The following is a 140,654-nucleotide window of genomic DNA, read 5'->3' as shown; positions in this document are numbered from 1 at the left end:
CCGGTCAGAGAAGAGCCGGGCCGACCCTGAGACACGGCTCCGCTCCGGCGGCCCCACGCCCGCTCCCACGCTCCGCCAGGACGCCGCTTCGCAGCTGCTCACCGCCTCGTGCCACTCGCCCGGAGTAAAGTCACCAAAGGCGCCAGGCCGCAGCCGCCCCGCCCGCCGCGGCAGGAGGCACGGGGACCCCAGAGGCGGCAGGAGGCACGGGGACCCCAGAGGCTGCGTGGGAGGCCCTGTGAAGGGCCCGCGCTTCTCAGCTCTGGGACCTGGCTTTCTCCTCGCCTCAAATGGCAAGCTTGGACAACGATGCACTGGACAAAAAGGGCCGTGACCAACGGTGCCAGTGCGAGCCATGCCCGGGAGGGGTGGGGGCAGGCCCCCCCCAGCAGTGCCCAGCGTGCTCTTGTCCTGTCCACCCCAATCTGCCACTGGCCCCCAAGTCCCGCACCAGGTACAAGGGGCTTCTCCCGCTCCGGGCATGGTGGGAGGGTCCCGGGCGGACCTCTCTCTCGGGCAGGACGTCTCGGGGCCGAGGTTAGAAGGTGCCCGAGGACTCGTCGTGTCAAAAGCTCACTCATAACTCAGCTTTTTTCCTGGTCGGCCTTACAGCCACCCCCAGCTTACTGTTGATGAGTGGCCTCGGGGGCAGTTCCCACGACCCCCGCCCAAGGGCCCCGAGGGCTCGTGAGGGATGACACCTGCTTGGACACCCAGCCCCTGGGCCGCGGGGTGAAAGCCGCCTCGCCTCATTCACAGCCCAGCCGAGCTCTCCACGCCATGCCGCGCACGTCCAGAGCCACACGAAGGGGGCTCGCTGCCAACGCCGCTCCTATTAATAGCCGCCAGCTCTGGGGACACTCCGCAGGCACGGATGCCACTTATTTCTCCAACTGGCTTCCTGAGCCGCTCACGCTGGCCTGCGGTCGTGGAAAGGACGCCGCAGAGCGCGGCAGCGGTGGAGTCTCGGGGAGCGAGGAGGAAGCGCAGCCCCGGCCCGGCGTGTCTAGCTCCGAGGCCACAGTTCATCATCACCCCTCTGTCCAGCTGCCGGAAGAACTCTAGCCTGACAACTTAGCAAGCCTCAGTTCAGGAGGGGGAGGCAGTTTCCATCCCCGAGGCCTCGGTCCCAGACCCCGGGCCACCATGACACTGGGGGACAGGGGGGGGAGCTTCCTAAGAGAGAACACAAGGCCCCGCCCCGCCTGCTCCCCGCAGTAGGCACCTTGGACTCTACCAGAGGAGGACATCCCTCTCTCTAACGGGCCAACGCCCCTTTGGAGGAGACCAGGGGAACGTCGAGTCAGGACAGAGCCTCGTGACAGTGCTCCGTGCTCTGTCTACAGAGGCAGCCCCGGAAGCCATGTGCAGAGCCTGCCGATCGAGGCCACCTGGAGCCACCCCCCCCCCCCCGCCAGTGGCCCACCTCCAGCTTCCACCGGCCACTCGGCTGACAGAGACCCCGAGTGGCCCCGGGCCCCACAAGCTCCCAGGGTCTCGGGGACAGATGCTGGGAGCGCGCGGTGGCTTCCCATTCCCCGGGGTGCCCTGGTAGCTCCGGTCCGGTGGCATATGGCTCGGTGAGTGCCCGTGCCGCACAGGGCTGCCCGGAGCCCCAGCGTCTGCCCGGAGCCCTGGCTGTCCTCCTGCAATGAGCGACCTGCAAAGCGAGCTCGGTGCCCACGCGGCCAGGCCGGGAAGGAGCTCAGGCCCAGGCGGCTGCCTGTGTCCTGGAAGCCAGCGGCTTTCCTCAGCCAGGATGAGACGCGGCCCCGAGAGGGGAGCCCCGCAGAGGAGGCAGGGGGAGGCCCCCCAGATCCCCGCTCTGGAGCAGCGTCCTTTCACCTGAGGAAAAGACACGTGACGTCAGACTGAGCCCCCAAGCCATCGCACCCACCCGGCGCGGTGCAGCCAGCACCCACACCCTTCTCCAGAACCCCCATCTCCCCGCGCTGAAGCCCGGCCCCACGGAGGACCAACGGCCCGCCCCCTCCCGCATCCCGCTCCGGCCGCGCTGCGTCTCTGCGAGGCTGCCTGCCGGTGCAAATGAACTAGCCCAGCACTGGGACTCGGTGGCTGCCCGTGTCCACAGGCACAGCCCGGGCAGAGCCCCTGCCGCGGGCGCAGAAACCCAGCGGGCTTCCTTCCCACAGGAGCCGGGGAGCCGCCGCGGGCCCGCGAGCTCAGGGACGGCGCGCGGGGCGTCCCGGGAGCTGCTGGAGGACTGGACCTCCGAGGGCGGTCCCAGGAAGAACCATCCGCTGTGTCACAGGCCTGCCGAAGGAGAAATCCCGTGACTGAGGGCCAGCACGTGGGAACTTGCTAGAATCTGAGTAGGGTACAGCTCAAGAGCCCAGTCCTGAGATCAGTGCCCAGCACCAGGAAGAGGGGAGAACGGAAAACCTCAAGTCATTATTCGTGGTGCTGCTTATAAAAAAAATAACAGGCTCATAATCCTACAGGCTTATAATCCTACCTACTCAGGATCGGATGATCTACTGGTGATCCGACAATCATGGTTTGAAGCCTGCTGGGGAAGCAAAGTCCCTCTTCAATGAGCCACAAAAAGCTGAAAGTGAAATGTGCTCAAGTGGTAGAACACCTGCCTTCAACGCAAAAGCTAAGAAACAGGGTCTAGGCCCCGAGTTCAAGCCTCAGAAATATCTCCAGACAACTATCACTCGCGATGTCACCACCGGGGACCACCCAGGATCAAACACTGGGCTTTCCTGGGCACAGGATGACCGTACATTTGTGGCGCTCCACGTGATGGACTCGTACACGAGCCGTGCGTGACGAAGCCTGAGAACACTCCTCTCCTTGCTCAGGAGCTCGTTTTGTGTCGGGAAGCTCTGCACCGCTCGTGGCGCTTCATGAAGCACGCCGTGAACTGCTGTGAGCCTCCAGTCCTCCCCGAGTTGCAGAACAACATGAGAGCACGCTCCTCCGGCTCTGCTCCGGTGCCTGCTCTCCCCTCCCCTCCCCTCCCCTCCCCTCCCCTCCCCACCCTCCTCCCAGCCTCTGGCCACCCTGCTCCCCTCTACTTCTATGGAACCGTCACGGCTAGTTCCACGCGAGTGGGAGCACGCCGTGTGTGCTCTGTGCCTGGCTGATTCCCTTCGCGCCGTCACTCCCGTGGGTGCGGAAACGAGCTTTGCAGCCAGGCGCCGCTCTCACGCTCCGCGCGGGGTCTGGGGTTTTCTAAGGGAAGCCTCACTGTGGGTTGGAAATAAAAGAGGGAGGGACTGAGAGCCACTTTCCGAAAGGCCCTGGCATGGAGATCTGAACGAGGCTGGGGGAGGCAGAGCCCACCCACGTCTCGGCCTTGCGGGCAGGCCGGTCCACCTGGCGGTCCACGCTCGGCTCACAGTGCCCCGGATGCTGGCTTTCCGTGGAAACCGAGGCTTCTGCGGGCGTGGCTCTCCCGGCTGTGTGAGAGGGACGCGCTGGGCAGCAGCTGGGGCTTAGGAGAGCCTAAGGCCGTCCGCCCACAGAGACACGCTCTCTGGGCTGCACATAGAGACCCCGGGCCTCTTCCTGCCGCCTCCGGGAACAGCGCTCCTCCCGCTGCAGAGGAACAGCCTGGGGCAGAATTCCTCGAGGCTAACAGCCCTGGAGGCTGCTAGAGAGAAGCCAGGAATGGACAGAGAGATGGCAGGCCCTGCCAACCCCGCGCCAGGTCAGGACGGCGGGCCCCCACCCCACCCGGCCCCACTCCCCGCCTGTCACACCGGACCTGAGCATCTCCCGAGCGTCCCCCCGCCCCCACCCCGGGACACTCGGAGAGCAGGGCATCTACACCGAGGCGGAGCGAGGCAGGAGACGGAGGAAGAACTTATTAATTTTTGGGCCCTGGTCCAAACTGTACACCTGGCCCACTTCAGCATTTTCCGAGCTGACAGACTCAGACAGAAGGAAGGCAGGAAAGGGGACATCTTGTGCCCTAGAAATCTGGTGCCCAGAGCTGCCCCCTAAGGCGGCGGTGATTGAGAATCATAGGACATTAATTAGCTTGAGAAGGGAACTGGAGGTCAGCATGATTTGGTGAGGGTGAGTCAGAGCTACCCCGGGCCTGGCTGGGGCTTAGTCCTCCTTGATCCATAGCCCTGTGGGTTGACCTTGAACCAGTCATTCCACTTCTCCGAACTCAGTTACTCCTCTGAGAAATGGAGACGGCAGGCAGGCCAGCATGGCTGTGGGCAGCTTCAGGAGACAATGGTGGGAAGGCTCTGTATTCCAGAGCTGGCACTGAGCGGGTGGGTGACAGGCTGGGAAGACTGTCATCACTGCCTCCCAGCTGGCCTGGAGCCCCTACTGCAGCCCAGCCCGGCCCAGGGGAGGGGGAAATGAGGCCTTACCCCAGAGGAACAACAGGAGCGCCATTTCTACCTGGGGCATCATTCCTGGAACTGTTGGTCTTTGGGTTTTGCTTTTGGCAGTCCTGGGATTTGAACTCGGGGCTCTACCAGTTGAACCATGTCCCCAGCCCTTTTACTTTACTTATTTTTCAGGTCAGGTCTTGCCTTTTTTGACCAGGTCTAGCCTCAGACTTCTGTCCCCCTATATAGCTAGGACTACCATCCTCCAGGGCTGGGGATTACAGTTGAACCACCAATCAACTGAACCAAGGATCTGCGGGTGCTAAGCTTCAAGCTCAGCTCAGGAGAGGACTGCTCCCTCCCTGGTGCGACTGGGGGGGGGGTGTCACACACCCACAGACCACAGAAGACGAAGTCTAGGCACTGGAAGAGTCACCCCGTGACTGCTCACGAGGTCATCGGGAGAGCTTGCCACTGTCCACACAGGTGCAAGGGGGCTAGTCACAGACCCCCGGCATGCGTGCGGGAACTGCCTGGTCCCTCCTTTACCACCTTCCGTCAGCCAAACGTCCAGGTACCCCACAAGGGGTGTGTCCCCAAGAGTATTCTCAGCCCCTCCCTGCACAGAGCGAGTGATCAGTCAGGTGCAGGCCGCCTTAACACAGCAGCCGCAGGGGCACAGCCTTTCCAGGGCTCCAAGTTCCTAAGCAGGGCGTGGTTACACGCCCACACCTGGGCCTGGCAGGTGCGGACTCTGGTGACCTGGGCACTGGGCCCTCCTCCCCAGCCACGGGAGAAGATCTTCCTTCCGGTGGCTCTGGCCTCTCTGTGAAGGACAAAATGTCATGGTGAGGGCGACTGTGTTCAATCTGGATCTGTGTCTGGCCCATTGCTCTGCCTTTGGAATGCACAGGCAGTGTTTAAACGCAACGCCATCCCGTCAAGAAGATCGCACGCGCGTATTCAGTGGGCAGCTGACAAATGCCAGGACCACCCGTAGTCACCCACTCAGCAAACATTTACCAGGCCTCCAACGTGTTAAGGCAGAGGCTGGGAGACAAGAAAGACAAATAGGCCCCTGCCACCCAGGGACTCAAGACTAGATGAGGATTCAAAAGGGTAGAGAAAATAGATTTCGAGAAGTCTGACCAAGCTCTATCCACAGGATAATGGGAATGAGGAAGAAAGAGAAATTAACTCTGCCCAATATAAGAACCATTTAGGCTGGGCTTTGAAGAATGAATAAAAACTGTCTATGTGAGAGGGCAGTCCAATCAGTGAACAGCCTACGAGAAGAAAGGAGGGAGAGAAGAAAGGAAGAAAAGGTTTAAACCAGTAGAGGCTCAAGCCTGTAATTGCAAAGAGGCTCAACTATCCATAGCTACTTGGGAGACTGGGATTAGAAGATCGTGGTTTGAGGCCAGCCTAGGCGTGTACACACACACACACACACACACACACACACACACACACACACGAGTTCAGTAGTCCATCTTAACCAATGCCAGGCACAGTGGCCTGTGTGTGTCGTCCAGTGATGCAAGGAAGCACAGCAAGAGGATCACAGTCCATACTGACCCAGATAGAAGGACATCGCCTAGTCCAAAAAATAACCCATACCGAAAGGGCTGGAGGCATGGTTCAGGTGGGAGAGCACCTGCCTAGGAAGTATGAGGCCCTGAGTTCAAACCCCAGTACCACACACGCAAACCAAAAGTTTTAAGATCTGAGATGGAGGACGTCAGGAAGACTACTTGAGCCTTAATTCATCATCGCTCAAGAGAGGCAACCAGAACACAGACTCTGACTCCAGTCTGCCTGGGTCTCAGGCCCAGTGTGGCACACAGGACTGAGCGGCCCGTTATTCCCCTCGCTGAGCTCATGTTCACACTGCCAGCCACGGAGCCCCGCTGGGGTCACTGTTCACGCAGCCCACAAGTAGGGCAAGCGTGCCGGACACCCACAAGGTGCCAGTGATAGCTCAGGCTCTGGGGACACACGGGGGACCACACAAGACTGCTGTACCCTACTACGCAGCAAGGGAGACTGGAGGGCGCGCGAGAGAGAACAACACAGCGATGCCGGCGGGGGCTGGGGTCGGGCCGCACGGAGGACCGGGAGCCACGTGAACAAACGCCATCTTATCAGGGCCAGCGAGGGACACTGGCAACACCGCCCGCGGGGGAAGGGCAGTGTTGACTGAAGGCCTGCTCTGTGGCCCGTGCTCAGCCACGTGGTGGACTAAGGGGGCGGGAGGGAGCAGACGCTGAGGGGTAGGAAGTAGACCAGAAGGGCAGGCCGGGGCCACGGGGACCGCAGGGCAGCAAGACACGGATGGACATCCACAGGTCTGGGCAGGAGCCGCCGTGGGGCCCCAAGGCCGTGGGAGGCAGAGACCAGGCTGGCCTGCGCCCGCCCCGCAGCCGAGGCTGCCCCAAGCAGCCGGGCCCCAGTTCCCACACGGAGGCCCCAGCCGGGCACGCTGCCCACGCCCTCCACAGCCTCTCCGCCCGCCCGCCCGCCCACGCCGCCGCCTCCGTCCCTCACCCTGGAGCTACCAGAGACTAAAGGAACAGGAAAGCCTGTCTAACCCGGGGCGGAGGGGAGCGGCCCAGGCAGGGGCCGGGAGTGGCTGGCGAGCGAAGGAACTCAGAGCTGCTCCTCCTCGACAGGGCTCACAGGAAGCCATCTCAGTGCACAGCGCCGGACGCGTCCGGCCACTGAAGAGCACCCTAGACGCTGCCAGGACCGGAGGAAGCCCGCCGGGGGCATGGCATCAGAAATGGAGCTTGTAAGGGTTCTTGAACCACCGTCCTTCTATTCTCAGCCAGTAGCAAGGGAGACCTAGCTCACAGCCACCTCTTTGGCTTGTTTGGTTTTATGAACTAAAATCTCCTCGTTCTGTATAAATCTCTAAGGCAGCATAGCTTCATGACCCACATCCCGGTCTTGATAAAGACACTGCAGCACACAGATGGGGCAGGATATTAATTACACAGCCTTAAAAATAACAAGGCCCCGCCCTTCGCTAGGGTGGGCGTGAGCCTGAAGGACCCTATGTCGAGTGGAAGACGCCAGCCATCTCTCTCACACGTAAAACCAAAAGGAAATCTATGAGCTCGTCAGTGGTCAGGCCTTGGGAGAGCAGGAGGACCGACGTCCCGAGTCAGCCCAGATGAATTGAGGAGACCCCTTCCCAACCCGTAACCACGCACACCCCTCGTCCTGGCTTTGTAGGAAGTGAAATACAGGTGGGTCATGGTCTGGGTCCGAGCCCAGGGCAACACAGAGACCTGATTTCAAAAATAACCAGTGTGAACAGGCCCGGGTAAGTAGCTTCCAGCAAGTGTAAGATTCTAAGTGCACTCCCACCGGACACGATGCCAGGGAAGTCGGCCAGGCCTGCAGCCCGGCGGAGCCCGCTTCGCTGCGGTGCGGGGGTGGCCAGGCTGGTGCGGTGCGGACGGGGCTGGTGTGCAATGGGGACGGTTCAGTGCGGGAAGATGAAAATACTCCGAGGTGGAGGCGGGCTCCGCTACACAACAGGAATGCGACACTCGAAAGCGGTTCCCTGTGAGCCACAGCCGGGCTGCTGGACAGTAACACACAGTAGGGCCACCCGAGGCCCCGTGCGGGCCTGGCAGGGGCAGCTCCGCTGCTGCTGGGCCTCTGCCGCCGGAGCCACCGTGGCACCCGAGTGGACAGGGCCCCGAGCCCACGCAGGGGTGGGGGGGGGTGGGGGACGTGAACCAGCCAGTGCAGGCCCAGAGCCCAAAGCCGGCCCGGCGTGCTCTCCTCCCTCCTTCCCTCCCGCACTGGCTCGTAGCTTCCTGTGGCGGCCTACTCCAAGGCCAGCTCTCCACCCCAGACCCCGGGGCTGCAGCCCATCTGCACAGGGGTCTCGGCAAGGCCCGGCCTGGGGACTGCCACCTCTAGCCCGGCCGTCAGGGCCGGAGGGCACCCGCAGAAACTCCCAAGTGGACGGGCCCGGCAAGGCCCCGGGGATGGCTCACCCCCAACCCCGAGCGCAGCTTCTGCAGCTCTGACACGGCCGGCAAGGCGGTGGCGGGAAAAGCCGGCCCGCCTTATCAGCGCCTCCCTTCGCTGTGGCCCCTTTCCTTCCCCCAGCCCCCCCCCTCATACCACCTCCCCATTTCCTCTCGGTGCGTGCGGCCTGTCCGCTCTGGTGTCTATACTCCTTGCTCAACCGTGGAGATAGCGTGCACAAGCTGTGTAAGCCCCAGGGCTGCTCTTAGGGGCCGTGTAGCCTTGGGAGGTGGGGGTGCCGTTTCTCTGTGCGCTCCTGCGAGATGAGGTCACTGTCGCAGCTAATGACCCACGCAGGTGGACGGGGAGGGTTTGGGGGGTGGGGGCGGGGCGCTGCCGCTCAAGCGGCTGACGTGGCGTGACGCGATGAGAAACAGGCATGGGGCCCACAGCTTCTGGAATCTCAATGACGTCTTTGGAAATTGCTGGCTTCCTCCAGCTCTTGACTCCTGGGTTTTGATTTTCTCGTTGCAAACGGTGGCAGATGGTGTCTGGTGTGATCATGTGCCCACGCTCATCTGGGATCCTTCTACACGAGGGCCGGCGTGTCTCCTCCCAGCAGTGACCACTGGGGGACGTGGTCCCGGTGACCGGGACAGAGACAAGCCATGGGGATGGGTCCAGCTCCGCCCGCCTCGGGCAGGGTGCGGCTCCATCGCGTGGCACAGAGTCCCCTCAGGCCCAGCCCAGCCCTGCGGCCTCCCGGCCTCCTACCGAGCTGGATATGCCCCGCTCCGCCCAGTGTCCCCGCTCCGCCCAGTGTCCCCCGCGGTGGGCCACCGCCGCCCAGCCAGCCATCCTTCCCCGCGGCGGGCTCCGGCGCACGTTCACAGGGCTGCCCCGGCGGGGAGACGGGCTACGGCCAGGACAGAGCCCCGGATCAAGCGGTGCCGCCCCGCGGCGCCCGGCCCCGGTCCCCCCGGGGGGTCGGCGTGCGGGCCTCGCTCTGCCTCGCGCCACCCCCAGCCCCGGCTGTGCTAGGTTCAGGACAGGAAACATTAGCGTTCCTTTAATTCTTTTCCAGCGTTTACACCTAATGAGAAATGTATCCTATTACCCTGCTCCCTGCACTCACTCGCCCCGTGAAGGCTAATAAATCTCTGGGGCGCTTTCCCCCGCCGCGCGGCGTTTACTTGGCGGTGTGATTTGACTTCCCCCGCGGCCGGCTGTGAGAGGCGGATTACTGCTGAGGTTGTGGGGGTGAGGGGCACAGAGGGCCACGGCGAGCGGCACATTCTCGGGGCCGTGCGTCCAGGCCAGGTTCCCAGCCCACCAGGGCACACAGAGAGCACGGGGGGCTCGTTCTGGGGCCCAGTACCCGCAGCGATAAACGGGAGGGTCTTCAACAGCACCCGGAGTGCCTGGCCCTCATACAGGGAGGGGCCGGTCCATGGGAGCGCGGCCCCCCCGCCTCGTTCCGGGTCCTTCCTCCATCCCCCCCAGCACTGAGGGGTGAGCGGCACGACCACAGGTCCCGACCGCCGGCAGATCGCGCACTGTCTGATCTGCCGGGCACTGGGGCGACATGGACCTGCGGGCCTCTCCATCCGGGGCTCAGAAGTGGGGACGGCCTGGATCCATCTGAAAATATCCCTGCTCCCAGGTGGGGTCTGTGAACCCCAAATCATACCAGCACAATCGCCGGTCCCTGATCTTTGAGGCCTCTAACTGCGGGAGGAGGGGATTTTCTTCCAAAGAGTCCCCAGAAAGACGGGATCAGGAGGGCGTGTCTGTCTATACAGGGGGCACCCTGAGGTCAGGCACAGTCCAGGACAGGCACGGGCTGACCAGAATCCCCCCGCGCGAAAGAGCCCAGTAACATGGGGCTCCTCAACGTCCCAGGACACAGGAATCAGGTACAGAACCTTCTCCTAGTCTTCACTTTCCCTGGAGGGACATGTTTTTGTTTGTGCCTTTGGTCTCCGCTCCCCAGTACCCAGATGACGGGAAAGCCAGTGACAGAGACGAGGCCCGGCCCCGGAGCAGGTGGCTTGCAGCACTGTGTACACAGTTGGCCTTGCCACCAGAAAAACTGCTCTGGGCTGCGGGACACACCTGGGATCGGCCACCGCCTGCCGTGGGCCTCGGGCACCCGCAAGGGCCCTGCTCCGCGCAGCGCGAGCCCGGAGCGGGTAGCGGCCGAGACACGGAGCCCCGGCCGTGGCCACTTCCCGCCAGTCCTGCGTGGCCTGCCGGGGGGCCCTGCAGCACCCCTGGGGCTCAGACTGCACGGCCGGGGAGGGCACCCAGGCCCAGGTCTACCCCCCGCCGTGCCCCCAGGGCGTCCTCCAGGCGTGTAAGACCCTCACAGGTCAGCTCAAGCTGCCACGGCCCGTGACCCACCCCCATCAAGACACGTACAGGGTCCGGTCCCTCCACAGCCCCCAAGTCCACCTGCGCACCCCAGACCCTCCGAGCTGACCTCAGTCCCTTCCGCCTACGGGAGCTCCGCCCCCGCGGCTGCGGCCCTAGGGCCTTCGCGCGTACGCCTGGTCACCCAGCGCCCTGGGCCGCTCCCTGCCTCGCCTCACCCCGACGCACCCGCCCCCAGGAAGTGAGCTCCCGCCAGCGCCCGAGCCCGCGCCCGCCAGGCCTCAGCCCTCCGCATCCGGGAGGACTCGGGCTCTCTGCGGTCTCTTCCCGCGGACGGGGTGGGGCAACGCCGCCCCAAGCACATCCTGGGCAGCCTCCCCTCCCCTCCCCTCCCCTCTCCTGGGTTCTGCCCCGCCCTGGGCCTGGGCCCCGAGGACGCCCACGAGCCCCCTGAGGCCTTCCCTGCTGGGCAGACAGGCAACACAATTAGTAGCTCCGAGGAGCGACTGGGGAGGGAGCTATGAACTTCTATTAAATTAAAGCTGCACAAGTCCCAGGGAGCCCTGCCCCCGTGGAGAGCGCTGGCCCGCTGCAGGCGGCAGCTCCGCAGAGGCGCAGAGGCCGAGAGGCAGAGCAGGGCCACGGCCGACGCGTGGCGGCGGGCGGGCGGGCGGGGCGCAGGCCCTTCCTCCGCCGCGCAGCCCCCCCCCCTCCACCAGCCCGGCTGGGCTTGCTGCCCTCACGCCTTCACCGATCTCGGCCCTGCGCCATCACAGCTGCGAGACTCAGGAGACAAGCAATCCCACCATGCCGGGCCGTCCCAGGCCTGGGGTCCCAGCAAGAGGGAGCCCCCCGCCTTCTCGCTCGGCTCTTGGACATGTACCAAGACCGCCCGCCCCTCGGGAGGCCGTGGGACAGGAGAGGAGTCAGGCGGGCCGTGGGCCAGGCTCCCCCTCTTCGGGGGCCACGCCACGGGCTGACAGGCCCGCAGGGCTCACCCAAGGCCACGGCTTTAGGGAGCCGCCGGATACGGCTGCCCCGCGTGGCGCCAAGAACCCGCGCTGGGGGCCGTCCGCCCGTCCCACGAGGCCCAGGAACATGTCACGGGGCCACTGCGTGCTGACCCTCGCCAGTCAACCCAGAGGCGGCAGGCAGGATGGGGTGCCAGGCTGGGGTGGGGGGCTGACGGGTAACAAGGACACACAAGTTCGGGACGACGGGAAAGTCCAGGAGACAAACAGGATTGGGGTTGGACTGGCACGAGACACGGGGTATCTGCTTAACAAGCTTAAGGCCTGAGTTCAAATCCCAGTAACACCCAAAAAGGATTTTTTTAGAAAAGATACCTTAAAAAAAATAATAAAGCTGGGCTGGGAGTGTGGCCTAGTGGTAGACCGCTTGCCTAGAATGCACGAAGCCCTGGGTTCAATTCTTCAGCACCACATACATAGAAACCTAGTGGTAGAGCGCTTGCCTAGCATGCACGGAGCCCTGGGTTCGATTCTTCAGCACCACATACATAGAAAAGGGCAGCAGTGGCGCTAGAAGTGGTGCTGTGGCTCAAGAGGTAGAGTGCCAGCCCGAGCAAAAACCCAAAAAGAAACCAGGGACAGTGACCAGGCCCCGAGCCCAAGCTCCAGGCCTGGCAAAAGGAAAAGAAAGAAAATTTGGGTTTAAGCTTTATGTTACATGTTTTACAATAATTAAAGGAAAAATTTAATGTCAAAAATAAACCTATGAGGTACGAGTGGCGGCTCCTCGGGCCTGGGGGAGGGCGGAGGGGGGCGTTCACCACGGGAGGGAGGCTAGAGTGAGCGCGCACAGGGCCGAGAGGCCTGAGGAGTCCCGCGAGCCAGCGAGCCACACAGACACCAGCACCCGGGGCACCGAGGGCAGGAGCCTGGCCAGCCGCCGGGGGGCTCGTAGCCCCAGAGAGCCCAGAACGGAGCGGGCCGCTCCCCTCCCCCGCCCCCCCCGCGGGCCTGAGCTTGAGGGGGGCAGCAAGGGCCGTCGGTGTATCCGCTTTTCCCTGCCCTTCGTCAGGAACCCCGCGGTCACCCACACGGAAGAAACTCACAACCGAAAGGAGCAAAGCAAGCGCTCCACGAATGGCCCAGGAACGCGCAAGATCAAAACCGAGAGCGAGGAAGAGAAGTTACTGGTTTTCCTTTTCCTTTCTTTACCTTAGATTTGAACTCAGAGCTATTTGCTTGGTAGGCAAGAGCTCTACTGCTCAGCCACCAGAAAAAAAAAATATTTTCAACATACAATCCTGCATACTTTGTGGGTGACCTTTATGCACAGCAGGGCTGGGCCTCAGAACACCTGCCATGCGTGGAGACAGCACCGAACGCACCAATGTCACAGCTCAGCCCCGCCTAGCTGGATGTGCTCAGCAGCTGGCACAAAGCCCATTTCCTCCTCACGCCATGTGGGAAATGCTGCATTGAAAGGGAAAAGCGGGACGGCAACACAGTTACACTTTTGCACCCAGAAAGTCAGGCCATCGTGAGCCGGAGGCTGTCTGCGCGGGGAGGGACTCGACGTTCGTGGAATCGGGGGTGCACCCACCGCACGCGCACCCGAGTCATTCGCTGAGGCAGCTCCGGGAGGACAGAGAGGCGCCTTCCTCCTCCCTGAGCAATCGAGTCGGCGGGTTTCCCACATCCCGCACAGCTGTGTGGCCGCATCTTCAAACCAACTGCCTGGCGGGCAGAAGTCGCCGGACCCTGATGCACGCTGTCCAACTGCTCCACGCGGCCCTCCTGGCTGGGAAGCGTCTCTGCAGAGAAGTCGGGCGAGCTCAGCAGTCCCCCGGCTTCGCCGATCGTGAGAGATTTCACACCGCTGTCTTACAGACATCCGAGTTTACAAAATGTTGAATTCCTGTGGCAATGTGGCTCAAGTGACAGTAGAGCGCTAGCCTTGAGCTGAAGAGCTCAGGGACGGTGCCCAGGCTCAGAGTTCAAGCCCCACTACCGGAAAAAAAAAAAAAAATCCCAAATGTTGACTTCCTGACCTCTGGTGTGCAAAGAGGCCAGACACGAGTGCGCAAAAGAAAACAGAGTTTTCTAAAGGCAGCCTGCTATGCCGGCTAGGCACTGTGGCCAGACTACACACAGCGTGACCTTCCAGCAACTTCCCTTCCCTCCCCTGTCAGTGCCTGGGAGCCAAGTGTCAGCTCGGACGTCCTTGAACAGACGTCCTTGAGGGCTGCAGCCACCTGGCCTGGCCCCGGAAGTCACAGCTTCTCCCCAGGGGCTGCTTTCCAGGCTAGCAAGGGATCCGGAACCTACCTTCCTCTCCTGAAACAGAAAAGGGTCGACAGGTGTCGCGAATGTCCCCATTGTTGGTGACAAACGCCTGTGCGCCTGCTGGATTTGGGACAGGATGACCCGACGCGTTCTAACCCAGTTCCTCCGGATCCACGTTCCAGGCTGCGAGTGGCGGTGTCCTTACAGGCGGGGCTCACGGGAGGGACGAAGCCACGCCGGGCCAGGACGCACGCGCGTGGCCCCTCACTGCTGAGAATCCGAGTGCCCAACGCGAGCTGCAGCTATGGGAGGACGCCCTTAAAATGAGAAAGGGAGCTGGGGGTTCGGCTCAGCAGGGCAGCACGAGGCCCCGGGCTCTCTCCCCAGCACCCCGAGAAACAGTAAATGAGTGAGTGACTGAAGCGGAGCCGGGGCCCCAGGGAGCGTGAAGAAGTCCCCGAGGCCGTGGCGGCCATGACGCCCCGGCGCTGCGATCGTGCTCAGCGCTCCGCAGCGCGGCACTCCGCAACGGCTGCGCGGCGGGGCGGCTCCGCGTCAGGAACGCCGGCCACGAGACGCGAACCACCCCGGCGCGCGCGCAGCCGGACCCCGCGGCGCACCGGTCCCAGAGCGGACGCCAGGAGCCACCCGTGGTGACAAGCGGCACGAGGCACCGAGGTCAGGCGACCCTCGCGTGGTGGCGGGGGCCCCGGGGGAGCCGCCGAGGCTCTCCCCCGCCCCCGCCACGGAACGTGCGCACAGCCTGGCTCTCCCCGGGGCGGCCCACGGGAGACGCGGTGGTTCTTCTGGTGGAGAAGTTTCTAGAGGGCTTCCTGGCCGCCGTAGGGCCTAGGACCACGCCCCGCCCCCGATGGGCAAAGCGGAGGAGCGGTGGGGACGCGGCCTCGGGTTGCGGGTGCGGATGCCGTGGCCGCCCTCCCGCCGCCCTGGGGGGCCGTGCGGATGCCGTGGCCGCCCTCCCGCCGCCCTGGGGGGCCGTGCGTCCCCGTGTGTCCCCTGTGCTGGGCGCGTCGCAGGCTGCCATCCCAGGCGGCAGATGCTCTGCTTCCACTTGCTCTGCAGGGCTCTTCTTTGTCTGGTGGAGCGGCTTCTTGGGCTCAAGCGCGCCAGGGCTTGCTTGCCACAGATGCTGGGTTTCCCACACGGCTCCATATGCTCGCGCACAGGGAAAGGGGGACAGGAGAGCGAGGGAGGGAGGGAGGGAGGGGGAGGCTTGTCTTGTGACAGGCGTGCCCACGTGAAAAACCCTTAAAACTGGAAGCTGACTGGAGCACGTGAGTATTGCACTCACCTCTGACTTGCGATACCAACTCCCGCTGTGAAAGTTGGCTCGCAACGTTGTCCTCCACGTGTTCCGAGCCCGTCGGACTGTAAAGAACACGCGTGAGCACTGCGTCGAGTCCCGAGGACATGCCCGGGATCACACAGGCCCGGGCCCAGCGCCACCCCCCCCCCCCCGCTGCCTTCCCCATGGCTGTCTGTCTGTACCCCTCAGGTCAGGGACACACGGGCCTGCAGGCCCCCGCGCTGCTCCTCGTATGAAGCCCGGCACCCTAAAGGAGCAGAGCCAACCGCACACGTGTAAACGAGCGTCTAGACGACTGCTCAGACCCTCCAAGCACGGAGAGCCCCCCAAGAGCCATCTGCGAACTGGAGAGCCGGGGACATCAGGAGCTGCTCCACCCCAGGACTCGTGGAGCGGTCCGTGGGCGACTGGGGCGGGGGGGCCGCCTGGCGAGCCGCGGACCCTGCTCAAGGGGCGCACAGTCTGGAGTCTAGCGTCCGGGGGGGGGGGGGGGGGAAGATGTGCACGCACCCGAGACCGACTGAGCTTGCGCACCCCGAGGCCGCCTTCTGGAGTGTTCTCTCCGGGCTCCCAGCGCTCCGGGCAGGCCCTCACAGTCAGGGTTGGTGGTCGCCCTGCTCAGCTCACTGCCCCTCGTCCAGTGGAGCTGACCCGAAGCCTAGACACCTCCCAGCCAGTCAAGGTAACCACCACCGCCCACCGCCCGCCCGCGAGCAAGCCGCAGGGGGTCCCCCCACACGGCCGCCCGGCCCTCGGGGACACAGGGGGCCCTGGGCCACAGGCACCGCAGGCCGGTGAAGGGAGCCATGCTTCACCTGGAGGCTTTCCGGAATGGCGGCCTCCTCCTGGGGGTGGTTCTGGGATCCAGATGGCTGGATGGAGGTGCCGCTGGCCCGGAGCCCACTTCGCCTCTGTCTCCCAGAGACAGACACGCCGGGCCCAGAAAGCCTCGGGTGCCGAGGGCGACCCCTGGACACGGAGGTGCTACAGCAGCTCTGAGCAGACCTGCCTCCTGGGTGCTGCCGTCTGGGATGGATACCTGCAGACTCTCCCGCAGAAACATCTAGATCTGCACCGACACAGGGAGGCCATGCAGCAGAGTGGGCGGCTGCCCCCCTCGGCGACCAGAGCAAGGTCACCCTCCTGCCGGTCTGACTCCACCCCACAAGGTCGCTTCCCAAAAACACTAGCTCGTCAGTCAAGAAAAGAAGAGCAACTGATAATTAAAAACATCCACGTCTACTATTTTTCACACTTAGAAATGACTCCTTTACAAAAGTGCAGAAACAACCAAAGTTCTTTTTCCACTAATATCCTAGTAAATGTAATTCACCTGCCATCCTGGGCTGTGCAAACAGTGATGCTAAATAAATGCTGCTGAGCAGATGGACGAGGAAGTTCACTGTGCTTCAAAGTTTACTGATTTTGCAAATGTCTGATTCAGGCTCCTCACCACAGCTGTGAGTAACATACGTGCGCGCATGCGCGCGCACACACACACACACACACTCCTGTGCTGACCTGTTTCCCCATTCTGGGACATGCAGTAAGCTAGAGGCGGTGAACCCCCATTCAGGAAAGATAAGGACTCTCCAGGAGGGGCAGCAGGCGTGGAGGCACCTGCTCCGAATGTCCCAGCCATGGCAAACATCAGCCAACCCCTCGGTATCTCCCACAGCTCAAATGATACCCAGGCTGCATTCTGGAATGTGCGTGCGTGCGTGCGTGCGTGCGTGTCTGTCTGTCTGTCTTAGGACATGCCTGCAGGGTGTATTATGAGCCATGTGGGGCTAGCTTCTTGGGAGGCTCAGGTTGGGAGGATTGCGGTGCCCAGCAGGCAAGAAAGACCACAAGACTCACACAGGAACAGGACATGAGGCTACAAGCCTGTGATCCCAGCAATGGTGGGCAGCCTACAAGGAGGCCAATCCCAGCCCAGGAAAGCTCTGAGGAGGGAAGTAAGAAAGACCTGATCTTCAAAACAGCCATGGGAAAACTAGGATTGTGGCTTAGTGGTAGAGTGCTTGGCTGGCGTGCATGAAGCCCTGGGTTTGATTCGTCAGCACCACATACACAGAAAAAGCCAGACGTGGCGCTGTGACTCAAGTGGTAGAGTGCCGGCCTTGAGCAAAAGAGGCCTGTGGTCGGAAGCCACCACGCCTGCGGCCCAGCTCCCCGCTCCCGCTCTTTGCTAGTTAGCATAATGTGTGTTTACAAACAGGTTCTCATGAAGGTGATAGGCGCACTGGTGAATTAGCGTGACTGGCGTCCAAACAGGTTCTGATTGTCCCACCAGAACCTGACAGACGCCACCTGTCCCCGGCAGGCATCCGCACAGACGCGGCAGGAGCGGCGGGTGAGCCCGCGGCTGGGGTCTTTCGAGGCACAGCCAGGGCCCCACGCCCACCCGAGTTCATGGGAGAATTCTTTCACTCTTGGCCCCGCAGGCCGATGGGGTGTCCTGTCCCCAGAACCAGCTGTGTCCTGTCCTATATGCCATCCACAAGCCTTTCCTGACAGGTGTCAGACACCCAAGCCCGTGCCCCCTCCCTCCCTCCCTCCCCCAGCTCACAGGGCTCCTGTCGCCTGTGCTTGCTGGCTTGCTGTGTCGCATGAGGTGATGTCAGTCTGCCACCTGCTTTTCTTAGAATCTGCTGGTGCAGCCTGGAGGCCGGGGCTGGGAACTGCCCTTCCCGCCCTCACCGCCCTGATCCACTGCACACTTAACTGACATGTCCGCCCACGTCGGCTTTGCACGGGTCCCCGCACCTCCCTGTGAGCCCCAGGATGGAGAGGGGCTGCTCTGACGCCAGCCTGCGGCCACCTCCTCGGCCAGCCACCGTCCCTCCTCAGGCCAAGTCCCCCCCCCCCCCCCGCCACCGCCAGGAAGAGCCAAAGGCACAGGCAGCAGCACCCTGCCTGGGCCTAGGATTCCCATTGCCCTCCGAGGCTGGACCTCAGAGCCTGGGGGGGGGGGGGGAGGCTCAGGGGCTCCTGCTGAGACAGTCCCCAGTGCCTTCGCCCCTTCCCTCGCCCTCCAGGGCCATCTGTAGAGGAGGGGCTCACCGGGCGGGCAGAGTTTAGCCCTGGGTGGAGGCTGAGATCAGGGCGGGGCTGGGGGAGGGAGGGCGGGGTTCAAGGCCACAATGCCCACTCGGGCACTTTGCACTTCACTCTGCGCACTGGCCCTGGAGTCACCAAGTTGGGGGAATTCATCCCCCAACCGAAGTTTCACTGTGACCCCCCAAACATCCATGAATTCATGTTGATGGCATTTGGGAGGTAATGAGGATGAGTGTTTTCTGGGGACACAGGGGTGTGTGTGTGTGTGTGTGTGTGTGTGTGTGTACGCACGCACACGTGCTACAGTGGCAACTCTGAGAGACAGGGAATCCCAGTTCGGGAGGAAGCCGGGCACCCTGGGCTGGCTGGCATTCCAGGCTCCTTCCCAGCCGCAGGCCCCGCTTCCCCCACTGACCTCCGACCCCACCGGTGTTCAGATCCCAGGCAGACTGGCTCCTCCAGCTTCTCGTCACGCACGTGCCCAGGGTCAGAAGCCCCCCGCTCTCCTCCCCGGGTGCTGCCCGTCCTCCCTACCCGCTTCTCCGGGAAGCCGTTCCCAGAGGCCCCAGCCGCACGCAACGCCCGCGCCTTCGGAGCCCCGGCGAGGTCGTGGTGGCCGCTACCGCCGCGCACCTGTACGCAGCAGAGCCGCTCCCTCCCGGCGTGTCACCGCGGACCTTCAGATACTCTCCCCCACCGGAGGAGGGGAGCGGGGTCAGCAGGATCAGGCCGGGGGGCTGCAGGCCGTCACGCCCCCTTACAAACGAGGAAACACCGCGGGCTAAACAGCTGTCTGCAGGCCAGCTACTGCACGGGGAGAGTCCGTCGTGCGGCTGGAGCAACTCAGTCGGTCCGCGCCGCGCTGGGGTAGATCCCTGCTCTGTGCTCAGACTCCTCCTCCTCTTCATTAGCAGCTCTACCTCCGCCTTACCCTCGGCGTGGGGTTTGTCACTTATCACCCCATCCCTGGGGAATCCCCGAGCTCGTCTGCTCCCCGGAGGACGAGACTCCAGCGTCCTGGGACGACGGAAAGGAAGGAAGCGCCTTTTGGGAATTCCCCTGTGGCTTGGGGATCCTTTACCAGGGTTCATTTGATTATATTTGGATCACCTTCTATTGGCTGACCAGTTGATCCTAGGAGCCAATATGCAACAGAGAAGAAAAATGGATTCCAGTCCCAGCTCTTGTGGTGTGACTCCAGGCAAGTCCCTTCGTCCCTCTAGGTCTCCATTTCCTCTACCAAACAACAGCCTGGGTCACGGAGGGGTACAGGAGGAGGGAGATGATTGGGGGAGAGCCTGGGTCGTGGAGGGGTACAGGAGGAGGGAGAGCATGATTGGGGGAGAGCCCGGGTCACGGAGGGGTACAGGAGGAGGGAGAAGATGATTGGGGGAGAGCCTGGGTCGTGGAGGGGTACAGGAGGAGGGAGACGATGATTCCGGGGAGAGCCTGGGTCACGGAGGGGTACAGGAGGAGGGAGATGATTGGGGGAGAGCCTGAGTCGTGGAGGGGTACAGGAGGAGGGAGAAGATGATTCCGGGGAGAGCCCGGGTCACGGAGGGGTACAGGAGGAGGGAGAAGATGATTGGGGGAGAGCCTGGGTCGTGGAGGGGTACAGGAGGAGGGAGAGCATGATTGGGGGAGAGCCTGGGTCACGGAGGAGTACAGGAAGGAGAGCATGGTGTAAGGAAGCTCCAGGAACAGAATGGCCGCTGCCTGCAGCCTGACGAGCCAGCACGTGAGAACGGAGGGTGAGCCTCCCTAGGACTCAGTTTCCCCACCTGTAGAGGCTCTGCCTAGGCCTGGGTGCCCGAGGGCGCAGGGCTCGGCCTCGGATGCGGAGCGGCATTTGCTCCTGGGGAGACGACCCGCTCTGGTCATGGTTGCAGAAGAGTCAGTCCACGGTTGGCTCGCTGGAGCTCTGGGCGGGGCGGGGCGGAGCGCAGCAGCAGCTCCCTCCGGGCGGCCAGGAAGTGGAGAGCGGAGGCCGTGCTGGCAGCGTCCCCTCCCCTGTGACTCCTCCGGGCCCAGCCCAGGGAAGGGGCTGCCCTCCGTCGGGCGGAGCTCCCCTATTTCCCGTTTCATCCTCTCTGACACGCCCAGTGGGCTTCTCCATCCCGTCTGCCCCAGGGCCTGTCTGGCCGACGTGGTGGCCGCGCAGCAGCATGGCAAGTCCTTGTTGGAGCTGCCACAGCTTTCTGGAGACGCAGCCCCACGTCTGCAGCCAAGATGACAAAGCCACGTTCGGAGCACCTGTGTGGCCAGCAAGCCAGGGGGCCGCGAGTCACACCGCGAGGAGCAGACGCCTCTTCAGTCTCCCGGTGAGCGGCATTCCGAGGGCTCCTACCACGAGGGTAAAGCCAGGGTGGTCCGGAACGTGATGACAACTCCTCCTCCCCTCCACTCACCCACCCTCAGCCCAGCCAGCCGCCTTGCCCTTCTCAGTGCAGGGGACTTGCCTGCCCCAGGACCTTTGCACAGGCTGTGCCCTCTCTCCGGCGCTCTTCCCACAGCTCACCTTACTTCCTTTAGGTCTTGGTTTTCATGCTAAAATCTCTGCAGCACCCCTCACCCCAGCTGTCGGGGCTGCTGGCGCCTGTCTGCTACGCACACCTCCAGCCACACACACTGTCACGTGCGCACCGCCACTCCCCCACCGTCCTCTGCCTGGCACGGCGGCGACGCAGGCCCAGGCAGCCGGGGACCGCCTGGCCTGGACGACCGCGACCGCCCAACAGTGGCCCCGACAGGAGAAGCTCAAGAAACATCTCCTGAGCGAGGCGAGGGACGAGGCCGTGGGTGATGGAAACGTCCCACAGGCCACGTCACGGAGCTGCCACCCTGCTAGCGGGCTGTCCGTCACAATGCCGCCCCCGGGGGGGGGGGGGAGGACGCACGCGGGCTCCGCCCCAGAGAGGCCGGGGGGAGGACGCACGGGGGCTCCGCCCCGCGCCGAGACCACCACGCGGGGAAGCCCATCAGGGCCGGCGCGAACCAGGAAGCACAGCCTTTTCCTACTGCGGCCAGGCAGACATGACACTGAGCACCCGAGCCGCCTCTAACCAAAGGAGCACCGGGCTGCTGCACACACGCAGCGGCCGGGAGCCGTCACCCCGTCCACGGGGTGGGCATCGTCCCAAACGCCCCCGTCCCCAGGAGACGCCGCCGCCGCGGCCCCGCAGACACGGCCACTGCGCTTGCACCCACACTACTCAGGCCCCCGTGAGGAGAATCACACAGGCCTCGCCTCTGCGTGCGAGTGTGTGTGTGTGTGTGCGCGCGCGCGTGCATGGGCGCACCAGGACTGGAGCTAGAACTCGGGGCCTGCCTTTTTCACTCAGGACCAGCGCTCTACCACAGCTCCACCTCTAGCTTTCCGGTGGCTGATTGGAGAAGAGAGTCTCCTGGACTTCTCCTACCCAGGCTGGTTTTGAACTGTGATCCTGAGATCTCGGCCTCCCGAGCAGCTAGGATGACGGGCGCGAGCCAGCGGCACCAGGCTGTCCCCGTCTTTTCTGTCCGACTTACTTCACTCAGCATAATGCGCTGCTGGTCCACGTTGGCACGGGCGGGTGTCACAGTCCCGCTCCTTCTGAAGGCCGCACAGCATTCCGTGTCGCGGGGATCACGTTTCGCTTGGGTATCCGGTGCCGGGCGCGTGCGTTGTGTTGCCCTTTGGAGCTCTACTGCACGATACGGCCGCGAACCTGGCTATACAAACGGCTCTCAAAGCCCCTGCTTCCAGCTCTCCTGGGAGTAAAACCAGAGCGGGATTGCTGGCCTGCGTGGTAATTCGAAGTCTAATTTTTGTTTGTTTCCTAGTTTTGCAGGTCTGGCACCCAGGTCCACGCGAAGAGGGCCCGACCACCAAGCCACACCCCTGCCCCGAGGTTTAATCTCAATCAACACACTATCTGTCCAAAATGGCTACACCACTCACATGCCCGCCAGCCAGGGACACAAGATTCTGGCTTCCCGTCATGGGGAGTGGCCCTCCCTCGTAGCGGGGGAGGTGATAGCTTACTGTGGTTTCACTTGGATGTCTCTAGTCGTCAGTGATGAAGAGCAGGGCCAGACACTATTTAAAGTGCTTGGCAAACATTAACTTTCGGGCCCCCAGAGTAACCCAATAGGTAGAAACCATTGCTGACCCCGCTCACTTTCCAGGTGTGCACACCGAGGCACAGAGAGGCTCGGCAGCTTGCCGGCGGGCACAGAAGCGGATCCGTGAGCCAGGATTCGTACCCAGAGTGCCAGACTCCACAGAGAACGAGATCCCCGGAGCTCCCGGCCAGCCGCAGATGCCTCCCCAGGAGCCAGGCCCCGGGGCTGGGCCGGCGCTACGCCGAGCTCCCGGCCAGCCGCAGATGCCTCCCCAGGAGCCAGGCCCCGGGGCTGGGCCGGCGCTACGCCGAGCACTACGCGGTGCTCCCCGCAGCTCAGCCGGGGGGGGGGAGGGGGGGCGGCTCTTGGGCTGTGCTGTGGCACACAGGAAGCCAGCGGGGAGAGGGGAGGCTCCCAGCGAGGCTCGGCGAAGCTCTGGCCATACGTTATCATGCATGCTTGTCCAGGTGCCACAAGAGAAGGCGACCCAGCCCCACTGTCATGAAAACGCCACCCATCGAAGCATTAGATAGGAAACAGGCCGCGTTTGGTTTCCAACACTCAAAACCTGCGCGCGCGCAGGGCCACGGACGCGATGATGCTCTCAAGCAGCGCTCTGTCGAAATGACCAAGCAGCTAATTCTCTGGGGAGGTGACTACGGGTGGGAGAGACGCTACAGAAGCCAACTCAGCCAAGAACAAAAGGCGGGGGTTGGCTGAGTAACGGGGAAGCCAACACGGCGCTGCGGCCAGCGCAGCCCGGTCCTGACGCCCGCGGCGGTGGAACCGGAGCCCCGAGGGAGCGGCGCCGAGCGCTGGGTGTCTTCAGGTGGAAAGCCCCCGGCCCACTCGCCCGCAGCCTGCGGCCCTGAGGACGGAGCAGCTGCCTCTCGCGGACCTGCGTCCATCCGCGCGTCCTCGCGCTGCTCTCTGACGCCACTCTGGAGCGTCGCGTGGCTTCCCCGTCGGGAGCACGCCGTGGCCTTCACCTGCTCGCCAGGCAGATGTGACCTCGAGCCGAGGGGGTGGCCGGGCTCCCGGCCTCTGCCCGGAGCTGCTGGAGCGGGCGAGGGGGCTCCGTGAGCAGCCACGGGGCACGGCGGGCAGGCTCCGCCCCGGGCCTCCGAAGCCCTCCCCCTCCCGGCTCCACACCACACCGCCAGCTACAGACCCACTGCGCCAACAGAAGCCAAAGCTGCCCTGAGCCTGAGCACGGACGCGGCCACATTCCTCCTCAAGCGGAGGGCACGGGAGGCCAGCTTCAGAGAGCAAAAGCCAACGGCTGGGATTCACCACGGGCCACGCTGGCCACGATCCAAACCAGGCCCAGCCCCAGTTCAGAGACCGAGCAGCTCGAGCATTTGGGAGCGGCACAGACGAGGAGGACCCGGCCGTGAGCCGGTCTGTGCGATGACAGCCCGGTCACCCGTGGGCCACACAGTACAAACGCCCTAAGATCGCACTGGAGCGGACGAGGCCCCGTGGCACCGTGACACGGCAGGGGCTGCCATGTGACCGAGCCCCGCCGCCACGCCTGCGGCGGAGGCGACACACCGTCTGTCGGGGGCAAAGCTTTGTGATGGTTTAATGATGGGTCTGCTCCCACAGAAGGGGGGGGGTGCCTGGTTTCCAACGTGCTCCAAGCTCTTAAACCAGGGGTAGGTTCCCAATCGAAGTCCATTTCCAACCCCACCCAAAGGGATGATGGGAATAGGAGAAACATTTTCATCATCAGACCTGGGGACACTAGGAACGCTACTGGCATCTAACGGCATTGAGCCACATGCTCACCACAAAGAAGGAGCTGCTCCGAAACCAGCGGTGCTGGGCTTCAGAAGCCTCCCGTGAACAGGTGGAGCCATCACTGAAGCTGCCCGGGGACCGTTACAACACGACGGACAAGTGACGCTGGTGGAAGGGGGGACAGTCACGTGACACTGCTCTGCCCGGCACTGTTCTGAACAGGCACGTGAGCACACCGCACCCAAGCTTCGCTCCACGTGCTAGGCTTTACGGTACCCACGTTTTACCACAATAAAAAGCACAATTGTGTAGTGCATATTTACATCACATGTAATTACATATGTCATACAATTGTATAGCTTTAATTATGGCTGGCCTCCAACTTACAATGGTTTGACTTACAATGTTTCAACTTTAGGATGGCACAAAAGCAACACACAGTTGGTGGGAACAGCACTTTGGATTCCGCCTTTGGATCTCTTCCCAGGCTGGGGTTAGGCGTGCTGGTTCGGAAAGTCCTCGGGGGCCCTGGCCCTGTCGATGAGCCCCAGCTGGGGCCCGCCAAGCCAGCGAGGGGTCAGCTCGACGGGCAGTGCTCAGGGGTATTCGGTGCACTTCACGGCTTAACGATATTTCCGGTATCACTGAAATGCAATGCGTCTGCCGCTATTGTACGTGGAGAAATACCAGCGTCTCGTGAAGCCATGTTCTCTGCCTATCACTACCATTAGCCAGGGTATCAGTTCTCCTCTGTTCCCCATTTGACGGGAAGCCCAGTGTTTGGCCTCCGGCCTCCAGGGTGGGTGGTGGGCCTTGACCCAAGCAGCGGGGTTCCTCAGGCCACTCCCTCCACTGCTTGGAGACAGCTGAATGCGCATGATCTGCTCCCCCCCCCCCCCAGGCTGGCACCACCAACCCCAGGAGCAACACCGACCTGAAAGCATCAAATCTATGTTCTCAGCAAAGGTCAGGGGGCATCTGCTTCGTGCCCGACACAGGGATGCAGAAGGACACGGACAGGTGGAACACGGCCAGGAACAAGACCCAGAGGAACCAAGGGGAAGCAGTGCCAGCTGCCAACCCAGTGGGCGGGTAAGATGCGGAGTAGGGGGCAGAACTAGGAATCCGGGTGTGGCACCCACGGGAGCAGAGAGGCAGGAGAGGCGGCAGCCCCGCCCCTCCCTGCCCCCCCTCCCTGCCCCCCCCCCCCCGCACTGTGGAGAGGTCACACGGGCGGTGTGGGGACACCACGCGCTCTCGCTGGCCCCGGGAAGTCACAAGCACAGCACTAGCCGCGCAGAGGCACCACACGCCCCGCGAGCACTCAAGGCAGACATCCCAGCCGCTCCACACGGGAGGGCGGCCCGGGGGCCCAGCACCCCGCAAAGCAGGTCAGCCTTACTACTTATGACTGCTTGTTACTCAAGGCGCAAACACGGTGTAAGCCTGCAGTGCTCGGAAAAAACACAGCCCGTGAAAGCAGTTCCGTCTACAGACGCAAGGACGTCAGGACCTGGACACAACCCATAGGGAAAATGGAGCACGGCCGGCTGAGCACGCACCCGACCCCCCGGCCTCCGCCCCACCCCGCAGTCACCGGCACCACCGCCTTCCCGCTCAAGCCGGGAGCCCAGGGAGCCTCACAGCAGCCAGAACAAAACCCCAACTCCCCCCGGCTCCCGAGCCATGCCGCCCCACAGCACGGCACGAGACGAGGCCGGCACAGAGCAGGTGCTCACGGGGCACTCGGTGACCACGCGAGCAACGGAGAGCCCCCGCAACCAACGCGGCGGGGTAGAGCTCGCCATCTTCATTCCGCACGCGGGGAGAGCAAGGCAGTGCCCGAGGCCCAGCCTCCGAGTCTGGAAGCGCCCCAGCGCCCCGGGGCTGTGGGGGCAGGCCGATGATGGGGTGCCTAGAGCCACAGCTGTCTGCACTAAGCGCGTGCTGACGCCACAATGGCAGAAGATCCATCAGGGCTTCCGCCGACGTTGGACATCATCCACTCGGGGGCCGTCTCCGCAGGCCCACAGGGTCCCCACCCACTCCCTCCGCCTCCCGTGACCCACAGGGGCGGGCAGGGGCGCCCGCCACACGGACACGGTCAACCGGCCCGTCTGCCGCAGCGCTCCGTGGGGGAACTTTCCGCGTATACAGTTATTAATGACTTTATTTATATACCAATATTTAGAACTGCTTGCAATTAAGCAGATCTGCTTTCAAAATATGACTAATTAGAACAGTCGTGCTGGCAGGGAGACTTCTGCAAGACACCATGTCATTCCAGCAGAAGTGGCCCTGCCGGCGGCGGGCCAGGTGCGGGGCCCAGGCCGCAGCTCGGCCCCTCGGCCTGAGGACAGGCGTGGCGGGGCGGGGGAGGGTGGCCATCCTCGAGCCGGGGGCTTCGTGTGTAGGAAGCTAGTTAACTGTGTTCTCTGGCCTGACATTTTCGGCTACATCCTTGGAAGGCAACCAGGAAGGCGCGGAGCTGCCTAATTCCCGCACTGACATTCTAAGGGGCGTCGGAGGAGGGGCGCCGGTGCAGCCGCGTGGAACCCCAGATCAATAGCAACAAGCCGGCGTGTGACACTTGGCATTAATCACCGACGGGCTTCTGCCTCTCAGCGTCCTCGCCGGTCCCCAGCCGGGTGAGGCAGGATTCTGCTCTCACTGAGCGGCCGCGTCTGCTCAGAGCAGGTGCATCCGGTGCAGACGGTCAACCCCGCGTCAACCCCGCGACACCAGAGGCCAGGCCCAGCCTCCGCTGCCTCCTCCCCCATCCGCTCAGACCCTGACTCTGGGCCAGGGCTCGACGAGGGCCGAGGACACAGAGACCGAGGTCACCCAAGGGCTGACCTTGACCTACAGCCCTTCAGATGGGGTGACATCTGGAAAGAGAAAGCCACCCGGCCCTGTGACCTGGGGGAGGAGGGGGCTCCATGACCGAGGGCGGCCTGGGGGAGGGGGCTCCGTGACCGAGGGCGGCCTGGGGGAGGGGGCTCTATGACCGAGGGCGACCTGGGGGAGGAGGGGGCTCTGTGACCGAGGGCGGCCTGGGGGAGGAGGGGGCTCTGTGACCGAGGGCGGCCTGGGGGAGGAGGGGGCTCCGTGACCGAGGGCGGCCTGGGGGAGGAGGGGGCTCTGTGACCGAGGGCGGCCTGGGGGAGGAGGGGGCTCTGTGACCGAGGGCGGCCTGGGGGAGGAGGGGGCTCCGTGACCGAGGGCGGCCTGCAGGATAAGGGTCAGCCACGAAGGCTTCTTGGAGGAGACTCAAAGCTAAGTTTGAAGGAAGAGGAGGGGGAGGGGTCTCTGGGGCTGAGTCTGACCTGAAACAAGCTGGTCCCTCTCATGCCACGGGCACTAGGGCGGCGGGCCCCGGTCCCCAAACCCCGCTTCCTGGGAGTTGAGGGTCAGCCGCGCCGCAGACAGGGACCGCGGTAACGGTGGCAGCAGTGACGGCAGCAGCGCTCCCCGCAGATGGCACGCCAGGCCTCCGTGCACGGCATCCGCTGCCCCTAAGCATCCAGAGGAGGAGACCAAGGGGCAGAGAGTCCCGGGACGCTCTCAAGGCTACACCCTGGGCGGTGGACCCCCGCACCCACAGCTGTTTAGCTACAGAGCCCTGTACCTTCCCCACGGCTCTGGTCAGGGGAGAAGCAAAAACCCGGGGTCAGGCCAGTATGGGGGCAGTCAGGTGCAGGCCGGGGTCCCTGGCATTCCTGGAGAAGTACCCGGCGCCTCCGGGCACTTGGGGCAGGCCCGCCACAGGGCAGAGGGCATCTGTAACTCGGGCGGCAGGACTCGGGGTGCTCCCGGGAGTCGGGGAGGGACGGGGGCGCACTGAGACAAGCTCACGGAGAACCCCACTTGCGGCCAGGTCCTTGGCTCCCGGGTGAGGAGTGAGCCGCAGGGGGAGGCCCTGCGGTGCAGCCAAGCCGCAGCCTTGGGGGCAACGGTGGAAAAGGAGACCCCGGCCGCCGCGGCAAACCACAGATACAAATGCCCCCGTTCCCCGAGCGAGGGACAGAGGAGCAAGGACAGAAGGGGAGGAGCCTCGTGCTGGGGGGCGATGAGCGTGCTATCCGTCCACCCCGAGGGAAATGGGATGCCGCCGGAGTCACCGCTTGCGGGGGCCACGGGGGACGCTGACGCACAGTGGCTGGGGCCACCACCGGCGCAGAGAGGCCCCGTCAGGAGCAGCCACCGCCCCCACTAGCCGGGACAACGGGCTCGTGGCGGGGCCGTCATCGCTGTCAGTCCTGGGTGCGAGGCTCGCAGGCCTGGGGCAGTGAAGGGTGGACATGCCACTGGACTCGGGTTTCTGTGGCAGGGACGGGGTGCTAGTCACAGGCACTTGGTCACTGCTGGCCATGGGGCGGGCAGGACACTGAACGCTGCCCTCGCGCAGCCTGTGGCCTCTGGGAGGCGGCACGTGAGCACCAGGAGCGGCCGGGGATTCGAGCTGAGGAGGGAAATGCAGGGGGGAGGGAGGGGGGAGGGGGGCTGGGGGCTGGGAAGGCCTCCAGGCAGGAAAATCTGTGCAGAGACCCAGGAAAGGATGGGAGGGACGGAAGAAGCGGATGAAGCCGGAGCAAGAGCGGCACAACGATGGGAACGGATAACGCCGTGACAATTTTAGACTTCATTCCCTTTTTGCATTGACGCAGAAATACATGTTCTTCCTTTTCGGGGGGAGGGATGCAGTATTGGGGTTTGAACTGAAGTCTCACGCTCCTTAGGCAGGCGGTGGTAGAGACCACTTGAGCTAGGCCTCCGGCCCTTTGGTGCGTTAGTCACCTTTCAGGCTGGGTCTCGTACTTTCTCCTGTGGCTAACCTCAGATCAAGACCTTCCTACCGACGCTCCGCGTAGCTGCGATCAGAAGCACCTGCCAGCACGCCCAGACAACGGACTGAGATGGGGTTAGGATGCGCTTAGGATGGCCTCAAACCTCGATCCTCGTCACCTCTGTCTCCTGGCAAAGATTGCAAGGACGAGGCCTCATAACCAGCTTGAAAGGAAATGCCATGAACACCAAGTCATAACTCACTGAAATTACGCCTCTCTAGCCTACCCCACTCCGTCCTCGTCCAATCCGTGCCTCAGTTTCCTCATCTGCTGATGAGTACTGATGACACCGCCTCAGGGGGATGAGGTGAGGGTGGGGGAGGGGTCTCACAGCTCCCAGCGCGGGAAGCAGAACCCAGAGAGGGATTTGCGCCCCGCAAATTGCTCAGCCGAGGCACTCGCGGGAGGGGGGGGCGCCCAAGCGTGCAGGGCCCGGAGACAGGACGCGTGCTTCGGATCCAAGAGGAAGGGGAAGCACCGATGGCAGGCTCAACGGTTCTGGCAGCCCTTCCGTGACCCAGGCTCTGCTAGGGATGAAGCTTCGGACGGTGCTGCCCTGCTGCCGGCCCCTGGTCTCGACGGGGGCCTGCCTCACGGAGAGCAGCCGGGTCAACCGCCCTGGCGGGCCCTCGAGTCAGGACCCTCCAAGCCGAGCTCGGCCGCACAACTCACCGAGCAGGAAGAAGGTAAATAAACTGCGGGCTCCATCACAACTCTGAAAACTAAAGCCATTCTGGGGGGAGGGCAGCCCAGGAGGCGCGGGCCCAGCCGCCTCCCCTCGCGTCCGGCCCCTGCGCTGCCGGCTGGGGAGGCGGCGTGCGAGAAGCCAGCACCGCACGGCTCTGCCCAGGATCATCAAGATCAAAAGATTTGCTGGAGTGGATATAAATAGCCCCAAAGCTCTCAGCTCCTGAGCCGGTGGGGTGGGAGGAGGGGGGACCCCAGCAAGGCAGCGAGAAACACGCTGTGCTGGGAGCTTGGCGGCAGCTCCGGCACGCCACGCCCGCCACGCTCGCCCCACGGGCCACGCCCGCCACGCCCGCCACGCTCGCCCCACGGGCCACGCCCGCCATGCCCGCCACGCCCGCCCCACGGGCCACGCCGGCCCGGGTACAGGCACCGCTCTGCACCTCAGGACCGCCACACTTCCTCCTCGGAAACTCAGATTGGTTTTCTAATTCCAGCAGCGGCCGCAGGCCTCACCCTGCCCGGGGGAGGCCCTGGGCTTCATCCTGCGAAGCCCACGCCCACACAGCCCAGAGCTGCTTCACCTGGGCGGAAGGGCAGGGCAGGGCGGGGCAGGGAGGGGCGGGGCGGGGCAGGGAGGGGCGGGGCGGGGCAGGGAGGGGCGGGGCAGGGCAGGGCAGGGTGGGACAGGGCAGGGTGGGACAGGGCAGGGCAGGGCGGGGCAGGGCAAGGCAGGGCAGGGCAGGGTGGGGCGGGGCAGGGCGGGGCGGGGCAAGGTGGGTCAGGGCAGGGTGGGACAGGGCAGGGCAGGGCGGGGCAGGGCAAGGCAGGGCAGGGCAGGGTGGGGCGGGGCAAGGTGGGTCAGGGCAGGGCAGGGCGGGGCAGGGCAAGGCAGGGCAGGGCAGGGCAGGGTGGGGCGGGGCAGGGCGGGGCGGGGCAAGGTGGGTCAGGGCAGGGTAAGGCAGGGCAGGGCGGGGCAGGGCGGGGCAGGGCGGGGCGGGGCAGGGCGGGGCGGGGCAGGCAGCAACAGGGGCGGGAAACCTCGCCCATCGCATCACCACCCACTGGCCATCGCAAAAACCAACCTGCAGGAGGATCCTCTCCAAAGCCAGCCTCCCCAAGCCCTGCAGCACCCCTGTCATGAGCCAGAGCCCCTTCCCTCCCTCCCACCCAGTCCCCCAGCCCTGACAAGGCCTCTCCCTGCCCTCAGCTCCCTCACCCTGGAGGAGGCGGCAAGCGGAGGCGCTGGGGAGGACTCGTGAGGTGAATGGAGACAGGATGGCATTAATGAGGAGTTCAGCTCAGGAGCGGGAGGAAGGAGAGGAGGGGAGGAAAGAGGAGAGGGGGAAGAGGAGGGAGAGCAGGGGGGAGGGGAGGAGGGAGAGCAGGAGAGGAGGGAGAGCAGGAGAGGAGGGAGAGCAGGAGAGGAGGAGGAGGGAGAGGACAGGAGGAGAGGAGGGAGAGGAGGGAGAGCAGGGAGAGCAGGGAGAGGAGGGAGAGGAGGAGAGGAGGACAGGAGGAGAGGAGGGAGAAGAGGAGAGCAGGAGAAGGAGGCAAACAGTCACTTGCTGGCCCTCGCCGCGGCCTCTCTGGCTCCTCTGGTCCCTGCGTCTGTCTGTCTGTCTCTCCCCCGTCTCTCTTGCCCTGGCTCTCCCTAGGTCTATCTGTTTCTCCCTCCCCGTCTGTCTCTCGGGCCCTCTCTCTGTGTCCCTCCATCAGGGTGTCAGTCCATCTCCATGACACTGGGGGGGGCAGGACCTGCGGGGTGTGGCTCCAATGCCCTGGGCCCAGAGCCAGCCCTGCGCCAGCTTCCGTCCTGCCAGCCCCGTCCTCCAGGTCCTCACCCTACCCGCTTCCCCCGGCCCCTCCCTGAGGCCTGCAGCCCCCCGAAACCAGGCGATGCCCACCCTCCCCAGACTCCACCGCCCCAAAGGACAGACCCCTGCCACACATGTCACTGGGTGTGAGTCCCCCGCTGCTCCCCAACACTGGGGCTTGGGGGGACCCGGCTCCACCCCACTGAGGAAATCTCACAGGACTCGGGGTGGGGGGCTGAGCATCTATGGGTCACACTGGGCTCCGGGGGGCCCGGCTCCACCCCACTGAGGAAATCTCACAGGACTCGGGGTGGGGGGCTGAGCATCTATGGGTCACACTGGGCTCCGGGGGGCCCGGCTCCACCCCACTGAGGAAATCTCACAGGACTCGGGGTGGGGGCTGAGCATCTATGGGTCACAGCTACAGACATGCTCTCACCGTAGCTTTGGCTGAGGACAAGGGAGCCAAACCAAGTCCCCTACAGAGACCCAGACACGTGGCTCTGTTCTCTCGTGCAGGGGTCGACACAGTCCAGGTGTGCACCCAGATATAGTGAGGCACTCGGGCTCATTCCGGCGTGCTCCCCTCTGAATCCCTGATCCTCACAAGCTGAAATGGCCATCACATCCAGACAACAGGAGGGGAGAGATCGGGGCAGAAGGCGCTTCTAAGGCTGCTTCCTAGGGGCTGCAGGCCATACTTTTGCTTCCCAGTGGCCACGGCAGAGCCATAATTACCCAGGAATCTGGAAAACTATTTGTATTCTCATTGTCCATGGCCAGTCTTGCCGAGGAGAAGCGGGAAGCAGACAGACTCCAGCAGGCAGGTACCTGGCCGGGCGGCACGCCATCCCCCTTAGCCTCGGCATCGGGCCCTTGGCCCTGGGCGCGATGCTCGCCACACCCTCTGAAGTCGCCGCCAAGAAGCGCAGTGGTGGGCCATCCTTCCCTGCGCGTCCCGGAACTGGAGGCGGCGGCGGACACGCACAGGCGCAAGCAGAGCCCGCGCTGGCCGTCCAGGGGCCGGGCCCAGCCCAGCCCAGCCCAGCGGGGCCGGGGGGGGGGGGCTCCCAGAGGCCGGTGGGGACCTGCTCTGGTTAAGTCAGGGGGCCAGGCGGCCCACGCAGCCGGCACAGGCAGCAGCCTCAGTTCCTGTGGGGGAGAGGGAGCGGTGGATGTCAATCCAGTCGAAGCAAAGGGAACCACTGGGGGAGAACACGGTGAACCTGGGTGGAAGCTGTCACTTCTGACGTCGAATGCCAACCCCCTCCAAGAGGGCACGGGGAACGCCCGCACGCTGACATCCTGTCACCAAGCCTGAAGGAAGTGGTTCGGGTGCCCTGGGGCATGCCGCTATGGGGGGTGGGGGGTACTGGCCCACCAAGCCCTGCCCGCCTCAGAGACCCGCGGGGTCAGGCGATGTCAGGCAAGGTCAGGCGGGGTCAGGCCCAGGCAGCAAGGGCCGCCCGGGCCCCCTGCACCCCTAGCCCTGGCCCCGCACCACAGCCACACACAGGAGGCTCATAGGTGACAACTACGCTGTGCTTTGAGTGTCCCCCCACACACACACGTCAAGAGAGGGGGTGCTCCGGGAGCAGATCACCCCAGCAGACCCCTCGAAGATGGAATAAGCCCCGAGAGGCACAACGAGAGAGCACCAGCTGCCGTCCGTACCCCAGGGTCTCAGCCCCGGGGACTCCCGGTGCAGGGCCTCCGCAGACAAGGAGCGCAGCACACTTGACCTTGACTGCAGCCTCTAGAAGGCAATCCCCAGGCCCAGACCCAGGCGCTGCCCTCGGCACACAGATCAGACCTGGAGCAGCAAGCCGCCCTCCCCAGCCAAGGACAGCGGGGGCTCCTGCGTCTGGGGATGGATCGGGGGAAAGGGTGGTGAACCAGCCCCCGCCAGCCCGCCCCCGTGCCCTCAACGTGAGACTCACGAACCCTGCCACGTCCCCCCGCCACACCCCTTCCCCACGCCCCTCCCCCATCCTCACGGCCCCGCCCCGCGTCCCCCTAACCGTCCTCGGCCTCTCCTGTCCTGGCGCTTCGGGTCTGCAGGCGATGGGAGGGGCCGGTGGAGCCCTGCAGCGGAGCCCACTTCCAGCCGGCCGGACTTCTAGAAGCCGGGGCCCTGCTCAGCCCCGGGCAGCGAAGCAAAGCCAGGTGCTCAGCCAGGGGCCCCCAGCACGGCCCCAGACGCAGAGCGCGGACAAGGGCTGCGCACGGCAGGCCGCCTACTGCCCAGCCCAGGCAAGGGCTGCGCCACGCTGGGCCTCTGCTTCCTCATCCAGAACAGGGGGTACCTGGGTGCGGGGGGACTGGCCAGTGCTGAGGGGTGCTCGTGTGCGTGTGTGTGTGTCTCTGTGTGTGTGTGTGTGTGTGTGTGTGACTGGGGCCATGTCTCCAGCACAGCATTTTTTTTGTAATTTATTTATTAATTAAACAATTTTTTTTGACAAGGTGTTGTGCAAAAAGGGGTACAGTTACATAGTAGGGCAGTGTGTACATTTCTTGTGATATCTTACGCCCTGTTTTTCTTTCCCTTCTCTAGGTCAGGTAGACATATATACAATATGCAATGTATCAAGAACATATACAGTAGCCACGTGGCCCACGCCAAAGAAAATTCGCCTAGGGCTTTAAATGTAGTGTCGATATTAAACAATATGTCGACAGTAGTCTTATATGAACGTACACACCTAGCTTTTGAGCTATTGTATTCCACTGAGAGGTCAATTTTTGACCTTTATATGTTGAGTAATTGTTTGGTTTTAGTTACATACTGTTGGGTCGCTGCCCCAATCCTGTGGGGAATACTATTTGACAAGCAGTTTTTGGTTTCACAGACCTGGTCTCTACTGTCTCTCCGTCACCCCATCTTAACAGTCATATATCAGGGAGATCATGCCCCTTTGTTTTCTGTGTTCTAGGCTTGTCTCGCTCAACATTATTTGTTCGAGTTCTGACCATTTCCCTGCGAATAACATTTCACCATTCCTAATCGCTATGTAGTATTCCATTGTGTATAGGTACCATATTTTTTTGGATCCATTCATCTGTGGAGGGGCATCTGGGTTGTTTCCATATTTTGGCTATTGTGAATTGTGCCGCGATAAACATGGAAGGACAAATGTCTTTTTGATATCTTGGGACCTGATGTTCAGGATAGATGCCTAGGAGTGGTATGGCTGGGTCATAGGGTAGGTCTATGTTGAGCTGTTCTCCAAAGTGGTTGTACTAATTTGCACTCCCACCAACAATGGAGAAGGGTTCCTCTTTCCCCGCACCCCCTCCAGCATTTGTTGTTGCCTGAGTTCAGAGTATAGGCCATTCTAACTGGGGTGAGGTGGTATCTCAGGGTTGTTTTTATTTGCATTTCCTTTACTGCCAGGGATGTTGAACATTTCCTCATATGTTTCTTTGCCATTTTTATTTCTTCTCTTGTGAAGTCTCTCTTTAGCTCTGTTGCCCATTTCCTAATTGGTTTACTGGGCTTGGAGGGGCTTAGTTTTTTGAGTTCTCTGTAGATGACAGATATTAGGCCTTTGTCTGCCGTCACAGCATCTTGCTAGCTACATGGAGATGGAGTCTCCGAAGCTTTTCTGCCTCGCCCGGCCGTGAGCCCCATCCTCCAGGAACCAGGCATGAGCCACCAGCACCTGCCTTAACCCGAGACTTTCTTTCAGAAGAACACTCATCGATGCTCTGTGTCCTTTTACCTTAATTGTCCTGTCTTCCCACAACAGGTGGAACTGGGGATTGAACTCAGGGCCTAGAAGTGCTTGCTAGACAAGCTCTCTACCACTTGAAAGTTAGGCCCCTACCCCAACCCTGGACTTTTTGGTGAGGCTCCCATACCAGAACCAAGTTTCAGCACACGGTCCTGCAATAAATAAATATTAATAAGCCTGGCCTCATGGATGCCTGTATCACCAAAGAGCCCAGCAAAAGGAAGCTGGGCAGCAGCGCTGAGCAAACCCGGAGCAGGCGGCGCTCCGACCATCCAGTTCCTCAGAGCTACGTCCCGTGCCCGCCGCGCACCGCACGCACGGCTCTGGAGACCCAGGGCTCGCCACACAGTCACACCATCAGAAATACATCATCTTTAGATACAGACGGTCACCACGGGGGCGGGGGGGGGACGACAAAGGCCCCTGGGGAAAGCACTAAGAGGTGCATAGGAGATCTGAGAGGAGAAGACGCATCCTGACGGATCTGAGCCAGGAGAGGATCCCTGAGGGGCTCCGGAAGCAGGAACAGAGGTGCGGGAAGGGCCTCCGGGCCGAGGGAGAGGCTCAGGGCACGCAAAGGCTCACGCTGGGAGCAAGTGACCAGCCAACGCCAGGCCGGGCCGGGCCGGGCCCTGCCAGGCTGTTTGGAGGGAAAGCCCTGCGAAGGCTGATGGCCGCCTCTGGGCCGTCTTACCCCAAGGGGAGGTGACGTGTCAAGAACACGGGCTGAGAAGACCAAGAGCAGTGTCCACCCTCGTGCTACCTGACCACGTGGCTTCTCGCACGGAGGGGCGGTCACAGCGCAGAGCCACACTCGAGAGTCTCCTTCCCATAAAGCCACAAGTGCCACCAGAGGGGGCCCCTCCCAGTGACGTCACCTCACCCTAGTTACTCCCCAAAAGCCCGCCCGCCTCCAAACACGACTAAGTACTTGCACGGGGACAAAGTTCCCAACAAAAGCAGTTTTGCAGACACTGAGAGCACAGCGGCAGTCAAGCGACAGGAAGAGCAGGAGGAAGGGCCCGCGGCTGTGGCTCACCCCCTCACGTGGCATGGACGCAGGGCCCCCCGACCCCCTGCGGGGTCCCCCAGGCAGCCCAGCAGGAGTGGGGCTGCGGCAAGGTGCCGAAAGCCAAGGGAAGAGGCGGGGTGAGAAAGCAGGACTCCCGGCGGAGTGCTCGAGGCACACCCACGGCCAAGATTTCCCCAGCTCCCTTGCTCCTCCTGGGATGTTTTGGCTGCTTTGCCATATGGCAGGAGTTAAAAATATAGCTAGGAGTGAGGGAGACGCGGAGGAGAAGGAAGGAGCATTCCTAGGGTGACGGGGTGGGGATCCTGCCCCAGCCCCCCCAGGACACTGGTCGATCCTACGCCCGCCCTCTGGTCCGGCCCTTCAGGCCCCCTCCACCCACTGAGACTGGCCCCAGGTCAGACTGGGACTGTCCCCCAAAGGCCATGTGTACATCTAGGCACAGTGCTATGGGAGGGGGCTAGTGGGAGTCTTTGGGTTGCTGGGGTGTGCCCTTCCCTTGGCGGGGACTGTGGGGTCCCCCGGGCCCGGACACACCCTCGGCGGGGACTGCGGGGTCAGCGGGGAGGGGCTGGGAACTCGGGGCCTGCCCCCAGCCCTCCTTGCCTCAGCTACTTTTTGGATAGGGTCTGGAGACTTTTCCCAGGGGCCAGGGCCAAACGGCTCTCCTCCCGCCTGTGCCTCCCCTCCCCGTAGCTGGGGTTCCAGGTATGAGCCCCCACATCCTGGTTACTGGTGGAGATCACCTCTCGTGAGCCACGGTCCTCACAAGCTCTGCTTCCCAAAGGGCTGGGACGGCGGGCTTGAGCCGCCCCAGGGATCCAGACGCGCAGGGTCTTCTCCTCTCGTTTGGCTTCCCGGGCGTCATGGGCCGAGCAGCTTCCTCTACTACAGACTCCGGCCATGTCCCCCTCAGCCCACGCCCGGGGGCACAGGACCACGCGATGACGGACTGAGACCTCAGAAACATGGTGAGCCACAAACCAAAACCAAAACCAAAACCCTTCTTTCTTCTCTTGAGATGGGTTATTTCAGGTCTCCTATCACAGTCACTGAAAGCTGACCGACGCACTAGCCCTGCACAGACCGCTCCACCACTTGGGCCACGTCTCCATCCCTTTTTTTACACTGGTTATTTTCAAAGTCGAGGCTCACCTAATGCCCCGGCCTGCCTGGGTTTCGATCCTCCTACTTGTGCTTCCCGGTGTCACGGAGGATAAAAGGGGACAGCACTGTTCCCAGTCGCTGTGCTTCCCTTGTGGCAGGGTAACAGACACCCCACTGGACCAAGCCACTGGTCGAGATGGAGTCCCCCAACATCCTTTTGGTCCATGCTGGCCCCCAGCTGTGATCTCCCAATCCCCACCTCCCCAATAGCTAAGGTTACATGCTGAAGGCACCGGGGTTACAGTGGCGACTGCCTAAGACTAAATCTTAACACATAAAGCACCTAGGAAGAGTGGGTGCCAGACTGATGGATCCCTTATAACATTGACTCTTCCACTGAGTACACAGTCATTAAAACCCAACCTGAAGCAGGGCCCCTAACAGTTAACCACAGAGACAGCTCCCTTTCCTGGCCCCCGGGAGCTTTGGGCCTGGCTCCTGGGTGCCCACTCAGTGGGTCACGGGTCTCCACCCGTGTTTGGGGCTCCCCCCAGGCCCCTGGGTCTGCATGCTCCATCCAGTCCCTGTCCCTTCCCTCACCTCCTGGGGTGAGGATAGGTGGGGTGCTCTGTCTCTAGGAACAAGTTTTATTAAGCTCTAAAAAGTCACCGAAGAACAACAACAAACAAGGGAATGAAAGCATTGCATCAGAAAACGTTTAACCTACAGAAGGCAGTAGTGGAAGAAGAGAAACACATGAGACACACAGAGAGAATAGCAAAGTGGGATCTGTAAATCCCACTTTATTAATAATGACATTAAGTGCAAGTGGATTAAACACTGTGATCAAAAGGCAGAGAGACCGACAAAACAGATGGCAAAAAAACAAAACAAAACATTATCCAGTTACATGATGCCTATAAGACAATCATTTTAGATCCAAAGACTCAAATAGGTTGAAAATGAAAGGATGGAAAAAGATATACCAGGCAAATAATAACCAAAAGAGAGAGTTGGTATACTAACATCAAATAAGAGACTTAGAAGGAAAAAAACTCTTGCTATGAACAAAGAAAGAAGTTTGAGAATAATTTTATAGTAAACTTTCTATTAGTAAATCTACTAAATCCATCCAGAAGAAAGCATTATAAACATACTTGCACCAAATTACAGAATCCCAAAATACACGAAGCAAACCCAGATGGAAATAAACAATTCAAAATAATAGCGGGGCACATCAATATCTCACTTTAAATAAATAATAGAACTAGGCAGAAAATCAACAAGAAAAGAGCAGACAATACAAATTAAACCAAAGTACTGGACCCGCACAGCACTACCCAACAGCAGAACACAGGTTTTTCTCAAGTGCGCACGGAATAGTCCCCAGACTGTTAGACCTTGCTCGGTCCTCCTAAGTCCTAAGGGACTGGAAACCACGTGACGTTCATGTTGTCCAAACACAAGGGACCGAAACTACAAGATCAGCTCTGGTGGGACACGCCTGGCTGGTTCTGGCTCAGTCCACCAGGTTCCCACCCTGCGCCTCATTCCGCCTCCTTGATGGGTAACGGTGATAAGAACTGCCCTTTCCCTCCGTGGTTGCCGGGAGCAGCATCAACCGTCACCGACCCCATGCTCCTCGTCCCGACTGCCTTCCTTCCTGACCAAGAGGACACTCGTATTTACGCAGTAGCTTAAGACTACAGAAATGCCTCTGCCCGGGTCATGGGCCTTGGTCCTCATTCCAGCCCTGGGGGACCATGCTGTAAATGAGGGAAGGCGGGTGGCGGTGAAGTCCTCAGCCCAGGTACCCCCACACAGAGGTGCCGGCCCGAGCACCACCCAGGGAGGTGGCCCAGGTTACCCAAAGTAACGCCTCAGGAAGGTGAAGAGAAGACACGGGGGTGTGGAGGGCTGCGAGGGGGAAGACGTTACTCCAGACACCCCCACTTTCTCCTGGGGGGTCCTCCACTCACTGAAGAATATCGTCCCTACCGCTCCAAAACAGGCCAAGGGGCTGTAAACGAGGGCTAAAGGGATGGAGCTGGCACACCTTACACGGGTGGGATTCCCAATCACTGCACTGAACACACAAAAAGGTGAGCGAGACAGACTCACAGACGCAGGCCCGAACCCAACTGTCTGATTCTAACCTCCGTGGCCCTTCCTCAACATCACACCTCCCCCAGGAAGAACGAAGACTGATAGAAGTTATGCATTTACATACACGAAGGATTTACTTATCACCTCGTTAGACACATCAAGAAATGGAGGCCCAGAGAGGCCGAACCACTGGCCGGGAGACACACAGGGAGTGTGGGGGAAAAGATGCAGCGAGATTCTGCCCGCAGCCTGGCCTCCTTCTGTGTTTTGACCACAGGGCTGACCCAGGCCCCCCCCCAGGGGCAGTGGACAGCCCCACCCAGCTTCTCCCCGACAGTGGCAAGTGAGCATGACGCCACCAGCCCCCCTTGCCCGTCATTCCAGCAACCACTGCAGGTGGCACAGACCCACGCGGCAGCCTCCGGTCTGGGGTCCTTTCTCTGGGCCGAGCTGTTCTCTGCCTTCCTCCTCACAGGGCACGAGATTGACCAGGGGCTGTCATCTGCGCCCTGTGCAAAGTAAGTGCCCCGCACTGGCCTGTGCCCGGCCAGCTGTCCCCACTCACAGACGTGCCACCCCTCAACACCACGCGCACACGCGGGTGCCGTGCGGGCCGTCGCACCGCCCCCCTCCCCCACTCCCGCAGCCCGGGGCGGGGCGGCATCTCCTCTGAGAGGCCGAGGTCGGGGCCCACGGCGAGCCAAGCCCCTGCAGCATTCACGGGCACACCTGCCCCCATTCGCCTGTGCCCAGGTGGAGGCAGGGTGGAGCTGCCCTCAGCAAGGACAAGTGTCCTGCCTGCAGGCGGTCCACACACGCGCGCTCCCTTTCACGTGGCTCCAAAACACCCTTGAGGGTGCAGAGGCACACAATAAAGCAAGGATTGCAAAACCTTAATTGCAGGACCTGGCGGGGGGGGGGGGGGGGAAGGGGAAGGAAGGGGAGGGGGAGGCCGTGTGCTGCTTGGCACCGTGCTTTCGACTTTTCTGTGTGTTTGAAAATGTTGGGGGTAAACCAGTGCTCCAAAGCATTTTCAGTCCTCTTGCTACCCCTCCTCCCGGAGCTGCCATGGATTGACGGGCTCCCACCGGGCCCCGCACCGCAAGCAGTGCCTGCATCTGACCGCCCTGGGCCTCGTAGCTGCCCTCACTTGCACTGGAGTAAGAACACGAGTGGAGAGGGGCCGGGCTTGGCCTTGCTTGCAAGGTCGGAGCTCCGGGGACGTGGCTGAGGCAGGGGCTCGATCCCCACAAGCCCACAGCCGGGGCTGGGTTCACCGACCCTAGGGTCCAGGCACCAGAGGGCCTGAAAGTCCCCAGAGCAAGCCCAGGGCTGGACCAAAGTCAAACTCAAGGTTTCACGAGTGTCCCACACGAACGGTGGGTATCTGTCATCACTGCCGGCTCCACTGGCTAATTCCAGGCTGTCCCCCCCAGGGAGGGGCAGGACCCCAACCCCAGATCACTTGGCTCATGGTCCACGGCCTCAGCCAGCCAGGCCTGGTCTGCGCCGGGTGGGGGCAGAGCAAGCTGACAGCCCTGGGCTGGGACGGCCGTGCGCGCCATCCGTAGCTTCTGGGCCATTCCAGTTGGGTCAATCGGCTTCCTCCAAATCCAGTGCTTGCGGAACACCCAGCTGGTCTGTGTTTGTTCCGTTGGTAGCTCGGCGGCAATTACTCAGATGATACCCCGCCAGGCACAATGGTGTACTTCCCCAGTTAGCCACGCACTGCTCTAACACAGAAGGAGGTAACAAACGGAAAGCAGCACAAATGACCCGATCAGCTGTAAAAACAATGCCATCCGCAAAACAGCTGACAAACAGCCACCCAGGTGACAGAAGCCGCTGAGGTCCCCAAAGCCTTCTTCAGCGTGACCCCGCTGCGCACACGCACTCCCCTGCCCGGAAGCCCGGGCAGGGCACCACCAGCCTGGATCCAGGGTGAACATTCACGTGGGAGACAGGCAGCTCTGTCAGCCGCGCCTCACATGCCGACTTCTCAGCTCCAGCAGATAAAGAAGCATTCCCTGATTTAGTTTCCAGGTTGTAAAATAATAATTCGCTTAGCTTGTCAGGCGGCCAAGAGAGCTTCAGAGAAACGCTCGGACTCTTCCCATCTGCTGGGAAAATAAGATTGGCCCACCCGCTCCTGTACAGCTTAATACATTTTGTCCAAACAAGACGAGTGTCCCAAGGAGGGTGCAGCTTGTTCCTGACGAAGGGACAGCTCCCGGCACCAGGGGCTGGCTTTATCTCGGCTGGGAACGACAATATTAGTTCACGGAAGCATCGACACAGTGTCTCGTATCCTACCACCGGTTTCTCAGCCACACCCACAGATCGGAAAAAAAGGTCCTCTCAGCCTCTCCCCGCGGGCCCCCCGGGGGGCCCCGGTCTTTGCTCAGGAGGGGAAAGAGCCGTCTGCTTCGCAGCTCCTGATCCCAGCTTTGGTACTTGCCAGCCTGCCAGGGGAATACCGCACAGGACAGTCCTAAGCGGGTCTTCCTGTGTCCTTGCCCACGGCCGATCGGGACCTCAGCTTCCTCCCGCCACCCCCTCTCAGGGCTCTCCTTGAGCATGTCCCCACGGTGACATGCCAGCATCATGGTTAATGTCACCACACACCAGGAAGAGCGCTTGTTTGCTAAGTCAACAGAGACTGAATGCCACTGGAAGCCTCCCCCAGCGTGAGTCACCACGCGGAGCCACAGGAAAACGTCCTCCCCGGGTGATGTGCGAGGTGACAGGCCCCCTGGGCCGGAATGGAGGCGGACACGGGGGAGGAGGCCACTCCGCCGGCCACCGGAGGCTGGTGTTTACTTGTGCCAAGAAACTTCAGAGGATCAAAGGCTAGAAGGGATCATCTTCTCCTTCCCTCCCCGCCCTCCCCGACGCAGCCACCTCCTGTGATAGCACCACACTGCAAGAGGGAAAGCAGGCATGCGAGCTCTCCCGGCACCAAGAGGCGGGAGGCCTGGGGAGCGGGTGGGGGGACCTCATCATTCACTGTGTGAAAGATGGGAGGGCAAGATCAGGAGCCAAACCACAGAGGCTAACCGAGGCACACGCCTCTCCCTCCGAAGCACCTGCCTTGAGAGTGAGGCGAGTGACATGCAAAGCCTGCAGGAGCCCTCCGTGTACTCATGACACACACCCTTGCTCCCCAAGACTCAGTTCTATACACCCCGCATCACCAGCTGCACCCACCAAAGGTCAATCTGACCTTCTAGAGGGAAAAACTATAAAGCCAACCAACCTTCCCCTTCCAGGCTCCACCCTCTCAACAGATACCCACCGAGCACCTACAGGTGCCGGGTCTCAGTGGGAGGAGGGCGGATCTAGAAACAGGTCGTTAGAAGAGCACGGACAGCCACACGCTGACGCCAGGGGAAACTCAACAACAGAACCAAGCGACTGTCACAGAGGCGCTGGGAAGCGCGCTGCTCTCCGCCGAGGGGCCGATCGGGATGATCGGGATGCGCACGGAGGTTCTGGGTGGGGCGCGGGCTGGAGGGGCGGGAGAGGCTGGGCGGGATCTTAGGGAAGGCGCAGAACCGTGTTCTCAAGGCCTCCTCCCATGGACCCCGTCCACAGGCAGGGAGGTCTAGGTGTTGGTACCAACGGTGCCCAAAGATGAGGGCGGGGAGCGGAGCCAGTCCCCAGCGGGAAGTAAATGTCCCTGCCGTCACCTCCCGGAACTGGAGCTCAATCACAGTGACCAACACCAGCCTGCCTTCCGGCCAGCCTTTCTCCATCCTGCCCCAAACTCCTCACCTCCTGCCTGGCTCAGCTGGCACAGGGAAGAGAGAAACTGACAGACACGGGAACCCGGACCTGCACAGACCATCTACTGAGTCTCTTTTGCTCTTTCCCGTTATCTTCAGGAAAAGCACTGGAGACAGCTAAGACCACCCCTACTGCCTAAGGAAAGCTGGGTTCAGAAGAGGCGGTGTGGCATGGCCCAGGGCCCCCAGCTAGGACGTTCAGAACAAGGCCCGGGCCCAAGCTCGGTCAGCGACATTCCCCTTCCTCTCTCCTCTACTTTCTCATGTCTCCAAACACGTCTCGGATGAGCCTGCTCGCAGAGATGGTGCTTAGACGCGCTCTCGAGGGGGCCGGTCTGCCTATGCTAATCCATCGCCGAAGCCCACGGGGGAGCAGAGGGGACACGTCCAGCGCACATTCTGAAAAAGTGGTCACTGGTCCCAAGAACGTGAGGGGGCGACAGGACGCCAAGGGCCTGGGGTGTCACCGGGACAGGGGCCTGGGACCTCACCAGCCTGCCTTCCCCTTCCCAAAGGCTCGGAGCTGGGCTGGGTGTGCACCACGGGCCGCAGTGGGCACACTCGTGAAGGAAACCCCAGTTCCTGTTCCTCCCCCCTAGCTCCTGAGGGGCCGGCAGCCCCAGTCCCCACGGACGGACAGCGCCGTGCGTGCTGGCCAGCCCTGACCTGCAGGGCAAGGCACGGCAGGCTCTGGGCTCAGTGGAGCTCCCGGGGCTGGGTCGCGGGGCCAGGACACAGAGCTGCCACCCTGCTTCCTTAAAGGCGGCGCTATGCTTGTTTTAAAGGTGACACAGGCTTTGGCTGTGTCTCAAAGGGGAGATGAGGGGGGGACGACGACAAGACGGCTGGATGGACACGGAGCTGGGGGGCTTCTAAGATAAGCCCCCGAGGGGCGCTGCTCTGCCTTCCATGCCAGCGCGAGCGGAGGAGGCGCTGCCTCTCCGAGCGCGGTCCCCGCACCTCATGATCCCGGGTGAGCACGGAGAGCTTCGCGGGCTCCATCCCCCGGGGGATGGGCGCCCCGGGGCGGCCTGCGCCCCGCGGGTGTCTCGCCCCAGGCTGGGGGCCCTCGGGCGCAGGGGCGGCGCAGGCTCCTCTTGCCTCTCGCGGGGAAAGGGCGGCGCGGTCTCGGGGCCGGGACTGAGCCCGAGGTGCCCAGGGCTGAGAGCGGGCGGGAAGGCGGCAGCCGGGCGGGCGGCAGAGGTGACGGGGTCCCCGGGCGCCCTGCGGCCACGCGGGGGGACCGAGCTCCCGCCCTCACGCCCTCCTCCGGCGCCGCGGCCAGCCGGTCCCGGTCCCCGTCCCAGCCCGGCCCCGGCTCCCCGCTCCCCGCTCCCCGGGTCCTCCAGGTCACCCGGTCCCCCGGCCCCGGCGGGCGCGCGCCGGCCGCGGGAAGGGAGCGGGCGGGCGGCTGGGACGGGACCCCGTTCCCGAGCCGGCGCCCCCAGAGCCTCCCGAGCCGCCGCGGGCCCGCCCCCCCCCCCCAGGCCGGACGCGGGGTCCCGGAGAGCGGAGCGGGGCCAGGCGGGGCCCCCGCCCCGCCGCGCCCCTTAATCCCGGTCCGAAATAGCCGGTAATCCCCGGCCGGGACCGCGCCTGCCGGTGACCCCGGTGCGGCCGGGCGCCCCGCGCGGGGCGGCCACGGCCCCCGCCCCGCCCGCCCGCCCGGCCCGCCCCGAAGTTGGCGCGCGTCCCCGCTCACCTGTCCCCGCGGACGCCGCGCTCCGGGACGGCGGCGGGCGGTGGGCCGGGGCCCGGGGCGGGGCGGCGGGCGCACGCGGCCAGGTGGCGCCGGTGGCGCTCCAGCAGGCCGGCGTTCTCCCGGCCCAGCCGCGCCACTTGCCGCTCCAGCTCCTCGATGCGCCGCCGCCGGCGCGCCAGCAGCTCCTGCTGCGCCGCCACGATGCGGGTCAGCTCCCGCAGGTAGCCGGCCGCGGGGCCCGCGCCGGGGGGCTCGGCGCCGCTGGCCATGGCGCCCGCCCGCCCGCCCCGCCCCGCCCGGGCCCGGCCGGCTCAGGCGAGCGGGCGGCGGGGCGGCGGCGCGGCCATGGCCGCCGCGGCGGCGGGGCCGGCGGGCCGGCGGGCAGGGAGCGGGCGGGCGGGCGGGCGGGGGGCCCGGCGGGGCCCGGAGGGCGCGGCGGCGCGGGGAGGGCGGGCGGGCGCGGCCCCGCGTGGCTCCCGCCCCCGCCGGTGCCTCGGCGCCGCCCGCTCCCCGCGCCGCCGCCCGCGGTCCGCGGTCCGCTGCCCGCCTCGCGCCGGGGCCGGTAGGGCGCGGAGCTGCGCCCGCCGCCGGCAGGCGAGGAGTTTGCAAAGTGACGGAGGGGGCGGCGCCGCGCGCGCGGGGAGGGCGGGGCGGGGCCTCAGGTGGGCGGGGCGAGGGGCGGGGCCTCCGGTGGGCAGGGCGAGGGGCGGGGCCTCCGGTGGGCGGGGCGAAGGGTGGGAGTGAGGGGCGGGGCCTCTGGTGGGCGGGGAGAGGGGCGGGGCCTCCGGGGCGGGGCGAGTGGGAGGGCGGGGCCGGCGGGAGGGGCGGAGGGAGGGGGAGGGCTCCCCTCTGCTGGAGCTGCAGGCCTCTTCTCATCTCTCAGCTTCTCAGCTCCCCAGCTTCTCCTCTCCTCAGCATCTCCTCTCCTCTCCTCATCACTTCAGCTTCTCATCTCCCCCTCTCCTCAGCTCCTCCTCAGCTCCTCATCTCCCATCTCCTCCTCTCCTCAGCTTCTTGAAGTGGGGTTTGCTATAATGGAACGGGGTGCCCCCCCAAGGGAGGGGATTCCTGGTTCCCCTGAGTGCTCCACACAGTGTCCAGCTACAAGATGATAAAAAGATGGATGTATTGGGGAAGTAAAAAGTGAACAAAAAGCCTACTGACCGGCCTTGGTTGCGGCCCAGACTCGGGAGCTGGAACTGCCCACACATGTGCGGCCCAGACTCGGGAGCCGGAATCATGTGCACGTGTGCGGCCCAGACTCGGGAGCCGGGACTGTGTGCACGTGTGCGGCCCAGACTCGGGAGCCGGAACCCGTGGGCTTCCATGCCAGGCCCTCTCGTTTTTATCTGGGCCACTGCAGGGTCGTGCCAGCCGCAGAGCTCCACAGGGCCCCAGTGTCCACCCCACACCGCACGCCGCCCTGCCAGGCCGGCCCGTTCCTGTCCACACAGGTGCCAGGCCGAGGGACACCTCCCCCCACCCCCCGCCCACCGCCCACGGAGTCACCGAGGACCCCTCCCCCGCGCTCCCACCCGCTCCACACCTCCCCCTTGCTAGGGCCTGTGCGGTGTGCGCTCTACACTGTGACTCCAGGTACGGCGCCCCGTTGTGTGCACAGAAAGATGCTCAAATCCAAGAACAATCACCTGCTCTTCGAATACTACAAACACATGACTTGCAGGCCAAGCCATGTGAACCAAACCGCGGAAAGGAAGATGTAAAAACAGATGTGCACACTCCCCCCCCCAAAAAAAGGTAATGGAACTCAGAGGGGCTACAAAGGGAACAGTGCTGTTCATACTTATTAATTTTACTATCCTAATCCATATCCAGCGGCTCATTAGGAGAATCCACCTTTTTGTAAGGTGATCATTTGTTGGAGAAAGCTCCTTTTCCTTCTCTGCCTCGCGGCTGTCCTCTGGCTGGCTGCTTCCTGGGCCTGCTCCCCAGCTCTGGGGCTTCCGGGCATCCCCCTTGTGGGCTGGGTCCACCGTGTGTGGACTTGACTTCTTTTCCTATTTTTCAGGACACATCCTCAGGCAATTCTCCCTGCCACATCTTGTGAGGTCTTTGAAACCTCAGGTGCTTGAATGTGTGTTGCTTTACACTTGGTTGACACTTGGGCTGGGTATAGAATTCCAGCTTAAAAAGCAATTTCCTCAGAGCCTGGAAAGGTGGGCCCTGCCTTCCTCTGTCACGTAGCATTGCGCCTGCGGGCTGCATTCGTATTCCTTTACAAGGAGATCCCTTTGGGGTGTGTGGGTGCCATCCCCACCCAGGAAACCTGCTGGGGACATTTCCCATCATTCCAGTGATGTCCCCACTCGGTGCCCATTTGCAGGGGCTTGGACACAACACGCAGTCCCGCCTGATAAAACCTTTCCCGTCCATACTCCAAAACGCGAGTGAGGGACAACACTACCGGTCTCAACACTTATTTCAACCAAGAGTCAAAGCAAATGGTCATAGCTGGAAAGGTGGACCACGAGTGGATAGAGAGAGATAGAAGAGCCCAGACGCGAGGGAGGAGCCGGGCAATCAGCTCTTCACAGGGATGCTCGGCCAGCTGAGGGAGGGATACGCCCACCACGGGAAAGCCTAGTCTTACAACCAACATGGAAACCGGATATCCATTCGCAACACAATGACCCTCAACCCAGAAAGTTAAATGCCGAATATATACAGCCTCTAGACAGTAGTAACAAGAAATCTGAATGACCGAAAGAAAAAAAAGTCACTAACCTGACTTCATCACTGTGTGAACTTCCTGTTTTGATTTCTAGCAGTTCTGGGGTTTGAACTCAGGGCTTCATGCTTGCTAGGCAGGTGCTCTATTGCTTGAGCTATCTCCTTTTTGCTCTGGTTGTTTTATAAATAGGGTCTTGGGTTTTTACGTTTGTTTGTTTTGTCTGGGGCAAGTTTGGGCTGTGACCGCCCTGTTTATACTTGCCGCCATGGCTGGAAGCTAGGCACATACACCACCATGCACTAGCTTTTGCTGTTGAGATGGGGAAAATTCACAGAAATGATCTCAGCTTCCCACCTAGCTGAGATGACAACTATGATGAGATCTCAAGAACTTTCCTGGGTTGGAACCTCAATCTTCCCAAACCCTTCCTCCTGAGTAGCTGGGAATACAGGCATGAACCACCTGGCATAAAACTTACTCTTTAAAATATTCTACTAAGGGCTGGGTACTAGTGGCTCATGCTGGTAATCGTAACTACTCAGGAGACTGAGATCTGAAGATCACAGTTCAAAGCCAGCCCAGGCGGGAAAGTCCCCCATGAGACTCTCATCTCCATTTAACCACTCAAAATCCAGACGTGGCACTGTGGCTGAAGTGGTAGAGCACTAGCCTTGCACACAGAGAGGCCCAGGGACAGCACCCAGGCCCTAAGTTCAAGCCCCAGGACCCACAAGTTAAAAAAAAAAATCCTACTAAGAAAAGTGAAAGTAAAAGACAGCCAGGTTGGATAGCAAGCTGTGTAATGCCAGCTACTTTGGAGGCTGAAGCAGGAAGATTACAAATTCAAGCCGGGCCTGGGCAACAAAGGGAGACCCTAAACGGAAATGCAAAAAGGAAGGAAGGAAAAAAGGAAAGGGAACGAAAAGAAATGAGGAAAGGAAAAAAGAAAGAAAAGGAAGCAAATGTTTGCTTCACAGAGGACTTGTATAGAATATCTACGGAGCCCTTACAACTTAACAAACAACTCAGCCAAAATGAGTGGAAGATTTGAACAGATATTGCACCAAAGAAAATATGCAAATGACAAGAGGCACATAGAAGCCTCGTTAGTCACCAGGAAAATGCAGATTCAAACCACAGTGGTTTATAAAAGAAATCAAAGGCACAGATGACGAAATACAAAAACAAGTAAACTGGATATCATCAAAATGAAAAACGTTCGTGCCCCAAAGGACACAATTAAGAAAGTGGAAAGACGGCCCACAGGACAGGAGAAAATATTTGTCAACCATGTATTTATTTGATTACAGACTTGTATCTAGAATATAGAAAGAATGTTTACAACTCAATAATAAAAAAGACAAATAAGTAGATTCAAAAGTGGGCAGATAATTTGAATAGATATTGCCCCAAAGAAGATAGGATAAGCAACAGAGAGAAGTTCAGAATCATTAGGTCGCCAAGGAAATCCATATCACAACCATGTACAAGAGGTAGAGCACCTGCCTAGCAGGTGCAAAGCCCACAAAGCTGCCAAGAAAACAAATGTGTCAATAAAAAAAATTGTGTGTGTGTGTATGTGTGTATGTGTGTGTACACCACAGTATTACTCTGCTGTAAAAAAGAATGGAATTATGTCATTTGTAGGAAAACAAGTAGAACTTATTTCACATTAAGTGAGATTAGCCAGATGGAAAAAGACAAGTTCTCATGTCATCTCATGTAGAAATGAACCTAAAAAGTAAAAAAAGAACATGAAATTTGAGGGCTGTTTGACATAGGAATCCGTGGGAGGGAGAGAGAAGAGGAGGGTTGAAGGAGCCCAGGAATATGACCCGGGAGTTTCATACGCATGTATGAAAATAGAACAATAAAACTTATTAAGATGTCTAAAAGGGGAAAGTGGAAAGGAGGCTAAGAAAGAGTAACTCAGCAGGCAAATCTGATTACTTCAATTTTACATTTTGTATATTTATTATTTTAATTTTATATTTCATATTCGATTTTTAAGTGACACAAATGAAAAAGAACTGCAAAATAAAACACTTCAATCCCCTCTCCAGCTGCAGAGTTTCTGCTACTTTCTTCCAAGACTTTCCTTTTACTTTCAAGTAAATAAGCTCGCTCTCTCTCTCGCTCGCTCTCGCTCTCTTGCTCTCGCTCTCACCAGTCCTGGGGTTTGAACTCAGGGCCTGAGCTCTGTCCCTGAACCTCTTCATGCTCTACCACTTGAGCCACAGCCCCACTTCCAGCGTTTTCTAGGTAGTTCATTGGGGACGAGAGCCTCACAGACTTTCCTGCCCTGGCTGGCTTTGAACCACCATCCTCACGGCCTTCTGAGTAGCTAGGATGATAGGTATGAGGCACTGGTGCCCGGGAAACTCTCCTTTTATTTAAAAAAAAAAAAAAGCCTACAAAATGAACAACGATATAAATAATACAAATGAAATCATGAATAATTGAAAATACAAGGTGAACTAGCTGAATAACTCTAAAGAGACCCAAAACTACAATAAATATTAATGCTCCCAACTCACCTATCAAAAGGCAGCGAGTAATAGCTGGGCATTTTGGTACATGCTCGTAATCGCATCTATTCCGGAGGCTGAGGCAGGAGCGTCGTAAGTCCAAGGCCAGCCTGGACAAAAGATGGGAGCGAGCTTCTTTCTAGAAGAGAAGAAAAAGGAATCGGAGTTTCTTCGGAAGCGCGCTGCACGCGTTGACGAGGAAGACGTTCTCCCGAGCGCCCTTGGGTTCGGGGTTCCAGCCTGCGGGTCTCCTGCCGCCCCCCCCCCCCCCGCCCGCCCTGCTGCTCCGGGCGGCCGGGCTGTCGCAGGGCCAAGCAGCACTTGCAGGCTCTTGGCGTGAGGATGCCGGTCGTGGCCGTCGCTCGTCCGCCACCCCCTTCTCCGTGTCCGGGGGGGGGGGGGCGTGGAAGGGCCGAGGCGCTCCTGGGGCTGACGACGCTTTCAGAGACCCCCGGAGCTGCCCTGTGGACGGGGCCGTCTGCGGCTCTGCGCCCCAAGCCCGTGTGCACCCCGCGGGGCACCCGGAGTCGGCCCTGCTGTGGGGGCCACTGTTCCACGTGGAGGACTGGACTCTCCCTGAAGAAGGGAGGAGGCTCAGGAAAGGAGCCGTTCCACTCAGCGCCTCGGCTGGAGTGATCTGGGCCGACAATCCCTCCTTACCCACGGCGAAACTCACGGCCCAGAGAGGGGCTGAGCCACCTCAGGACGCAGAGCCGCTAACAGAAGACGCCCCGCTGTCATTCCAAATTCGGACACTCGGCCACCATCTCTGCCGTGCCTGAGGCTCTGAACGTACTTTCTGGGTTTTTTCTTTACATTTTTCCCGCTGGGGGGCTGGAGAACCAGACTGGGGTCGACCGCGTGCTGGCCACACAGCTCAGCCCCTTCTCTTTCCTTTTTTGGGAGGGGGGTGGAGGGCTGGTCCTGGGGCTTGAACTCAGGGCCTGGGTGCTGTCCCTAACCTCGCTTTTGTTCCAGGCTACTTCTCTGCCACTTTGAGTCACAGTGCCGATGCCAGCTTCTTTGGGAGCCAACTGGGAATAAGAGTCTCACGGACTTTCCTGCCCGGGCTGGCTCTGAACTGCCGTCCTCAGATCTCAGCGTCCTGAGCAGCTGGGGTGACCGGCGTGAGCACTGACACCCGGCTCCTCTTCTTTTCGGGGGGCAATATCTTTAGTGAGAGGCTTTCTGAAAACATTACACGATGCCTGCCTGCCTGAGAGTCCCATCGCGCACTCCATTAATATGCACAGCTTTCATGTCGCCACGCGTCCATTAAAAATCAATTTAACTAAGAATACTAATTTTTAAGGTTTTTTTTTTCTTACCCAAATGGACTTAGTCAACACTGGAAGTTCCTATCACTTGCCGTCCATGGAAGGCAATCTTCTAGGCGGGGGGGTGGGGGTGGGGGGGGACTGAGCTGAGCTGACAGCGGCTGAGGTCTCTGTCCGCTGGGCCGCTGAGGTCTCTGTCCGCTGGGCCGCTGAGGTCTCCGTCCGCTGGGCCGCTGAGGTCTCCGTCCGCTGGGCCGCTGAGGTCTCTGTCCGCTGGGAAGCCCTGCAAGGGATCGAGTGGTGGCTCGGGCCACACGTCCTCTACAACCTCAGACACTGTGTGCGGGGCCGGGGAGGGCTCCACCGGCTCGTCCTGACGGCCACGCGCCCGCCGCACCTCTGTGAATTGGGGGCAATTATGCCACCTGCCCAGGGATGTTGGAAATCGTGACGTTAAGTGAGGGGACGGGCACAGTGCCCTCCTGGTGGAGTCGAGTCCTCATCACCCCAATTCCCCCCAGGAACTCAGCATTTCAGCAAGACCCCTCCCACCTCCCACAGGACTCGGGGCCCGGCGGCCGGAGGGGCCCTGGTGCGGTGCCCGAGCACCATCCGCTGGCAGGAAGCCTGGCAGTGCTCCCCTCCCCCTCCTCTCCCCAGAGCCCGGGCTAGGCCACCCCCCTCCCCAAGATTCCTGGGTGCCCCAGTCCGTTCCCCCCTGCCCCCCCTCAGGCTGGTGCTTCCAGGCAGCTGAAACGGATCTCTCACAGTTCCAGAGGCCGAGCAACCCAAGACGAAGTCACCCACGGGTCCCGCGTGGACACGGAAGGGCCCTCTAACTTCAGGAGGGCGCCTGTGACTGGGCCCCTCGGGGGAGAAGGGACGGGAGGCCAGCAGGCGCTCTGACACCTCTTCCCTAAGAGGCCACGGTGGCCGCCACCCCCTCGTCATCGCAGCTACGCGGGAGGCCGAGACCGAGGATCGCCGGTAGAGGCCGCTGGCTTGCAGGATTCAGCCCGAGCAGGAAAGTCTGCGGGACTGCCATTTCCAGGACGCCCAGCAGAGCCCCGGGCTGGGGGAGGCGTGGCTCGGGCGGAAGGGCGGCCGGCAAGCTGGGGAAGCCAGGGCGCTGCTCCAACCCCCCCCCCCCCCGCCAGGCCCCGCGGGCCCGGCCTCGGCCGGGGAGCCCGGGGCTCATCTCACGCAGGCCCCCCCCTTCACAGATGGGGGGGCTCGGCCAGGAGCCGGTCCCGGCCTGTATGCGGAAGTGCACGTGAACCGGGGAGGGGAGACGACAACGCAAAGCCACGGTGACACGTGACGATGAATACATGTTTAATTAAACACCGCAGAACGTAACATCAGTCAGCTAGTCAATTGCATTTCAACCCAACTCTTCCATCGCCATCCATAAATTTTATTTAATGAGGCATGTGGGTGCCTTTTAACACGTCTGATGTGACAGCCTAGAAATGCCAAACGAGGGCCCGGCTGAGGTCTGAAGCTGGCTGCGGCTCCACGCCGACGGCTGTGCCCGTCCAGGAGGGCTCGCCTCCCCTCGCCTGGCCCTCCTCGGTCTGAGTCCTGTCCTAGACGTAATCTCCCTACCATCCTCACCTCAGTGCGCGGGGGAAACCGAGGCCCAGGGAGGGCAAGGCGGGCATGAGCCCCCCCCCCGAGGCTGGCCAGCGGCACCAGGGATGGAGGCACAGAGCTCCCGCGGCTGGCCCGTGTGGCCAGGGCCGACTCCTGCAGCCCTGGGTCTCCACTCGCTGGCCGGCTCTCCTTCCAGAGCCTTCCGGAGCCTTCCCGAGGCTGCAGGAAGCCCGCTCGGGAGTCACAGGCCCCTACTGCATTTCTAATGACGAGAAGTTATTCTAATTTTACCCCCCCCCCCCCCCGTCCTCCCTCGCCCCTCCCTGCCTCTCCCTTTATATAAGGGATGTTTCTGCCTCCCAGCCGGAGGCAGCTGCCGTCTTGCCTGTTGCTTGGGATGAATCATCTTCCAGAGGGCTACGTGGGCGCCTGGAGCCGCTCCCCATCCCTCCCAGCCCCCCCCCAGCCCCGGCAGGCAAGGCACCCCCACCCGGAGCCGGGGGCCAGGCTCCGTCCTGCTTCACCAACACCCCAGATGAAATCCAGGTTCTGCCCAGCCTTGCCCCCCTCCCCCCACCCGCCTCGGCTTCCCTCCCCCCTCCCCCCCCACAACGGGGGTCGTCAGGAAAAATACAGGGTGTCCAGTTAAACTGGAATTTCAGGTGAACTGATGTCCTTTTGGGGGGGGGGCGGGTGTCAGTATTGGGATTTGAACTCAGGGCCTTGAGCTGGCTATGCTGTGGCCTGGCTGGCTTCGAAGCTCCGTGCTCAGATCTCGGCGGCTTCTGGAGTGGCCAGGCGGCCAGCGCCCGCTCGCTCCCCCCCACCGGCTCCTGAGCACGAGAGCCTGACCTTCCTCATGATGGTCCCTTACTGGTCCCTTCCTGATCGGGGTCGGGGCGTTTCCCAGCCCCCCAGTCCTGCACAGCTGGTGGAGGAGGCGAGAAGAGGCCCGGAGTCAGGATGGCCTCGCCGGAATTGAGCCGGGGGGGGGGGGGGGGGGGGCGGGGCTCCACCTGTCCCCATCTAAGACGTGGGGATAGAATCCGGGCCGGGCCTGGCAGGCATTCAGAGGGGCGGCAGACGCGGCTCAGGGCACCCAGGCCGGGCTTGGCCTTCCGGCTCCCCAGTGTTCACTACGCGCTGTGGCTGCTTCCCTCCCTCCCTGCTCTTCTTCCCCCCTCCCTCCCTCCCCTTTCCTTCCTCTCTTCTTTCCTCCCTCCCGTGCCTCTCATGTTCCCGTTGGGTCTGAGAAGGGACGGCTGCTGGCCGTGTCCCCCAGGCCCCGCACGGCCGCCCCGCGTCTCAGTGCGGGCTGCTTTGAGAGGAGCCGCGGCCCCGCCGTCTGGGGCCACCAGCTCCGCTCTCTCTCCGGCAGGCTGAGAGCAGATTGGAGGCGGGCAGCTTGGTTGCTGGGGCACCACTGGGGCACACCTCTGCACCCCACACTCCAGTGGAGGAGGAGGGGCTCGCAGGCAGCCTGGCCCCTGCCCATGGGGCCCCGAAGGGAGCCAGAGAAAGACAAAGGGGGGCCCACGAGGCAGCCGCACACTTCACAGACACGGCCCGTGCACTCCCCGCGGACCGACCACCGTCAAGGGGCTCCCCGCGCCCCTGGCGTAACCTCCAGCCCCGGCGCGCCTGCCCAGACACCACCCCGGTGCCCCCCGGCCCCCCGCAGGGCCCCCACTCCATTCCTCACTCCCTACAAGTTCGAAGCCTTCGAGGATGGCATCTGCAACCTGTCATCCGATACGTAATGGCACGTTTTTATTAATAGAAAGCTACCAAGCCTTTAGCAGAATGAATCACAAGGAGGATCGACTGTGATTGGGCATTTTACGACACAATTTGATAAAAATAGGTCTTGGTTATCAAGTGAACTTGGTGAAGTTTCACCGAGTGGGCTTCATTCATTCAGTCACGGGGGAAAGTCGTGTGCCCCGGCAGACATCCTCACCAAGCTCAAAAACGAGCGAGACGGGAAGCAGAGCTCTGGCTGCGCTGGCTTTCCCTCCCTGCGGGGCTGAGTTCAAACCCCCCAGGCCTGGCGGGGCTCCCGTGCCGGGAACCGGACAAGCCTGGGGCCCGGCGGGCGGCACCGGCCCAGGCCTCTGAGCCCGGAGCTCCGGAAGCCACCGTTCCCCTGCCGGCCGGCCGCGGCGGGCGGTGTGCCTTGCTGTTCCCACCGCCCGTCCAGCCGCCGTGACTCGGCCCCACGGCGCCGCCCCCACAGTCCAGGGCCGCGGGGCCTTCGCGTGGGGACGCCCACCCGCCCCTCTGCGCGCCGATCGGTTGGCTCCCGCGGCTCTGGGGCAGCAGAGCGCCGTCCCGAGGCGAGCGAGGGGGACGGGAGGACGCTGGCGCTGGCTGGGCGCGGACCCCGCTCACCGTGGTGCTCAGTCTCCACCACAGGAGCCTCCGATCCAGCCGGCCGGCACCGGAACTATCCGGAATGAGCCAGCTAGGAGGAAGGGGTTATTTGGGCTGTCGCAGCCTCCGAGCAGCCACGGTCCTGTGACCGCATGGCTTTGGGCTGGTGGCGAGGCAGAGCACTGGAGCTGCAATCTGTGGCTGAGCGAGTGGCTTACCCCATAGAAGCCAATAAGGAGAGAGAGAGGGAGAGAGAGAGGACAGACAGGGAAGGGGCTGGGTTGCAGCATCCCCAGGAGTGACCTCCTACCATGATTTAACTTCCCCAACTAAGTACCTCATCCTGAGCGTTCCACCGGCCCCACGGCCCCAGACGGGGGCCGCTGTTAGCGCGCAGGCCTTCAAGGCCTTGCTCCTTTCTCGGTGCCGGTCCTGGGGCTTGAACTCAGGGTCTCCCGCCCTCACTTGCCTTTTCTTCCCTCTAGCGAAGGCGGCGAGCCGCTCCGAGGTTTTCGCTCTTCACTGGGGTCTCCGGGCTTTCCAGTCTGGGCAGGCTTCATTCCGGGATCCTCAGCCCTCGGCCTGTGTGGCCGGGATCACAGGGGTGAGCCACGGTGCCCGGCCCCCCTGGACGTTTGCGGTTCAGGCCGTAACTCGAAGGCGGCTGGACGCTAAGGAGCATTTTGCGGACCAGGAGGTGGAGGCGTGGAGGTGGGAGACGTGATCTGCTCGAGCCATCTGGTGGAGAGGGCACTTCTGCTCTGCTTGAGCGCCCTCTGCCAGGTTGCTGGTAAGTTCTCCTTCGTATCTACCTCTTCGGTGGGGAAGAAACCGGGCAACGAGCACCCCACCCCCACCCCCACGCCTCCAGGCTCGGGAAGCAGCGGCCTTTCTTTTGGATTCGGATTTCCTGGGTCTTATACATTGCCTTTCTTGGCTTTCAGTAAATACAGAAACGCTCGTTTCAGCAAATGGAAGTGGTCATCTGGTGAAGCTGCTAAGGAAATCCTCGGCAGAATTTTGTTAATTACATACAACATAAAACTGAAAGTAACAATCTCTAGGCGCCTCCCCCCCCAGTCGGCCTTCGGTTTTCTTTTCCCTCACTCTGAGGTTGCTTGTTTGACTGAAGGCTGAGATCTTCGCTCTAACTGGCTCCTTGAGACAGAACTGAGTCTCAGCAGAAACTCAAGGTGACTCAAGCAAGCACCCGCGTGAACAGCCTGACACAGGCCACCTGCATGGCTGACGGAACCTTCCACGTCAGGGCGGGCTGGTCGTGATGTCTCCCTTGGGGCCAGTCTCTCCCCCCACCCGTGGGCCTTAGTTTCCCCATCCATACAGGGAAGGAGTTGAGTTGGGTCACAGGTTCTAGAATTTGGCTTTGTTAGCAAACTGAGAATGTAGTTCAGTGGTAGAGAATTTGCTTAGCAGGAATGAGGGTTCAATGCCTGACACCAAAATAATATTTTGGAGAAAGACTACTAAACAGAAAATATCAATACATAAGATACAAGTGTCTTTTGTCAGTTTGTCCTATGGGCTTCGTGAGGTCTTGTTGAAGATACTTGGTATGGTAGAGAACAAACATTTGTCTCTCCATAACGGTGAGATTTCTCTCCTCCTCAGGGGCCAGGGACCGATGCCTGGGTCAGTATGAATCAAGAAGGAAAGCTGTCAGGTCCCCACAGATCACGCCTATAATCCCAGCCACTCAGGAGGCTAAGGTCTCGGGATCACAGTTTGAAGCCAGCCCAGGCAGCCAAGACCGTGAGATCTTATTTCCGATTAACCACTAAAAAAGCAGGAAGTGGAGCTGTGGCTCAAGTGGTAGAGGGCTAGCCTTGTAAAAGCCAAGCAAGAGCGCAAAACCCCAAGTTCAAGCCCCAGCACTGTCAGAAAGGAGGGAATGGAAGGTCGGAACAAAATACCCTAGTGCAATGAGAGCACGCCCACTCCCGCCACCCCTGGAGAGGTGGTCTGTGTTCCTACGTGCTTTTTCGTACCTACATTGTCATTATCAGGACCTGTCCAGCTGTGTGTGTGGTGGGGGGGGGGGAGGGGGGGAGGGGGGAGGGGGAGGGGGTGGAGCCAGCCACTCCGGCCCAAGCCCAGTCTAGATGAGCAGAGCCCTGGACTTAAAAATTCTTGTTGGCAGATTTAAGTCACTTAAATTTGGAGGTCATTTGTTACACAGCAATAGCTAGCTGATATGGCTCATATACAACAGAGCATATTTTGTAACATCTCTTTTGGAGTGACAATTAACTTTAAAAAAGTAAACATTTGGATGGAAAACAGACAATTCACAGTGGGGAATCCAAATGACCAATAAACAAGCCGAAAGCTTATTTTCTCTAGCAATAAAGGAATTTGGATTAGTCATAAAATGCTGTTTTCCACCTCCCAAGCCAGCAAAAACAAATATACACATATGGCAATACTGTGTTGGCAAGGAAGAGGGAAGCAGAACTAATCCAGCTGGTGGATGTGTCAATTGTCACAAGGTTTCACAAACTAACTTAATGGTATTCAACAAGATCGATAATGGGCTCGGTTGTCATGACTCAGTGGTCCCACTCCTCGATAATCCCCCCGGGTGGGGGGGGGACTCTGGCTTTGGTGCCCGCAGCAGTCAGCTTTGCCCTGCTGTACCAAAACACCTGAGACGACTAGCTTACGAAGAGAAAGGGTAATTTGGGCTCCCGGTTCCATGATCTGGTCACCCAGCACTCTGGGACCCTGAAAAGCGCAGCACCTCATGAGCAAGGGGAGGGCCTGGGGTGTGTTCTGAGTCTGCCTCCAGGTCCCTTCCGAGGGCCCACTTCCTGTGCTCAAGGCCCGCCCTTTCCGAGTTCCACTTCCTCTCAACAGCGCCACCCAGTGGAGCAAGCCTTCAACATCTGAGCCAGTACAGTGCTGACTATAATGAGCAACGCTTCTCACAGAGAAACCAACCGGGTCAACAACAGGCATGCGAGGCTACAGGGAACGGCCACTCTATGATGGGACTTCCGAAGAAAAAACATCATGATTCTGGATGTCATAAAGCACTGAGGCAAGAGAGGAAGGTTAGACAACAGAGGGAGAAGACCTATCTCCCGACATCCTCCAGGCAAAGGATCTTGTCATCAAAGCATCCTGTAGCCTGTCATCCGAGCTAGTCTGGAGGCTGAGATCTGAGGATCACAGGGTGAAGCCAACCCTGGGCAGGAAATCTGTGACTCTTACTTCCAAACAACTACCCGCCATTCCCTCCCCCAGAAGGCGATGACGCAAGCGGTAGAGTGCTAGCCTTGAGCAAAAGGAGCTTAGCGATGATGCCCAGGCCCCGAGTTCAAGCCCCAGGATGGTAGAAACAAACAAGAAAAGCACCCCGCAAAGGTGGCCTCCCCTCTAAGTGGCACGCGTGGAGCACGACATGACCTTTCACGCAACGCCTTAATTGAGGCATGAATTAGCATCGTTATACCAGAGCGCATGGTGGGAATGCACTTCCTCCGGGCGAGGGACTCTCCTACCCTACCCACCACCCAAACCAGCCTTACGACGTCAGAATCCACTGGCTGGGGCCCCGCGGCTCCCCGGCTAAGGCTGCCGGTACACCGCGAGCACGCCTTCACCTCACCTGCTTTATTTAGTGTGTCCACCTGCTTCGTGCAACCCACGTGTCTCCTCCAATTCTTTGCTCAAGACTGACCGCAAATACCAGTTTGGCCACGTTAGTAAAAGTTTAGAAGAATCTGCAGGACAGTGCTCTCTGTCCTGACGCTTCAGTAAGAGAAGTTGCACCGGGTGCGGTGGCCTGTAGCCCTGGCCGCTTGACAGAGTGGGGATCCGGAGATCTCAAACAGTTTGGGACCCTTACTAATAAGAATAATACTAGTAAGATGGTGCACGTCTGTCATCCTAGCTATGGCAGAAAGTGTAAATAGGAGGATTACAATCCTCAAAAATAACCAGAGCAAAATGGGCTGTGCGCACGGCTTAATTGGTAGAAGGCCTGCCTAGCAAATGCAAGGGTCTGAGTTCAAATTCAGCAGTACCAACTGCTGAAATTATAGATAGACAGACAGACAGACAGACGAATAGATAGAGATATGCATCTTCCTGGCTCAAGAGATACGCCTTGGCCTCAAAGGCTGCAGTAATGCCAGTAGACCCCCAGGTCAGCAGCTTTCACCAGCCGCCCTCCATTCCCCCAGTCGTGGTGTGCTGTCCTGGGTGGGAGGGGGACAGGCTTGAGGAGGACCTGAGACCTCCGCCCCACCCCAGGCTCCCAGAGCTTCCTGATGGGCACGGGGATGTGAACCCCCTCCCCGCCTGCAGAGGCTCAAGGCCTGACGCAGACCGGTGAGCCCCACCCCTCCAGTGGGCAGGTGGTGAGGCCAAGGGGCGGAGGCAGGCAGGGCAGAGCAAGGTGAGCGTCCTCCTGCCGGGGACCCTCCAGGTTCCAGGTGGTGGCCCTGGCCCGGCCTTTGCTGCCACCCCACGGTGCGGGTGTGGATGGGTCCTAACCCCAGGTCCTGGCTGCGGCTGCAGAGCACACCGAGGGCAGACAGGTCCTTTCTGGCCAAACACGGGAATTCCAGAGAAGAACCATCTGTACGCCGCATTGTATTTTTGGCGCTAACTGGTGCCGAAGCCTTTGCTGGCCCCGCAGGGAGAGCTGTGTGGCTGGCTTGGGAACAGGAAGCTAAGCGGGGCTGGTCGCCCGGTGTTCAGTGTGCCTCGTGGGGTGCGCTGCGGGAGCCCCTGCCTGTGCCCCCAGGCGTGAAGGTGCTAGCGGCTGGGGCAGGGAGGCTGGACAGCCATCCTGGCCGGGGGTGGGGGGAGGGGAGGGGCATAGAAGAATTTCCTGACGCCAGGCCCCGAGGGAGCGCACAGAGAGGCCTGACCTTCCCACGGCCCTCGCCCCAACAGCCCCGGCCCTGGGACACCTGCACCCCGCGGTGGCAGCAGGGTCATGGTCGCTACCGTGGGTGAGGTTCCAGCCTCAGGAAGCTGGGCGAGGAGGCAGAGCTCCAGCGCAGGGCTTGTCTCCTGGGGCCCGCCGTGGGGGACTCCAGGATGACAGGGAGGTGGCCCGCAGCCAGCAGGGAACCATCCGGAGGGCTGGAAGGCGGGAGTGGGGAGCACGAGCTCAGGGGAGCCCGGCGGGAGGAGCAGGTGCCCGAGAGGAAGGAGGGGGCGCTGAGCGCGTTTTCGGGGCTGCACCTCCTGACGGGGCAGGCGCTGGTGGCAGGGAGTGGGCACAGGCCGGGAGGCGGGTCAGGATAGCAACGACCACAGCCCTTTAGGAAACCACACACAACTTTAGTAACAAAGCAAAGAAAACGGCCCCGGCCCCCCAGGCCCCCCGGTTCAGGCAGCGGGCGAGGCGGGGCCTCCATCACAGCTTCACGAGCGCCCACCGCGGGCGGCTCCCCGGCTCGGGACGCCTGGTGTCCTGCGGCTGCCCCGCGGGCGGCTCCCCGGCTCGGGGTGGGGAGGCCTCCCGGCCTGGGCCCCTGGCTCAGATCTGCTGAGGTACTGGAGAGGTGGACAGAACAAGCGCGGGGGGCGGCACTGGTCTCAGCCCCTCGGGCGCGAGGACGTCGAGGGCGGGGTCTCTCCCGGGGCGGGGCCGAGTCCAGCATCTTTCTGGGCTGTGTTCCTGAGGTGTCCAGGAGGGGCGGGGCCTGCCCCTCGTCCCAGCAGTCACTGAGGGAAGGACGTCCACTTCTGCGGGGGAGGGGGAGGGGCTGCCCCCCCATGGCCGCGTCTGCACAGAGCTGCAGGCGCTGGAGCCACACAGAGGGAACGCGAACGAGCCGCAGACGCCGCGCAGGGAGCCAGGCGGCCGCCGAGGGGACGCCGCCCGCCTCAGGGCTCGCGACTGCAGCAAGCAGCCGGCTCCGGGGCCACCCCAGCGGGACGGGCCCAGCCAGGGCGGGTCTCATCGGGCACGCCCACAGCGGGCACCCACGCGCGGCTAATGGGAGGCGTAGGCCGGGCTCCAGAGCCCCGAGGGAGGACGGGCTTTGCGACCAGGAGAGAGGGAGCTGAAGGAGGTGGGCGACGAGGATGCCGAGGACAAGGAAGACAATGGCGAGGAGGCTGTGGAGTCTGGGGAGAGGACGGGAAGTGAGAGACAGCACACGCCACACGCCACACACCACAGCACACGCCACACGCCACGCCACAGCACACGCCACACGCCACACGCCACACACCACACGCCACACACCACACGCCACGCCACACACCACAGCATACGCCACAACACACGCCACAGCACACGCCACAGCACACGCTACACGCCACACACCATGCCACACGCCACACGCCACACGCCACGCCACACACCACAGCATACGCCACAACACACGCCACACGCCACAGCACACGCCACACGCCACAGCACACGCCACACGCCACAGCACACGCCACAGCACACGCCACACGCCACAGCACACGCCACAGCACACGTCACACGCCACAGCACACGCCACAGCACACGCCACATGCCACAGCACATGCCACGCTCTGGGCAGTGGCAGCCAGTGTTCGCGGCGTGCCTGTCCCCACTCTGGCCTGCTTCCACGGGACAGCTTTGTCCCCCACATGAGGACCCCTTGCTACCCTCGGCTGTCCAACGCAGGCTCGGGGCCTCCCCGATCCTGGGCCAGGGCCAGGGAGCCCGGGCCGACCCAGGACCACCGGGGTGCACCCCCCCCCAGGCCTGCACTCCGTGTCCCAGGCCCTAGCGTTTCTTCTGACTGGTGACGGGCCACTGAGGGCTGGGATCGGGACCCCAAGGCCACCCCGCCCCAGGCCTCCTCCTCCCCCACAGGGGCCCGGCCGGGCTGGGCCGTGCTGAGGTACTCACAGGGGGCGCTGTGCCGAGAGCCAGGCCGGGGAGGCAGGGTTGGGGATGCAGCCAGGTCCCGGGGTGCGCAGACCGTGTGGTAGGCTGCAAGAACCCAGGGCGGGTGGTTAGAGGGGGTGGGGCGGGCTGGGCGCAAACACCTGGACGGGCCCCGGGCCTCACCTATGATGGTGACCGCTGTCCCGGCCAGCAGCGCAAAGAGCGTGAAGAACATGACTTGGTAGGAGTCCAGGAAGGGCAGGAAGAGGCTGGCGCCATCTGCGTCAGCGAGGAGCCGTCAGTCAGCGCAGGACGGGGCCCCGGCGGCACTGTGTGCTCTCATGCCACAGTCCCTACAGCCCCCCCACCTCCCACCCCCCCACCCCCGCCACACAGCAGCAGTGCTGCCTGAGACGCCACGACAGGGGCTGGCGAGGGGGCCGCTGACGTCCTGGGCTGACACTCAAGGGCTTCCTCCTCTCTCCTCGGGCCGCCCAGCCCCACGCTCCTCCTGGGCGATGGCTCCCCCGAGGCGGCGGCCAGGGCTCCACACCGCCTCTGCGGGAAGCAGCCCGGAGCCCGGGGAGGAGAGCAGGGGAGACCGCCCGGCAGGGCGAGCACACAGGGGGTAAGGGGCGCGCCAGCCTGGAGCCCGCCGCTGGAGGGGCAGGTGGGCTCTCCGACCCCCTGCAAGGCCCACCCCTGCCCACCCCCGCCGGCTCCCCACCCCTGCCCACCCCCACCGGCTCTCCACCCCTGCCCACCACCCACAGGAGCCGGCAGCATCCTCCCGCCCCGCCGGGTCCCCTGCAGTCCTCCTCCACGCTGACCCGCCATGTCCCTGCCCTATTCCGCGTGCATGATGTGCATCCCCGGGTCCCTCTGATGACCGTGGGGCGCTCCCCCGGGTACTGGCCCCAGCCCAGGCCACCAGCGCCCTTGGGCTGTGCTGCCCTTCAGTGCTGCCACGCCTCGTTTGCCTGTTCCCTCTGTGCGGGGGACCTGCGGCCGCCTGGCGTGGAGGCTGGGCTTTGGCGGGGGCATGGCAGTGACACAGAGCCAACCTGGCTCCCTGCGCACCTTCTCCGTGTGAGGGGCCCTGCTCTCTCCCGTGCTGCGTGTAACCTGGGGGGAGGGGCCCTGTGCTGGCCTCCTCATCTCACAAGCGGGCCACAGCACGCAGGCTGAGGTCTGGCAGCGCAGGGCACTGCTCAGGGGGCATGTGGGGAACGCAGTCCCGGGTGGGGGGGCAGTGGATGCCAAGGGCTTGCATTGGGGCCACACGCGGTCCCAGAGCAGGAAGGCAGGGGGCTGGGTGCAGGGGAGGGTGCGTGAGCCACCGTGGAAGGCTGGCCAGGCCCTGGGGTCCCTGGAGAAGGGGCTCGCTGACAGCTGACTGAGTGCCTGCCAGTGCGGACCTGCTGCCCCGGGGGACGCCCTCCATCCTCCCGCCCCACCCCGCCCCAGGGGACGCCCTCCGTCCTCTTGCCTGTGTGGACCCACCGCCCCGGGGGACGCCCTCCGTCCTCCCACCCCGCCGCCCCTCCCGGGACTCACAGGGGCCGGGCCCGCGGCGCTCCATCACGAAGGCCACCGTGACGGGGATGGTGAGGGCCTGGCCGGTGGCGGGGCTGGCGAAGGTGAGCGCCGTGGACAGTGGCCCCTGGCTGCCGGCCGTGGGGTCCGAGATGGCCACCGTGTAGGTGACGAAGCTGGGCGGCCCGAGGGACCTCTCCTTCACGAAGGCCAGCACGGCCGGCGACGCGGACCGCACCTGCAGGGGCAGCGCATCGCAGGCCTGGATGGCGCCCAACATGTCCCCCGCCCCCAGGCCCGGGTCTGGATGGGGACCCCACTGGGTCCTCCTCGGGACAGGGTGCAGCCTGCAGCCAGGAACAGCGCGCGCACTCAGGGTTTAAGCAAGGGTCAAACCAGTGCCTTTCTATTCTAACCGAGGGCTGCGCCAAGCAGTGCCTACCCAGCACAAAGTCCCGGGCATCTCGCGTCTCCAGCGACAGTGTGGGACAGCAGCCCCCGTTCCCCCCACACCCCGACACAGCTCATTCCCCACCCCAGTCCCCCTCGGGAGGAGAGGAGCAGGGAGAAGGCCGCATCTCTCCCTGAAGGCTCCCCAGACTCCAGAGCCTTCCAGAGTGTTGGCCGGCCACCCAGCTGGCGGGAGTGTGGCGCGGATGGGGACTAGGCCCCTTTCCTCCGGCGGGTGTCAGTGTTCTCGGGGGATTCATTGGAGCGGAGCGGGGCGCGTCCTGTGAGTCCCAGTGCCGCTCCACACGCGAAGCCAGCCGCGAAGCCGGCGAGGGCAGCAGCGCGGGCGGAAAGCGAACCCACAGCTTAGCTTTTACAGTAAGGTTCTGATGTGCGAGGGACGGCCGGGGTGCTGTGCTCCCCGCGCTCGGAGCCCTGCCCAGAGCCGGCTCTCGCCTCACCGCACGCATGGCTGCCACCCACCTCCAGGCTCTCCAGAATCTCCCCGGCGCCGAACACCTTCACCTCCGAGCTGGTGAGGTAGTTGCTCAAGATGATCTCTGCCTGGTTGGCGTAGAGCCCCGGGCTGAAGGGCACCTCGGCCGCAGCCCTGCCTGCAGAGGGGAGGCTGCCGGGCAGGGAGGCAGTGACCACCAGCGCCGTCCTCTTCATGCTCAGGTGCTTCAGCTGCTTGTCTGTCAGGCTGTGCATCGTGAGCGAGCAGAGGTACTGGCCTGGGGAGACACACGGGGCGCCTGTCCCCTCCCTCCTGCACACCGAAGCCCGTCCCCTTCCCCGATTCTCCGAGAAACTCCCAAGCATCCTCCGGAGCCCAGGTGAGCAGCCCCCCTCCAGGAGTCCCCTCGGGAATGGCCTTTCAGAGCCCTGGTCCAGGCTGGACACCCTTGCCGGGACCCGGCAGTCCCTCATCGCGGAAGTCTCCCTTCACCAGCTCCCGCTCCCAGCGCTTCGTGATAGGAAGCCTGTCAGGCCGGCTCTGCAGCTTGGGACCTGGCCCCGAATGAGGGCAACTGGGTGGGAAACCGATTTCAGCTCAGCACTTGGCTGTGGGTCACACTGGCGTGCCGATGCCCATGACCCTAACGCAGACACCGTCTAGGTCCTGCCCAGGACCTAGACTCAGCTCCAGGACGCGCAGGGCTCCGCGAGGATGAGGCCCTGTGGGGTTGGATGTCTGGGTGCTGTCCTGCCCTGTGAGACACAGAGCTTCCAAACCAGGGTGACCTGGAGGATGGCAAAGGTCCTCCGCACGGCCACCACTTGGGCGTCCCCGGGGGCTGTCGGCTGGCCGCTCTGGTCCGGGACTAGAGCGCGGGCCAGCATGCTGGCTGGGGCAGCTGGGGCTTAGCAAGAACCCAGCCTCTCTCTGCCTTGCTCCACGCAGCCAGGGGACAGGGCACAGCTGGCCTATTTCCGAGCGGGGAGCAGCCTGCACCCACAGGAGGGGGGGTGGGATGACGGATGAGGACCCTGGGTTCTTTTGAGTCTGAACTCTGGCACCTCTGTGCTGGGTGCGGTGGTGTGGATGGAGCTCAGGAGGCGCCTCCCAGAGGCCAGGGGTAGAGAAGCCGGGCCTGGCCGCACTGCCCAGGCTGCTCTCCGGGTGGACGCTGGACCGAGGGCAGACGTGCGGCACTGGCGGCACTGGGGCCCCTGCCACACCGCAGCACTGTCAGGCTCTTGCACTCACCCAGAGCAGCGTCAAACCCTGGCTCCACGGTGAAAATGTCCCGTGCCGGGAAGTCAAAGACGTCCTGCTTGAAGCGGAGCTGGCAGCTGATGAGTGACTCTGGGCGCAAGGCTGTGATCACTTCCCTCTGCGAAGGGGAGCACTCTCCTAGAGGCAGGAGTGGGTGGGCAGTCTGGGGTCAGGCCCTCCAGGCTGGCCACACCACCAACGGCACCTGCGCCCCAACTTTTCCCACACACAGCAGAGCCGGGGTGGAATGGTAGCACTTTTTTTTGGTTTTTCCATAAATGTTGAGGATACATTGTCTGAGGAGGGGCCGCCGAATGCCTGGCAACTCCAGAGAACGCGCACGCGCTCTGGCCCCGGGCCTGCGCACAGGCCGCTTCCCATGGGACGTGCGGACTCAGTGCACCGCCGCCTCGGGGGGTGCCGGCACCCACAGGGAGGGAGGAAGGGATAGGACGAAATAAGCCTGCCCCAGTCATCCTACGAGTAACCGTGGCACTTAATTCCCCCAATTGTTTAACTAAAAAACCGGCCTGCACCAACTTATGTAACTTGCGGAGGCTGCGGTTGGCTGCTGGGGGTGGGGCGGGGGGGCGGGGGGATGCTCCACGCATGGCTGAGGAGAGGTAATTAGAAAAATCAAATCCAGAAGACCCGTCTGCCAAGTCATTCGTCTCCAGCATTAATGGCAGTGGATTTGCTCCGGTGCCCTAGGGCTGCAATCACATGGCCCACTCAGAAGAGGCGAGGTCTGGGAGCCCGGCTCTTTTATGAAGATGCCTTTCACGGTTCAGCTTGTGGAGGACTCAAGTCTCTCTAACGCTGCAAGGAGTGGAGGAGCTGGGACTAAAGGCTCTCTGGAGTTGGGGGGTAAATGTGAATATGAAAAGCATGGGCTCAGGGTGAGGCTCAGTGGAGAAGGGTTTGCCTAGCACATCCAGGACCCAGAGCCACAACACCAAACCCCAACAGCGGTGAAGCCTCTACAGATGCTACCTCCCTCCCCCCGAACATGACAGGCCCCCTGTGTACCAATCAGGTTGGAGCTTCTGTCCCCCACGGTGACCATCACTCTGGAGGCCGTGTCCTCCGGGAAGCTGCTCTGGGCAGGGTGGACGCGATGGGCCACAGTCCTTTGAGGCATGATGACCGCTATCTAGGGAGGGAACAGGAGAGCACCAAGCACCCACTGTATACCAGACACTTTCCTGACCTCGCTGCGGCTTCCCAGGTGACAAGGCTGGGGCTCAACGCTCAAGGCCTCACTGCCAGCCTGGCATACGGCAGCGGTGGGTGGGAGGCCAGGCTGCTCAGACCTGGACTGAACAGTAGGCTCCGGCTCATCCAGTGGTCCAGAGCAAGCTAGGGACTGTGAGGATTTAAGCTCCTGCTGTGGTCCCTTCTCTGCTCACGAATTTGGCTGGCTAATCTTGTGGCAAAGAGGAAGGATATACTCTAGTGTACTCAAAATGCATTTGGTGGCCCAAATGCCTGGTTAATGAAGGCCCCAGAATCCAGTCTTCCCAGATGCCCCTCTCCTGCCTGGTTCCCTTGGCCTATCCTGCAACCTGCAATGTCCCAACCTCTTGGGGGGAGGGGTGACCCTGCCTCCAAAGGGTCCTGAAGGCCTAGTGGTCCTTGCTGGCTACAAGGCCACCCAAGGCTGACCCCCCCTCTTGGAACAGCACTAGCACTTCTTGCTTCTAGCAGGTTCTAGCAGTGTGGGAGTGCCTGAGAGCAGGAATGGCGGCAACTCCCCCAAAGCTCCGAAGTCCTAGGGGCTGTGGAGGTGGAGCTGAGGGTGGGCCTCAGTCCCCTCTGACCTTACCAGGGGCTTCGGCTGCCATGCACTGCCTCTGCCCAGGGAATCTGCCATCCCGAGGAGCCTACCACTTCTGTGCCCAGAAGTACCCAGTTTGAGCTCTCATTTCCTACCGCTCCTGTCTTCTGTTTCTGGCCGCCATGCCGGCTCTTCTCCATCTCCTGCACCCCACCCCCTACCTTTACCCAGTCCCTCTCCTGTCTTCTGCCCAAGCCAAGGTGTTCCAGTGCCACCTTCTCTGTGCCAGAGACCCCCATTTCACCTCAAGCTTCAGCCAGGAGCTGCAGGCTGGGCCCAGTTGATGAAAGAGTGCCCATCTCAGACCCTCAAGGCCCCTTCCTCACCATCTTCCCCCAAAGGACCACCACCAGGCCCTCCTTCCCCCTTCCACATGGGCTCCCAGATGGGGTGACTCTCCCTCCTGAGTGTCTCTAGCATCTGTCTACTGTGCTGAGTGCTTGCCCCAGTCCACCAGCTAGATACCCTGCAAGAACTCCCTCACCCACACCCCACCAGACCTTCCCAAGACGCACCCCAACTGATATTCTGGCTGAAAAACCCCACGGAATCTAACATGAGCTTTGCTCTACCCTCGGTTCCAATGGTGCCTGGTTCCTATAGAGCACTGGCTGCGGCCAGGCACTGCTTCACAAGGCAGCTCCTTTTATCTGAGGGCAAGAAAGCTGAGACACAAAGAGGCTAGGGAACTTGCCAAGGTCACACTGTCTCTTGGTGGCTGATCTGGGATTGAACCCAGGTATCACGTTAAAATTTGAGATGGGGCCGGGCGCCAATGGCTCATGCCTGTCATCCTAGCTTCTCAGGAGGCTGAGAGCTGATGATTGCCATTCAAAGCCAGCCTAGGCAGGAAAGCACGTGAGACTCTTCAATTAATTACCAAAAAAAGTGGTGATTGTGGTTCAAATGGCAGAGTGCTAGCCTTGAGTAAAAGCTCAGGGACAGTGCCTGAGCCGTGAGTTCAAACCCCAGGATTGGCATAAAAAATGGAGATGGAGTGGGCTGGGAGTGTGGCTTAGTGGTAGAGAGCTTGCCTTGCATGCATGAAGCTCTGGGATCCATTCCTCAGTACTACATACATAGAAAAAGCTAGAAGTGGTGCTGTGGCTCGAGAGAGCTAGCCTTGAGCAAAAAGAAGCTCAGAGGCAGTGCCCAGGACCTGAGTTCAAGCTCCAGGACTGGCAAAAAAACATGGAGATGGGTGTCTTTCATCAAGGCCATGCTCAAGCGTGACCCCCAGAAGCCTGGATCCCGGTGCATTTTGTGACCTGACCACAAAGCTCGAACTGAGTGAGCCCCTTCACACCCGATGTTCCGGCCCTCCCCCACCTCGGCTCAGCTCTATAGCTGGACGCACCTTGGCGCCCGCTGCCCGTCCCTGCCTACCCTCGGTGGGCTCTCCTGGGAAAGCAGGGCCTTACTATCACAGAATGCCTCTCTCGGCAGCCAGCTTGCCCAACACGCATAGTTGCGGCACTAAATATGCCAACTATTAGGTTAAACTGCTGGGCCCCATACAGCACATGCTGGCTCTAAAAATGAGAAGTGCCTGGGACTTGGCCAGAATTGGCTCATTGATTTATTCCTGGTTGGGGATAAATACAAGACAGAACGGTTTTGTTTGCCTCCAGAAAGTCTTGAAAGGTGACTTGCTGGGGAGGTTGGACTCTGCTGGTGAGGTCAAACTCCAGGGGTACCCAGCCATGCCTGTGACTCCCCCGGCCACCCCAGTGACTATGCACCCCCCCCCTCCCAGGCTGCCTCTGGTCATCACACAGGGTGAAGGTCGAAGGCCAGGGAAGCAGGGGCTCTTCCCAGGCCCACAGATTCCCCTCCCCCGCGCTGCTGACGGCTCTGGCAGGAGGTTCCAGGGGCCACGTGCTTCTTTTTTTTTTTTTTTGGCCAGTCCTGGGCCTTGGACTCAGGGCCTGAGCACTGTCCCTGGCTTCTTCCCGCTCAAGGCTAGCACTCTGCCTCTTGAGCCACAGCGCCGCTTCTGGCCGTTTTTTCTGTATATGTGGTGCTGGGGAATCGAACCTAGGGCCTCGTGTATCCGAGGCAGGCACTCTTGCCACTAGGCTATATCCCCAGCCCCGGCCACGTGCTTCTTTTTTTTTTTTTTTTTTTAATTTTTTTATTATTAATTAAGCAAAAAAATTTTTTTTACAAGGTGTTGTGCAACGAGGGTACAGTTACATAGTAGGGCAGTGTGTACATTTCTTGTGATATCTTACAACCTGTTTTTCCATCCCTTGTCTAGGTCAGGTAGACCCATATGCAATTTACAATGTATCAAGCACATATACAGTGTTCACAGACTTGGTCTCTACTGTCTCTCCTTCTCCCTTTGTTAACAGTCATATATCAGGGAGATCATGCCCCTTTGTTTTCTGTGTTCTAGGCTTGTCTCGCTCAACATTATTTGTTCGAGTTCTGACCATTTCCCTGCGAATAACAATATTTCACCATTCCTAATCTCTATGTAGTATTCCATTGTGTATAAGTACCATATTTTTTGGATCCATTCATCTGTGGAGGGGCATCTGGGTTGTTTCCAAATTTTGGCTATTGTGAATTGGGCCACGTGCTTCTTAAAGAACGAAAGAACGAGGAATCATGAGGGGGCAGCAAGCCGTCTGGGCTGCAGACTCCATGTCCTCACATCCAAATGAAAAGAAATCAAATAGGAATATTGTGAGGCAAATGACTGCATCTAGGTTGAACATATATATATATATATACATATATATATATATGTTTTCTTCTTCTTCTTCCCTAAACAATACAGTTCCTCATCAGTTCTTTAGCATTTGCATTATATCAAGGATGTAAGTCATCCTGAGATGACTTAAAGCATGCAGGAGAGGCATGTCGGTTCATGGCGTCTAAGGGACTCGAGAACCTGCAAAGTTTGGTCCTGGAGCCAGTCCTCTGAAGACAAGGTGCTCCCAATGCGTGGAAGCTTCCAAGCCCCTGGGGGTTGGCCGCACCCTACACCTGGCTAAGCCATGTACGCCTCTGGCCCCCCTTAGGTCCTACCTCCTTGTAGGTCCTCAGATGCCCAGCAACCTCGTAGTAAACTGTCACAGAGCCCACATCCCGGGCCACGGCCACGCCTGTTTTGGGGTCAACGTGGAGGATGTTGTTGGCTGAGGAGCTCCAGGTCCCCGAGACACCTGGAGAAGAAGCCGGATGTCACCCACTGCCGGTCAAGGCCTAGCTTAGTGGATGAGGGTGTTAGCCTCTGTGCTTGCTCCCTGGCCCCAAAAGAGGGCCCGCTAGGCCCGCCTCAGGGCCTGAGCTCCTCTAAGGCAGCTGCTCTCAGAAGCCATGGCTCAAATCCCTGCTTGGAATCTCCCTCCACAAAGGTCTCCCGCCCCGTCCTGGGCTAGGCTAGGTGCCGCCCCACCAGTCCCCACCCCTTTTGCCATGAGTCATGGCTTCCGCCCACCCAGCCCGCAGCTCACTGTCAGTTCCTTTCAGCAACCAGAAAGCAGATGTCAGGCTCCGTGCCAGACAGCACTTCTGATTTCAAAGTCAATCACATTACATGGTAAATGCAATAAAAGAACTCAACAGCCACACTCTGGATGTGGCAGTTATTTTTCTTTAGGTAGTATTTCATTTCCTTTTAAAATGAATTAATGAAGAAAAAGAGGATCTGACTGAAAAGAAAATGAAGCAGGTAACTACACGAGTTACAGAAGGCCAGGGTGGTGCTCAGGGGGCGGGAATCTCCGAACTGGCCCAGTCTCCACTTGCTGCTCACATCTAGAACAATGGCCACTGGCCACACAATCCACCAACGTGCCAGGCTCAGCTCCCAGCTGCACTGGCCACGTCAAGCGTGGACTAGCGAGGGGAGACTGGGTTGCACAGCAAACACGCAGTGAAAATGGCCTGGCCATCGCCGTTCCAGGACGAGGGCTGGTGAAGCCTGTCTGCACTGCCGGGCAGTGACGCCATAGGCATCCTCCAGGTTCCAACTGCACCCAGGTCAGGTGCAGAGCCTTCCCCAGGGAGCCCCTCCACCGCGGAGGGCGGGCAGTGACCTCACGGTCCCTCTCACCTTCCAGACCGAGGAGCACAGTGGCCAGGCAGAGGACATCTCCCACCACCACAGCTCCCGACAGCTCTGGCGAGATGGCCTGCTGGACCAGCAGCGGGACGTAGTCTGAGAGGCCCAGGTGCTCCCCATCCCCCACGCTGAGCAGCGTCAGGCCCACGCTGACGGTGCGGATGATGCAGGTGTTGTTGGTGGGACCCTTGGCAATCTGTATGAAGTCATCCCTAAGCGAGGGGAGAGAGGTAGGCTCAGCTCAGCTCAGGAAAAGGAAGTGCAGCCCCTGTCATCCCAGGACAGAACCCCCGCCCTCGGCAGGAAGTGGCTGCATATTCAGAAAAGCCAAGGCTAAGGGAGAAAACGAGCTGCAGAGCAACAAGCCTGGGCTCAGGCTGCCTCTGCTGTGGAAGCAGAGGTAAGCACGCAGCCCATCGTCTGCTCCCTGAAGCGGGGTGGTGACGGCCCAGCGACGCTGAGGCCGGTGAACTAACAAGCCAGTGCGGTAAAACACTTAAAACCCTGCTTGAGGGCTGGGAAGGTGGCTTAGCGGTAGAGCTCGCCTAGCATTCATGAAGCCCTGGGTTCGATTCCTCAGCTCCACATACACAGAAAAAGCCAGATGTGGCGTTGTGGCTCAAGTGGTAGAGTGCTAGCCTTGAGCAAAAAGCCAGGGACAGTGCTCAGACCCTGAGTCCAAGGCCCAGGACTGGCAAAAAAAAAAAAAAACAAAAAAAACCAAAACCCCCCAAAATCCAAAAACAACCCTGCTTGAGGGCTGTGCTGGTATTGAGGGGTGTACAGGTAGGGGTGAAGTCAGGGTCTCTGAGCTCCCAGCCCCAATCTGACCACGGTGACATGCGCCCTAGCCACACAGGGCCAGAGTGACTTGTGCGGTGCCGCTGAGGGTGGGCAGAGCCAGAGCCAGGCTCTTTGCTCCAGGGCTTCCTGGGTCGCAGGCTGACAGACGGCCGATTCCGTGCAGAGCCCCACAGCGTGCCAGAGGCCCTCACCACCACTCCCTTGGCTGATGAGCAGAAGGCCAGGCCACATTCCCAGGGGGACACGTGCAAGCCATTTGGGGTTGCTGATCGGTCTTGCCCTCAGAGGACAGAAGCAGGGTCAGGGCTAGGCCTAACTCCAAACTCTGGTCTCTCCCACATGCCATGCCCTGTACATCTGTCCTTCCATGTGCCCACGATGGACTGTCACCAATACCTAGACCAGAACTCTGACCCCCAGGGAGCAGGCCCTGGAGCCCCACCCCAGCCTGTACTCTGTCCTCCTGGGACTGAAGAGGACCTGTTCCCAAGCCGGCCTGCACCCACCAGGGCAGCAGCTCCGCTTCACAACCCCACCAAGCTGGGCTCTATAAAGCACCTCCCCAACCACCCCATGGAACACTAGTGCTGCTGGACTGGGGACCACACTCTCAAGCCAGGACTCCAGGGGTCTCGGGCATTTGGCAGGCCAGGCTGAAGCCACAGCCGGGAAGCCTCATGTCAGGAGGGAGGCTGCAGTTGAATTTCATAAAGAGCAATCCCGAGACCCACACTTGAGGCTGCACAGATCCTGCTGTTCCAACTCTTCCTGGCTATGGCTTGACTTCAGTGATTTGCCACTAGTGAACTCTGATGTTGTGAAGAACCTTACCCAGCGGGGGCTCAGAATGCCGGGCTCCTTCCTCACCAGGGCCTGCCCATTGGAGAGCCGTGCCTTGTTCTAATGAACTGTGACAGGTTTTAGGATTGATGAGCTACATCCATTGATAACAGGGCCAAACTAAAGCCAAGGTTCCATTTCCCCCATCTTTCTGTCATGGCCATACAAAAACCCCATGACAAATCCCTGACCCCAGTCCCTAACAGGAGCTCTGCTTCCTGCTGGTAGGAGGCATCTTCACCCACCAACTTCCTGCCTCAGTGGCAGAGCTGCATGGCCATGCTTCCCCTCCCTTGGCTCCTCTTTCTCCTGACCAGAACCCGGTGCTTCGGGCCTGGTCCCGCGGGCGCCATCTAGAATCCAAAGTACCACCTTCCCTAGCACTGCCTCTCAGGCCGTCACCCCATTCTACCACAGATGAAATCTGGGTACAAGGCAGGCACCCACACTCTACCTGTTGGTGGCAAAGTTGAGGACTGAATTGTGAGCATGAAAGATGTCTCCAGAGTTGTCATGGAAGTGGACGGTGAAGGTCGCGGTCATCCCCAGCGGTAGGGCGCTCAGGGCCTCCTTGTGCTGACTGTGCAGGACAGGGCTCATGGAGGTCCTCAGGTAAGAAATGGGAGCCACCTGGAGGACAGTACCGCATGAGTGTGCAGTCGACTTGTGCCAGGCAGGACACAGCACGGGTGCGGAGACGGCCGTTCACCCGGGACACCGCACGGGTGCGGAGACGGCCGTTCACCCGGAACACCGCACGGGTGCGGAGAAGACCTCTGTCAGGCTCTTTGAGAACCCATCACCCAGGGAGGCATCCACTGCTCCAGGGGTCCACAGCTCAGGAACAACTGCGGCCAGCTGGCGAGGGTCATGAGGAGTGGGGAGACCTCAGTCCCTCGCCCAGGGACATGATTTCCACTCTGAACAAAGCAGGCTGCACTCACTGAAAGAAAACTCAACCCAAGCAAGCCAAATTCCCTGACAGAGAAATCTGATCATTATTCACAAGGCAGAGGCATTTCCAGGCTGAGACCGTTCATGTCCCCGGGGGAGTTGGCTCTTGGAGCTCCTAGAGAAACACTACCAGCTAGATCACCGGGGGCCTCACAAGCCTGCGGGTGCTCGGGCTGGGGAAAGGAAATGGGTTTCTGGAGCCATTTCTGAACCCGAATGCTATATAAATAGCAGTAAAACACTATCCCAACTCAAGGCAACACTGTCCTGGTAAAAAAAACTGGTCCCTCAAAGTCCAAAGCCCACCGACAAAGTTGAGTGAGGTAGTGCCTGTTATGCAGTCAATGTATGTCTACTGAAACAGCAACCCTCAGCTGCTTCTTGTCACTCAAAAACCAAGGTGGGGGCTGGGGATATAGCCTAGTGGCAAGAGTGCCTGCCTCGGATACACGAGGCCCTAGGTTCGATTCCCCAGCACCACATATACAGAAAACGGCCAGAAGCGGCGCTGTGGCTCAAGTGGCAGAGGGCTAGCCTTGAGCGGGAAGAAGCCAGGGACAGTGCTCAGGCCCTGAGTCCAAGGCCCAGGACTGGCCAAAAAAAAAAAAAAAAAACCAAGGTGGGGGGCGCCATGCCAGGCCCCCATCTTGAAGTGAACAGATGAACAGGCCTGCAGCCTAAGCAGAAACAAGAAATTCCAGTGACTATGTTTCCTTTGTTCTCTAGGATCAGAAAGCAGCCAGGAGATGGGAAGCAGGGTCTGCTCAGGACGTTGATGAGGCGTTCCCGAAGCGAGTGAAAGCCGCGGGGGCCGAGAGAGTGACCTGCCCTGACGGAGGAACGTAGGCCTGAGCCACACAAGGTCTGCTGCCAATCACTGTCACCAGTCACAGCTACTCTGAGCCTCAGTTTCCACATCTGTAAAGTGGGCCACTGTACTGGGCGTCCCAGGGCCTGGAGTGCACGGCACGCATGCTTTGCACGCTAGGTCCCAAGCACACCGTCTAAGGGGCCTGAGAATCAGTCTGGCCCCGGCTGAGGCTCGGTTAGTGAAGATGTGGGTGGTTAGGCTCTTCACAGATCTCACTGGGCCTCCATTTCACCATCTATGAATCAATGTAGCTACAGTCCATGATTTCCAAGGATTTCTAGCTGGGGTCGCCCAAGATCTATCTAGGATCCCTGCCCTGAGTGATTCCTAGGTAAAGTCCTACTTGGAACCATTATCCAGAAAGGGTGACCCACACCGTACCTTTACAGCAACGATGATGGTTTGGTTGGCCCCAAAAGGCTCTTGGGCAATCACTTCAAGGGTGGACGTCCCAATGGTGGTGCTGGACACCAGGAAGCCCTTCTCATCAATGTGCACGACGGGAACCTTCTCAGGCCCATCCAGGACCCGGAAGCTCAGGGTGGCTGCGCCGTCCCTTTGGAAAACAAGGCAGGTCTGTTTCAGAAGCAGCGAGGGGCCCGGGGCCAATGCCTCGAGACCCAGCCGCGGCCCCCGGGAGGCAGCAGAGTCCAGTCTTGGCCCTGCAGTGCACTGGCACCTCTGCTGCCTGTAACCTCTGGAGTCCACCAGCACGCGCGAGAGGCCGTGAGGCGGGCACTCCTGAGCGGTCGCTCGCTCTGCTGGCAGTGTGTGTGCCTGGCACAGTGGGTGAGTGTGGGGCTTTGTCAGGCAGGACCCAGGACGGAGAACCCGGCGCTCCCTGCCCATACCTGTGCGTGCGGTCCCCTCAGCCTTTTCCTCAGCTGGGAAAAGGGCGCAGCATCCTATCTGGCCTATGCCCTCACACCGTGAGGACAAAAACCGGACTTCCACCCAAGAAAGGGATTTGCGGGAGATAAGTGACATAGGCTTTTATGCGCTTATGCATTTAGTAACAGCAGAGGCACAGGAAGGAAAGGCCCCCGGCTCCAGGGGCTGCTGTCCTCTCCACAGAACCTCTCCAGATGATTTTAAAGTCACGGCCTCGGCTCGGACAGTCCTCTACCAACCCCCCTCCATAGCTGGAGGGGCAGCTCATCCTCAAAGACCCCATCTGTGCCAGGCCTCCCCCAAGTCTCTGTGCAGAAGCCCTTGCGTAGGCTCTGGCTGGACCGCTACAGTGTTTCCACAGACATTTCCTTTGGGCCCCCTCTGTCATTCGCTTCCGTGTTCTCAGAGCCGGGCGCAGCACCCCGCCTTGGCTTCCTCTGGCTGAATGGACCTCGGGTGGCAGGTGTGTGTGTTTCAGGTGACATGTGCCCCAATAGGCAACTGCCGCTCCGGTTCAGTTCTGGTGGTTGTTGGGAAAGGCACCCCCAGATGAGCCGTGGGATCACGTCTGCTCCCCCCATTCCTACCCCATGGGCCTTGGGGAGCTTGTTAAGGGCGAGGTTTGAACACCGAAGGCCTGGGGTGGGGCTGAGACTAGCATTCCAGTGTGCTCCCCGGGGATGTGGCTAGTTCACAGGCTACACTTTCAGCAGCGAGTCTTACAATCACAGCGGCACTGAAAGATCTAGCACCGCCAAGTTCCGACTTGGTCTCCTGGCAGTGAGCATGAACACTATTTCTAGGCTGCAGGGAAAAGAGGGGCCCGAGGAGAAGGCTGAGCAGCTGAGGAGGCCCCTGGGAAGAGAAGGGGGCGCAGAGGCCACCCCACTCCCTCTCCCGACGCGGGCAGTCACAGAAAGACTCCCAGGAAGCACCCACGGCTCCTGACAACTGTGACAAATGACTTGTCGGATGCAAGCGCTGCTCCTCAGCCTCGCTGAAAACAAGAGCTGAGTCACGTACCTGTTTGTCTGGAGCTTTATAAGTGAGTTGGGTGACATTAATATTTGTTCTGCTTCTATTTCAGGGCTCAGCAGTCGCAGCTTTTCAAATACCTGGAAAAGAGAGAGGGTGAGCCTCCCTTCCTATGAATGCCAGGTACGTCCGGTCCAGGTGCCTGCCTCTCTCCCACAGCAAGGGGGACGGGACCTGGGATGAGACAAACTGTTGGTGGCACCTGCCAGGTAGCTGGGGACGTGAAAGGGAAGGCTGGCCTCCAAGAGAGGCCAAGGATACGGTAAGGAAAAGCAGACAGGCCCCCATGTGGGCACCTGCCAGGGAGGCAGGGAACACATCTGTGTGTCTTCCTCATGCCCAGCGAGACAGGATGAGCCGACAGCGCTGCCGGCCGAGATCGCTTTTTCTTATTTTGTTTTGGGGTTGGTTCAAGATGATGTGTTATTTTTGGAGCACTAAAAGTTGCTCTCAACCCCCAGGCCTTTGCACATGCCCAAAGTCCTCCTCCTGCATCGTCACTCCCATAGCACATCCCTACCCCCGCCCCTTGCCTCCCCCTCCCCCACCTCTATGACCATCGAGCTGAGATCAATCCTCTGCTTTCCCCAGAAGACTGAAAGCGCCTTGGGGGCAGGGGAGGCCCAGCCGCGGTGGACACCCCAGCCCTAGGCTCCAGGCTAGCAGGACTCCGATGGCCCCTGATGGCCCCAGGGTGACAACGGGTCACCCGAGTGTCTCCTTCCCTCACAGCCACCCCAGCTATCAGCGGCTCTCTTTTTTTTTTTTTGGCCAGTCCTGGGCCTTGGACTCAGGGCCTGAGCACTGTCCCTGGCTTCTTCCCGCTCAAGGATAGCACTCTGCCACTTGAGCCACAGCGCCGCTTCTGGCCGTTTTCTGTATATGTGGTGCTGGGGAATCGAACCTAGGGCCTTGTGTATCCGAGGCAGGCACTCTTGCCACTAGGCTATACCCCCAGCCCCTATCGGCGGCTCTTGACCCCTGCCTGGTACCTGGATTTGGATCTCATCTGAGAGTTCCTTGGCAAGGCCATGCAGCTGTCCTGCCGTGGGGTCCAGAGCCTTGACCACGACCCTCAGCCTGGTCCGGCCTTTGACTCGACCATGCACATTCATGGCAAAGTTGCACTGTGCTGGGAGCTGGATGGATGCCTGGGAAAGACATTGAACACAGTTCTGGGGGCGAGGCCAGGGGCGCAGCACCTCTACGCTGGGTCCTCATGGCCGTCTGACTCTTTCACCCTGTCAGATCTGCCATACAGGGCTGGCACGTGGGCATTACCCAAGTTGAGTCCTGTCAAGTTTGTGGGGTGACTGGAAAGTGCTGGGGCTCCCCCTTGAGCCACCATCTGTTTGTTGTTGTTGTTGTTTTTGTGCCAGTCCTGGGGCTTCAACTCAGGGCTTGGGCACCGTCCCTTAGCTTCTTTTTCTCAAAGCTAGTGCTCTACTACTTGAGTCACAGTGCCACTTCTGGCTTTTTCTGAGTCGTTTATTGAAGATGAAAGTCTCATGGACCTTTCTGCCCGGGCTGGCTTTGCACTGGATGCTCAGATCTCAGCCTCCTGAGCAGCTAGGATGACAGGCGTGAGCTCTGGCGCCTGGACAGGGGGGTTTTCTGGCAGGAGACTCTTCAGTCTTGAGCAAGCACAATGCATTGAGTCGCCCAAAAGGATGTGGGCTTGCACAGGGCTTGGCTCTGCCCTCCTGACAGCCAGGGTCCCGTGAATGAGGAGCAGGGACAGAGCCACCAGGGACAGCACCCTAGTTCCACAAGGTGGGGCGGGAGAAGCCTTCCCGAGGCCCCGTGTCTGTGCCCTGCCCGCCTCCCAGGCCTCCGGCCTCACTGTCCACACACAAGGCAGAAGAGACCTTTCCAACCAACTCCATAGCAACTTTGCAGAAAATGCCCACTGGCTGTCACCTGCTTCCCCACCAGCTTGCTGGGTGACCCCGGTAAGTCCTTGCCAACTTGGAGGCTTCACACAACACAAAGAGGGACTTAAAATGGTCTGTGCAGCCCTTCCAGCCCAGAGGTCTCAAGAGGGAAGCGTGCTCTCTGGGATGAAGCAGGAGAGAGACCCGGACAGCTGAGCATCACTTCAGAAAGCAGGGAGGAAACAAAGGCCCCTGTGACCCAGAACGCGTTGCCTTCCCACAAGGTTGCTCACTGCTCTACCCCGGGCAGCCGTGGCCTCCAGTGGTTCTCGTGTTGGCAGCTGGCTCCCAGCACAGGGACCAGAGGAGGCGGTGTATGTTGGGCGGGGCTTCGTGCAAGGGAACTAGGCTGCTCTGCATGCTGTTCTCAGCCGGACAGGGACCTACAAGGACCTGTTAGCTCCTCCCCAGTGAGTCACTATGAAAGAGCAAGATCGTGTCCAGCCTGCTTTCTGGCTTCCTGTCTCTTGTACCCCAACACACTGCCACTGTCATGCCCCCACCGTGTTGTGATGTGGTCAGTGGCCCTCCTCAGAGCAGGGCCAGTGTTGCCCATGCTCAAAATGGCTCGAAAGGACCCCGTCTCAGACACTTAGCTATGGCAAAAGAGCACGGCTCATATCTGCAAAGCCCACGTGTAGGACGCTTGGGAGAAGCCTGCGGAGTCTGGGAGGGGGGTTTCTAGATGAGAACGGGTGGACGTTTGGGATGTGGGGGGTTCAGCGGGGGGTTACCTCGTGGTGCCGCCCGCGGAGGTCCAGGATATCCCGCTTGGTGACAGACCAGTGGAAGGTCAGGCCTGGTACAGCGTTGCCAAAAGAGAAAGGGCTCTGGTTGTTGGTGATCCCGGTGACATAGACAGGCATCTGGGGGGAACGCCAGGCCCTGTGAGCACGGGGCCCCGTGCTGGGCTCTCCCCCTCGGCCTACCCGATCCTCTCCTCATCCCCCTCCAAAGCTTTCCAGCCGACTGTGCAGTGAGCCGTCTTCCATCACTAGACAAGGAGACGGCAGGACGTCTGGGGCGGTTTGACCAAAGAGCAAACACTCCCAGCAGAAGTAGAGCTAGCCCCTCCCCAGCGATGGGGGGGCCTGAGAGCGCTGTCCAGGAGGACCGAGCTCCAGGACGCCTGCGGAGGCCCCTTGCAGCCGCGCCCACACCGCCTGGCCCTCCAATCCCCATGCCACCCCGCAGGGGGCCGTGGCCATGGGAGTGAGTGTGTCAGGGCCCAGGCGCTCCTTGTCTATGGTCACTTCCTGCCAGCGGGCACAGCAACACAGCCCCACAGTTCCCAGGTCTACAACTTACCACCTGCCTGCTCTGTCCTCAGGTTCAGCATTCATGGATCAAAAACATGAAGGGGCAAGGACTGGGGGCGGGTGGCCCAGGCACCATGCCATGAGTTTAGTCTCCAGCACAGCCAAAAAAGGGGGGGGGGACTATCTATAATGAAAAATGTTTAAACTTTTTTCTTGTCATTATTTCCTAAGCCACATACTGTGATAACTACTGAGAACGGGCTACAGGACGAGTGCTGTAACTCACTAGAGATGGAGTGACACATACGGAAAGGTGGACACTGGTTCTATGCTGATTCTACATCACTGAGGGGACTGGGCATCCTCAGATTTTGGTGTGCACGCGGGGTTTCAGTGCCCTCAGATACCAAGGGACAAGTGTCACAGCTGCATAGACACTACACAGCATTCTGCTCTTACATCTATGAATTTGCTCATCTAACATGGTGACAATTCTCACACCCACCTCCAGGGTTGCTATGAACACCCAACGGGATGAGCAGACAGAACACCCATCCTGACGTAAGTGCCAGCTCCACCAGTTTCTGGCACATGCCAGATGCTGCCCTAGCTACGGAGAGGTGACAGTGCCTTGAAGCAGCCATCAGTCAGGAAGACACAAACACGGAACTTGGGTGGCTGCTATGCATGAAAGGATGGCATCAGCCTCGTGATCGAGGGCAGGAGTGGGGCCTGAGCCCAGCGTTGGGCTCAGAGACAAAAGGGCAGGTGGAGCCGATTCCAGCACAAGGAGCCGTGACCTAAGCAGGATTCGGACTCACCTGGGTCCCTGTCCTCATCCGTGTGATGGGTGCACGGATTCTCACTGCCTGGAGCTGCAGCACCTCCACCTCCACGTGGTCCTAGGATGAGAGGCGGGCCTCAGGCGGACAGTCGTCGCGGGGCGAGGAGGAGGACATCCCACGCCACACTCACCTGCCAGAGCCTGGCCGTGGAGTGGCTCGGCCGCACGGGCCAGTCAACCCCGTTCCCACAGCTGGGTCTCCTCCCGGGCCTGCAGCCCTGCCTTCCCCAGGTCACCATCAGACTTGGGAGCAGAGCCCGGGGCCCACTCCCCAGCCTGGACATCCTCATAGGACAGGCCTAGAATCTCACAGCCCCTAATCCCGCCTGTCTGACTCAGCGGGGCACAGGGTGACGAGAGCAGACTCTGTGCCCTTTCTCATCCTGAGCTCCGGTCTCTGGGTAATCTAGTCAAGGACTAACTCTGTCTTCTTCACAGTGCTGGACTCACAAAGACTTGAACTGAGAAAATCCTATAGCACTTCAGCTTATGTCTGTGCCTGGGATTGGGGCAAAAGCGGAGCACCTTGTAGGCACCCAGTAAGCATTCATTCTCTTCTTCTGTTCTCCTTCTTGCTGTTCCAGCTCCTTCCGCCAGTTGCAGACCATCCCCAGCCCCTGGGTGCTGATCGTGTGAGTTGGATCGGACAGGTGAATTGGAAGCATCTGACCAAGATCACATGTCCAGCAGACGTGGGGGCCGCACCCCGCGCCCCTGCCGGTCTGAGCTCAAGCAGACGCCTCTCAGAGGAGCGGATGGCCCAGCCACTCCCTCTGCTAAGAACCACCAGGGCCTTTCTCCAGCACCTCCCCAGCTGACCGCATGGAAGGGCTACAAGGAAAAGCACCCAACGGGGCCAGGCCGCAATGAGAGAGGGGCCAGGAGGAAAGGCCGGCTGAATGTCCAGCCGCTGTCGCTTCAGCCACACCACCTGAGCTCCCAGGAGGAAAAGAGCCAGTTCCTGAGCCACAACCCTGACTGTAGAGAGAGAAATAAAGCAGGGCCATGTAGGGTCCTGCAGTTTACTCTTCAGGACAATTTTCTGTGCTCGATACTTTCTTGCTATCTTCCTGAAATCGATAACATGCAATCTGGGAAGCTGCCTCTGCCATTCAGAGAATCCGTAGGATTCTGGGAGACAGATGCTGAAACCACTGGGAAAAGGAGCCAATCAATGCACTCAATGTCAGATCAAAGTCAGCCTCGGGGAAGGAGGACGGGAGGGTGGCCACTGCCAGTTCCCACAGGTGCCGGGCTTGGATGCTCTGAACACTGAGCAACACGGACGCTCACGAGGGAGGGTGGACAGACGGGAACCCGGGTGGGGTCTCGTCCATAGCCACCCTGTGCCGCGCACACCACTCTTCAAGACAGACTGGGTTTCCAGTCAGCCCCAGGGGATGGCTCATCCCAGGGCCTTCCTGGGGAGCGTGATGGTCCACCCTTCTTCTCTACTGAGGAGCACCCACCCCGGAGAAAGACAGACTGTCATCTGCCGGGCATCGATGCCGCTGGGGTGGGGGCAGGAGACTCTCCCGGGAGGAGACCGCTCTGCCTCGGCCTGACAGCTGCCTGCTAGCCTGATTAAAAAACGAACCTGGGCTGGGAATATGGCCTAGTGGCAAGAGTGCTTGCCTCCTACACATGAAGCTCTCAGTTCGATTCCCCAGCACCACATATATGGAAAACGGCCAGAAGTGGCGCTGTGGCTCAGGTGGCAGAGTGCTAGCCTTGAGCGGGAAGAAGCCAGGGACGGTGCTCAGGCCCTGAGTCCAAGCCCAGGACTGGCCAAGAAAAAAAAAACAAAAAACAAAAAAACGAACCTGCCCAGCACAGGGTACTTCTGGCTGAGCATTTTCCTGGAAGTGCAAATCCAGGTCTGAACTACTGATTTTCATGATCCCACGCTTAGGGTACACATCTACGAACTGACACACACGGCCTCACACTCCGGGCATCTCGGCCAGGAGCAACCCCTTCCCCTTGCAAGAACACATGCTTTTCCTGCGGGAAGAGGATGTGCACACAGACCCAGAGCTGTCAGGCCCGACTGGACCAGGGCTCAGGACTACCCCACGATGGCCATGGGCCATGGGCTGGTCCCTCAGACAGCTTGTCTGAGAAGGGGACACTAGCAAACACACAAGGGTGCCAGGGACCTGGCACAGCCACCATCGTTACTATCAGGGGATCACTGGGAGGGGGAGGGGCGCCGCGGAGCTCATCCGTGCAGGGCGGCTGGAAGGACCGGGGAGTCAGCCTGGATGTCCTGCATCAGCGGGGCTGCCCTAGGCAGGGGAATCACCCCCACCCCGGCCACAGCTGTTGTCCGGGAACAAGGGTACCCACCCCCAGAGTTTCCTGGCTCAGGGTATTCTCACGTACCATTCCCAACGGCACAACAATACCTGAGAGACAACGACGACCTTGCCAGTCTCTGCGTCCACTGCCCGCACGACCCCCAACACAGAGCCGTTGCCAACTGTGAGGCCACGCACCATTCCGGCCCCACTCACGGCCGCCACGCTCTCGTTGCTGATGGAGAAGAGGATGTTGGACTGAGGCTGGGGGCCGCCCTCTGACGTGATCTGAAGGGAAGGACCGGGGGCACCGTGAGCACCTGGCCAGCTCTGCCTCAGCAAGGAGAGCCTGCTGTCTCAGCTATCTCCATGGGGCCAGGACACAGACCCACGGGGTGGCAGGTCTGGAACCAGGGCGGCAGGCGGCAGCCATGCAGGGACCAGACTGTGGTGGGAGTGGAGAGCCTCTGACCTCTTGGTTCTTTTTTTTTTTCTTGGCCAGTCCTGGGTCTTGAACTCAGGGCCTGAGCACTGTCCCTGGCTTCTTCCCGCTCAAGGATAGCACTCTGCCACTTGAGCCACAGCGCCACCTCTGGCCGTTTTCTATATACGTGGTGCTGGGGAATTGAACCCAGGGCTTCACGTACACGAGGCAAGCACTCTTGCCACTAGGCCATATTCCCAGCCCAACCTCTTGGTTCTTACCTGCATCATGGCCCCAATAATCAGCGTCACCTTCCTGGGTATCAGTCTGAATGGGGGGAAGACCTGGGTGTGGAGAGAGAGAAGGGGGTGATGCCTGCCATGTACAATGTACAGCCCCTACTTCCTATGAGGTGCACGTGGGACTTGGTATCCCTCCTCTGAGGACTGACCAGTGGGTGTCACTAGGCAGGGCCGGTTGTGGGGGCCTGCATCCCCCCACTAGCTCACTTCCTGAGACGCTCTCGGGAGCGTTCTGCTGTTACAGCCCCTGGAATCATTTAACACATTCCCCCCCCCCGCCCCCCAGCTCGGTTCTCAGCCACGTGGTGAGCACTGCCTGGGGGCGTGTTAGGAATGCTCTAGGTGGGCTGCGGTTCGGGACCCGCCAAGTCCTCTGGAAGACGGCTGTGCATCCTCTTTTACTAAACTCTGAAGCCCTTCCGCTCAAGAAATACCTCTGATTTTCTACTGAAATAAAAAACCTTATAATAGTTTTCTGTATCAGCAGCCTCAAATAACTTGAGAAAATGGGGGGGGGGGCTCAAGGCTAGTTCCCACCTGCCAGGTGAGCAACAGGGGGTGGGGGGGCTGGGTGCGCACCTGCCGAGCTGAGCAGAGCCTCTGCACCCTGTCCTGCAGCCCTCACCAGAGCCGGCGCGGCCGGCGGGCACCAAGTGCCTGAGGTGAGTGGCACGAGAGTAGGCCAAGATGCTGTGCTATCTACAGGCGGAATGAGCTCCTTGCCTCAAGGAGGAGGAGGAAGCTCTTCCACCCTCCTCCAGCCGCGAGTGTGGACCCGTGAGGCCCCCGGCCCCTGCCCGGCAGGACTGTGGAAGGTGCCGGCTGCACCCAGTTTAGTGCTGCTGCTAAGAGACGTGTCATCCCAGGGCAGAGATTCCTGGCTCTAAGGACACGGGACAGCCCTGCACCACACAGATGGTGTGGGGCCTCAGAGCTCCCTTCACTCAGTGCTGCGCTTACCACCACGGTGCTACACAGGCCCCGGAACAGGCCCCCTGCCCTCCAACTGCTCCAGGGCTCGGAACCGATTGCTGAGAAATTCTGAACACATGCCAAACCTGCCCCGAGCTTCCACACGGCACTACTGTAAGAAGAGCTGCTGCCTGTCCCGTGTGACAAGGCACATCTTAGAGCCACACCCCAGAGCCTTAGGTCATTCTGCCAGTCTAACTGTGCTGCTCCACAGACCCCTGGGACCCGTGACCACTGCCTTATGACTAGAGGGCACAGGAAGGCACAGGTTAATGTGACCTTTCTACGGTAGCTTCCTGGGCTCCATCAAATTTCCCAACCAAACGCAATAAAAACACCCCCACCCCTTCCCACGCTGGAGCCGACCCCACATGGAACGCAAGGGCCAGTTTTACTTCAATTTGCTGTGGGGGGGAGCTGATGCGCTGTCCAGATTTGTCTGTCACACTAGCAGAGAGGCTGGTTTGGCCGATAGCCACACCGTGCACAAGGAACGTGGCAGTGTAGCTGTCGAGAGCTTCGTCCAGGGCCCTGAGATGGAGGGAAGAGCGAGGAGGTGGTGGAGAGGCCGGGGCAGGGGCCGCCCTGTCCTGAGATGCCCTCCTGACCCTGGGGCAACTCACACCAACGTGACGATCTGGGAGGCTGCTCGGAGTTTCAGGTCCATGAAGCTGAAGTACTTGGCCAGGAAAGGCTTCTTGTCGAAGCCCAGCACGCGGACATAGGCCTTGACTGCCTTCCCGATCTCCACCTGTGTCACAGGGCAGAGACAGAGCGGCCTTTGATTGGACAACTCTTCCGCCTATGGCCCACGGCTTTCGTAGACGGAATGAACGACCTCCGACCCAGGGACCCAGGACCTGGGGATGAATAATCTCTGAACTCAGCTTATCAACAATGAAAACTACACACAAAGTGGCTCAGGGATGCTGAGACCATAAAGTCTACTTCCTGCTCCCAATGGGGTAACAATCTAATTAGGGAGACGAGAGACTGCTTAGAGCATCAGGCATACAAAAGAACCTCAATGGTCACTGATTGAACAGCTTACATCTGGTTGTACATAATGCACACAGTAAGAACTTTAGGGAAGGAAAGCCACACCAAAAAAAAAAATGCTTTGTGGAGAAACAAACAGGAATCTAGTCAGCAAATCAGCCAGGGGAAAAGGATTGTCTGAGGAATATTTGAGGCTAGGTAGAGAATATTAGTAATGCTTTTAAGAAACAGTCAAAATTGCTTCAGCATCCTCCCTTTAATCATCTACCTTTTTGTGCATTCAGGAAAACAGGAACCCAATACAACCCTCCGGAGGCCTAGCCTGTTTCCTCAGACCTGGGAGTCTAAAGATTCCTATTTATAAGAAAGAGAGACCTGGGTCTAGTCTCCATTTTCTAAAAAGCAGCTGGTCCTGGTGAGTTTCTCACTCACCACTGACACTTCACAGGACCCTGTGCTCTGGGGAGAAAATCCCCGGGCAGCAAGCAACCTATGTGACTAGTGGATGGAACTTCCATGCCAAGGCTGATTGAGTCAGCTTCCAGCAGGCTCTATTGCTGAGCTCTGCTGATGTCAACTGCGACGAGGAAATGTAACCCAGGACTACAAAGAAGAGCACACACGCTCCCAGTAACTCTGGAGGTGCCGGAGCACTGAAACCAGGAGGAAAAATGAAGGACACAGGAAAAACTGCCTCTGCAGCCTCCCTGTTTTTCCTGTTTTCTGCAATTCAGCAGAGAGAGGTCCACATCACTGACCTTGTCCACCACACGAACGTACAGCTCCTGGATGTCCGAGACGTAAACAACAGCCTTTGCCGGGGAGGGGAAGGCCAGGCACAAGTCGTGGATCATGATGGTAGACGAGCCGGGGAGCAGAGGGTGTACCTGTGTGGTGGAGACAGGCAGGGGCACTCAGCCGCGGGGTCGTGAGCAGCCCCCGGGAGAGAGACCGGGGGCCAGCACTTGGGAGGAATGGTCAAGAAGAGTCCTGACCCAAGCAGTGGTCTGCTCTCCTCTCATCCTGAGTCCCGCTTGCCACGGAGGATCTGGGGGTACAGTGTGGGTGCCAGAGTGGACCTCAGAAATCATCTCAACAGTGTGTGCTGCTCCGTGTGTGTGTGTGTGTGTGTGTGTGTGTGTGTGTGTGTGTGTGTGTGTGTGTGTGTGTGTGTGTGTACACACCTAGAGGCAGAGTGAGGATTCAAACCCAGGAAGCCCGTCCTGTTCTGTCTACCTGTGACTGCAGGCCTGGGGACAGAACAGCCCTCCATGAGGTCTCAAATGAGCTCCAAGTCAGGGCTGAGTGGAGACAGCCGCTTTCCAAAGGCAGTACTCACTTAGAAGCCCCCGTCTGAACTCAGCATCAGAGAACCTAGATCAGACCCGAGAGGTCATGCAAGTGTGTGCTCCTGGGGTCTGACTCACCTCCACCACCCCAGCTTTGCTTGAAGTAGTTAGTGGCCTCCTAAGATGTTCCGAGTGAATGAACAAACCCAAGCTTGGGTTTGCACGTCTTCCAGTTGCCAAAGATCCCGTTTTAAATCCCTTTTTTCTCTCCATGTTGCAACCAAGGCTTTGCTTTGCAAAGACTCTCCCCCTAACACCCTGCACCCCACTTGCCGCTCACGCTGCAGATGCCGGGCCCTCCCATGTCCAGTGCCTGTGGGTCAAGCACTTGTCACCACTTGTCATACCGCTTGGGTGTGCCACGGCTGGGAGCAGGCTGAACCCGAAAACTGGGCCACGCTGCCAACTGCCAGCATGACTACGGCGGAGGACGCAGCCATGGGGGAGGCGGGCCTGAGTACCTCATACGAGGGCCTGGAGATTGTCAAAGCTTCCGGGGTGGGAGTCACACACTGCAAAGTGCCGGGGATCCAGCCAGCCAGCACTAGCTCCGGGTGGGGGAGTGGGTTCTGGGAGCCACCAGCTACCCGGTTTTCCTGAGGGCGATTAGCCCACTGCCGGCCAGGCTGCAGGGAGAGCCAGAGCTTTCTCTGAGGCCCCGCCCTGGAGCCTGGATCTGCTCGTGCAGAAGCAACTGCTGGGAGCAGCGGGCCCGGCCTTCCATCACTCAGGGAGATTACATGGAGCCTCCACTCGCAGGCTGCAGGAAGAGTGGGTTTGCTTCTTCTTCTTTTTTTTTTTTTGCCAGTCCCAGGCCTTGAACTCGGGGCCTGAGCACTGTCCCTGGCTTCTTTTTGTTCAAGGCTAGCGCTCTGCCACTTGAGCCACCGTGCCACTTCTGGCTTTTTCTGTATATGTGGTGCTATCGAACCCAGGGCTTCATGTCTACGAGGCGAGCACTCCTGCCACTAGGCCATATCCCCAGCCCCTCTTCATTTTGTTTTTTTAGGCTCTTCTTCAAAAGGATCATTTCGTACATTTTAAACAAAGACAGGATGGAGGCCGGGGGAGGGGTGGGGTGGGGGAATAAACTCCTCTGCTGTTTTCCCAGAGGACGGAGGTCCAAGACCTCCTCGGGGTGACAGAGGTCTGGCTGCCCTCTGGGGAGAGCCTGCCCCACTCCTCAGCTTGTGTCACCCACAGCCATCCCTTAACGAAGGGCTATGAGGCCGCGCGCTAATGGCCACATGGCGACCTGCAACCAGACCCTAGGAGTCTGCGTGGGGATCACACGGCCCTGCTTCTCCAGGTACTGGGGACCCACGTGCTTCTTAAGTGACATTCAGAGAATGCTTATGAGAGGCAGGAAGGGGGGTGACCATGCCTAAAGAAATTCTCATGTCTGAGTGTTGGAAGTGCCACTGAGAATGTCAGCAAATACTGCGCCCAGGGGAGCATCCTGTCAATGTGGAGACAGCGAATGCATTACCGCTCATTAAGAAACCGTGACGCCAGGCCCTGAGGTTCTGTTGGCTTCATCTCAGCTCCCCTCCCGGGCCCTCATCACACTTCAGAACGGTCTCCTGACAGGTGTTATGTAGACACACCACCTGTGGACTGACATTTGTGGACGTGGGCGGAGCCGTCGGCTTCTTTCCTCCAGGGGGCAGGTCACGTGGTGGGCCGGGCCTCCCGCACAGATGGTCAGGACCCGTGCCCCTAACGGCTCACCCTGCAGCCTGCAGGAGCCTGCATCAGCTCACACACAAAGCAGGTCTTGGCCGGGGTGCTGGATGCGCCTCTGTATGCCCCAACCAGCCCTGTGGGCTCCCTAAGGGGGAGGGTGGAGCGGTGCCCCACTGTCTGCAGACCGGTCCCACGGGAAAAGGAGACCACCCAACGGCCGGCTCCTGCCTGCCTCCCTCTATATACCCTGCAGATGAGCACGGGCCACACGGAGGAGGAGGCACCACAGTGGCGCACCAGAGCACAGCCTTCACGTCCTGAGGCCTCGTCACCCCTGGACCCATGACAGGCATGCCCAGCACACAGTCCGCCCCTTTCCTCTGTTCTGATAATGCTGGAGCTCTGATTCTGAAATGTGGGGAATTGCTGAGAAAAAATAAACAGTAAGTTTAAATCAGGTAAACAGTCCTTTGTGCACGCCAGTGGGAAATGAAAGAAAGGCCTCTTGTGGAGGGTTCTGGGGGCCCCGGAAGCGGCACGCATCACGGGCCCGCGGAGCCTGAGGTGCATTGTGTGGGCACAGAAGCCCCGCCGGAGCCCGTTGTGCACACTGCGCCGCGCCTCCAGGAGCCATTCTTGTGTCCCGAATGTCTATCAGTCGGGAAGAATAAAGCATTTTCTAGGAGCTGCGAGGAGAATGGCTGTGGGCTTTCTTGTCTCTGTGATTAAGGGAAATGAGAATGCTGCTAATTAGCAGCTGTAAAATGCCAAAAAAAAAAAAAAGTGTAAATGTGTCCTTCAGAAACAGTGCTGAGAAGGAAGCTGTCAGCACCCGCCACAGATATCAGCTCTCAGTGAAGCTTCCTGAGAGGCCCGGGCTGTGAGCACTGCAGGTCAGGGGCGCAAAGCCAGTGAGACCCTTATCTTGCCAAATGAGTGAGGCACAGCGGCATGGGCCTATGCACGCAGGAGGACCAGAGTATCCAGGCAAACGCAGGAGACTTGATCAAAACATAACTAAAGCGCTAGAAAACTGGGGCATGGCTCAAGCAGCACAGTACTTGTCCAGTACGCTCAAGGCCCCGAGTTCAAACTCCACTACAGGAAGGGAACAAAAAGGCAAGAAAAACATGTGGTAAGCCAGGCGGCAGCAGCTCCTACTGAAATCCCAGTTCCTCAGGAGGCTGAGATCCAAGGATGGTGGTTCAAAGGCAGCCCAGGCAGGAAAGTCCATGAGACTCTAATCTCCAATGAACCAGTAAAAGGCTGGAAGTGGAACTGGAGTAGCCTTGAGTGAAAGAGCTAAGGGACAGCATCCAGGCCCTCAGTTCAAGCCCTAGCACTGGCACAAGAAAAGAAAACCACAAGGTAAAAGTTCTTCCTGCGGGTTATGAGACGGAGAAAAACCTGGACCCGATTTCCCTTCAGAGTGGTGATGGTCTCTGGCACAAGCCCAAGAGGTAGGAACAACGGCTGGACCATTATGCTTTTCTTTTCATAAAGGGAATAAAGATGCTTGGGGACCAGGCATGGTGGCACACACCTATAGTCCCAGCTGTCAGGAGGCCGAGGCAGGAGGACCACTGAAGCCTGGGAGTTCAAGATCAGCCAGGACCACACAGGCAGAGGGGCTCTTCCTGTGCCTGCAGGCTGCCGGCCTACTATCTCCACATACACTGGCTCGGGGCTGAGGAAGGTTCCCCTGCTCAGCTGCACAGGGCGGGCCGCCAGGCCGCTCCCGGTGTCCCATGCACAATGCGCAGGGGGAAGCGTCCTCTCCACAGGACGGCAGACGACGAGCTGGGATGGGCGGGCTCTGGAGCAGATGTCTGCTTTCCCTTGGGAAGTCAGCTCTTTCCTCGCGCGGCACGCTGCGCACAGCCTGTGTCAGCAGAGGCCTCTGGGCCGGCGCGGTCATGTGAGGTGTACAGCTCAGCGCTCAGGGGACGGGGGTCGAAGTCATAAATCATATACAGCTGCACGCGGTTCTAAGCGTGTGCAGTGAGTGAAGCCATACTTCATGGGGTAAACCGAGAAGGACTTTAGGAATAGCTGAAACAAGATCCCCAGCCGCCCCCCGCCACCGGAAGCAGAGACTCCACCCTACACTAGGGTGCCCTAGGTCAGGTCTCAGGGCTCCCTCAGCCCAGCTCCATGGGGACTCCCTGGGAGTGAGGGAGAATGCAGCTGGCGAGCACCCCCGCCCGGTGCGCCATGGAGAGGGAGCCTCTTCCACCAGCTGGCCTGCACGCACCACAGGGGCTACCTCGGGAGTGGAGCCTGGGAGAACACTAGGACCACACTTCTCTCTCCCTAGCTCCAGACAGACGTCCCAGGAACATGGGGCTGCGGGCCCCAGACACCAAGTGGAGCAGAGGCTCCTGAGAGCAGGAGTCACTACAGAGAGGTGTCCTGTGCCCCCGCCCCCAGCGCCATCACTCCCCCCAGGGGGAAAAGCAGCCAAAATACAGACAGTGCTGCAACACAGGAAGTACCAACTCCTTCATCTACACACAGGGCAGCAGTTCAGAGCCAGTGAGGAAAAGGGCAGAGCCATGGGAAATGGGCTAAACTGGAGGCGACAACTTGTCTGAGAGAAATGGGAGGGAGGGATGGAAGGAGCCACTTAGGTGTCAGAACAAACCTCCACCATCTTCCTGAGAACTGCTCCTTCTAAGGACCCTGACTGTGATCGATGATTTAGAGGAGGAATCTGTACTGAAGACAACAGAGCTGTCAGCCCCCATAGTGGAGAGTAATGGCGGATCAGGAAAAGGCACGGCTAAACAAGGCCTGTGGAAGCCACTGTAATCCCAGAGTGACTGTGGGCAGTATCAGATACTTCACAGTATGCCTGAGTGTGTGAAGGGAGGCAGAGGGAGGGAGGGAATAGAAGAGAGGACTGAAGAAAAGGTATTCCTAAATTGAATAGTAGGACAATAGAAAGGAAAAATTCACTGGTTAGGAGGCAAGAGCTAAAGAGTGAATTCAAACTGGCAACTGGAAGAAATTATGCAATTTAAGAAGAGAGGACAGCAAACAGAGCCACAGAGACATTTAGGCACCACCAAGTAAGCCATCCATGCCTAACGGGAGGAGGAGGCAGAAAGGAGAGAAAATATATCCAGAGCAATAATGGCTTGAAACTTCCCACATTCGTTAGAGAACATTAATCTGTTACCCTCAGGAAGCTCCACAAAATCCAAGTACCACAGACACAGATCTGCAAACAGAAAGGCCGTAGTTTACTGTGGCGTGGAGACGGCCCGTGGAGGGACACAGACAGACAGAGACCAGCCTGTGGGCCCGTGAGTTTGCCACAGAGAAATGAGGAAAGAGGATGGAGTGGAGGAACTCTCCTGATCTCAAATCCTACACACCTTCCTTAGAATGCTCCTTCCAAATGTTCCTGGATTTGGAGCAGGTCATGAAAACTACATCATGGCTTTAATAAATAATGGTTGAATTCAAAGAGGAGGAAATAAACCTCGAAACCAGGAAGAGAAAACGGTTCATCCCTGATAAGGGAACCCACTAAGATTAACGGCTAACTTCTCACCAGAGGAAATAAGGTCACATATTCTAAGTGTTCCAAAAAAAAACAAGAACAGAACCCATAAGCCAAGAATCTTTCGCCCAACAGTTACGCTTTGACACTGAAGGTAAAGTAAGATAAAAACTGGAAGGCTCTGCTGCTGACAGATTTGTCTTAAGAGAATGTCAGAGGAAGTGCTCCAAACTAACAGCCAGAGACGGAATTAAAGCCCACACAAAGGACACCTATAGAGGTAATTATGTAATTATAAAAAACAGTAGAGGGGCATGTTTCTTCCCTTCACTGGTTTTAAAAACAAAATGTGATCCAGGCACTAGTGACTGTCATCTATAATCCTAGCTACTCAGAAGGCTGAAGTCTGAGTTTGATGCCAGCCTGGGTAGGAAAGTCTGTACCTCCCACTGAGCACCAAAAAAGCTGGAAGTGAAGGTGTGGCTCAAGTGGCAGAGTGCTAGCCTTGAGAAGAAATGCTCACGGACAGTGCTCAGGCTCTGAGGACAAGCCCCAGGATCAGCACAACAAACAAACAAAACACCTAAAGTGAACAAAACGACCAAGTTTATATTGTATTTTGGGACCTGGAGCCTTTGGCAGTATATGGTACCTTCCAGTAATGGCACGAAGGGGCTGTGTGAGAGTAAATCATAATGGGTAGGGGGATGGCTCCAGACCACAACTCAAATGAGGGCCACAGACACGAAGAGGCCATCAGTGACCTCAAGTGAGGGCCACAGACACGAAGAGGCCATCAGTGACCTCAGATGAGGGCCACAGACACGAAGAGGCCATCAGTGACCTCAGATGAGGGCCACAGACACGAAGAGGCCATCAGTGACCTCAGATGAGGGCCACAGACACGAAGAGGCCATCAGTGACCTCAGATGAGGGCCACAGACACGAAGAGGCCATCAGTGACCTCATGCATGGCTCAGGGGCAGAGCGCCTGCCTAGCAAACACCATGCCCTGAGTCCAAACCCCAGTGCCGCCAAAATGTAGCCCCTAGTTCACAAAGACGTAGAAACCAAACCACATCCTCCTAACAGAACTTAAACTCAGAAAAATCTGAGGCGAATGAAATGGAAGATATGCATAGCAACATTTATGGGACAAAATAAAGTTGAGTCTAAGAGGAAATGAGTAAACATGCCCTTAGAGAAAATAAAACGAACCCTTTATCTCACCTTAAGAAACTGGAATCGAAGTAAACTTAAGAAATGATTAATAATGACCAGAATGAAAATTAACAGAGACAAGAAAAACAACAGAAAATACTAATGAAGCCAAGACGTTGATTCTTGGTGCAGTAACCCAAGTGACAAGCCTTCAGTTATTGTGACCCAGTGAAGAAGAGAATTGGTGCAATTACTGGAACAAGCAAGGATGCAGGAGATGACTAACGAATGAGCAACAGTACTAAGGGCTACTGGAAAACGCCGGGGACAACCGAATGCCAGTCGTTGCAGCTCGGGCACGGGCTGCTCCCCAGAGGCTTGTGTGTGGTGGCACTAGCTTGTGGTCCCCAGCTTGCATGTTGGAGTAGGCCTGGGCCGGGGAGGGGGATGTGCCCCTCCTCTCTTGGAGGATCTCTCCACCACCATGCACTGGTGCTGACACTGTCACGCCACAGGCCCGAACCACTGGCCAAGCGACTACAGAATGAATTTTTGAAACCATGAGCCAGCAACCGTGGACTGAATTTCTGAAGCTGTGAGCCAAGGTAAATCTTCCCTTCTTTTGTTTATCTCAGATGCTATGTCACAGTAACAGAGAGCTGACATTTCAATACATCCGCGAGGATAGGTAAAATGGATAAAGTCCTAACAACCAAAAATTAATAAATAAATACAATAAATCATCTGAATACACCATAACAAGTTGAAGAAACTGAATTAGCAATTTTAAAAACCCTCCATGGGAGCTGGGAATATGGCCTAGTGGTAAAGTGCTCACCTCGTATACATGAAGCCCTGGGTTCGATTTCCCAGCACCACATATATAGAAAAAGCTGGAAGTAGCGCTGTGGCTCAAGTGGCAGAGTGCTATCCTTGAGCAAAAGAAGCTGGGGACAGTGCTCAGGCCCTGAGTTCAAGACCCAGGACTGGCAAAAAAAAAAAAATCCTGCAGCAAAATACTTGGAACTTAATTCAGTGACATACAAAAGGAATGTAAGATAGGTTTCGTATCTGAAATTCCATTAATGTAATATATTGTATCAACAACAACAAAAAAAACCCACTTGACCTAGATTCAAGAGTCCCAGAGGGGGAAAATGGATAAAATCTAAGACCTCTTCATGACAAAATTCTGTAAAACCCTATCACAAACAAAAACCAGCCAAATTCAGTGCAAGAGGTTTGGTTCAAAAGGTAGAGCATCGGTCCAGAAAGTGTGAGGCCCTGAGTTCAAAACCCATGTGCTACAAAAACAAAGTAAAACAACAATAACAACAAAAGAAACCCTTACATACAATGTTCATAGCAGCCACTATTCAGAGTACTCAAAAGCAGAAAATACATAGATACCCATTGGCAAATGCATTCAATGGACTAATTAGTCATAAAAAGAATAAACAAGGTGGGTACCAGTGGTTCACACCTGTAATCCTAGCTACTCTGGAGGCTGAGATCTGAGGATCTCAGTTCAAAGCCAGCCCTGACAGGAAAGTCCATGAGACTCTTATCTCCAGTTAAGCACCAAAAAGCCAGAAGTAGAACTGTGGCTCAGTAGTAGAGCACTAACCTAGAACCCAAAAGCTCAGGGACAGAGCACAGGTGTGAGTTCAAGCCCCAGGACTAGCACAAAGAAAAAGAAATTAACGTTTGGTACATGTTACAACATGGATAAACTTTGAAAACATTCTGAGTGAAGAAAAAAAGCCGGTCACAAAACACCACACCGTGTGGAATTCCACTTACATGACATGCCTTGCTGGTGCTGTTTGACGCCCTGACCGTAAGGCGACCACCCTCACAACAAAGGGGAAGTCAGAGCACCCAAAGCCAGCAACCCCATGGGAGTTACTGACTCTGCTGGACGGGGGCTGGATGGGACACCTGCAATTGTAACTTGTGGGACTCGTTTCACACATTCCCTCCAATGAAGATTCAGTTTTCATGGCTGCTTGATAACCAATGTGCAGATATGCTGACACTTAGGGTACTGTCTTTTGTTTTTGCTTTTTTTTAGTCTGTGCTTTATTAATATCAAAAAAACTTTACCATAACCCAAATTCTGTACAAGAAGAGAACGGCACACTAAGAATGGCGGCGGGTGTGGTGGCACACCCCTGGGGTCCCAGCCACCCAGGAGATGGAGGTGGGAGAATTGTGATTCAAGGCCACTAGGGAAAGAGGTAACACAGAACCCCATCTGGAAGGCAAACTAAAAGAAAGACAACAACAAAACAAACAAACAAAGAACCCAACCATCTCAGACAGTGGCTCCTGTGGGAGAACAATTGCATAACAAGTGTGAGGCCCTGAGTGCAATCTCCAGTATTGGAAAAAGGGAAAAAGAATGCCTAAAAATGACTGCATAAATAATCTACAGCCTACATTGCAATATGGAAAAAGAAAGCTCGGGATACAATTTTAAAAAATCAACATGCTAGATTTTTCCATTGGCATAACTAAGTCTTTATCAGTATGAGTAGGAAAGGGCCAAGAAGCAGGGAGCTAGGTCTGGTGGCCCATGCCTGTAATCCTAGCTGCTCAGGAGTCAGAGATCTGAGGGTTGTGGTTTGAAGCCAGCCTGGGCAAGAAAGTCCTTAGGACTCTTATCTCTAATTCATCACCAAAAAGTCAGAAGTGGAGCTATGGCCCAAGTAGTAGAGTGCCAACCTTGAATGAAAAGCTAAGCAAGAGTGCAAGGCTCTGAGTTCAAGCCCCATACCAGCACACACACACACACACAAAAAGAACTATGAAAAGCATATATATATATATAATATACTATATATAATCTATGCCTCATCTCTATGTAGATAGATATATAGGTAGACAGGCAGGTAGATACACACGCGAGTGTCTTTATGGTTGCTATCGTGCTGCTTATGGGATAAAATTTCAATCTTAATTAAAAGATTGGTTGAAAGGAAGCCATTAGGTAATCAACAGTGTGGATAACTGGGTATGTAGAGCAGGAACCAGAGGTGGCACTGTGGCACTCAGGTTTCATAGTGAGACAACCTAGCCAACTGGGTTAAGTGTGAGCTTCTGAAAGACCCAGTCCTGGGCGGAGAGTGAGAGCCCACGGGGAGGCAGGTGGCCCGAGCTCACCATGGCGATGCCTTGGGACTCTTGGTAGGCCACCCTGAGCACATCCGCCCTGCTGGTGTTGAGGAAGAAGTAGCCAGAGCCTTCTGTGATGCGCAGTTCCGCCTGCAGGGGGGAGGTGTGGGAGAGGGTCGGGCAGGTGCTGGAGGCAAGGGGACCCTGCGGGGTCTCTTGCAGGCAGGGCAGGGCTGTACCTGAACTCCAGGGTGGTTGTAGATGGTCACTTTCTCCGGACTCACCCTCACATCCTCCACCAGGATGAGTTCTATGGATGCCGACACGGGCATGGGCGGCTCGTGCTGAAGGGGCAGGGCCAACACCATCAGAGCCCGGAGGCCAGGGCCAGCACCTGGCCACCTCTCGGGAAGAGCAGGGCCAGATGCCCCAGGTCCTGGACTCACTCTGGGCCACTCATTATGTCTATGCCATAAGTCCCCATGAACCCCATGGAATGGCCTCGTGCCCTGAAAGCACCCCTTGGTGATTCTATCCCCCACCAGAGCAGGTGCTGGTCAATGCTCCCGCTTAGTTACTCCAGCTGCTATCACGCACTCCTGACCCTCAGAGCTCATGACCTTCAGAGCCAATGGCCAGGTGCTGTGCATGCAGCACTCCCCACCCTGGAGGGGGACAGGGGCAAACAGCAAAGCCACCGGCCAGCTAGGGGGCACGGGCAAGGGCGTGGAAGGTAAGGACAGCTGCCAGTACCCATGCAGCACGTGGCACTGGAGAGAGGAGTGCTGGTATGACCGAGGTGCCGCTGCCCATAGAGTGACACGCCACACAACAGTGTGTCAGTGAGGGACTGCATGCGTGACTGGGGCCCCTAGGCCGGCAGCACCCAGTGTCTTGGCTGGTGGGTGCACACTACGGGGTACACAGACAGACATATGCCTCATGTGTCTCTGCGAAGAGTGCCACAGGGCTACATACGAGCGCCTGTTCTGTGCCGGGGGCCTCCGGGGAGAAGGCTCTCGGGGCAGCCGGCTGGAGGGAAGGAAGCCCTGAGCCATGTCAGTAGCCAGGGGAAGCCTGCAGGGCAGAGACACTAGAGCACCAGGAGAAAGCGCACAAGCCTGCAGAGGAGCCCACAGCATGCATGGCCACGGGGAGGCCACCGGGCCACCACAAGCCCACGGGAAGGGACGAGCCATCAAGGACGGGGACAGGCAAGCCCTTTCGGTGGGTACCTCCCCCAGAGCTGCTTCCGTGGGTGCAGACTCTTGGTAAAAGCTTTCCCAAGAGACCATGAAGCTCCTCCCCCTGGCACCTAGGGTGCTCTAAACCTGGTACCACCTTTCCTTTCCAACCAGCACATGCTGCCTCCATGGTATTCAAATGGACGTTTGCAGGGGGCTCTCCCAGGATGACTCTCAGGGCTTGCCCGCGGCCCCACCCACGGGTGGCCCCTGGGAGGTACCGGTTGCTTCACTCTGGCAGCGTGGAGGTGGGGCTGCTGGTAGCCAGAAGCTGTGGCGGAGATGGTGGTGGTTCCCGAGGCCTGGTGAACCAAGACGGCCTGCAAGCCTGAGTCCAGGGAGGGGAGACAGGAAAGTGCGCGTTAGCTCCGTGGTGGCTCTGCAGCCTTCCCACCTGCCGACCTGCCGTTTAAATTTCGAAAAGAGGAAACAGAGCCAACTGAAACTGCGTGTCTGTCCTGGGCAGACTTTCCAGGTCTTGAGTGACTGCCCAAGTGTTTCACAGGGAAGCTGGAGGACACAGGCTCCATGCCAGGCTGCAGGACGGGTTTGTGAACACGGCAGCAAGTTGCCAAGGGGCCCAGGTCTTAGAGCCGGAAGGGGACTGTAGGGTGCGAGCCTCTAGTTCCTCCCTCACAACATGTCTGTGGGATCGGAGCACAGTGAGCTCACACTGCACCCTATGTTTTCCTTATGGATAAAGGGGAGCCCTAGATAACAGAGATGCCAACAGGCAGGAGCCGGCCAAGGCCACTTGGGTCTTCAGTGATCTCGTCCTGCCACCAAGCAGCCTCACCGTGTAACTTCTTCTGGCCACTCCCATCACTGCGAGACACCAGCTGCAGGGACTGCTTAGGCTCCATGCTGGCCAGCGACGGCTGTGTGGACTCCCACTGGAGGCTTAGAGAGCTGAAGTTGTCGAATCGGCGCCCCTGCTGGTCATAGGCACCCAGGTCCAGCAGGGGGTTCCGATGGCTGGACACTGGAACCTGCAAGAAGGAAACATCAGATGCTGGGCCCAAACTCAGGACCAGCCCTGGCCGCTGCTGACTGCACCGCTGTCCTAAAGCCAGCTGGCTGCCTTGTGGGCCCAGGGTCCCGACGAAGGGGAGGGGATGAGTGCTTCCTACTGCCAGTGCTTCCTACTGCCAGCCACCAAACTGGCCTCTGCTACTCAATAGGGGACAAGGGCCCCTCAATTGTTAGAAGGCCTCCAGCAACGGGCAGAGGTTGATTTTTGATGTCCTAATTGGTGGGGGAGGGGAACGGTGCAGCTGGTATCTACCAAGAGGAGGAAGAAATGCTGCTGGGTACACAGTGCATGGCACAGCCCTCTAGGAGGGCGGCCTGCTGGGCACCAAAGACCCTGGGACCGCCCACACGAGGAGGACCTGCAGTGGCGCACCACAGAACTCGGGACGGCCTCACTTGCAGATGGTCTGGCTTCAGATGTCTCCAAGTTGATCATCCCAGCCAGGCTACTTCCCTCTGCCTGTCCTTAAGACACCGCGGCCTCCATGACCACCGCTGTGTTTGAACACAAAGGTAAAATGCTAAAGCACCACGCAACACATCCTGGAGCCACCGGGGTTTGCAAAGCTCCTTTCCGAGTCCCCGAGGTGGGAGTAGACCTCCCTACGCTGAGGAACGCAAGCAGAGGCCTGGAGAAGAAAATGACTCAGTAAAGGAGAACCAGTAAGCCTTGGAACAAAGATAACTGACTAGAAGCAGAATCACCAAGCCAACCTAGATGCAAGTGCCCTAATCGCTAGAGAAGAACTTACGCATAAAGACTGTCCTGATGACATAGGCCCTGAGCTCCCCACTTCCACGTCAAGGACCAGCCCCCCTCCCGGCTCGGCTCTCCTGACAGAGAGCATCTGCCCTCCTGACAGCAGGTCAGCACCACTACTTGAACAACCAAACCTTTGGCCACTAGACAGGGCACAATTTTGGGAGCTTTGAGTGGGTACAAGGACTGAGATGCCTATTCTAGACATCCCACTCCTCTTAAAGAAATAACCCTAGATGGAAAATCAATGCCAGGAGGGAAAAGGCATCACTGTGCCCAGTACCCTCCCAAGCTGACTGAACCCTTCCAGTAAGGGCATCAACACTATCCCTGATTTCAAACAGGGAGGCTGGGCGAGGCAGGGGGTGTTCAACGACTTGCTCGTGGTCACCCAGGCTTAGGGGTGTAACTCCGTGGGGCTTATGTTACAGCTCAAGGATCTTGCTGTGCAGCTGACTGGCCAGTGCCCAGGCACACAACTGCTCCTTGAGCCTGGTGAGAACAACACTGGATGCCCAGAGGGTTGGGTCAGGCGGAGTCGGGCTCCACTCTGTCATTCCGACCCGTCAACTCTATTCTAGTGTTTCACCTTGCCATAATTTACTCTGCAAATGTGTCTTGGGTGGCTCCTGGGCTTGGAGAGCTATAAAATGAAATTGATACTGCACTCCGGGTGTACCATGGGGATCTATCTTCTTCAAGGTCCCCTAATGAGACCATAAATTGCAGGGGTCATGGCTGAATGGCTGCCTCACGGCTCAGGACCCCAAGGACTGATGGATCACAGCAATTCCACAACTAAGGCCCATTATTTCCTTCTGACATCAATGCCAGGTGCAAGCCAGCATGGAGAGCCCAGCTCCACAGCCAGACCAACCCTTTCAGCTCAGACACAACTCTTGAGAGAAACCCAAGGCACCACCGGGCCCAGAGGAGACTCTTGTTTCAGAGCCAGTGTTCAAGAGGAGGAAGAAGGAAGAAGGGAGCCAGGTGCTGGTAGCTTATGTCTGTAATCGTAGCTACTCAGGAGGCTGAGATCTGAGGATACTGGTTCGAAGCCAGCTCAAGCAGGAAAGGCTGTGAGACACTTCTCTCCAATAAACTACTCAGAAAAAGCCAGAAATGGCACTGTGGCTCAAAAGGCAGAGAGCTAGCCTAGAGCAAAAGAAAACCAGGGATAGTGTCTAGGCCTAGAGTTTAAGCCCTAGGACTGGCAAAAAAAAAAAAAAAAGGAAGAAGGAAGAAGGGAGGAGGAGGAAGAGGGAGGAGAAGGAGAAGGAGGAGGAGGAATAGGTGGAAGAAGAGGAGGAGGCAGAGGAGGAATAGGCGGGGGAAGAGAGGGAAGAGGAGGAGGAAGAAGGAGGAAGGAGGAGGAGGAGGAGGGGGAGGGGGAGGGGGAGGAAAGAAGAAGAAGGAAAGAAGCAGCCGCCACAGCCGCAGTCAGGCAAGCCTTTGGCTGAGTGCACCGGTTTGAGGCTTGAACGTGCTGCTCCTCCCTGCCAGGCTCTAAATGCCAGGGCTGAGTCAGGTGAGCGCTGGCTTCCTGCAGCTGCAGGCTCGGAGCCCGTGTCCCCTCCCCTGCTGAAGGGGAGCCACAGCGGATGCTCTGCCTCTGAGGGCTGAGGGAGCCAGCACGCCGAGGCTGGACACTAACAATCCTTACTTTGAACCAGCCTTACAGGACAGCCTTGGGGCAAGGGGAAGGGCTCAGATGCGGACCCGCCAAGTCTCAGTCTCAGATCTGAGTGACCAGGAAGAGAGAAGGTCTCCCCGCCTCTCTCTCTTGCTTCCCCCCTCTCTCCTTCTCTCTCCCTCTCCCTCTCCCTCCCTCTCTCTCCCCCTCTCCCCCCCCCCTCATTTTCTCTCTCTCTGTGCCCGCTCTCCACGCTGCTCCTCCTGCAGCACCCCCTCAGGCTGCAGCCTGTCCCCATTTCACCTCCACTCCAGCAGCCCCCCATCTCCCTGCGGCCCCCAGAGCAGGTTCTCAGGGCTGGAGCTGCCTGGCCTGGAAGAGCTGCGGTGCTCGGGGAAGGGGAGGCGTTGCGGCTGGTGGGGGTGGGCCCTGCGCAGGACACACTCCACACCAGGGCTCTGAAGGTCCTGAGAAGGGAAGACTGGATGGGTCCCGGCTCCCAGGGGACCCAGCCTGTGGGCCCCGCCGCATGTCCTTCCTGACACACAGGCCTTAGAGACTTCTCTCCCTCCCAACTTCCTTGGAGCCTCAGCGATCACCTCTCCTCCGCAGCTCCCACCCCTGCTCGGACCACACATGCATGTCCGCCACCATGCCCCGACCACCACCAGGGTCTAACAACCTTCCAAGCCCCCAGCAGAGGGCGACAGCGAGTCTGGGATCTGAGAGGATGACGTTCACGGGGGCTGCACTGGAGCGCCCTGGACTGGGGCATCCCTTCACAGACCCCACTTTCTGAACAGCCCAGCTCAGCCTGCACCTCTCCAAGTGCTCGGCCTTTGGGCGGGGAAACCATCCAGCACAGAGGCCAGAGGAACAGCACGAATGGCTCCAGGACAGGGCACGGCTCAGGAGCCTGCCCTGGAGCTGGGAGGCTGCTAGGACCCGTGGCTACACGGCTCGAGGACTGCAAAGCCCAAGAGGACAGGACGGCCTACGTATGCCCCAAGAAGACCCACACCCAAACTTCCAAGGGCGCTGTCTAACAAACGCAGGCCGCCGTCATAGCACTGCGAAGCTGGAAGCAGGCGAGCCCCGAGCCCCTCATGCAAGACACAAAGGAACCCCCGCCCTCGGCAGGGCTGGCTGCTGAGCCCAGGCTGCCGTCTCCCGGCACTGAAGGCTGGGCGTGGAGATGGCCTCTTGCCGGACCCGTGACCCCGCCACCTGGCTTCCCAGGGAGGCCCCACTCACCACCTGCTTGTTCTGCTGCAGCAGGGGACAGGACAGGTCCAGCTGGGGGCTGGCATAGACAGGCGTGAGGGTGAGCCTGGAGGGCGGGGTGCAGACAGACTTCACCACAGCGGGCTCCACCACGGGGAAGGGGTTGGTGAGGCTGGGCTGGTTCCCCACGGAGAGGGCGATGACCTGGCAGGGAAGGAGCAGTCGGACACCCACGTAAGCCCCTCACTCTCTGAGCTGAGACTGTTTTCCCTCCTGTAGGATGGGCGTGATGACACCTGAGCCTCGGGGGACTGAGAAAGGCCACTAGCCCTGCAGGAATGCTCTTCATGTCCCAAAGAAACAGGCATGCTGCCCTCCCGCAGACCTCCTGCCATGTCTGCTCCTGTTTGGGGATCCCTCGTAGAAGCCAGGGGTGCCCCGCCCTGGGACTTGGCCTGCCTGGAGGGAGAGGGCGCAGCAAGGGGGCCTGCAGAGAACTGCCGCAAGGACCCATCCGTGCAGCCCCGCACGAAGGGCACATTCACGCCTTGCCTTCTGAGCTCAGGGATGTCCTGTGTTCACATGCAAAAGCATTCGGCTTTCTAAGCGAGCTGGCAATGCCAAGCAGGCATGCCCAGCCTGGCCTATGGTCTCATTCCTCTTCACATCTGACCTGGAAACACCTGGCTTTGTGACGCCTGGCCTGGAGCTCCGCCCCAGTTCAGAGGCGAGGATGCGCCTCTCAGAGAGGGGGTGACAACAAAAGAAAAAGAAAGACTGAAGCCCGGGCTTGGAGGTGTGGCTCAGGTGGTATAGCACCAGCCAATAAGTGAAAGTGTCAGATACCAAGCTCAAGTACTGATTTCAGACAAAAAGAGAAAGGGGGGGGGGGGTCACCAATAGGCTGACTGTGGAAGTTGGGGTATACTGGAGGACCCTGACTACCACACCTTACCAAATCCTTCTAGTGTTTACTCAGTCACCTTACTTCACCGAGCATCAGCGAGCCCATCTCTAAAGTGGATCCAGCAGGAGGGGCCTCTCAAGACTCCCCTGGGAACTAAATAGGTTTTCCATTCCTGCTTGGACTTGGGGGGTCTGGGGGTGACTCCCACTCACCTGCTCGCCCAAGGCCCGGCAAGTCACAAGGATCCAGTGCTGCTGGTAACTCCGGGAGGCAGGGGGCCCCAAAAGTGCCAGACTGATGCTGCCTGTGTCCTCAGAGGTGATGTTACGAAAGTACTTGGAAGGCTCCAGGACCCAGGGTTGGGGGCCTCCTTCAAACAGCATCTCCTTGGAGGAGCCCAGGGTTACCACGGAAACAGACACGGGATCCACAGCCTGAAGAAAGGGGAGGAGACAGCAGTCCTCGGAGCACCTAGAACCTGTGTGCTCATCTGGCTCTGGGGGGAAGGCTGGGCCTGGGGGGAGGGGGGCATCCTCCTTGAAACCACATACCCGTGCACCCACAGGGTTGTTAGGGAGATGCCATGGAGTAAAAAATGAAGTCCTCACTGGGGTGGGGTGTGTATAGAAATTATGTTTTTTAAAAAAAAGCCCTGAAAATACCACCAGCCCTCAAAACCAGGAACTATTGAGATGCAGCTTCTTAACAGAATACGTGAGAGGGGAGCAAGTGCAGTTATGAGGAGATGCTCCCTACGCCGTGTGTGCCCCAGCCAAGAACTGGCAGCAACCTCGGGTTCACAGGAGGCGGGGCGGGGGGCGGGGGAGAGCCGGCGGCTGCGAGGTCCTAAGCGCGGCAACGCCAGGCAGGGGTGGACTTGACTCTACCTACCAGGGGCTTCAGAAGGCAGTGAGCGGCTCAATGGTAGAGTACCTGCCTAGCAAGCATGAAGCCATGAGTTCAAATCTCAGACTGAAAATGGAAAAAAAAAAAAAAAAGAGCCAAAGCCAACCAGACATGGCGGCACACAACTATAACCGCAGTTACTGGGAGACGAGCAGGAAAACCGAACTGAAGTATGCTAGAGGACAGCCCGGGAAATGCAGCAAGGTCGGTACCACTTGAGCCATGCCTGCCCGTGCATATCTTAAAATAAAAAATAAATAGGGCTGAGGTTGTACCTCAGTGGGCAGACTGCTTCTACATGAGCCACTGGGTTCAATTCTCAGTAATACACAAGAGGAAATAAAGAAAGAACAATCCTGAAAGGAAAGAGACCGGATGACTAAGAGACACCCAGGGGCTGGGGATATAGCCTAGTGGCAAGAGTGCCTGCCTCGGATACACGAGGCCCTAGGTTCGATTCCCCAGCACCACATATACAGAAAACGGCCAGAAGTGGCGCTGTGGCTCAAGTGGCAGAGTGCTAGCCTTGAGCAAGAAGAAGCCAGGGACAGTGCTCAGGCCCTGAGTCCAAGGCCCAGGACTGGCCAAAAAAAAAAAAAAAAAGAGACACCCAGGCTGCGGGGGCCATGCTAGCCTAACCATGGGCCATCTGTTTCCCCTACTTCTGGTCCTGGGTTTCAACTACTGTCCCTTCCTTTTAGCTCTGCTGCAATCCCTTCCGTTTCTTTTGGAAGTGTACGGGCTTCCAGAACAAGCTTTCAGGACTGTTTTGTACATAGCACCCGGAGCACCTAGCACGTGGCAGATGCTCAATAAAACGAAAGAGTGAATTGGCAAATAAGTCCAAGATATCCTAGAAGCCTCCAGTCAGCGGAGGGAATTGTTTTGCCGCCAGGGAGATGACGGCAGCACTTGGAGACGGGGGGCCTGCAGCCCCAGGAGCGCGGAGCAGGGAGGGAGGGTCCTGGCTCACCTTGAGAGGCAGGAAAGCAGCGATGGTGATCCTGGCACTCAGGTGGACGTGGCCATGTGTGTAGCTCACCAGGAGTGTGGTGGAGCCCTGGGTCTCGGCCCTCACCCTCACCCCACTGCAGTGCTCTGACCCTGGCGGCAGCCTTCCTGCAGGAAAAGGAGTCACATGGTCACCATGAACACGCCCTGAGCAGGGAAGGGGACAGGCCCAGAGCCGCGCCTTCATCCTTGCCTTCACACACTGTCCGATCCTAATTTTTAAAAAAGGAAGAGAATAGATAGGACCTAGGAGTATGGCTCAGTGGTGAAACACCTGCTAGAATGCACAAAAGGCACTGCAAGCAGAAAATGCAAGCCTGTGTGATACACCAAAACAGCTCACAGTGCTTGTTCCGACATCCTCAGTGCACCCGTACCCAGAACACTGCCAGCCCCTCAGCAAGCCCGGGGCCATGGTCTCCCAGGACAGCTGCACGTGCTGGTTCTATGCCATGCAACACTGAGCACAAGCTCTTTCGTGTGCGGTTTCCTCTGCTCAGCGCTGGCTCTGAGATCCCTGGCGTCTGCGTATTATATGCCTCCCATCCGCCTTTCTGTAGGCTGAGAACAGCTGCGTTGTTTGTGGCTGGGCCCTGCTGCACGGCACTGATGGGAACAGGGTGTGGCCAGCCGGAGAGGGCCGCCCTCAGCACCTCAGACACGGTGCCACCAGGACGGAGACCACGAGGCAAGATCCATGTGCTCCTGCAGCTTTAATCAACCACCAAATAGCTCTCCTGAGATGTTTGCAGCAGCCCATGCTGCTACCAGAAGCTGGTACTTTCCTGCCATTGTCTTTCATCAATTTTGATTAACTTAAAAAAACTTCTAAATTTAGTTCTGGCAAACTATATATGAATTTCACACTTTAACTTTTTTTCCAGCACCAAAACTTAAAGGCCTTTACACCCCTGCAGCTTGTTTGCTTGGTGAGTACTCGATCACCTGGGCTGCGACTTCAGCTTGGATTTTTATTGGTTATTTTGGAGATGGAGATTTGAAGGCTATTCTGGCCAAGCTGGCTTTGAACTGTGATCTTCTGGGTCTCAGCCTGAGTACAGGACTACAGGAGTGAGCCACTGGCTCCTTGCTCTTTTATTTTTTGTAGGAAAACTTTACAGAGCTTTATTGAGTAAGTAAGCAAGCAAGCAGACAGACAAGCAGAAAGGAAGGGGCACATTCTAACGGAGTGTGGGTGCTCTGGAGGAGAGACAGCTTACATGTGCTTACTTAAGCAACATGAGGTTTAAGTACAGGGTTGTGCAACCATCACAAGTCAATTATCACAAAAGTCAGTTGTCTTTTAAAGAAAAAAACAACCTATATCTACCCCCCTTAAACAATAACTTGACGATTCTCCCTCCTCCAGCCCCTCCACTCTTCTTCTTCCTGTCTCCATGAATTTGACTACTGTGAACTTGGGGGAAGGGAGATCTTGCATCTGTCCTGGGGACCACATCGGCCTCCTCGCTCCGTGGGCCACGCAGGCCCCAGGGCGGGCCCCACAGCCACGGCACAGCCGGCTGTCCCAGCCCAATCTTGTGTCTCGTGGCTTCCAGGAGCATTTGTCTACCCTGACAAGGTCTGCAGGTTTCTCTGAAGAACATGGCCAAACACACAAGTCCATACAAGATGCCACAAATGTATGCCAGGGAGATTGAAGGCACTTTCTGAGAGGAATTTTAATCTCACAGGACTCCTGTCTCTCAAGGAGGGGGGCTACCACCCCTTTACACATGGAGAAACCGAGACTCAGAGATTGGGCAACAAGCTTGGACATCCTGGATCTCGAAGCTGGCCGGCCCCTCCCTGTCGGCACCGCCTTTTCCATTCTAGGTGGTTATCTGGGGACAGCACTTTGGGTTTCCTAAAGCTGGTGGCTTTAGGTGTTGGTTTGCTCAAGGGTTTCTGAGGCATGCAGGCCACCTGCCTTTGTACAGCAAAGATGTGCCACCGCTCAGTGTGTAATAACCACTGCAGCGTGCAAAACCACGTGGCAACAGACAGCAGGCCATGCCACAAACAGCTTTGCCATTCAAGCCGCGCGGCCTGCCTGCTCTGTGCCAGCATCTCTGGGGGCTCCCCAGTGCCTGAGCACCAGGTCCACACTCTGATAGCGACAGGTCCTGTTGGGGTCAGCTGCACCTTTAAGGGGCCACAGCTGACCTCAGCCTGTCCCTCCCCTTCCTGTCTTTAACCGGAAGAGAAGGAAGTCTGACATCACTTGAGAGACAGCCCCTTGAGACCAATCAGGGGCCCCTCTCTTGTGCCTGCCTTTGGGGTATATCTGGGAGGCTCCTCATTTGAATAGACAGAAGCCCTAGAGGTTTTCTCCAGGGACCCACGCGTCCGTGTCGTTCTTGGCGGCTTTGGGGCACCCTGCGACCACACGCCACCGAGGCTACCCGTGGCCATCGCTCCCTCGTGAGCGATAATGGACCACCCAGGAAGGGGCGGACAAGCCCCTTCCCCCCCCAAGCCAGGGGAAGTCGAGAGAGAGACGAGGCTACCTGTGGCCATCGCTCCCACGTGAGAGCGATAAAGGGCCACCCAGGAAGGGGCGGACAAGCCCCTCCCCCCCCAAGCGAGGGGAAGGAGAGAGGGAGAGAGAGAGAGAGAGAGAGAGAGAGAGAGGAGAGAGAGAGAGAGAGAGAGAGAGAGAGAGAGAGAGAGAGAGAGAGAGAGAGAGAGAGAGAGAGAGAGAGAGAGAGAGAGAGAGAGAGAGAGAGAGAGAGAGAGAGAGAGAGAGAGAGAGAGCGCCCACAAGGTCCTGCCACTCCAGGCTGCCACATTCACAAGCTGCAAGGACAGGTTCACCCCTGGGCTCTGGCGTGGGCCCCCTCACAGAGTGAAGAGTGTCCCCGTTACTACTGACACCTGCCCAAATCGTGCATCCATTCCATTGATCCCCGGTCCACTGATTTTCCTCACTTGAAAGTTAGAGCAGACTTCTGGCACTACCAGGGCCCATGCCTCAATGAGGCCCTACCTCAAAGGCACGAAAGCTTCAGCTCGATGCTGGGCACAGCCAGACCTGCACCCCACCCTGGCCTGGGCCAGGGAGGCCCGCAGGTAGCTTCAGTTTCTTCATCTGACACATAGCCTCAAAGCAGCTCCCGCCCCTGCAGCGGCACAGGCTAAACCAGGTCAGGCGTACAAGGCACGGGCGCCACGCCTGCAGGGCTGGCACCCCGTCAACTGCCACCGCCAGGGTCACAATCCATACCGCTGCCAACGCTCTGTACGGTAGGCCGAGGACAAAAGACGAGTGTGCTCAGGAGGGGTGGGCGGTGCGTGCCACAGGTGTTAAACGAGAACTAGACAAAGCTCTACTCAGATCACACGCACTGTGGACATCTGCGAGCCAAGGCAGAGAGGGGGAAACGTCCGCCAAGTGTCGCACAGCCTGGCAGGTTCACATTCGATGGGAGCGGATGGTAGACGGTGCAAAAGGGCAAATGCCCTTCGCCATGCTGTGGCCCTGCTGCAGCTCCATGCCCGTTCCAGGAACCCGGCCCGCAGGAAAGGCCATCCGCCCCCCCCCCCCACCCCAGCGTCCCGGGCCCATTCAGCAGAGCTGGTTACCTGGCAGCGGCTGGAACACGCCCTGGTTCTCCACTTCCACTGCCAAGTCAAAGTGGGAGCAGTCACTCAGGGCCACCACCTCGCTGGCCTCGCCAGGCATGAGCCCGCTGATCCTCAGGGGCAGCTCCAGGGTCTGCCCCAGTCGTGCCTCCACCTGGCAGGGCGCAAACTCCATGCTGCGGGGCTCGATCACGTACACCTGCAGGAAGGACGGGCCCATCAGTCTCCCATGCAGAGAGGGCCCCGCAGCTCAGGGTTACCCAACACGGCTCTGGGCAGGACACTGAGGACGCCTTAGTGAAAGGACAGAGCTGCATCTGGGAGGTCCAGGGACAGAGAGGCCAGAAAGGACTCCTGAGAAGTCACCAGAAGCTCAGCTCTGAGAGTCACGTGAGAGGCAGCCAGGGGGAGGGGGGAGGAGAACACTCACAGGAAGGGAGGGTCCTGGGCACATAGCTCAGTTGCTGAGCCTCAAAAGGACCTTGCGGCTGCAGTGGGGAAGGGGAGGGAGGTGCGGGGGGGGGGGGGGGGCTTCCTGCAGAGCCTGGGACCTGGGAAGGAAGCCTGGGTTTGTGTGGCAGAGCTGAGACTTCAGAGGCACCAGACCTCTGGTCTCTGGGTCAAATAAGCCGCCAGGTGAAGCGGGAGGCTTCTGGGTCATCCCAGTAACAGGTGACAGGAGGTAGCAGTTTGGCAGGGGCTGGTGGGGCAGGAGTGTCCGGTTTACATGAAGACACTTTCTGAAGGGATCGCTGACTGTGCTGGGCGAGTGGATGGGAGGGTGGATGAGGCGGCAGCGGCTGCTCCTCGGGGAAAGGCTCCCTGGCTGCACTGCAGGATCTGCTCGGGGGACCGCCCTCGCTCCCATCACCCGCTCCCTGCCCAGTCAACCCACCACCAACCTCACTCTCCAGACACAAGCCCGGCACGAGGAGGACCTGTGACAGGCCGAGTGGGGCCGGCGTCCAGGTGGGAGCCAGTGGCCTGGCCTGGACACCGGGCCTAACCAAGACGCATGCTGCCTGAGGAGAGTCCTCAGGTTTGGCCAAGCAATGGGTAGAAGTGAGCACATTTCCTGGGAGGAGGGGGCTGGCTAAGTGCATCTCCATCTGGCCAGGAGCCATGGCTGGGGCTGTACAGCGGCAGGTGACCGCCCTGCCTGCCCCCTCTGCTGAGCGAGGGGCAGGACCACTGTGGCAGCCCGTTGGTCTTGTGCCTGAGGAGGGACGAGGGGGAGAAGGGCCTGCGGGGGTCTGGGAGGTCCCTCTTCTGCGAATCTACCACTTAGGCCTCCACGGACCTCCCAGTTGGAGATTTGCACCTTTCTCAATCTATCTGCGAGTTTCTTTGGTCCGCTGTGCTCCCATCTCCCTGCAGAGACCCTGGCCCTGTAGACACCAGCCCTGCGGACCCCACTGTTGTCTGTGCAGGATGTTCTGGCCACATTCCCCTGCTCCTGGGGTCCCTGAACCCCTCAAGTGCTGAGCCAGGCCCTGCCCAAACCTGCCCAAACCAGGCCCCGGACGGAGGGCGGGAAGGCGATTGTCATGTGGACTGAGGGCTGGTGAGAAGGGTGCTGGGGCCCCAGCCTGAGCCTCCCCGCGGCTGACCTCACCTTCATCTCACCAAAATGCAGAGGGTTCTGCACATCGTGTGCCTGGATCACACCAAGTCCAGTGTCACTGCCCGTGGTCATCACGCCCTTGACGGTGACCGTGGCGACCATGTGGCTTGAGGAAGACCAGCTGAAGTTCCCACTGCCGCCGTGAGCCTAGGCAGGAAAAGGACCACCCATTAACCGGCCACCCGCTTCACCCCTGCGTGCAAAGTGAGGGGTGAGGGACATGCCTGCTGACGTCCTGCCCATCCTCACACTCTCCCACCATCACCACACACATCAGCCCGACACACTGAAGAGCGCTGACATGCCAACACACGCACTCACACTCACGGGGCAACTCAGGCTATCTATCACACATGGCCACCCACACTTCCTCACTTATCGTTCATTCACTCACATGTGCTCATCACACACTTGATTGTGCACCTGTGCACTCATGTGCTACCCCCACACTCACACATGCACACACACGGCCACATCTAGCCACAGGGTCCTGTGGCCGTGTTCCCTTCATCCTCTCTCTTCTCTGGTCTATTCTCTGTGGACTACCAAACAACCACAGCAGCAGCCCTAGGATCCCGGGGCATCTCCCAGAGCCCAGGCCGGCCTCAGAGCCACCTGCAGGATTCCTGCCTCTGGGATCAGACGCGAGTTCCTCGGCAAACACCCTGCCTACTCCCAGGTGTCTGCTAGAAAGCACATGACAGTCCTTCCTTCTACAGGTCAAGGGTCACAGCACCTGGCACACCTGAGTGGGCAGGCAGAACCCTGTCATTACTGGGGACTGGGCTGAGCACAGGACTCTGGCCCTGTCTGAGTTTGGTCCCTGCTGCCTTGTGCTACATGACATCATGGCCACTGATGAGCAACACTTGGTGGTGGGGTTGGAGATACTTTCCCCTCAAATTCCAGTTTTTCTCTTAAATATTTATATTGCTTTAAAAAAAAACAACAAAAAAACCCCACAACACTACAGCTGGACACAGGTGGCTCACAACCTATAATCCTAGCTACTCAGGAGGCTGAGATCTGAGGATCATGGTCCAAAGCCAGCTGGAGCAGGAATGTCCGTGAGATTCTTATCTCCAATTAACCACCAGAAAACTGGAGGTGGTGGTGTGGCTCAAAGTAGTAGAGCTCCAGTCTTGAGCAGAAGAACCCAGGGACAGCGCCCAGGCCCTGAGTCCAAGCCCCACGAGTGACAATATGAAACAAAACAAAACCAAAAAAACCATTGTGATATAGGAAAGTGATTGAGTGGAACTCAACACTGTCTTTTCTTTGTCTGAAAATCCTCCCTGATTGATTTTAACTACACTACTAAGATGGAAACAATGAAATCAGAAAGACTCACCATTTCTTTCTCTGCAAAGTATTATTATTAAAATAAAAGAATGAACAAAGGCCACAAACCACAGGAAAAGATAAGACATGCAGAGGCGGGGTCTCACATGCCTTTATGGTGTACTGATAGGCGCCAGTCTTCGGTTGCCACGGAAACGTCAGGATGCTAGGGTAGAGGGTGATGGGGATGTGAATATCCACCTCCTGCTGGTTCCACACAGGTACCTGTAGCACATGCACCCCTCCATCCTACAAGGGATGAGATTGCTTCACGTTACCATAACAACCAGATCAGAAGCCGTTTTTCCCAGACACCCCGCCCCCTGGGAATCAAGGCCACAAAAGTAGCATTGAGCTCCTGGAGTGAGGAAAAGCTGACAGGCAACCGTAGCTTTCTCGGGCTCTGGAGGATGGCTCCGCATGGCCCTCTAACAGCCACCATGGTAACACTGCTGGCCTGAGTCCTCAGGGTAGCTAATAAGATGGATGTGCTTGTCTTCTCTAAGACAGAAAGCCAGGCTGGGAGCACCGCACGGCTAGCGCCGCGGTGGCAGTGGGAAGGGATCGCTGGCTGGGACACAGGAGAGGACAGTGTCCTCTCCCGCGGTGTACTGCCGTCTCTCCTGGGTCTGGAGGAAGGGGGATGTGCCCATGTGACAAGATGATTGGATTTCCTTTTCAATTTAAAAAGTCCTGGAGGGATTTGAACTGACAACATAGGTGACTGACCTGTGGCCTGGCTGGGGGACAGATGGACACAGAGTCCACCCCCTCCTAGAAGACACAGACTGCTTTCACCAGGTCAGTGAGAGGGGAGTGTTTTGTCTCCAGTGGGAACAAGAAGAGCTCACAGACCCAGGCCCTGACAGCGTAGGGAAACTGGTGCCTGAGCCCACACGGGCAGGCCCTCTGCTGTCGCCAGGTGGAGTCCGGGCCCCTGTCCCTGCTGGATGGCAGGTCTTCCCTGAGGGAAGGAGAGACTAGAACTTGCCTGGTCTACCACAGCGGTGAGGGTCGCATGGAGGGTCGTTTGGCCCTTCTGTATTGCCCTGACGTGATGGTATGACCCGTTCTGAGAAGATGAGAGAACTTCAAAAAATTCCGTAGGAATCACAGCTTCAATGCGGATGTTCTGGAAGGCGAGCAGGAATAGGTGAGGAGTCTTTGTGGGGGACTTGGGAAGGCCCTCTAGGACAGACAAGGCTAAGGAAGCTCCGGCCCCGTTCTTCATCCGCTGGCCTTTATCAATGGTACTGGCCTGAACTTAGGCCCTGATAGGTAGCCCATGCCTTCAGCCCTTTTTGCTCTGGTTATTTGGGGGACAGAATATCTCTTTTCTCCCTGGGCCAGGCTGGACAATAGCCTTCCAGCTGACAATTTTCATCACAGGTGGGATGGCAGGCATGAATCATCCTCCCTCTCTAGCTTTTAATGGTTGAGATGGGGGTCTTGTGAATTTTTTGCCCAGGCTGACCTCAAACTACAATGTTCCTGATTTCAGCCTCCTAAGTAACTAGCATTATGCTAGAAGCATAGCTCAAGTGACAGAGTGCTAGCCTAACAAGCCAAGTAACTAAGATTACAGGTATGAGCCACTGCACCTAGCTCCACTCTAGCCTTTGACCCCTTCCCAGCCACCCTTTCTGCATGGCCTGAAGTCTGCCCCCTCCCACCCCCCAACTTCTACCGCTCCATGCCCAGACCCACAGTCTCAAGCTGAAACTAGCAGATAAGGGAGGAGCATTGGAGACATCAAGTCCCCAAGAGCCTTCAAACAAAATAGTGACCACTCTAGTCTTCATTCAGCAAGATTAAGAAAGTCATGACTTTGGCAAAGAAGCCTAAAGGAGAGAACCTGGTTTCCTGCAGCACCATGAGAAGGGTCCTGGCTGTTTTGAGTCATGGAAGCTGTCACAAGGGACACAATGGCCACTGTACCTTCATATCGAGAGGCTAACACTCTATCACTTGAGCCACAGCGCCACTTCTGGCCGTTTTCTGTATATGTGGTGCTGGGGAATCGAACCCGGGTCTTCATGTATAGGAGGCAAGCACTCTTGCCACTAGGCCATATTCCCAGCCCTCCAATACATCTTATACATCCCAGACCCGGAAAGCTAGCTGGGGTGCACCGCAGCCACTCAGGGGCTTCTGGAAGGGCTACAGGAATTCCTGCACTCAGGAAAAGCAGAAACAGTGGTTTTCCTAGAGCTCCCAGCAAGGGAGGGTACCACCATCTCCTGGGGTCCTGCCACCTGAGGAACCTTCCCCTGAGTCCCACAGGGTGTCTGCTGTTGGGGTGGCAGTGTGGACATGCCCCCAGGGACCCCACGGCCACATCTCCACAGACCTGGGAGAATCACAGGAGCCTGAGGACTCTTCCTCCGACTTCCGTCGCCTCTTCAGGCAGCTGCTACTGGGTACAACCCACACCATCCCCCGACCAGAACCCCAACAGGCACTCACATCAGACAGGTAGACCTTGTTGCTGGACCTGTCAAACACTTCAATAGTGACTGTATACAGGCGGCCAGTCTCGAGCACCCACCTGTCACCAGGGTGAACTGTGAACCCTAAAACAGGCAAGTGTAGGAAGTGAGCATTCAAGTCACAAGGGCAGCAGGGCAGAGGAAAGGGACGTGACCAAGCACTCTCTGTCCGGGACCCCACCTCCATCCACCCGGCTCCTCCTTGGACTCTCAGAGGTGGGACCGCTGCCCACCAGCAGGACCTGAGGGTCTGAGTGGTCCTCTGAGTCCTGGAGACCATCACCCGTGCCTGGCTCAGGCTGCTCAAGCACTGGTGCAGCTGAGCCCTGTCCCGAGCAGGGCTGATCTCTGCAGATGCGGAGCACCAGCTGCGTGTCTGCCAGCCCTGCTCTGCAGCTCACTCTCCCATTCCCACACAGGAAGCCACAGCAGCTTCTCCTGTCCCCAGGACGCTCCACTGCCAAACGCCTTCCCACAGGTCACCGGAAGTGTCTCCTCTGCCCTCACCGTTATGAACTCCACAACACTGTCCTCCACTGCTTGTTTGTACAGGTTTCTCCTGAGACGCCGAGTCTAGGACTCTCCTACTCCTCCAAGCCTCAGGACCCAGCATAGGCCGGGCGGGCAGAGAGTACCAGGGAAACCAAGGGCCACCGCCCTCCCTGTGCTGCCGCCCTGTCCACACAGGTCTGCAGCAGGCGGGCTATCCTTCACCAGGAGGACCACGTGAGTTTCCTGTGCTCTGGGCAAAGGCTCTCCTGACTGCACCAGGTCAGATGCTCAGCAGGTGAGTCACTTCAGCCAGAGAATTGGTGCCACAGAACTGCGATGCAAGTGGACCGGGGGTCTCCAGCTGCTGTCACGGAAGCTCCCGGGCCCCAGCGGTGCCTCTGAGTCCCCCAGTGCTGCATGGCCTCCCCTCCTCTCTCAGATGCCTCCCCCACCCGCCCAGTCACAGCCCAGGTGCAACTGACCGATGTACCCTCAACCTCAAAAGATCCACCGCAGTGGTCAGGGCCAGGTCTGCACAAAGCCCTGGCACAAAAACCAAGGGGCAGCACCCTCCGCCGCTCTCCCTGACCGGCACAGATGGAGCTGAGGCTGGGGTCTGAGCCTGGTGGGGACTGGCAATCCGTGGCGAGAACTATCTTTCTTCTTCATTGTTTTCATTTGTTTACAGCGCTAGTGAAGGAATCCAGGCCCCCACGGACTACGAAAGCACTGTGCCGCTAAGCTGCATCCCAGCCCTTGCTTCTGCCTTTTCATTTCTGGAACTTTCAGTCACAAGCAAACTGTTGAGGAAGCGCTGGGAGGCCTTACTCACCCAGGTACCCAGGTTCCACCACGTAGATGGTGCTGTTGGGGAGCCTAGACGCACCCTGCATGCGGATACCTGAGGTCTTCATTAAGGGACACAACACAGGCAACAAATAAAGCATCTGCAGCTCCGGCCCGGCTTAGACGGCCCGGCCACCGTGCAGACTCCCCACCGCACAGAAGACAGGAGGGAACTCTTGCGCTTAGCCCAAATGCAGCCAAGATATTTTGCAGAGTCCAGGCCTCGCCGTGCTTTCTACCCTAGCCACGTGGGATCTCAGAAAGGGGCACCCAAGCTGCTTTGGGACATCAGCAACCTGTATGCCAGTGTGGAGCCTCTGCCAGGCCCCCTCTGCTGGGGCTGCAGGCAGCAGAGGTTCCGGATGCCAGGAATAACTAGCGCCAGCCCCCGCCACCAATCCCCGGGACTCTCTCCGTGAGTCACCACAGAGGTGAGCAATTCCACTCAGCAGTGCTGCTATTTAGGTTCCTTCTGATTTTCAGACAGTTGGGGAAAACAGGACTATTTTTAGCTTCCACTAGCTGTGAGGAAGAAAAACAACCTGACTTCGGAGTAGCAGGCCCAGCACACCTATGTGACACACGCAGAGGAGGATACTCCTGTGGCCCAGGACAAGGCTGCTCTGCCCCAGCTGCACCGCGGTGACCCTGGACGTATCCTGGGCCAGGACGGCCACAGGCCGGGCAGGGTCTCCTCCAGGGCCCGGGATGCTGTTCTGAAGCTGCAGCTCATACTGGTCAGAAGGCATTGAGAGTTCTGTGGAAACAAACAAACCACAGCACAGAAATGGAGAGGGCAGGGGGAGAGAAGGGAAGATGTGAAATGTTAAACCCCAACCTGCCCCCTCCAGCCCCGAATCTCTGGGCCCTGACGTCAGCACAGCTGCTTGACGTATTTTACTTCATTTTCTCAGTGCTTTTCATTTTAACATTATTCTCCACATCTGTGGGCAGAGCGGACGCTCTGGGTCTTGCACAGGTGTCTGTGTCTTGAAGACTACCATAGCTGCTGCTTTTTCTTTAAATTAATGACAGCTGCTGGTGAAATTGCCAAGTTCGTGAAGGATGCCAACACTAGAAATTTCTGATCATCCCTGAAGTGAGAGATTTCTACTTCTGCATTCAAGGCACCAGCATGAGTCCCTCAGGCACTGCCTGCCATCTTGAGCTCCCGAAAGGCTCTGGTCAATGGTCTCACACTGGGTTCCAGGTATTGGATTGATAACTGGATTGATAAGACTGTTACCCTGACCATCCTCAGTGTAAGCCCTGCTCACGGCAAGTCCGTTTTGTGGAAAAAGGACTCACTAACTTGAGCTGAGATAGAGGGAACTCCCTAGGAAATAACAGGTTCTATAAAACCCATCTTCTTCCTCACCCTACAGGCAGACCACGAGCACTGCTGACACAAATAGCAACTGTCCACAGGAAGCGCTCATTGGCAGAGCACTTACCTAGCATGCACAAGACCCTGGGTTCAATCCCTAGCACCACTGTCAATAAACAGAAGGGAAAGAAATGAGGGGTGCTGGCGAGGGAACAGAGGCCTCAGGCCTATGCTAGGTGTTCTCGTGAACACACTCTCTCCTCTCATCCCTCAACAACTCTGGGAACAGAACTACTGACCCCCATGTTTTAGAAATGATAGATGACAGAGGAAGTCAAGATGAGAAGGGTGATCAGGGTCTGCGCTATGGTCTGAATGTTTTAAGCATGACCCCAAAAGTTCACGTGCTGGAAGCTTGGTGCTCAGTATGATGATGTTAAGAGGTGTGGATCTTTAGGAGGCAGGGGCTAGTGTTGGTTGGTAGGGTCACTGGGGATACTATCCTTGGAAGAGATTAAGGTCGTTGAACCACGAGAGCCAGCCTGGCTCCTGAATCTCTCCAGCTACCTCTCTCACAACATGAGCTCTCAGCCATGAGGGCATCTCCTGCGATGTGAAGCAGCAAGAGGACTGCACAAGGAAGCCAGAGCTCTTCATCTTCGGACTGTGAGCTGGGAGAGTAAAATTCATAAAGCACAGGGCCTCGGATGCTTTGTCAGGGGAAAGATGGGTGGAGCTAAGATTCCCACTTCAGAGAGCCTGGCTGCCTTCTCATTCCAGAATGCCCTACGCAGACACTCACTCTCTGCTACAGCTGTGGCACATTCAAGACCCCTACGTGAAATGCAGCCGAAGTCCTGGAAAGCTAGCAGATACATGTTTTGTAATCAGAAGACCTCTAATTAGTAAGCAGATGGTAGCTGAGTCTGGACTATCATGAGCAGTGCCTCATAAATTGTTCCTTAGAATATTTGTGCTCGCTGGCCTTTCAACATGCTATGTTTTATTTAACAATAAAAAGGAAGAGAATTTTGACATATACTACAACATGGATGAGCCTCTAAAGTGTACTTAGTGAAATAAGTCAATCTCAGAACAAATACTGCAGTATTCCACTTACTTGAGGAAGCCAGAGAGTGAGTAGTTAAGTTCACTGACAGGACCTAGGCACCAATTCCCTGAGTGAGTAGTTAAGTTCACTGACAGGACCTAGGCACCAACTCCCTGGGAGGTGGGTGGGAGTTAGCGTGTAATGCGGACAGTTTCGGTTTGAGATGGTGGGAAGCTCTGCTGATGGGCTGTGATGACTTAGGGTTGTGCTTAATGTACACTGTACCAGACACTTAGAGATGCCTACAGCGGCAAACCTCATGTGCATTTTATCACAATTAACAAGGCAGGATATATTCCCCATGATTCCTGAGTCACAGGCACACCTGTAATTTTTCCTTGTCTGATCTTTTGCACCTTGTAGTCAATGGCAGTCCCCACCAGCAGGTAGACATCGTACGCTGGGTTCAGAAGAATGTTCTCCAAAATCAGCAGCCTTACTTCTGCAGGACGGACGTTCTTAGCATAAAGAGAAGGATAGAAAAGTGAGGCAGAGGCAGGAGTGGGGACAGGAGATGTGGGCAAGAGAAAGAGGTTGCTTTTTTGCTTTTTTCTTGAGGTGCTTGGGATGGAACTCAGGACCTGTGCATACTAGGCACGTTATTGTACCACGGACCCACATCCCGGGCTCCCAGAGTTTTGTTTTTTAACTTTCAGTATTTTCCTAATGGAAGCGGGATGTAAAGGTGAGTAATCAAGATTTCACCCAGAACCCTGCATCTTCAGACCCCCAAATCCCAGGAGCACCCTGACACGCACTCAAAGCTCACTGCCGAGAACGTGTGAGTACGGGCCGTACCCCGCGCACGTGGTATCTCAGTTTAAAACAGCAGTAGTTACAGAGAAAGAAGAGTGGGAGGTCAGGCATGACATCCTTGTCGGTGGCCACCAGGAGCTCAGGTTCTCACCTCACAAAAGCTCCAAGGTCAGGGAGGTTGGGAAGCCCCAGGACGGCCTGAAAAGGGGGAGCACCGCGTCTCTGATGCATCCTCAGCCCTACGCCATGGCACCTCGTTCTGTCCGCCCCTCACTCCCACCTCCTCCTGGGGTCCATGACTGAGGCCGGAAGACTAGGAGTCCTCCTGTCTAGTCATCCAGGGGCTAGATGAGAGCTTCCTAAGTTACAGAAAACCGATGGCATAAAAAATAATTCCTGGGGGCTGGGGATATGGCCTAGTGGCAAGAGTGCTTGCCTCGTATACATGAAGCCCAGGGTTCGATTCCCCAGCACCACATATATAGAAAATGGCCGGAAGTGGCGCTGTGGCTCAAGTGGCTGAGTGCTAGCCTTGAGAAAAAAAAAAAAATATATATATATATATAATAATTCCTGTTGGCAGAAGTGTACATATGCTGTTACTGATAGAGTGCAGCTGATTACTGTCCTGTGGGTTTGGGGCAGTTGTGCATCTCTTTGTAAATTAATTTCCACATCCCTGACGCCTATGCCCAGACTGGATAGCTGGATTCTCCTCTGAGCCTGCTGTGATATCTTAGGTTTACTCATTGAAACCTTCCCAGCACTCCCTATGGGTCTGGGCTTGTGGCAGGTGCTGTGTGGCACCAGGCAGGGAAGGCTGTAAGTTGACCATAGGCAGGAGAGTGGGTTTGTATTTTTGCTTAGTAGTGAGGCGTGATTCCCAGCCCAGAGTCCCACACATAGGCGAACTCTACCTGTACAGTCCTGCAGGACTGGCCCCAATTAACGTGTCCTCACGTTCCTAAAATTCTCCAGGTCTCCAAACCACTGGCTCAACCACTACATAGATATCTGCAGAACAGAACATCTCTTTGCTGACACTCTGCTAAATTAAACAGCAGAGGTCCCCAGCCCTCCTGCCTGTGCTCCAGAACGAGGCAGATTTCAGCACCATGGTTAAAACGAAGCATGGCGGGGCAGACATGAACTGTTAGAAACCAGAAAGGAAGCAGGCCCCTGGCTGAGCCTGCAGCTGGCTGACTGCCCTCTGTCCGAGTCCTCTGAAGACGGGGTATTGACTAACATCTCCCACTCTGAGGTAGTGGGGAGAGGCTGGGAAATCAAGGGATGGCTGGGGGCACGAGGTGGGGAGACTTTTGCTTTGTACAGAAGGGACCACTGAGCAGCCGGTCTCGGGCCACAGGGAGAGAATGAACACACAGAAGACACCGGGGTTCAGTGCTCTCTGGTATGTCATGTACAGGATGGGGAATGCTTGTTGGAAATAAGGTAGGTACTAGGAATCCTGCTGCCTGGGGAACCTCCTTCACAACTGACGAACAATAAATGATTTGTAGCATGCCCCCAAGATAGGACAGTGGTGCCTCACTCTCCCTTTCCAGTGCCATGACTCAAACAAGCCTAACCTACAAGAAAACCTAGAATACCCAAGAGCCACCTCCTCCAGGGAGTCTGCCCAAGGGCATGAGAAAAGTCAACTTGAGCCAACCCGGAGGCCCAGCGCCCGGAGGCCCACCTTGTACACGGCTTCCTGGATGCGAGCCTTGAGCTTGGAGCTCCCAGTCTTCATCCCAGACACTAGGATGGTGTCCCCCTGTTTGGCTGCCCGCTCCATCTCTGAGATGTAGGAAGGAGGTATGTACGTAGACTCCAGGAAGGTGAGGATTCTAGAAAAGGAACATGTCGTCAGACCTGACATGAGACTCCCTGGAGTGCACATTCAAGGTTAGCAGGGCCTCCCCCTGGGTGCTGGACCCTGCAGAAAGTAGTGGTACTCTACTACTTAGAAACATGTTGCTGTAACTCCTGCCTCTGTGAAGACTGCAGACTCCCAGGCCCCATCCGGGCTCTGTCTGCAGGAACAGGCATTACAACAAAACCCACACTGGATTCTGAGACCCAGCTTAGCCCAGATGCTCAGCCCACGGGGAAAGTAAGGCCCATAGAAATGAAGCAGCAGGCCCAAGACCCCAGCCCAGCCAAATACAGTAAGTAGTATCTATGAGCTCCCCAAGGAGAAGTAAGGGTTGTGGCGGGCCTTCCCCTGCATGCAGGCTACTAAGCAGGGCTGGCTGGAGAGATCCCTACCAGGCAGTCTTTTACTTCATCCTGCAATTTACACGTGAGCTCGTGTTCCTCCCCAAAAGAGCAATCTGCCGGACAGACTTCTGTTATTCCCAGAATCAGCTGGGCATTGTGTCACACTGCCAGTGTGTTAAATGACACAAACAGAATTTTATGAAAATCAAGGACAATTCTGTTCCAGCACGCCTCAGCATCTTGAATCTTGGCTCTGTCCAGCACATTGGAGTCTCTAATCGCCAGTTCAAATCCTAACTCTGGCCTCTCAGAAACTGAACTTTGTGTTCTGCCCAGGGAAAGCCTGAGGAAGAGCTGTGCTTCCCATACTGGAGAGTACAGATCCACACCGATCTGCAACCCACCAACTTCAGACAAGAGGCTCAGCGTCTCCAACTTTGTTTCTGAGGCTAGAGAACAGGCAGGGCAGAGGTTGGAGCCCACGTGGCCACTGGATGACAGGAGTCCAGACACGCAGGGCAGGCACCTCCTAATGGGTCTGTTGGTACCCTGTGCTGGGAGCCATCCTGTCCCGCTTGACAACTGCTGTCCACTGCTGGCCCATTCTCTCAGATAAAACCTGCCTTCCAAGAAGCGCTGGCCATCTGGGGCCACACACATGTCCCTCCATCCCAGAACAGCCTTTCGTTGTCTGTGTCATCTCCTTTCTCCCAAACCCACCATAGAGCAGCCAGGTGCCCCCGCGGTTGGGAGGAGGAAGCCCTCTCCCATTGTGAGTTACTGCAAATGTCACGGGCGTCCTGAGAAGCCGCCCGGGCTACTTCACGAGGGATGATGGTCCCCAGCCTGAGAGGATTCCAAGAACATCTGCTTCGCCTCAAAGGTGGCGGAGGGAGGCGTTGCCGGGCCACAGTACCTCTTACCTCAGTGCATTGTGAGAGTCTGAGAACCCATCTGCCTCCGTGTCCTTCACAATCGCCCAGTCAAAGACCAGCCCTGCCAGTGTACTGAAGGTGTTCCCTGTAAAAGAACACGGGGAGGGAGACACGCATCATGCAACGGAGTGGGTTCCCAGGGCCCAGGGGAAAGAAGAAGGGAACTTGCAGAAACCATACTGCTTCGTACCACACCTCTGCAGAACATGGTTTATGACCCCATTTCTGGAAGGAGAAACTAAGTCTAGAAGAATTGATAGCACTAGCCCACAGTCATGTGGTTATGAGACCTGAGCTGGGACTTGAACCCAAGCTTTCCCACTGAACCTCACTGTCTGTGGCTGCTCTTGATCTATGGCACCTTCCTGTCCATAGCACTCCCAGTTGAGGTCACCAAGGCTTGAGTCATTCAATCTCCCCGCCACCTCCTGGGGTGGGAACGCCTTTCCCAGCACAGGGAAGGATGAGGACATGGGGTAGGGAGCAGTGCCCCCAGCTGGCTGGTGCCACACAACTCTTCTTGTCTCTTCACCTTGACCGTGACACTCCAGGGGTCCCAGTTTTCGGAAGACAGTGAGCCAGTCTCAGCCAGCCTGACCTCCAAAGGCCTGGCTGGCTCTGAGCCTTGTCACCCTTTCACGATAACCAGTGCCACGCGCAAGACCAACTTTCACGTTCTCTCAAAAGCCCAAAGATCGGGACACCTGGGCCTTAGTCACGCTGCTGACCATAACTGGCTCAGCCTCTCCAGATGGATTCTTGCTGTCCACATCAGTTCTGTGCTCTTCACGCACATTCTCTGCCTGGAAAGCCCCCAAAATACATGTCTAGGGGCCTTGAAGGGCTTTCTACTATATAAATGGTGTGCTAACCAGCTTGTCTCACTATGGTGAAACATGAGAAGAGGGTTAAAAGGAAGCAAAATTTCCTTTGGCTCATGGTTTCAGAGGTTCTAGTCCACCATCGACTGGCCCCCTGCCAAAGGAAAACATCAGGGCAGGGAACTCATGGCAGGGCAAAGCTGTTTGTCTCAGGAGACAAAGAGACAGAAAGGCAGACAGACTAGGACAAGACATATTTCCCAACAACATGCCTCCCAGGGCCTCCTACTCCCATCTAGTGAGTTCCGACCACCTCCCAACAGCCCCGCAGATGATCACGAGCCCATCGATGGATTAGCTTACTGATGAAGTCAGAGCCCTCACAATCCAATTACTTCCCCACACAGGAGGTCAAGGGCCAAATTAAATCACCCCCCCGTGCTGTCTTGGCCATGAATTCCTCACAGCCCAGAAGACATCTTCCCTCCACTATGGGCAGCTGATTGAAGAAGGCAAAGCCCATCTACAACAGATAGACACACAGGAAGACTGTCTTCCTTAGAAGTCTGAGGATGTTGCGAGAATAAAAAAAACCTATGGTTTCCCAAATCTCAAAACATCCCAACTGAAGAAATTTCATCTTCCTAATCTCCCCAGCATGGAGGAGAGGAAGGGAGATACGTAAGTCCACAGCACGGACAGGCCTGGTCTGCAAGCAAGTTACCAGTCCTCCTCAGGTCGGCCCCAGGATGCTGCTGGCGCACTGCAGGAGAGGACAAGGAGCTCAGCACTTCCCTCCAGCCTCTTCCTGTGTTGGGACAGCGTAGGCCATGGGAACCTCCTTCTCCACAGCGAGCTCAATCGGGATGGGCACTGAAACACAGCAGGCCCAATGCCCATCCTCCTATGGGCCCGGCCAGGCGGGCTGACCCTGCACAGGCTTATGGGATAAGGATGGATTTCCCCACGTGCCGGGCTAGCTCTATACCTCCTTCCGTGTAGAGATCCTCGGCCTATTTGCCCCCTCCGTGTGCTCCCCTTCCCCTCTCACGCATAGCCTCTGGCCAGTAGGAAGTAATGCGGGAGCGAGGGCCATGGATAAGCTCCGGACCGGGTGTGGCCGCGAGAATGCCCTCCCCACCCCATACTCGCCAAGGAGGCCGGGTACGCATGGACACCTCGGAGTCAGCTTCAAGAGCTTCCCGTTTATTCAAGGGAGGGGCAATCAAACACAGCAGTAATGACGAAGGAAGGAGAGGGACTGACCAGGTGCTAACGATAGGCTAGTGAGCATGTCCGTCATGGTGATGTCACGGAACTTCCCGCAGAGGGGGAGACCACAGACCCCCCAGGGCCGGTCCCCTAGGCTCTGGCTGGCGCCATTACGAAACATGTGCTCATTACAAGACCTGTGCTCCCAGATGAGAGGCGGGGCTGGTTCCAGACCTGGGGAGAAGGTGGGAGTGGCTAGCAGCCAACAGTCCCAGGTCTTAAAGGTATAGCCATCCCCTACACCCACGATCACAGAAGACTGTGAAACCATTACCAGCAGTTCAGTAGCCAAGCCCAGGAACAGCCTACTTACTACCTCGGCCCCATTAACCTCGAGGAGCACCCTGCCCAGGGCTCCCACCCTGCTCACCTCCAGGCACTGCTTCTCTCCTCTGAAAAGCAGGAATGAAAACATCAGCCATGGGGGTCAGTGGAGGACCAAATCAAGAAGGCTCTGCCTCCCACCTCCTGGTACTGTACATTATGTCCCTGCAGAGGAGTCTTGTAACACGGCAGGAGAGCGTGTGTTTGGACATTCCTGTGGCTGCACGTGAAGGTCTGCCTTTATCATCTTTACTCTTTACCCTATTCCCCCCGCACGCCCACCATGTTCACAAGTATGGTGAATGCCTGGTGACTCTAAGAGCAGATGGAATCTTTGGGCTGCTGTACACTTCACTACCTTGGGAAGAGGAAACTGCACAACTAGCTGTATAATTTGCAGAATTAGGCAGATGAGAATTCAAAAAGGCAGGGCGGAGGGCCATGAAAAGGCAAGCCAGAGGTTAGGAGAGAGCAGAAGGCCCAGAGCACAGGCTCCCGCTGGCGCTGGGACCGCTCTCTCATGTGTAGGGTAGTACAGAGTGACAGCAGACCGAGGATCCTGGAGGCCATGCTCTGAAACATGGGACACATGCGGGCCAGCCAGCACTGAGCTACTGACTTCCTCTCATGCCAGGCCTTGCACCAACAACACCGTCTCCTCTCTGAGTTGATCTCTGGGGAGGCCTAGCTGGGCCTGCTGCAGGAGGGTGCGTGCCCAGCTCCAGCCTGACATACCCTGAAGCACATGCGCACAACCTCCTCATCCAGGCCTCCCTAGGAACGGAGGCCAAGGACAGGGAAGGAGAGTCTAAGCCAGACCCAGGACAGCAAGAGACAGGGAGCAGGTGGCTGGGAACCCATCCCAGCAGCCAGAGAGGGGCCAAGGAAGCAGCACTGTGAATTATGGAGGCTCCAGGTCGCCAGCCCCATGCTTCACTGTGCCACCGGAACAAGTTCAAAGAAGAACGATTACAAACTTCAAGAGAGCAGCAGCTGAGCAGCAAACCAAGCCAGGGCCCTACCTCTGTGAAGCTGGCCCTGTGGGCAGGATGGGGGACAGAATAAGACCATAAGAAATGTGTGTGTGTGTGTGTGTGTGTGTGTGTGTGTGTGTGTGTGCATGTGTGTGTGTGTGTGTGTGTAACTCCTCCACAAAACAGACCTTGAGCCTGACATGGTCAGGGATAGCTTTGCTTACTTAGGCGTTGGGGTGACAAATGGTTTCAAGAAATCTTTCCCCAAATTTTGCTTTTCCCATTTGACAGTAGTTATAACCACCCGTGTGCAACAGTCAGGGCTAGCTGCTAAGCCTGAAACCTCTCAGCCACACGCTGACATGACAGGACACACACATACAGGAACCCAGTCTCCCAGCCTCCCTCTCCTGATCCCAGCAGGGACACAGAACAACATTGAGCAATTCACCTGAACAAACACTTCCCAGGTGCTCACTGAGCCCAAGGTCCAATGTCGAACACAGAAGTAGCCAACATAAAGAACTGGCTTCAATTCTAGCTGCCGAGTGCTAAATCTGATGAGATAAAGTAGTGAAGCCCTGGGGCAGGGGATATGGCCTAGTGGGAGAGTGCTTGCATACCTGAAGCCCTGGGTTCGATTCCTCAGCACCACATATATAGAAAACGGCCAGAAGTGGCGCTGTGGCTCAAGTGGCAGAGTGCTAGCCTTGAGCAAAAAGAAGCCAGGACAGTGCTCAGGCCCTGAGTTCAAGCCCCAGGACAGGCAAAAAACAAAGTAGTGAAGCCCCATTCTCTCAGGCAGGCCAGTGAAGGGGGAAGGTTAGCAGTGGGGAAGCCATCCCATGCAAGGCGGCCTCGGAGAGCCCACTGGGAGAGACCGCCTGAGAGAGAAGGCCCAAAGGACCCAGGGCTCCTGCAGCAGAGATGGGGTGGGCCCGGGGCTCTGTGGGGGACACGCGGCACAGGGAAGGGAGGAGGGGCATCGCTGTGGGCTCTGAGCTCCTCCAGCTGGACAGAGGCACAAGGTATGTGAGGGCTAGGAAATAATCTGGAAAACAAGCAACGTGCACATGTGGGGCACACCTGGAAGTCAACTAGCTGGCCCCACCTGTTTCTCAGTCCTGGGGCAATGTGTGGCTAAGATGGCGCCTAATGGGCTGGGGATATGGCCTAGTGGCAAGAGTGCTTGCCTCGTATACATGAGGTTCAATTCCCCAGCACCACATATACAGAAAATGGCCAGAAGCGGCGCTGTGGCTCAAGTGGCAGAGTGCTAACCTTGAGCAAAAAGAAGCCAGGGACAGTGCTCAGGCCCTGAGTCCAAGCCCTAGGACTGGCAAAAAAAAAAAAAAAAAAAAAGATGGTGCCTAAGTATGAACCCAGAGGCGGTTCTGTGGGCTGACACCCTGGCTCTTCCGCCCTTACAACCCTCCCCTTCCTGCCGATCTTAGACCTGATTGGCTCCTGTGCCTTATATTAGTGGCATGTACTTTCCCAATAAACGAGATCTTACACCGACTTGAATCCCAGGTGGTCTGATTGTCCTCCGGTGAGGGAGGGCTGGGTGCGGACGGCCTGCCGACCCTTCTCCTTTCTTGGCTCGTCCAGTCGGGGCGTGCCTTTTCCTGTCTCTCCCACGTGTTGGGGGAGCGTGGTGGGGGGGAGGGGAAGGGCTAGAGACCCCGACATGCGCATGGCCTCCGGCCACCTGGGCAGCATCCTACCCAGTTCAGCTGTAGTAATGGAATACCCAAGACCAGGTACTACAGTCTAGATTTTGAGATGTCCCCCAAAGCCCAGGCACTGGAAGCAGGGCTGTCAGACCGTGGTACTAGTGGAAAGCTTGGAACCTTTAGGAGGTGGGACTTAAGGAAAAGTCAAGTCACTGGGGCATGCATGCCTGGGAAGGCTCTGTCTTGGCCACCCAGCCTCCACGAGACGAGCTGCCCTCCGCTGCCCCTGGCTCTTGCCATGATGCCCTGTGCCACCACAGCCCACAGCAACAGCAGCAACAGACGGACTGAAACCTCTGAAGCCATGAGCCAAAATGAACCTTTTCTCCCATTATCGGGAAATAAGCAGGGAAGGGCAGCATGCCAGGACCAAGGTGTCCCCTGGTCCATCGGCACACACACACACACACGCACGCACTCACAGGACCAGGCAGCCAAGCAGAGAGAACGGCTCCCACTGGCCACGGTGCGCCTTCCCAGCCGGCTTGTCCACTTCCCGTCATTGTCCCAGGCGTCAGCTTTACCATGGATGGTCACTGTGGCCACAGACAGAGACTCACCTTCCGAGTCCAGAGCCTGGATCTTCAGCTCCAGAGGGGAGTCTTCGAGGTAGAGCTCTCGGGTGGTGGAGACAATCTGAATGCCATGGATGAGGTCGACAATGGCATCGCAGCGCAGCACCTGCCCTGTGGCTGGAGAACAGAGAGAAATCAGCACTGAGGACAGCACCAAGCCCTGCCCCGCCTCCAGGGCCTCAAAGTCCAAGGGTCCTTTACTTAGGCACAGAAGAGAGCAGCCCAGGAAATACCATCAGAGCCAGGCTTGGTGGCTCACGCCTGTAATTCCAACTACTAGAGAGACAAATTCAGAGAATCATGGTTCGTGGCCAGCCAGGAGAAAAGTGAACAGCCAACAAGCCAGTTACTTGGGAAGCTGAGGCAGAAGATTACATGAGTCTAAAGACTTTAGGGCCAGAACACAGTGAGGCCTCATACACTATAACTCAGTAGTACTGGAAATCTATCCTAGGGAAGAAATAAACTAAAAGAGTCACATTTTTCTCTGTATAAAAATACTTATTCCTGGGGCTGGGAATATGGCCTAGTGGTAAGAGTGCTCGCCTCATATACATGAAGCCCTGGGTTCGATTCCTCAGCACCACATATATAGAAAAAGCCAGAAGTGGGCGCTGTGGCTCAAGTGGTAGAGTGCTAACATTGAGGAAAAAAAGGAAGAAGAAGAAGAAGAAGAAGAAGAAGAAGAAGAAGAAGAAGAAGAAGAAGAAGAAGAAGAAGCAGCAGCAGCAGCCAGGAACAGAGCCCAGACCTTGAGTTCAAGCCACAGGACTGGCAAAAAAAGAAAAAAAAGCTAGACCCTATAAATATAATGAAAGCCAAAAGGGCTAGGGAAATAGCTCCAGTAGCAAGCATAAGGCCCTGAGATTAAACTCCAGTGTGGCAGAAAAAAAAATCATATGCATCTGAAAAATAACTTTAAATATCCAGTGTAAGGAAATGCTTATACAACTACCTCCTGTTAAGAACATTTTTTTTGGAGCTGGGAGCCAGAGACTCATGCCTGTAATCTTAGCTATGAAGAAGGCTGAGATCTGAGGACTGAGGTTTAAAGCCAGACTAGGCAGGAGAGTCTGTGAGACACTTATCTCCAATTAACCACTAAAAAGCTAGAAGTGGAGGTACGACCCAAGTGGTAGGACACTGGCTAAGAGACACTGCCCAGACCCTGGATTCAAGTCCCAGTACTGGTGCGCGCGCACACACGCACACACACACACACACACACACACACACAGAGAATATTATTTGGCACTAAAAATAATTTTACAGCAGGAACTAGGGGTGTAGCCCAGTGGTACAGACCAGTTCATTCGCAAACACACAGTCCTGTGGTCAATTCCCAGCAATGTGAAAAAGAAATCATAATTCCGTGGTACAACGGGAACTATCGTGTCATTGGGGTGGCGGGGAGCATGACGGCACTTAATGCTATGTGCTGAGTGCAATCGTCCCTGTGGGGCTGGAGCTCCGCGGTGAAGATGCAACCACCCACAGACTGAAAAGCTTCAGAGAGAAGAGCTGGAGCTGTGGCTCAAGTGAGCACCAGCCTTGAGCAAAAAAGCTAAGCAGGAGCCTGACGGTCCTGAACTCAAGTCCCAATACTAGCACAGGAGGAGAGGGAAGGGAAGGAAGGAGAGGGGAGGGGAGACTCAGGAAGAAAGTATCTCTGTACTAAACATATGAAAACCTTTTCACTTTTTTTTTTGGTGGTATTGAGATTGTACCGGCTAAGCAAGCCCTCTACCACTGAGTCACACTCCTGCTCTCGACATTTTCCTGTCATGCTCTCTAACAACACAGAACAACTGTCTCCACGGCACTTTTATTGTGTGAGGAGTTAGCGGTCGTCCAGGTGCGATGCGCAGTATTCAGGAGAGTGTGCACAGCTTCTGTGCAAATCCTGCACAGTGCGGTATCCACGGGGCCCTGGGTCCAGTCCTCCATGAATACCACAATGTGACAAACAGAACATGGGAAGGAAAAGACAGGATTTCTAGGTTGGGACTCACTTTCTTTGGAGTAATTTGAATCTCATTCAGAGTAGCTAGAGTAACAAAGAACTTCGACATTCACAAAGCCAGCTTCCACAGAACACTGTAGAAACTTCAGGGAGGGGAGTCAGCATGGATGCGGCTCTGGCTCCTGGTGGAGGCCTCAAGGAGACATCTCCCTGTCTCTCTCTGCCCCCTTTCCCGCCTTCCCCCCCAGGGAGGCCAGGGCATTCACACTCCTTACTGATGTCCTCCGCAAAGATGATGCTGGTCAGACGGGCGGGCTGGGTGAGCCGGGCCTGCACCACTGCCTTCTGGGAGCACTGGTGTTCACTGGAGCCAAGGGGTTCTATGCTGGCCACTTCCGGCCGGGTAGACGACCTGCGAGAAACGGAGTCACACACTGCAAAGCACAGCCAGGCTGGAAGCCAGAGCACGCTCCCCCCGGGACTCCGGCTTGGATTCTAATACAGAATAGAAGTGAGCAGCCTCACACACAGAGGAGAAAAACAAAACCTAGAGGAGAAACAGGCCAAAAAGGAGTTGCTACAGAGTTGCCCACTACAAATCAAACACCAGACCCCCACACCTGGAAACAGCCTTGACACTCAACTCTACAGACACAGAAGTTTCTTAAGATCCCCTTCTCTGCGGGGAGGGGGGTCCTGAGCTGGCGGTGAGCTCAGGAGAGAAAACTTCTGTCTCCTGAACTACATGAGCCGTATCACCACTGTGCGTGACGGTGCAGGAACACACCCGTTCACAGCCACTCGAGTCCACAGTTTACTGTAGGGCTCAGGGTGAGGAAAAACGTAGAGCTGTGTTTGTTTTGTGTGGGTCCTGGGGTTTGAACTCTGGGCCTGGGTGCTGTCCCTGAGTGTTTTTGCTCAAGGCTAGATCTCTACCACTTGAATCACAGGTCCACTTCTAGCTTTTTGGTGATTAATTGGAGATAAGAGTCTCATGGGCTTTCCTGGCCGGACTGGCTCTGAAGTGAGATTCTTAGGTCTCAGCTTCCTGAGTAATATTACAAGTGTGAGCCACTGATGTCCAACAAATATACCCACTGTTACAATATAATACTGAGCAGTGTCACTGCCCTCAACATCCTCGGTGCTCTGCCTACTCATCCACACATGGATATTTGGTGGTAATGGCTGCTGAGCCACTCTGCCGGCCCTTTGTGCCTGGGTCAGTCTGGATTACAACCAACCTATGTGTACTTGCCCTGTAGTTCCCATGGCCGGGATCACAGGTGTGACCCCAAGCCCAGCCACTGTGCTTTCCCCGTAGCGGAAGCCAGGCACACGCCATGTCCCGTCAGGCACTGGTTGGGCTTTGTCTCACCAGGCTAGCTTCAAACAGCACTTGCAGGATCTTTGCCTCCCGAGTCCCACACGAAGGCATCCTCAGGCTTGACGCCTGTCAAGGCCCCGCCGTGTGGGCACAGCCAGCTCATCTCCGGGCCCTCACACAGCCAGGAGTGCCCTGGAGCCTCTCGGTAAGGGCACTGATTCCCAACCCCGAGGACTCTGCCCTCGAGACCATCACGATCCTCTTCCCAAGACCCTCCCCCTAGCACTGTCACCCTGGAGGTGAGGTTTCAGAGGATGGGCTGGGGGTACACAGAGGTTCAGACCACCTGGGACTGGCTTCCCGGAGCAGCAGTGTTCCTTTCAACAGGGGCCCAGTGGGTAGCTTCTAACCCAGCCAACGGGCAGTGCTTGGGAAATGAGGGATGCTGAGTATTCTAATAACCTTCTTAAGACAGTCCCTCCTCTTAGCACCCAGGGCTGATAACAGAGCAATAAAAGCAGCCAGCAGATAAGATAGAGGGCCCTGCCTTCAGCCTCCTGGCCTCCACCTCCACCCTCAGGAAACAGGACTGGGGCGTAAGTCCCACCAAGCTCTGCACAGAGGAAGTGGTGACAAATGGTAAAGCACTGAGACCCAGAAGCAGCAGACGAGGCAGCTAGCCAGGACCCACACAAGACCAAGCCCTGTCCCCCTTACCCAGTATCCCACATGCAGGGCTCTCCTCTCTTGCTGGACCCTGCCCTGCACAAGGGGAGCTCACCCCAGCCATCGCCACAGGAGGCCGGCTTCCTCCTTGGACCTGCTGGGGCCCCTTAGCTTTGCAATGCTGAGAGGCATGGAAGAACCACGGAGGTCTGCGGGCACAGGCAGGTGTCCACGGACAGCGTCCTCATCTGCAAGTCAGCCTCGGCCTCCTGCTCTGCCTTCCTCACAGGAAGCGGGGCTACCTGATAAAAAAAGCACTCTACAGGGGCTGGGAATGTGGCCTAGTGGCAAGAGTGCTGGCCTCGTATACATGAAGCCCTAGGTTCGATTCCTCAGCACCACATATATAGAAAATGGCCAGAAGTGGCGCTGTGGCTCAAGTGGCAGAGTGCTAGCCTTGAGCAAAAAGAAGCCAGGGACAGTGCTCAGGCTCTGAGTCCAAGGCCCAGGACTGGCAAAAAAAAAAAGCACTCTCTAGCATACACTGACATGCTGAACGGAAACCTCTTGGCACAGCTACTCATAGTTACAGAAAGAAAGAAAGCTGTATGGACACTTGGAAAAGTGAATCCTAGAAAAGAAAAACTGAAAAAGCCTTTTTATAGAAAAAGAAAAGCACTTTATAAAGCGGGCTGGGGTATGGCTCAGCAAGCACTTCCCTCGCATGTATGAAGCCCTGGGTTTTATTCTCAGTACCACAGAGAAAAAAAATTGTTTTAACAAATTATAGCTGGGTAATCTTAGTTACTCAGGAGGCTGAGATCTGAGGATTGAAGTCTGAAGCCAGCCTGGGCAGAAAAGCCCATAGATTCTTATCTCTAATTAATTAGTAAAAACCAGAAGTGGTGGTGTGGCTCAAGTGGTAGAGCACCAGCCTTGAATGAGCATGAGGCCTTAAGTTCAAGTCCAGTGGCGGGAGTGGGGAGCAAAGAACATTAGAAAGTGTTTATTAAAGGTATACGGGGGGAAGGCATGCACCAAACTGAAAGCAGAGACTGTGGGAAAAGGAAATTCAGTTTTACATGTAAGCTAGTTTCTCTCTCTCTCTCTCTCTCTCTCTCTGACAGCTGGAGACTGAACAATTTAGACAAGTACTCTTATCAGTTGAATTATACCCTTAGCCCTCTAGACTGTCTTTTGTCTGTGATACAGCTAACTTCTGGGGGTTGCTTTGAACCTGAGATCTTCCTGCCTCCTGAGCAGCAGGGAGTATAGGCACCACATCAAATGAAACTAGAGGTAGGAACAGGGGCATTCATTCTATCGTCTTTGTACTGTTTTTTTGCAGCACTAAGGTTTAAATTCAGGGCTGCCTCAGGCTTGCTAAACAGGAGCTCTACTACTTGAGACGTGCTGCCCCTTTTTGTGTTGGTATTTTCTTTTTTTTGCCAGTCCTGGGGCGTGGACTCAGGGCCTGAGCACTGTTCCTGGCTTCTTTAAGGCTAGCACTCTGCCACTTGAACCACAGTGCCACCTCTGTCCGTTTTCTGTATATGTGGTGCTGGGGAATTGAACCCAGGGCTTCAAGTATACAAGGCAAGCACTCTTGCCACTAGGCCATATCCCCAGCCCCTTGTGTTGGTATTTTCAAGACAGGTTCTCAGTCCTGTGCTTGCCAGGACTGCAGTCCTATTTGAGCCTCCATGCCACTGGAATGACAAGCATGCACCACTGTACCAGCCCTTGTGCTTCCTACGTAGCTTGAGGTGACAGACATGGGCCGGTGGTACCAAATCACCTCGCACAAAGTCTGTGTTATAACAGTGTTGAGTATCTCATGTGATGTACTGAGCACCTTACTGAAAGTAAAAGCAGAATGCTTGAATGGATACACTTTCATACCATCATAAAATTCCTAAGCCATCCTAAGTCAGCTTGTCCACACTTTCAATCCGGCCCAGAGACACAGGGCTGACAGCCAGCCAGCCAGGCATGAACCAAGCAGAGAGCCTGCAGCCAGGCTGCCCCCTCCTGCCACAAATGCCAGGTCTGTAGGCACTGCTCAGTGCAGGTAGATAGTGTCACATTCCACCAAAGAAACAGAGCCTGGCTCCGGTGGCTTTTTTGCTGAGAGCACCTCCTGCCTGCCCAGGTGAAGTGAATCACCACTGGTCCAGGAGGCGTGTCTCCTGCACACAGCCGGTAATCGGCACCACTACCCATCCTCCCTCTTCACCACCATCCTGCAAGAGACACATCAGAATGGAGCACCTGTCTCTTCTGGGAGCCAGGGAACAGTGAAGAGATAACAGAGTAGGCGCGGGGGGGCGGGGGAGAGGGGAGACATGGCCTCCTCAATTTATCTCTCAGCAGCAGGTGAGGTATGATACAGGGAGCTGTCGCTCAACCAGCCACGTGCCACCAATTTAACTTCCTGGGGCCTCCATTTCCTTCTCCAAACAACTGGGGATTAAAAACAAGTGTCTAACTACAAAGGCCTGGGTGGACTGCATGAGGTCACAAGAGAAAGCTCCTGTCACAGCTCTCAAGTTTAGGAAAAAGAAGGGGCTCCTGAGGGAAGGGGTGCATACAGTCCAGCATGATTCTGACCACTAGAACTTTGCTTTCTAAAGAGAGGAGAGGGTATGGGTCCTTCCAGATTGGGGCTACTCGTGCTTGAACCGGTCCATGCTCCTCGCTGTGTGAGGCCTGGCCCAACCCCTGGCATTGAGCCCTCCTTACAAAGCCCCTTCACCACCAGGCACTGGGCTAGGTGGCTGGTCTCTGAGGATCAAGGTTTGAAGCCAGCCCAGCTCAAGCGCTTTCCAGTCCTTGAGACTCTTATCTCCATTTAATTACCAAAAAGCTGAACGTGAAGCTGCGGCTCAGGTGGCAGAGCGCTAGCTTTGAGCAAAAAAGCTCAGCAACAGCACCCAGACCCTGAGTGCAAGCCCCAGGACCAGCACAGGAAAAAACAAACAAACAAATAAACAAAGCCCCCTTCTCCACCCAGCCACAGATGTCCTCAGAGCAGCTGGAACAGGAATGAGGTTACCGGCCTAAAGACGCAGGCCTGGCAGGAGCCCATCTCCCATCAAGTCTAGCCTCTGCTCAGAAGCCGCTCCTGGCTCTCAGCGACTCCACCTCCGTTCCTTCGCTATGCTAGCCCTTGTGCTTGATAAGCCCCCCTTACAGGATCCGTCCTGACCTGCTTCTGTGGCTCAGACACAGGGCAGCTCCTGCATGGACCCACCAGTTCCTCGTGTCCACCCCTCCTCCTCTCAGGAAGCACAGAGCCGCTGGGCCTGGGCGGAGGGGATCCCTAACGCAGCCACTCTGAATCCGCGACAAAATACCTGAGAAAATCAGCTCAGAAGGGGACATGGCTCCCGTGCGAGTGCTACACACTCTCTTCACACAGGCCCAAAGCACCTGGGCCAAGCAACAGGGACGGACACCTGGGAGAGCATGCGCCAAGCAGGCCTCTGCGCCTCTAAGTCCTGCGTCTCAGGTATCTTTTGCCATGGTGACAGAAAGCTAACACCCACCAGCAGCCCTCTGAGTTACCCCAGTCCACTCACATCCAAGGGGGTAGCCTGTAACTTTTCTTTTGATTTTTTTTTTCCAAAAAAAAGTAATTTGACAGGAAGTGTTACAGGTTCCTGGAAATAGATGATAATAGATGATGGATATGGTTTGCCAAACGCCCAGAGGTACCCAGTGTTCCCAGAGCCTCGGCCACAAAGGCTCTCAGAAGACAGGCTGGTGTTCACAAGCGCTAAGAAAGGAGGCAGGCCAGCTTACCGCGCCGGGGAGGAGGAAGCGGGGAGCTCGCGTCTAACGGACGCTGAGTTTCGGTTTTACAATGAAGAGTCAGAGGTGGCAGAGGGTGATGGCGTGCACCTAGCACGGAGCTGGACGCCCTAAGTGTGGTTATAACTGTTTACTGTCCACGTACTGACAGCAGAAAACTTTTGGGGAAGTGTAAAGGGCTGAGACGGGTTCTGAAGGGCTACAGATACAGCTCGGTGACCGTGTTTGCCTAGCATGTGCAAGGCCCTGGGCTTCATCTCCAGCCCCACAAAAACAGTAGCAAACAAACAAACGGCTAAGTAAGCGAAAGGGGAGTGACCAGGGAAGGGTGACTTCCTCCTGCTGGCACACGGCACGCGCCTGAGAGGGGGCGCTCAGAGCGCAGGAGAGCTGGACGGGGCCAGGGGAGCCCAGGACATCAGAAAGTCAGGCCGGAAGCTACAGTGGGGAGAAGAAAAGAAGTGAAACTTGTGCAAGGCACCAGGATGGCAAGGGTGTGGTCAGTCCAGCCCATTCCAGGCACCCACAGGGACCACCCTGCATGGAGACAGGCAGGGTCTGTGGTGCAGGAGCCCCTCCCTCAGAGGCTGATGGAACCCACAAAGGAAACAACCCAGCAGCAGCTCAACTCAAGTCAACACACATCCCTACACCTCCCTCCTTCCCGCTGGAGGGGAGGAGCTGAGCACGGTCCCCGTCCAGCCGTGCAGCCAGGGTCAGTCCTGGGGAAGCCTCCCATACAGGCCGCCCTCGGGGCCAAGGGTGTTTAGGAAAGGGTAAGGCCCCAGAGAACCAGCACCCACCCTGCTGCACTCAACATCTGACCTGGAAACCCCTTCCTGCCCCCTAACCAAAACCCACGAGTCCCATGTAGCAGAGGCCTCCCCAACCTCTCTCACCTCACCCTGTTCACCCAAGCTGCTTCCTGTGAGCTCTTCCAGTGAACTCCGGCCCACCCCAGGGCCTCTGAACCTGGAACCTCCTCCAGCAAGGCCCACTCAAGTTCCAGCTGGACTCCAACATGATGTGTACTGACCACCGTGTCCCACGACACAGTCATCGCCCGCACACTTATTCCCACAGCTCCTTAATTAGTCAACTCCCGCAATCAACTATCTAGTCCATGAAAGCAGGACACCATCTGCTCCTTCTCTAAAATGTTCCGAGGACCTTGAAAGTACCAAGCTCATAGGGAAGAGTCACAATGATTTTTCACCTATTTGCAAGGGACTCCTGCCCATAAAGAGCTCCGACTAAACACCCCCTTGGTGAGTGATCCAGTGCATATTAGAGGTGTGCCCAGGCCCGGTGCCAAGTCTGACAAACACATCAAGCAGTTTGAGAGACAAGAAAGGAGGAGGCCAATTACACTGGGTGAGGCTAATTACACCGGGTGCTGCGTCTAGGGGAGGGGCTGGTGATGGCCACTTCACTGAGGGCCTGGAGGTAGCCCTACATCCTTTCCCCAAGGGCAGCTAATGGCTGACAGCAGATTAGAAGGCTCAGGAGCTTGGTCTTCCCCCGAATTAGGCAGGGCAATCGGCAGTACAATTTCATTGCAGAGGGTCTAGTGGATGGCCTGACTTTCACTAGAGTAATATCCTTGCCCACCTTATCTACCCTGTCCAGTCTCCCAGAAAGGCACCTCCCTCATAACCCCAGGGGGCAGTCTCTTCAAGGAAAACAAAATGGTGCCAGGGATTATAATGGGGTTGATGGACTAGGGTGAGGTTTCCTTTCTTTAGTCTCTCAAGTTTCTTACAGGATGTCATTTTGCGTATGAATCCATGCCTTCAAAAGGAACTGATGAAGACTTACTTTACAGATCATTTTCTTTTTTTTTTTTTTTTGGCCAGTCCTGGGCCTTGGACTCAGGGCCTGAGCACTGTCCCTGGCTTCTTCCCGCTCAAGGCTAGCACTCTGCCACTTGAGCCACAGCGCCGCTTCTGGCCGTTTTCTGTATATGTGGTGCTGGGGAATCGAACCTAGGGCCTCGTGTATCCGAGGCAGGCACTCTTGCCACTAGGCTATATCCCCAGCCCCTACAGATCATTTTCAATAGAGCAAATTACCTAAATGAATCAGGAACTTGTTACACACCGGCAATGCTGGCTGGGTACAACCAGCAGGATCAATTAATGTGGTAAAGGAGGTAGGTAGGGAGACCGCCAAATGAGCGGAAGGCTGAATGTCCCCTGGCTCAAGGCAGAGGTAGGGAGGCCTCCCAATGGCTCTTACTTGGTTTGATCCCTCTCTGTCAGTAATCTACATGCCTCTGTGGCCATCACTTCCCTGTCTGAGGTTTGGGTCTTCCCATCTCACATGTGGGCAGCTTACTCTAGAAAATGTCTATAACTCCCTGGACCTGAAGGGTTGCCCTATGATTTGATACTACAAATCAAGAAATTGGAAGAATAACCGTGAAGCCACTGGCTCCAGCACAGTGATTTTAGGACAGCTGGAACTGTGCAACAAAACTCCCCCAGGATCTTTGTTTTCATCCCAGAGACTTAACAATGATCTTCACAGATAGAGATGATTTCCTCCTAGGATTTTTGTGACTGCAGTGCAGAGCTTATCTACTAACTCAAAAGCTCCAGAGGGGCGTCTTCAAAAGTAAGGCCATCGATGACTGCACTAGAACAAATAGCATTACTAAAAATAGAGCTAACATTTTTACTGCTTGATTGACAGAACATCTTCCTGTGAAGGCAAAACTGCAACCACCAGACACCTCTAAGGCAGTTAGCTAAGGAGTCACACTCACGATAAACACTAAGGACCAGGCACTAAATATGTTAGGTACTTAGCACTTCAGTGATGCATCGGAGATTAGGACTGGTTTTCCCCTTCTCCTATCAAGTAAACAAAGTATTCACATTGCTCATCTCCTCCCAGAAAAGAAAGTTCAACTGGAGAAAAGAGAAGCAAGAAAAAGAGAAGTGGGTGGAGGAAAAGAAAGGTGGGGAGAAAGAATATGGGATGGATCTTAGAAACCCAAGAAAGGAAGAGACAAAGGGTCTTTTGAGGCTCGAGGGACCCCTACAGAATCTCGCAGGAAGTGGCACACAAATGCGTCCCTAGGGATTCGCTTGAGCTCTGTTATTATTACCCAGCTTCCCCCTCCTTCGCCCCACATGAAGAGAACAGGCAACTTCTACAAGAGAAACGGCGGGTATCTTCTCCAAGCCGCCTGAGGCCCCCAGGCCCCCAGGCCCCAGGGATGCACAAATCCTACGGCCCGCGTTCAGCTCTCGATATCCGACCCGAGGGGGAGGGCTTCCCAGTGCAGGCACTAAACAGAGAACCCAGGGAGAACCCAGGGTGGACGGGACACCGCAGGCCTCCCTCGAGACGGACTTTCAAAACACAAGTAGGTGCAAGTGGTGTCAGGGAACCAGCGGTCTGGGCCCGAGACCCGTGTGTGCAAGCGCCACTAGTACTAGAGACTATGGAGACAGACGGACGGACAGACAGACCGGCAGGCGGGCAGACACACACACACACACACACACGTGCGTGCAAACTCGGCTCTGCAGGGTGGTCACACCTCACTAGGCTTCGCCCTGGACCCAGCCTTGGGGAGGAAGGGAGCGGCGGGTGAACCCCGCGAGTGGGCCGGGGGTGGGGGGGCGGCAGGAGGGCCTGGGCAGGCGGCAAGGCCGGGCGGGGCGGGCGCGGCCCGGGTCACGCCCGAGCGGCCCACGCGCCGCCGTCCCCGCGCTCCCCGTCCCCGCGCGGGGCCGGGCCGGGCCAGGTCCTTCCGTGTGTCTCCCCCCCCAACCCCTTCCACCCCAATCCCGCTCCTCCCCAAGCGGCCCAACGCCCCAACGAGCGCGAGGCCTCGGCCCCCGGAGCGGACTCGGGGCGCCCCTGACCGCCGCGGCCGGGCCCAGCGCCGCGGACGGCCGGCTCCGCCAGCCGGCTCCCGGCGCGCGCGCGGCCCGGCCCGGCCCCACGCGGCGCCCCGTCCCCGGCGGCGCCGTGCGCAGCGGCGGCGACCCACGCGCACGCCGCCGGGTCACGCGCGGCCCTGCGTCCCGGCCGCGGCCGCCGGAGGCCCCGCCCCGCGCCGCGCACCTGCTCCGCGGCCGCCCGGCCCGCGCCGCCCGCCCCGCCCGCGGCCGCCCCGCGCCTCACCAGCGGTAGCAGCCCTCGGACGCCTCCAGGGTGAAGTTCACGCGCGTGGCCCGCGTGAAGGGCAGCAGCACCTTGGGAATGTTGAGCTTGGCCGCCGCGGCCGAGGGGCCGAGCGCCAGCAGCAGCAGCAGCGAGAGCGCCAGCGGCAGCCGCGGCGGCCCCCGGCCCCGCGCCGCCATCCCCTCCGCGCTTCCCCTCCGGCGCCCCGCCGCCCGCGCGCGCGCGCGCTCGCTCTCTCCCCCGGCCGCCCTCCGGCCCGCGCGCCCCGGCGCCGGCCGGCAGGTGACAGCGCGGGCGGGGCGGGGCGGGGCCGGGCGAGAGCCACTTCCTGGGCCCCGCGGCGCGGCGGGGCGGGGCGGGGCGGGGCGGGTGGGCGCGCTCCCGGGGCGGCCGAGGGGCGAGGGGCCAGGGCCGGGTGGGCGCGC

The 140,654-nt window shown here is 58.5% G+C and overlaps 1 protein-coding gene across 1 annotated transcript; it reads right to left on the bottom strand.

Annotated features, from left to right (window-relative positions):
* Positions 1-60,746: 60,746 nt before the first annotated feature.
* Positions 60,747-140,431, bottom strand: Nup210 (nucleoporin 210). Its single transcript, XM_048356336.1, has 40 exons — positions 140,230-140,431; positions 130,559-130,695; positions 128,306-128,437; positions 122,607-122,703; positions 121,160-121,310; positions 119,030-119,162; positions 116,865-117,023; positions 116,253-116,321; positions 114,906-115,012; positions 113,431-113,571; positions 112,551-112,688; positions 111,090-111,245; positions 109,475-109,673; positions 105,852-105,997; positions 104,185-104,406; positions 103,096-103,269; positions 99,213-99,405; positions 98,638-98,744; positions 97,412-97,516; positions 97,221-97,322; positions 87,110-87,238; positions 85,976-86,103; positions 85,748-85,883; positions 84,360-84,422; positions 83,763-83,942; positions 81,332-81,412; positions 79,986-80,117; positions 78,310-78,468; positions 77,306-77,397; positions 75,773-75,947; positions 74,021-74,196; positions 71,914-72,134; positions 70,884-71,020; positions 67,037-67,160; positions 65,999-66,145; positions 64,771-65,021; positions 63,859-64,075; positions 62,485-62,580; positions 62,323-62,406; positions 60,747-61,559 (listed from the first exon to the last, which is right to left on the bottom strand). Exons 1-40 carry the CDS (start codon positions 140,406-140,408, stop codon positions 61,426-61,428), a joined length of 5,709 nt encoding a protein of 1,902 aa, XP_048212293.1. The 5' UTR covers positions 140,409-140,431; the 3' UTR covers positions 60,747-61,425.
* Between the last annotated feature and the right edge of the window lie 223 nt (positions 140,432-140,654).

Source organism: Perognathus longimembris, chromosome 10, assembly GCF_023159225.1.
Source record: "Perognathus longimembris pacificus isolate PPM17 chromosome 10, ASM2315922v1, whole genome shotgun sequence".
NCBI lineage: Eukaryota > Metazoa > Chordata > Mammalia > Rodentia > Heteromyidae > Perognathus > Perognathus longimembris.
This window is presented reverse-complemented; position numbering and strand designations above follow the sequence as displayed.

What these genes read in the sequence shown, in the direction of transcription:
- Nup210 (XM_048356336.1), bottom strand. Translation starts at nt 140,408, where the DNA reads ATGGCGGCGCGGGGCCGGGGGCCGCCGCGGCTGCCGCTGGCGCTCTCG. An exon ending in TGCATTTTGGTGAGATGAAG is followed by an intron (nt 109,674 to 111,089) that starts GTGAGGTCAGCC and finishes TCCTTCCTGCAG; the next exon opens with GTGTACGTGATCGAGCCCCG. An exon ending in CTGCCAGAGTGAAGCAACCG is followed by an intron (nt 97,517 to 98,637) that starts GTACCTCCCAGG and finishes CTGCCCCTTCAG; the next exon opens with CACGAGCCGCCCATGCCCGT.